The 144,179-nt window shown below is 38.1% G+C and overlaps 2 protein-coding genes across 20 annotated transcripts in view; one reads left to right on the top strand and one right to left on the bottom strand.

Moving 5' to 3' along the window:
• Positions 1 to 44,345, top strand: part of LOC139937820 (prospero homeobox protein 1-like) — a 59,124-nt gene extending 14,779 nt beyond the window's left edge. The window contains exons 2-8 of one of the 8 annotated variants that reach the window (XM_071933155.1): positions 6,585 to 6,844; positions 17,228 to 18,891; positions 22,404 to 22,478; positions 22,707 to 22,905; positions 27,951 to 28,094; positions 29,733 to 29,894; positions 37,622 to 44,345. In XM_071933155.1, coding sequence (XP_071789256.1) covers positions 17,378 to 18,891; positions 22,404 to 22,478; positions 22,707 to 22,905; positions 27,951 to 28,094; positions 29,733 to 29,894; positions 37,622 to 37,801 — 2,274 coding nt within the window. In that variant the 5' untranslated portion in view covers positions 6,585 to 6,844; positions 17,228 to 17,377 and the 3' untranslated portion in view covers positions 37,802 to 44,345. Of the gene's footprint in view, positions 1 to 4,135; positions 4,157 to 6,584; positions 6,845 to 9,801; positions 9,911 to 14,600; positions 14,716 to 14,982; positions 15,172 to 15,328; positions 15,450 to 17,227; positions 18,892 to 22,403; positions 22,479 to 22,706; positions 22,906 to 27,950; positions 28,095 to 29,732; positions 29,895 to 37,621 lie in introns of those variants that run through there. The other 7 variants (XM_071933196.1, XM_071933190.1, XM_071933181.1 and 4 more) reach the window with 7 other exon arrangements.
• A 6,237-nt stretch (positions 44,346 to 50,582) lies between these two features.
• Positions 50,583 to 141,211, bottom strand: LOC139937933 (MAP/microtubule affinity-regulating kinase 3-like). Of its 12 annotated transcripts, none has more exons than XM_071933256.1 (20): positions 141,025 to 141,211; positions 135,286 to 135,460; positions 130,949 to 131,101; positions 124,945 to 124,998; positions 89,341 to 89,389; positions 87,393 to 87,529; positions 83,635 to 83,691; positions 78,313 to 78,549; positions 77,075 to 77,194; positions 74,941 to 75,153; positions 74,386 to 74,557; positions 73,924 to 73,965; positions 71,743 to 71,757; positions 65,410 to 65,624; positions 64,789 to 64,901; positions 62,722 to 62,838; positions 60,091 to 60,336; positions 57,704 to 57,781; positions 55,392 to 55,409; positions 50,583 to 53,933 (listed from the first exon to the last, which is right to left on the bottom strand). In XM_071933256.1, exons 2-20 carry the CDS (start codon positions 135,373 to 135,375, stop codon positions 53,588 to 53,590), a joined length of 2,472 nt encoding a protein of 823 aa, XP_071789357.1. In that variant the 5' UTR covers positions 135,376 to 135,460; positions 141,025 to 141,211; the 3' UTR covers positions 50,583 to 53,587. The 12 variants fall into 12 exon arrangements, with proteins under 12 accessions (XP_071789357.1, XP_071789388.1, XP_071789371.1 ...); XM_071933287.1 differs by having other exon boundaries at positions 74,458 to 74,557; XM_071933270.1 differs by having other exon boundaries at positions 135,310 to 135,460.
• Between the last annotated feature and the right edge of the window lie 2,968 nt (positions 141,212 to 144,179).

Below are 144,179 nucleotides of genomic sequence, written 5' to 3'. Positions count from 1 at the left end.
AAATTACCAATAGTGTCCAGTGCCTTCTAAAGCAGGATTTGAATCCATCTTAAATTACTGCTTAATCATAATTATCCTTACTCTTTTACTTTCTTTCATAATTTTTTCTGTGAGCATTCATTTCAATAATCGTTCTTTCCGTTTCCATAAAGAGACTGTCATGTCAGCTATAGAGCAAGGTTATGTGACATGCCTGTTGCCCTTAACTAATGTAAAATCACACTCTAATGATTTGGAGGTCATCGTGCTTTTGAAATTTGTGTTTAACATAGAGGCTATTAACGTGTTATGTTTGACTAATTATTGTGTCAATTAATTCAATTGTTTCGGTAGCTTTTGTTATAAAATTTGCATATAAAGGTTTAACTCTCAAAGAATCACATGAGTTCAATTTTAATTGTTATACCTCTGTACAAATTGTGAAGTTTGAGAACCAATCATGTGCCGTGCAACTAATACGCATGTTACATGGCTCGACAGGCCGGGTTACATGAAAGGTGATGTACACCGGTGTACATCACCTTGATCGTTCCCAACATTGGTCGATTTACTGGACAATGAAGGTTTAATAATTCCTGCAGAGCTTTCCATTTCAACTTTAGCACTCTTTTAGCACTCCTTTTGAAAACTGTGACAAATTATTTTAAGCTACAATATTGCGGTCAGAGCAGGTCTCGAAATCAACACTGCATTTTTAATGTAAATTGATAAATACAATATCTTACGATTCTGGATGCTTGTATTACCCATACAAAATGAGATAAATCTTCTCTTAGTGCTTGTTCTTAAAACAGCTCAAATGTGAAACTGTGCAGATAATGTCTTCTCATTTTGATTCCAGTCTGGTAACAAATGCTCTGGTCCAGCAAAAGAGTTGAGCTACAAGTCCTTAGTCTTGTGGTTCCCCCCCCCCAAAAAAAAAAAACAACCCATTAATTTGGGCTTTACATAGTGTTTTTTTTAATGGCCTTTCATCTTTCGATATGAAATAATTAAACCACATAATATTTTTCTAATATTCTTCAGACCTATAAAATGACTTTCCCCACACCAACTTAAGATTAAAATCCACTGGTCAGTTTTGAGGGTAATTTATGCAGTTTTATGTGTGTGTGTGTGTGTGTGTACAATATTGCTCTCATCGGTAAACAAGTTATTGCAGTCTCATTTTCTGTTGTTATTTGGTAATTTGTTAAAGATGCAGAAACGGTCTTGAAGGTCACACTTATAATCACACTGATATATGCATTATTTCCAGCCAATAGGTTACTGCAGTACTGGAGTATATGTATGTTTTATTGATCACTTTGTGTATAGTTTCCCGGCAGGCCTGTATGCTTCGTTTTTGAAAGGTCAAGGGCACCAAGGCATTTTCTCCTTGGTAAAGGGCACCCTATGAGTAAATTGTAAATTTCTACTGGAGCATTTACAAGGGCACCAAGGCAATGACCAGGGGACACGGAGGCAATCACCTTCGTTGCCTCCGTGAAGTATCAGGCCTGAGTTTGAGGGTGTGTCTTGGGGTGTTGCTCTGAGATGCATCTGTTGTTATATTCGGCTCCTTTGCAGTAGGGAGTTGTAAGTCATTAAATGAACTTGATGTTTCCTTCAAAACGCCACACATTCTTATTATAACGGTACACATTGTAAACAATGCGTATTAAAAGTAGAAACGTCAATAGTGTTTATACATATGGAAATAGCACATGGTGCTTCACTAACAAAAGCTTTTTCAGAGAAAATTTTGTGCAGTTCAAAAAAAAGATTTTTTTTTTTTTTTACTATTTTATATCATAAAAGTAAGCTGGGAAAAGTCCATGGTTTTCAAGAAAAAGTAAAATTTGAAAGGTTATAAAGGCTGTAGGCACATACTCCTTTTCCTTCAGCCTTCTAATTTGCCTTTAATGAATTTTAGGCAATATAAATAAGCTGCAAGCATAGTTTCCAGTATAACCAAATGTGTTGATGCAGTCAAATGACTAAATAGAAATCATGGTGAAAATTATGCAAACTTCGTTTGACCTTTCAAGTCAATATCTCTGCTGTCAGCATCAGTGGTCAAATATCATTTCACAATATCATTCGGAAGAAAAGAAAATGTATGTTTAGGCCACTTAACCTTTTTTTAGAGCAGCAGTTGTTTGAAAATGTATATATTTAGGACACTTTATTACCCAACCTTTTTAAGAGCAGTCTTAGTTACTGTACTGTCTTGAGTCATTTGTCTTCCTTCCTTGATTCCATTTAATTCTCAATAACAAATAAATTGTCACAAAATGCAAGCATGTCAAGCACCTTTTACCGCTTGAAACAAAGAAATATTCAGCACACACACACATATCAAATTTGTTAGAAAGGTTTTGTCTCTCTTACAAAATACAGTTCATCCTACTTTACAAATTGATGCTTTTTAGTAAATCACAGATTAAAACCAACACAACTTCCTCTTTTGCGAGGCTCAAGATGACGGGTATTTCTGATTGTTCACACGGACCTCGAACTGCACTATCCTCATTTATAACCCTCAGTCTTATCGAAGACTTACTTGCAGCTCGACACCCAGATAACAAGACAGGTGTGACATTCCAGCCTCCCCACAGTAACATCACCTCAAGACTAACTCACTGAATTAAAAGACAATTCTTCAGACTCCCGCATCCCAGTCAGAGATCCCTTGGAATTTTTATTGGCCATTAGGAGGTATTTGATCTTAAGGTGATGTCCTGTGCACACAAACTCTGGCACACACTGGTGGAGGAGGCTTTGATTTGGCCATTAAAAAAAAAGGTAATTCAATCAGGTGGCTGCTGACTTATTCGGGTTTTTGATTTAATTGTACTTTGGTGGCTGTTGCAGAAGCAGTCGTTGATGGAGAGTGAAGGTACTTGCTTACTTTAAATTGTATCGTAGACACTAAGTAGAGGAGTTGTGAGAGCACATTGCTACAAAACATTCCATTTGTGTTCAGCCAAGGAGCTGAAACTTCAGTGTCTCTGGGATGAAGAAAAAAATATATGAAGAGGTAACAAACTGTGCTTTTTAAAATTAGCAATTTGTTAATTATTACATTCATGTTTCCGGAGGTATTGATGGAGGGAAAAGAATGACTGGATATAATTGAGATTGTGGAATTTTAAGTGATGATAAATGGACTGTTGTGTTGTTTGTTAATGATTGTTGAGATACTCTGGTGTCAGTATGTCAGTTGTTCTTGGAGGGCTGAAATCGGTATTATAATAAGTAGGACTTGAAACTTTCCATGGTGGAAATACTAACTATAGTGAGGTTTGCGAAGACACCAAGTACACCACTACCTTTGAGTTGTGTTGGTTCTAAAAAAATTTAAAAAAGAATTGCGGTTTAACAACTTGATGTTACAATCACTATGCTCTGATAGTCTTCAGGAGAATTCAAAGACGGTCATGAAGATGATCAGAGCAAACTGGTTGAAATATGGCATTGTCAAACCACCAGCTCTTTTCAGAACCACCTCAACTCATATAGATAGAGTTTACATACAGGTTGTGTCTGCAACACGAGCTGTTTTAAACACTAAAACCCGTCCATGCATGATATAATAATGCTTTCTTAATTGGTCTTTTGGGGTAGATTATTTCACGAACTGCGAGAGACTCACGGTAAGAATAATGATTAACGCGGCCAAAGAGCCCCACCCTCCATTTGTAGCCACAAGTCTCTGTATCATCATCCGTACTGTTACAAGTACCACAACTCGGTTAGCATAATATGCAGATGAGCTAGTTATATACATGGGGAGGGAAACATCTGTTCTGTAAAGTCTTTTCACCATGCTTTTATCCAAGAGAGATTTAGTATTGACCGTGCAAATTAAATGTCTCAACCTTAAGACATGACGTACCATGTGAAACCAACCATATGTCATTTCCAGTCAATATTCTAATGCAAGGTTTACGTTCGTTTTGCCGCACTCCTGATCAAGCAGGTCCGGGTGGTGATAGAAACGTGGGGATTTTTTTTTCTTTCTGTGATGGGGGTTTCTTTTTATTTCATTATTAGTCAATTTTTTGCGCGACGTGGCCGCTGAATGCTGAAGCGATAGTTGAGCATTGTGAACGGAGAACAGTAGCACTTTTCAAATGACTTCAGTCCATGGTGGTAATCTGAAACACAATGAGTGAGTAGCATGAACAATTCTTTTTATTGTATCAGGTAATTTGTATAGAGCTCTGAGTATTGATTCCTGTACTGTGATCTCCACCAGGCAGAGAAATTGCTGCGACTACAAATGCCATGCCCATTTGATAAAGACATAACAAAATATTAAACATGTAAGTTTGACTGTGAATAAAGTTTGACTGTGTATCCTTATTAATGATGATGAAAAAAAAAATTAATTGTGTACCGCAAATTTGTTGCTGGTCCTACCTGAACAAATCATCAGATGTCTGTATTTTAACTTGTTATTCTCTCATTTCTCTAAGATAATGCTAAAAAATCACCAAGATATATATAAAAAACATTTCTTTTAAACGTTTAAAATATCTTCAGTGATGCATTGAGAAAAATAAGAACTCAAGTATCCTTATTAATGATGATGCAAAATTTACTGGTACAATTTTGTTTTACTGCCAATTTGCTTGCTGGCCCAACCTGAATGGATCATCGGATGTATGTTATAACTACATGTAGCCGTTCCCTGCAATTCTCTAAGATACTGGTATTTAAAAAATAGTCTTACCATGCACCGCATACGTTTTCTGCATAATTCATCCATTTTTTTTCCATTAATTATTTTGCTGGTAGTGTCTCTGCTTTTTAATTGCATGTAAATTGTGAGATAGGCAGTCACAGAACCAGTTGGGAAATGTTTGTAGGACCATGATGTACTGAGATAATTAAAAGAAGCCAGAAGCCTGCCCCATGTATTTCATTTGTACTTTTTTTTGTAAAGCTATAAGAATAGACTAATTTAACTTGTTATTTGTTCACATTATCTGGAAACAAGACGTGGCTTACCAGCTAATGACCCATTCAAAATATTTCTTAAACATACATTTCAGTTCAGTAAAAGAAATGAAATAATTTTAAACAAATAAAAATCACTTGTATGATGATGACAACAGGCAGGCATGCGCTATAACTGGTTCCTGAGAACTAGCCCTAAATATTGAAGACAATATCTTCCTCCCCCCTTAAAAAATAAAAAATATAAAAAATAAAATAAAAATAATAAAAAAATAACAAAAACAACAGCAACACATGAAAGAAATTGTTTTAAAAAGTGCTTATGTTTACTAATTGTTTTCAAAAATTTGCAGAAATTATTTACAAAGTAATATTTTGGACATGTTATATTTTATAATATGTGCACATTTCAAAGTAGTTACAACTAGGTAATTTACATAATTGGTCAGAATGCAAATTGAATGTGTACGTGCTTAATTAAGCATGACTGTAAGTTAGCGCCAGCAGTGGTGTTTGTGTTGCTCCTGTTCATGGGCATGATGTAGTCTGGAACAGTGGTTCTAGAAGACTTGTTGAAAAGGTAGAACAGGTCCATGTGCTACTTAGGTTCATGTGCAATGTACATCATACATCAATAATAGTCATATTTTGGTATTTTTAATAAGCATTGAATAGTCTGTGCCTTCCCCCCGAATTCTGCTGAAAATTTCCAATCCCTGCCACCACCCCCACCCCTGAGTATCACGCCTGTTGACTTCTTCTTTTTCTCAGCAGAACTTGAGAATAGCGAAAATAATATCCTGTATCTCTAATAAACATAATAAACATGACAAGAAAACTCAAAAACGCTTTTTACTACCGGTAAAACATAAAGTACATGGCTTCTATATCTAAAGAAGAATGAGAGTTATTGAAAAAAAATTACAGAACACAGAATTAATTAAGAATATAGAAGACAGAATTAATGAAGTAATGTTTTATCATTGTTATTTTGGGGGAATTTAACACACTGTAGGCCTACTGTTTTCAGTTGCTGTTTGAAAAACCGTCATGAACGACAAGATCATCAAACTTTGGGTATTTTTGTGTTATCTGTTGATAAGTTATGTTTGTAACACAAGATTTGATATGAGTATAGGCCTATTATAGTGAAAACATATTGCAGTGTAATTTATTCAGTTATAGACACAAATACTTTACAGTGTAATAAAGGTGTAAAGGTGGATGTGTGCATGTATTATAGCATTACTTCAAGTCGCATTTAGTTTTATAAAATATTAAAGATTAGTCCTATGTCTTGCTGACTTATCTTGATAAGCGATGCATTGTTGTCCTTGCTCTATGGTTTAAACAGTCAAAGAAGGTTAAAAGTTGTGTGCTTAGCAAAGTCCCTAAGTACCCGCCAGCCAACTGTCCAAGGTTCAAGATCTGAGCAAGAGACTTAAAAAGATATGCTGATAATAACTTGGATCACCTTGGGTTGTATAAAGTCAGCACGGGGTCAATCTTTACAGACCTCTCACCAACAAAAGACTACCATCTACAAGTGCAAACGACGTCACCGGAACATTGTTAAACTTTTGGTCGTCAGGTAGTGATCAAGCACCCTTTACCTGTGCATTTCTTATTGCATGCAGGTCAAAGGTACTGTATTCTTCCTGTGATATCCCGGACAGAAGTATTTCCAGCGCTCGAGACAAGTTTGCAGAATAGAAAGAATAATTGGTCTTGCCCTGTTGACTCGTACAGGTGTTGAAGAGTTCTGAGGGATCCACAAAAGATCTTACTGCCGTCCTTTGTTCAGCAAGTTTGCAAAGGCAACACGGTCGTTATTTATTTTGGTGGCTGCGTCAACCTCAAGAAATATTCTAAAAATTGATAAGTGGTTTTGGATAAGGTGAGATTTTGTTGTTTTGTTGGTCATATAGTTGTGGTTCAGTAAATTTTTGGAAGGAAAATTTGACAGTCATTCTTCAATCATTTATGGCTTTCATGTGTAATATTGTGTATACGGTGGAATTTGGATGCGCCTATCTTTGATCACAGAAAGGTACAATTTTGGAATTTGCAAAAAAATCAATGTGAGTTTAGTTTACAGGACGAAATGGGCTGGTAGAGAATCAGATCCCGTAAGTGTTTCTCATTTCCATCAAGTTCACATCTACATGTCCGTAGTTTTACTATGTACTCAGACTAAATGCTCAAGTAGAATGGCTTCTAAACTGCCAGTTTCTTAACAATGTTTTCATAGAACGACTACATTTGTATTTACATTATGGGTGCAACTTCCTCATTGGTAGCCCAAGTCTGTAAACTGCTGGACCTAGAGTTAAATCATACATAGTAAGGCTTTTAATGTTTGCACTTTTCCCAATAATGACCAAAGCCCATGACATCTTCTACAAAAGAACAATATAAAAACAAAAAACTAAGCATTGAAACAGTCTAAAGAGTTAAGCAAATTAACAAAAAACACCAATTGCTTTCCATTTTGAAGCTGCATCCTTTAAAAAAATTACTAAATTCTGTGTGTATTTTTGGTTCATCTTGGTAATAAATATCTTTCAACGATTGATTTAATTGACAATTATTTGAGACCTTCTAGTCTGGCTTCTATTTTGGCATAAAAAATAAACAGCTCATTTTTGTTTGCTTAAAAACCCCAGGACAATCAACTGGTGTATTTTTCATTTTATGTGGCCTTACTCTTAAAAGATACAACTGAAGAAGAGTTTTAAATGTTGGTAGACAGTTGCAGAGAGCAGCAGCCAATTAAAAAAAAAAGGGTTTCTGGCCATAATCATTGTGATGTGGTGCTCATGTACCTTCACGTTCTACATGGTTGTATTGTACCAATACAGTATGAGATCAATAAGCTCATAATAGGTCTAATTGCAAATTAATCAGGTCATTAAAACAGGTGCTCCTACAGTTAATCAACAACCACTGGACATTCTTGTTCAAATTCCAGGTCACAAAAAGCACAATCAAGGCTCTTCAGAAAAAGAAAAAAAGGTGGGGGAAGCCGAAGATAATCTGGTCAATGGTTTAGAGGAGTGGATACATGTATCACCAGTAATCCTGTTATTCAGCTCTTTGTGATGTGACCAATGTTGCTTGAGGGTTATTCTTTTGTTACCATCCTTGGGCCATTGGTTTGGTTAATACTTCGGCACACACACTCTTGAGCCACAAAATACGGTTTATCTGGCATAAGAAAATTGAGTTAAAGTTGATACCGTGCTTTTTATAAATGTTTATTTTGGTATACTTAAGATCTAAGTATAAGAGGGGAGAGTTTAGAATAGTACTGGATGATGATTTCTTGAAAATATGTTTCTTTTCTTGTAATAGTGTTGATTGATTTAATTTTGTATTGTGTGTCTACAGTTTGTGTGATCATTGCAATTAATTGCTAAGTGTTTTTTTATTAATTTTGGCTATTTTTTTCTTTAAGTATATTGTTTAACAGTATTTGACACAAGTGTATAAGACCATTCTGAACATGACTTTTCTACTGAGCGTGATTCTTGTAGTAATAAGTTTCTAAGGTTTATGATACATGTTCATTTTCCAGAAATGTCTGCGTTTATTCAAAGCTATTTATACCAATAAGTGTTATTTTATATTCCCTATGTTACATAAATATCTCAATTTAAATTTCAGAGAAGTTCAAATTCTCTAGGAGGAAATATTTCAGTATTTTATTGTTCAGTCAACCCTCAGGTGTGTGTATGCCAGGCTGTCCCGTCCTGGCGCAGAAGTTTTTACTGAGAAAATCCAGGATATCCTGGTAACTACACACAAGGAGACTCCCGTGAGCTTCTAAGAAATTTATCCTGTGCGGAGTTAATGGCTAATACACGTGTGGTTTAATGGATTTTGCAATGGTTTTTTTTTCTTCTTCCCTGTTTGCACAGGAAATTAATGGTATACAAGATTAATATAAATCTGTCTATCGATCTTAGTGTTTAGTTGAAATGGATTGGTTAAATATTGGATTGTTTGACTAAAAGAAGATTCCATCATTTACACTCATGTGATACTAAAAAATACACAGTGAATATTGGAAAATGCCACATGTATTTCTTAAGATTAAAATGTTTCTTGAAGAAAAATTGTAGTAAAACCATAGTTATATTAGTTCATAAAAAAATCTTAGATTTTGAAAGAGTGTTTAAAAAAAAACACTTGCGGACACTCCAAATTTAGCATTCTGAATGGTTGGTCACTGATTTGTTTTGCTGGCCACTAAATGTTTTTTTTTATATATATTTTTTATATATATATGCAACATGAAGGAGAAAAGGTTGAACTTTTTTTTGTCCTTGTTATTGTCATGAAATAACATTATCCTCCAATACACACACACACGCGGGAATGTAATCTCATGTTAAGTTATTTCTCAACCACCATAACCTGCAGCACACAGTACAAGGAACTTGAGTCATATTTTGTTCTTGGCAAGTGGTCCAAGTTTCTTAGAACCATATAAGTCAAGTTGGTTTAAGATCTCTCCTGAGTGTCATTTGTTGCCTTATCTGGTCATCCCATATCTCATGGTGACAACTGTGAACTACTCCAGTTTCCTGCTCCAACAAGTCTTGGAGACTTCCAGTGTTTCTAAAAGAAAGACAATCCTTTTCCTGGTTGGTGCTCATTTCCTCCTCACAAGTACACACCTTGGGTTTGGGGAGAGAGAGAAGTCTAGTGTTGCAGCTTATCTTTTTCCTGCAGACTTGCCTTCCTTTTTGGTGGATGTCTGGTGGTGTTTTTTTTTTGTGACATCAACTTTTTGCAGATGTTAGCCTTGGGGGTTGTAGACACCTTCCTTAGTGGTGTTATGGTTCTTCTTCAGTCAAGTCTTATTGGACGCACGTGTCTGGTGTTTTTCAGTTCTCATCTGGGTCTCTCACTGAGTTCATGTTTGAGTTGTTCTGATATCAAGTGTATGTTCTAATTGGTAAGTGCAACTATTTCATAAGTTTTTACAGGGTTTCTAATTGTGTATGGTATGGATTTATCACTTTGTCTTGTCCATGCATAGAGCAATGGTCTTACTGAAACCATTGAGGAAGAAATCTAATGTTTTTCCTCCATGCTGATACTAGAGTAGAGTGAGTAACTTTAGATTGTTTTGATACTCCTTTAATCATTATTTCAGACTTTCTGACAGTATGATAAAATATGTACATATTATAATAAACCATGTCTGTCATAAATGACACTCCTGGCGCCGAAATCTCAAATTTGGTGGAGCTTGTTAAGAATGATTTTTTGAGTCCATAATACAACACATTTGTAAGGTATACAAGGCCTCTCTCTCTCTCTAGTCAGCCGAGGTCGGATTCATCTTAAGATTTGCCCATTCTTGTCTATCCATCATTAAGTTGGGGGAGATAAGTTGGAAGCACCCTGATGTCCCTGGCAACTATAGCTGAGCTTTTGTCTTCCCCTATTTCTCCTTCTATGTTTTGGTGAACAGGTTCTTTGACGTTTCTGTATATGAGTGCCCTGCGAGTCTCAGACGTCACTGTTGTATACATTTCAGTATTTGCCATAATGTTGACTCCAGTGTACATTGAAGCATTTTTGCAAAAGTTTTTGGTATAAAGGTGTCATCAGAAATAGAATACATTTTACTCAAGTAATTGTTGTTAGTTTTATTAAAGAGATCCAGACACATAACATAAATTTTTGGAAAAGTAAAATATAATTATGTATGTTAGTTTTTTATCTTCATGGACACAAAATTATACCATGAAGCATTTTTATATGAACCACTGTGGCTTAATAAAGGTTAGAATTCCTTGCACAGAGGATCCTTTTTATTTTTTGCTCAGCAGAAAATCATTCAGAATGTTTCCTGCATAAGCAGCACTAGAATTAAATTGGGCTCAGCTTAGCGGAGTGGAGCACAGTACAAAATATTTAAAAAGTAACACTACAACCGTAAGTGTAATTGGACTGTCTATCTCTATCCATGATGAAAAGATGATGGTCTTTTCTCAAATCGACACTTTGCAACAATTTGCAAGAAAACTGGAAAAAGTCTTTCTCACGCCGGTTTAAATACTTTGTGAGATACGATTGATGACTTGAAATTGATCTTCAGATTTCTTAAGTGGAAAGTTTGATTCTACTTGACTGGCAATTGTGATAAATCATCCGTGTCGCTGTGTATTTACTTTTGCATCTTGCCAATTCCCATTCCAGTTTTTTTTTATATCACATCCTCCACTGACCATCATCCGCACACTGAAGACTTTGATTTGCAATCTCCCAGGGCCATTAAGGAGTTAGGGATAAGGAGGAGGGGGAACTGTGTTGACTCTGATCAGTGCTGAGCTGCGTTATTGTTCCCCTCCTTTTCCATCTTAACATCAAAATGCTTTCTGGGCTGTTGACAGAGTGCTGGAGATGTCAGCGAGAGTCTCTTATAAACCAGACAGCTCTCGCACTCAAAATTAAGGATATTTACTCTCTTCTAAAGACTCTGTCATCATGTGCTTCATAGGGCATCATGAAACTTCAAGTGTTCTCTCACCGCAAATGGCTTTTTTCCCGCCAGCCAGCCATACACGTTTAAGGATATTTGCTTGTCATTTTAAGACCATCTATAATTTGTGTGTGTTCAGATTTTAGTGGCCACGTTTAAAGTCATTTAGAGATTCTGACTTAGTGTTGACTGAGTGGCCTTATTTAATAGCTTTATGTCTTGTGATAGCGCTAATATTACTCAAGCTTTCAATTTACCATTGATGCATTCAACTTTGTTAATGTGAAGGTCTGTTTGCATCAACTAAGTACATGTACATTGCTCTAAAATTAAGTACAAATTTGGTATATTCCCGTACATTACATAGAACAGTTTTTAGCGAAATCATCAACGCGGACAGAGTTATCGTCGAGGACTTTGACTGACGTAATTAGATTGAGGTTTTTAAGGAATTCAACGAGATGCCCTCAATTTTAATAAAAATATTAGTAACTGAACATATTTGCCTATGCACTGTCAAAGTCTTAACAACTTGAAAGTTTCCCATTTGCGTCCAATTTGATGGCGCTGCTTAGTTCTGCGCTTACACCCTTCCTAGGCTTACAGAAATGTGTGCTCTACATCGTGCTGTAAGTGTAAACTTATTTGATAGTCGGCACCATAAAATTGGGCCCTGTATTGTAGGTCAACATTTGGGATGAGGTTGTAAATTAACTGAAGATTGCATTCAGCATTAGCCTGTGTGGTCTAAAACTTGTTTTCTACATTTGTCTTTATTCTTGATAATCTTCTGTTTGAGACTGAGTATCGCTTAGTTTTAATCCCACCCCTCAGCCACATGCCACCTGATTCGTTGAGTTCCAGGTGGTAGCCACACCCACTTGCAGGTGATGCACTGACGTACTACTGCATCACCCACCATTAATGTATTATCAGTACAAGCCCTCCTCCGCAATGTATAAAATGTACATACTACAACACAGAGCTTATAAATCCTGATAACTCTACACTGAAGATATCATTTCAAGAAAACTAGAAGTAAAAAAATCCATAATCTCCTTGAGGTCCCTGTTATCAAGATGGTTTTTATTTCACCCCTAGTTAATGATTACCAAGTTTGTGAATATCCAAACATTTCCCTATGGAGCTTAAAGAACCGCATTATCTGGCCCAACAATGTAGAAAGCAAACTAATAAGTAAGCCCCAGCTGTCTTATCAGAATAACCAAACACTGGCCAGTTTACTTCACTAGTTTTGAGTGTCATTAAGGAATTCTAGTCAGAATTCTTTGGACTATTTCCAGCAGGAACCTTGTATATATATATAGGGGCTCACTTCCTCATGATTGGAAGAGAAAAGCAACAACCACTTGAATCTTCCGTAGTCCTTTCAGCATTTTGTTCGAAAAACCTAAGACCAATTACTGTGGGTTGACGGGGCTCTTATCTACACGGGTTACCGTTCCCCCACCCCCATCTCTCAGCCTGTTTCTCACTGTGTTTGTCTCTGGCTGTGTCTGCATCTCTGGTACGGGGCCTTGTTTGCTCGGGGTATCGTGTGCAGCTGTTGTCTACGATGGCTGGAGATCAGTCGAGCCTAGCCTGCACAATTGGCGCTCCTCACACACTTCAAGGTTTACCCTTTGTTCCAGTTACCTTCATTCTCCTCATTTTTCCCCACCAGTACAGCCTGCCAATCCAACCAACCTATATTTTTACAAGTGGAACAATGCGTGTGTTTTGTGTGCAACTTTTAATATGTGTAGTATTGAAATTTGCTTCTTTCAAAAGTATAAGGAACTGATGGTCGGTTTGGCCTTATGAAAATTTCAATGGTTGTATCAAGGCTATAGAAATTCAAACACATGCCGGATCTTGGAAACAGAAATGAACGAATACATAAATTCCTATAAATGCTCAACCATTTTTTGATCTACCCGGTTCATGAATGACTCTGTCTGCTCCATTTCTTATATTTCTTTCCCCAACTTGACCGGCTACATTGACATGTAACAACAAAACTCGGAACAGGCTGTTCTTGAACTTTGATGACCAGATAAAAATAAAGGCAGTATGAGTAATGTGAACTGCTGGACTGGAATCCATAAATAAATTGGCTGTTCATTTTATTGTAATCAACAGGTTGGCGCTGCGGCTCATGTAAATGTATAATCCATTATTTGCGTTCTTGGGGGGAGTCTTTCTATGGTCTAATGGCTATTTCCCTCAGTCAGTAATCCTTACATTTAACATCTTGATTGTTCCCACAGTTGAGTACGCAAACATACTTAGCCATCCATGTCCCCTTGCATATTATCTATTAAAGTTTGTTTACTTTCATATGTACCATTTTGCTGTCTGGTGTGGCTGATGTCTATTTAGCCATGCGTGTATTGTATACACTCGGTTTGAACGGTTGTGGTATACAAGAAAAGGCACTTGCCATTTTAATAGTTTAACTGCATGTTTCTTTGAATGCCATCCCCGTGACCCAAAATGACCAAGACTGTCTATTATGTGTAGAGGGCCTTTGTGTTGCTCCTGTGGACCCAGGTAAACAGGCAGCACTTCCAAGGTCAGAGTGGTTCCTTTGTTGTGGTTCTCTTTTGTGACATCACAGTCTTCCTTATTCCTGCTCAGTACTCCTTGAAGTAAAGCCCCCCGTCGCGACCAATGGGAAAGGAAGTGAGTGAAAATCAGGTTTGGGTTGGGCTTTAGAATTTTTCACTACGCATGTTCAGGGGTGGATACAGGTGTGTTTATTGCACACAATGAACGTCTGCTGGCCCTCGTGGGTCATCCACACCGTTTTGATCCAAGACATTTCATATACACTTCAACCCACAATGCCCATCTCTTGATGATAATGGTGTACCATATTGCTGATTGGTTTAATGTGGATGGTGGTTTTGTTACAAGGTGTGGCCTCATCGATAGAGTTGGTCGATGTACATCCACCAGGCTCTTTTTTTTTTGCACTGAGGCTCTTTAAGCTTGATTGATTATTAGCAGCATATGGCAAGTCCTTCAGCCAGCCCCCTGATAATCTGAGATCCGGGATATATTTAGTTACAATACATTTATACAGAGTCACTCGCATAAAAGAGGGCGGAGAGACATCCAGATCGAGATCCAGAGAGCTAGGGAGAAAGGATATATAGGGTCACCAACCAACTGTCCTGTGGTCCAGATCCAGGTGATGACACTGGGTGTAGATTTTGCCGCGGCAGTTCTGCAGCTCAAAGTTCAAGTCACGTTTGTTTACCAAGGTGAGATAGAAGTGGTACTTGGCCACAACAGCTGGCATAGGAAGAAACATGACGTGTCTCCAGCATGTGTACACATACCCACATGTACACTGGTAGACACAGTGACTGCCGTGCCAGGGCCAGCCCACTCTTTTTATTTTTTATTGAATACAACCTATTGAGTATTCTGCTTTTTTTTTTTGCTTTTTTTTATATTGATAATCATCTGCCTTCCTTTACAAGCGGCCAGCCGCAGGGCCAATTCACCTTGAGCCACTGGATCACCGTGACGTCTCTCATTCTCAGTTCCTCTCTCTCTGGGTCGCACTGCACTGGTGAATCTTCTTCACATCCAGTCTTTTTTTGTTTTAGATATATTTCTGCTCTGGAAAAGAAATATATAAAGGAAGTGCACAAGTTGGTCACCATTTCCTGGTTTGGCACGACTGACGCAGTTTTGAAAAACAGGAATACGGGGTAAGAATTGAAAGACATTCACACCGGATGGAAGCTGAAAAGGAGCCTGTGTGGTAATCTTAGTTTGCTTAAAAAGACCATGTTGATTCTTAGATTGCTTTTTCTGATACTGGTGGTGGGCTGAGAGCTTGATTAGAATTGTGGTCTTCGGCCGTGAGGCGGGTCTACTGTTAACACGTAGGAACATTTTGGCCTTTGTGCCCCATTAAGGTGAATGAGTTTTTGTTTGACTTGAAACTGGCTGAAGGAATTCTCAAGAAAGGAGACTAAAGAAACAGGTTTGTCTGTCCGTACAATTGTGTTGTCGAATAGTTTGAGATTTTGAGGTACACAATACACTGCACACTATGTGTTTTGTATGTAATACAGCCTTTTGGTCATATGTTACACTTGTGATTATAGTGTGATGGCATACTACATAGGTCAGACTACTCACTTACTTTTTAGTTTGAAAGTTACAATTTGAACGTGATCACTCTTGAAACATTGTTATTTGTGAACAAAGATTCAGTAAGATATGCATTTAAGGCAATCTAATGTTGGAAAAACATTTTAAGGTTCTGTGGCTTGCACAGACTGTCAATTTTCTAAGAAATCTATGTCCTTACGCAGCAGTTTTCTTTTTTTAGGGAAATGTGTATGGTTGACACCTGTATGCATTGTTTGTATTTGTGTTGAAGTTGACTTTGTGGTTAGTTGACTACTGGTGCATGTCACAGGAAAGTCACTGCAATGTAAAGCACCAATCCATTTATTCATTTAGTAGAACTTCAACTTTTAACTTTGTTTGTAACATCCCATGTATCATGTTCTACACATGTTTCTGCAGTATCTTTTGAGCTTGTTTTGTGAGTTACTTTTTAATATTTTAGGGGTTTTAAATCATAGGCTACGAGAGATGTTAAATTTGATCAAGTTGGGACAATGTATAGCCTTGTACATGATGCATCAACAAATGGTATTTTCACAGAATATACGTGGAACGGTATCATGTGCATTTAGGTGTTGTGATATTCCCTGTTCATGTGGTAGAACTGTTCCTTTTTTTAACTTTTTTTTTTAAATATTGTAAGTTTACAACAAAAAAGTTGTGTTGATGTCATCAGTATCACTTTGACGTAAATTGGAGAAGGTTTTTTTTTCAGACCTGAAAGTTAAAATTCGTTCATGAGATTATTTGAATTATGTTAAAGATTTCAAAGAAAAATTTATTTGACTTGTTTTTCATTTTAGGTTAAGATGGTTCAATCAAACCATCAATTTAAAAAACAAACATATTTTTTTCCAATTGTCAAATGTTTCAGGTTTTATACACATTTTGAAAATCATTCGTTTACCAACTGGCTTCACATTGCATGTAGTTTAAAATGTTTGACAACAAAATTCAACGATGGATTTTGAAACTGATTTTGTTTTCGAAAGTCTGGCACAAAACTACTCTAGGATCCATAATTAAACATATTTCCTGTCACGCATTAAAAAGAAAAACACTAAAATCAATACAGAAGTATGTAAGAAATGTCCTACACAAATGACTCACCATGAGTTGTATTTGTTTGGGTTTTGTTATGTTTGAATTGATGTTATATGCTTAATTTTACAAATGTTGCCAACAAGTGATGATTAACTTTCTTGTATGACTTTGACTTGAGTATGACTTGCACTGCAACTATTTGAACTTGTGAATCAAACTTTTGAATATTAGAACATTTATTTGTCCAATATTATCACTGAGCACTGATATGTCACATTCTAGTTCCTTCGCTATAAAGTTCGCAGAAAATTTTGAAAAAAAATAATCAAAAATAGTTTTCCTTGTTCATAATAATATGCAAATGTTGATTTGTTCTCCAAGAAAAGAAACTTCCGATCATCTAAACGAATCCGTACCATGTGGTACCTTTCTTGTTTGGAGTTATGTTACAGGAACAGTGTCTTACTTGTAATGACCTCATATGTATCTTTTCTCAGTAAAACTCTCAAAGTTTCCTGGTTACTTACTCAAAAATGCGAAAGATAACAACAAGCTTTCCATTTTGTTTTTTTGTACCTGCAGATGACGCCAACAACAAGATGTTTCTGAGTTAGTTTCCTGACAAGGAGGAAATACACATTCCACGAAAAAACCATTCCAATCAACTCGACCATAACTCTCGTGCAATACCACCACCAGGACTTATTTTAGTAACCACTCCAACAAAACCCAATGTCGACAGAGGTGGAAGATTACAATTCTCGTGCGTCCAAGAGACGGCGAGTCGATGTGGGCGTCCCGAGAGGCACTCATGCTCACCACCAGAACAAAATCGGCGCAGTTGTTACAAATGGCGGTATTGCTTATGAAACAGACAACTCTGATGTGCTACGGACTTTGTTGAAGAACAGCAAGAAAAGCCAGAACGGGACAGTGACACCGCCGTTGGAGAATCCAAACGAATCTCCTCTCATGATGTCACAACTACTCAAAGCAAAGGCGAAAGAGTTTGAAGAATTTGATGCTGCAATGGAAAAGAATGCCGAAACCTCAGAACATGACGAGACAGAACTGTCCTCGGATGAATTAGAAACAATGGATGGTAGTGCCAATGATGCATCGGCTATCCCTGACTGCTACTCGGCCAATCGGGTTAAATGTAACGGGAACAGCACTATGAGTCCGGGCAGCATGAGTCCAGGGAACATGAGTTCAGATAACATGTGCCCGGGGGAGGTCAGCCCGAATCCCTTGAGCGAGGATAGTGTGAAGGCAAAGAGAGCAAGAGTAGAGAACATCATCACCTCAATGCGCCAGTCACCATCTTGCCCCCAATCCAGCCAGGGAGCCAACCCAGTGCCAGAACCTCCAAGAGCCAAACGCAAACAAGCCCAACCTCAACAGCAGAAATCCTCAGAAGCAGAGAGCAACCAGACCAAGCAACTACGGCGCCAAGAAAGACGTCGCCTCAAGTACCTCCTCGGACATTTGCAGCAGCAGCTGGACGTCTTGCAAGAAAAGTACTTTGACCTATACGAAGAAGACAACAGCAGCCTATCAGATGCGTCCGATGATCTCGATGATTTGAACGAACCAATCGACACAATGTCTGCTATCCGCAAATGTGAGAACACCGAGGCACAAAAGACCGGTCAAATAGTCCATCGAAAAGGTATGAATGGCTCAATCCCAAAGGAAAGCCACCAGAAACTCCGCAACTCTCTTAAGCAACAGTTGACAAATGCCTTGTCCACCACGGTTGATTCGGTGATTGATCGTTTTGCAGATGTCGAAGACCGACGGGGCATTAACAACAATAACAACAACAAGCTTCGCACTGCACTCCCCAAAAACCTCAGTCCTGAAATGTCCACTTCAGTACTACAACAAGCTGCAAGAAACGCAACTCTGATTGTGCCCGTACCAGCCAAGCGGCCTACTAACACCTCATCACAAGGCCATCAGCATAATCGCGTACAATCACAACAGCAACAACAGGAGCAACTTGAGCAGACCGAAGCCATCTCGCTGGTCATCCCAAAGCGTAACCGCAGTAAAGATAGCGAGTCGGTGCTACGCATCGGCCAGCCTGATGACGTGAAACAGGATCACGTCATACCGACGATGTTACCGACATCAGTCGCTATTCCAAACCCAAGTCTGTATCCATCCTTTCCATCCATGATGATGACGCCTCCAGCTTATCCATCACTGCAGGACAAGGACTCTCTTCTAGACGACATGAGGTGAGTCTTTTACACATTATTTCTTTATCAAATTATGCTTTGAAGTTACCCCACAACAATGCATGAATAAAGCATGATGTATCCACAGTATGCATACAAAAAAACAAAGGCACCACGGACTGAATTCATATTTTTTAGACCTTCCATGTTCAGGTGCCTTAATTAACACACCACAGGGCATAATTTTGCAAATTGCCCATTTAGACTGATTCTTTTTTAATAAATGGTTTTATCTGTGCCCTTTCTACCAAAGTCTGCTCATGTTTTATCTTTGATGTGCTTTTATAAACTTTGAGGTGTGCTGTGCCGAATGGCTCGCGCTTGATGATATAAAATAGTTTTAGTCTTTGTTCCACCTAAAATCAAAATAGTTTATGTTTAGTGTTTGTGGGTTTTTTCAAATAAAAAAGCACAAGATATTTTGGGTTGAATTAACCTCTGTCGATAAATACACAAAGAAAACGTTTCAGAATTTCAAACACTTTAAAGATGCTATGTCAGATTTTCGGCTGATTTGACCCCAAAATTTTGATTTAAAATTCAATAGGTTTTTTGATGGGGTCGAGAAAGTTACAAGCTTTCATTTAAGCCATTGCTCGAAAAAGTCCGCCAACTCTTAGTAGCAGTGAAATAAAGTGCTCAAAATTAGTTTTTGTCGGGATCCCGACAATATATCACATGACCAATTCTTATGTGTTTTATAAGAAACGTTTTAAATTTTTATCATGGTTCCAGACCATTAAAAGTAAAAGTTAAACCTTTTTTCGTTAGAGCGGGTGATACTCTTTGAAATACCATTCACTCACAAAAATCGATTTTTTAATGTTTGAGGCCAAAAATCTGACATAGCATCTTTAATGGAGTAATATTTATCTACTGGTAGTAGTTAAAGGAACACGTTGCCTTGGATCGGTCGAGTTGGTCTTTGAAAAGCGTTTGTAACCGTTTGTTATAAAATGCATATGGGTAGAAAGATGTTGTAAAGTAGAATACAATGATTCACACAAACATGCCTCGAAATTGCACGGTTTTCCTTTTACCTCGTCGACTAACACATCGGCCATTTATGGGGGTCAAAATTTTGACTCCCATAATGGCCGACCATGTTAGTTCGCACAGTAGAAGGAAAACCATGCAATTTCGAGGCAAACTTGTGTGGATCATTGTATTCTACTTTTAAAACATCTTTCCAACCATATGCATTTTATAAAAAACGGTTACAAACGCTTTTGTTTTGACCAACTCGTCCGATCCAAGGCAACGTGTTCTTTTAATAAGCAGGACATTTCAGAACTAATTAGCCTTCTGAATCCCTAAAACCTACTCCACGGCAGTAGAATAAAAAGCAAATCTATTTCTTGAAGAACAAAACCTACACAGCATAGTAGAATACACACATTGTCTAATACCAGAAACTGAATAATACACAATATTTATCACGATTATGTTTAATGTGGCACATCTAAAAAAGAAAAAAAGGAAGGATCAGAATGAAAAAGGTCAGTCAGGCGTAAGAACAGGCCCGTTTCTTTTTCAATGCCCAAACACTAATTAGTACTTAATGGGAAAGTTTTTATTTAAGGAACTTTAAACTGTCAGTAAGGGAATGACTAAGAAGTGGTAATTTGTGCTGTCGCCAACGATAAGATTATTTATTATGGCTAATTAAGATTAACTCCTTATGACAGATTTCACGCCCTAATTTTTCTGATATAAACTAATTTTTGATGTTTAGCTTTTTTTATTCTCGTGGTTTCCTTAAAATAAGAGAAATTTCTGAAAGCACAGCCCTTTAACTGGATGGTTTACTAACTAGCAATTCACTACTTTTTAATATTTACTAATCTTCAGCAAGTAATTTCAGTGGGCAATTAATGCTTGGCTTAGCTTAAAAAGGCAGTGAGGGCAAAGCGGGATGTGGGTTGCTTATGATGAGGTGACTTTTTTGCAGCGGTATGGAGCAAAGCTTTGTGAACGAGGGCTGTCACTCTCGTCTGCCAATCATCTTAGACAGACGACTAAAATAACAAGCCTGAAATGAATCCCTCCATTGCCACCAAAGGGGACACCCTTCAGCCACATCAAGGCAATAATTACAGCATCTAATCGTCTCAACTCCCTTGTTGTCAGGACCGACTGACCAGAAAATCTCTTGTCAGTGGGACACAAACAAAAAACGAAGAAGAAAAAAAAAAGCCCGCTCTACACAAACCGTTTAGCCATCCCCGGTCCAAATTCATTTCGCTAATTTGGCTCTGAAAGGGGGTAATTCCCGGCTGACTTGTCTTGGGGAATTGGCATTATTGAGGGGGAGTCTCGGAGGTGGGACGGACACGCTCTAAGACAGCTGTTGGTAGATGCAGTGCACACCGGGCGTGTGTTACCTAGACAGGCCCCTCTCTCTGGTATTGTTGGGGGGTAAAGGCTTGACGATCACAGAAGAGCAAGTTAAAAAAAAGAAGGGGGGAAGGATACAGCCTTGGAAGAGACCATCTCTCTGTGTGTCTCTCTGTTTATCTTGGTCTAAGAGGCTAGTAGGTTCTTGTTCAACTTGGACTGCCATCTGCTGTTGTTTACCAAGGGCCCTTTCGCTAAGTGAAATAATGGAAGGAGGATGTTGTTTCTAAAAAGGGGGTTTGAAGAAGGGAAAACAACCAGGGACAGCAACCTAACTATGATTTCAAAATGTATGCTTGGAGATGGGTTTTTAGATCAAAAACATTAAGGATCATTAAACCACTTTGTGTTGTGTAAAAAATTGGTGAATGTTTTTGCAGAGGAGTACCTGTGTTTGGAATCTTTCACATTGTCCGAATAATGGAATTTTTAATTAAACAATTTTCAGCCCGTTGAAGCCGCTATAATCTACCAATTACCATATTATGTTTATTATAATTTTTATTGCCGTACTATTGACAAACGACTGTAAATAATATGTGTATTCTCCATGAACCCAAATCGATGTAAATGGTGTTATTTTGTTCGTCAGAAATTGAATTAAAGTTTTTTTTATATTGTATTTCAATACCTTCACTTTCGAAAGGAAAGAGAATATTTTTATGCAAAATAGAAATAACATAGTTTCTATAGAAATAACATAGTTTCTAAAGAAATAACATAGTTTTTTAAGAGTCCAGTACTGCCAAAAAGGGAGGAGACCTAGCTTGCTGCTTTCAAGTGCCATGTTGGGTATTTTAACTACAATATCTCCACCTCATACACTGCAAAGATTGGCCAATTTGAAGGAATTACAAATCAGGAAAAAAAGATTTTTGTATGAAGTGGTTCCTAGACTTCTATAAATCAATAACTGGATCTGTACAAATGTTGTTGTTCATTTTGTGGCTTTGCACTCTACCACCAATTTTATTTTGACCACAATTTTAATAAGGGGAAACACCGGTACATATGTCTCCTTCATGTACTTCTATATATAAAGTTTGCACTACAATAATACCAACTCTGTTGCCAACAACATTTTTTTTGTTATATATTTTTTTCTTCTCAAAAAGGAAGCATCACAGACCCTATAATTCAGACGGGTATTTGATATCAACACAACCTTTACACCAAGTTGATACATTCAGGTAATATACAAATTTCAAAAATTCCACAGCGTTTTTGCATGGCCTCCCTCTCTATACCCGCTTCATTCTACCTCCCCGCTTTAAAATCCAACACAATCCTACAGTTCCAATCCAGCAACAAATTCCAAAACAGCTATTGATTTCTCGGTTCGGGGATGGTGTGAGGACAAATCAAAGCTGTCAGATTTTCCTGGAGAGTCTTACGCATTTTTTCTCCCCGACCTCTAGGTATGGACAGAGCCCTCTATTGACCCACTCTCAGCAGACCTCGATTTCCAACCACGGGGGAGGGGATCTTGGCGACGTTCCCCACACTATCAACGATGGACTGTCGTATTCCTTCATCAAATCTGAAGATAGCGATTCTATGATGAGAGGCTCACCGGGATTGTCTGATCTGTCGGGCTACTCACCAGCTAACGGGACCATATCCTTTTGATCACAAATATTGTTTTCCTTTTGTTCACACATTTACCATCCCTTATCTCGGCCTAATTTCATGGAGCTGCTTCAGCAGAAAAAATTGCTTAACAATTTTCTGCTTAGCAGAAATGAGCAGGATACCAGTCACATACTGTACAGGTGACATGGCACTTCGGCTGGTAACCTTATTCTGGTTAGCCTAATTTTGTTGTGCTTTGCATTTTTTTGTGCTTATAAGCAGCTTTGTGAAAATTGGGCCCAGGTCTTGAACTTCATTCTTGAAGGGAAGCAGCATGTAAAATTGTATTGGATTTTTGCAAGGGGCACCGCAGCAAAAGCACAGGGCACCACTGCAATTGCTGTGGGTGCCGTGGGTTATTTCTAGGCCTGCCTTATGTGCGTTCACTTGTCATAACAAATATGTATTTCATATCTGTATTCTGAACCATTTTTAGATGCAGGGAGTGGAAGCGATAAAAAATGCTGAACGCTATTTTTAAAGAGTGTACAAAATGAAAGTATCATGCCCACTCTTTTCAGAAGTGACTTGTTTTCATCACCGTTTCCTGTTGTTTTTAATTATTTATTTAGATTCCGAAGAAAACTATGTGTTGCGCAAAGTTACTGCTGCATTATGCGCTATATTTGAATGTCTTGTATTATTGTTACTACTGTTGTTATTAAAACAGGCCCTAATTCCAGCCAGCTGTTTAAGGTGCATTAATATTCTTTAGCTCCGATACATACTAGTTTTCTTTGCAAACACATCTCACCAGCCAGAGTACCACCAGTCAATGTGTTTTTCACATAGAGAAAAATTATCACTTTCTCTGGTTAACCCATTACTTTTTTGCTAGACGTACAAAAAAATTGTCTGCTGAACAACTTCATGAAATTTATCCCAGGTGTGTTTGTAGTGTATTGTACTCGACACCTTTTCAACTGTGTCTAGCCCGTCTTTGGTGGGTACACACTTACTTTATAATGACCCTAGCTTCAAGCAAACTGACTAATGATACCAAACAGACGTTATGTAATAATTCTTGAAAATGAAAATGATCATCAGTGGTTGACCCAATCCCTGTGATTACTATTGTTTCCTGAGCGATTTGTGTGAAATAGCTCGTTGAAGGTCTCTCAGCCCTCGTGGCCGGACACTGAACAAATTCTTAATCAGTTATCCGTCAGAAACAGTGGCGCTATCATTTAGTGGGAAAACAAAAGGCAACAGCTATTGTCTACTAATGGATGTTTACGTTGTCAGCTCCAGTTTCTTTTTCGACAACTCAACTGTATTTCAAAACCAGTGGTTATTTGTTGGGATTGGGTTTGCAGTTAAAGATTTTGACTTTTGAGTTGCACTCGAGATTTTTACCTGAATTTATTTGAAGTCAAGTGTCCAAATTTCTTTAAACTGCTTTTGAAAAGCAATGCTGAAAGTTTCCTGCTAAGCAAAACACAGGGAACAAATAGGTACATGTATGTCATTATGGCTGGTAACCTAAATCTGGTGCATTGTTTTGTGCTGAGTTACTGTTTGTGCTTAAGCAGCTCTGTGAAATAGGGCCCTAAACCTAACTTAGTTGCAGGGCTGAGTTGATGCATTCACCTTAATAGGTTTACCGCTTTTTTTTCTGGATACTTAATTTATCGACGCTCAAATACTTAAAGATAGACAATGGTAAACCAGTCAGATTTTTTGCATCATTCAAATTTAAGTACATTTTGTTTTAATCAAAAAGTCTGTTTATGTTCAATTTTACACCATTGGAAAGATCCACCATTAAGGTGCAAGGGGATCATATTTGAAGTTTTGTTTTGCTTTCTGTAATTTTTCCTGTTACTATTGTTTTGTTATGATGCCACAAGTTTTCACCCTAAAGTTACCCCCTCAAAAAGTACATTCACTCGTAGCATGTTCCTAAAGCAGTCTTGAACTTTGGTATTAATTGAACTTTTAAACAACAAAAGCGGCAAGATTAGGACGAGTGTTTGGTGCCCGTACAACTCTCCCTGCCAATCAATCAAAGTTGGCAATAACAAGACGCTAGCCATAATTTGTGTAAAGCCCGCCTTTTTCTTGTATGCTGGAAAAACTCGCGGGCGAAAAAAAGAAAAAAAATCCCCGAGATAATTACACGGCGCGACCCACACCACATGGCTAGACTTCCGAGCTGTGGGGGGATATCTTATGGGGCTTGAGGGTTGGTGCCGTCTCGCTGAAGACAGGCCATGGAAGCTAATCCCCTTGGGCTGGGCGACTTCATTGAGATGATTCCATGCATGTCGGCAACTATTCTTCACACATCCTGTATTGTCTTCCTCACTCCACAAAGAGCTTGCCATTCAGGGCGGCTGCTGCGTCGTTCCATGGCCTACCTCTCTCTCTCTCTTTCTCTATCAGTCTTTCTCGTTCTCCGTCTAAATTGAGCTCCATCGGTGATGAATCGCTACTGTTGCATCCATTGCAGGTGTTGCCTAGACCCTCGTCTTTTAAAAAAATGTGACACACTTTTAATGAATATTGTTTTCTTGATTGATGTGAGAGAGACTGAGATGGGCAGGGGGGTCGAGAATTTTCCTTTCACTTTTTTATTTTTCTTCATAAAAAAAATGTGAAAATCATCTTTTCCTTGAAAAGTAAGTTGGTACTTTACTGATTGCTTTATAGCCAAAGCTACATGTTATGTTGGAAGTAGGATTTAAAACCAGGAGTCAAGGTATAAATTTATAATTTCCTTTTTGCTAACTCAACCAATACAATCAATTTCCTGTAAACATGGTGACAGATTGTACTTAAAAGGCATTGAATAATAATCGACTTCAGAGAAACATGAAAGGCATTAAACTTTGTTTAGACATTGGTGTTGCCATCCTGTTTTATAAAAAAGATTTACTTTTTTTCCAGAACTAGTATAGACGCGCTATTTCTTTTTTGGATTGTTATTTACTGTACGAAAATAGCTGCCCTTTCAAGCTGTTTCAAAATGTTGTGATTTTTGTCCAGCTTTCCAAGATAGCCAAGCTTAAAATAGCTGCAGTTGAATTTTTGTGTACTGATGTATTCCATAAGTTGTCATCCAACAAAAAATAAACACTATTTCAAACAGAACGCTACTAAAGAACGTGATATGATCACTTTCTTTCATCGAAAACTGTCCCCAACAGTTAAAGACAGTTTAAGTTTTTGGATAATAAAAAAGTCCCCTAGAAAAATACCCTTTCAAACAGATTCACTAAGTTACTAATGCATCAATTTATTTCTTTCAAAACTGTCCCCAACTCCTTATAAAGACGGTTTAAGTTTATGACCATGTATAATAAAAGTGTCGTCCAGAAATTACTACCCTTTCAAACACAACAACTAGTAGGCATGACATTCTTTCGGCTTAAGTCTTATTCATGATTGTTTTGCTGTTCAGAAATATCAAACAAATTGTGATAAAATAGCCTGAAAACTCCATTAAGGGCATCACCGTGTGTACAATTAGGTCAGCTCTTGTACTCAATGAAATATTTCTACTCTTGCCCAAACTACGAATTGCAATGCATCACTTTATTTCATCAAAAACTCTCCTTAAATCCTTATAAAGATGTTGAGCAATTACCAACGGTATGTGTATCATATAAGAACACCCAAAAAAAAAACAGGGTTGCGAAATGGAAACAGCTTTCAGTAACTTCAGACAACAACAAAATCCCAAGCCATTGTTACCACACAGAATAAAAAGTCTTCACAACTATTTTTTTTTGCATTGCATTGATGACCTGAGAAGTCCTGGTACTATTCAGTGGTGTTGTCTACCAGGCAGTTTTACAATGCCTGTGTGTGTGTGTGAACGGTGAACGAGACAACCATATGTTCTTCAAGTATACAGCAGCTGTAGTGGAGTAATCATGGGCCAGTCGATTCATATGCAGATTCACCTTCCTTGTGTCGTTTTACATGTTTGTTAATTCAGTCATCCTTGACGTAAAAATTCACCAAGGCTGTATATTCTCTAAATTGTTGGAGTTTTTTATTTTTGATGTATAGATTATCGGTTTTTGATTGACTGGGTTTTTGTATCATGCCTCTTGTAAGGATGATACTTTGTCTGTCTGGGTCATGGATAGATAGTTCTTGGGGGGGGGGAGGTGGATATTTATTTATTTATTTATTTCATACATGATTCACCACATGATTGATCATTTTAAACTTCTTCAAAAGTAGCGAAAAAAACGCTTTTACTCAAATGATTTTGTGGCCATCCTTATTTATAGTCTGAACTCTTTTTTCTTGATTTGGAACTAACTTTTTGAGAAATCACCTCAAAGCTACCACATTCATAAAAAAAGCTTCTTTTTATAAAGGCATATTGTTGATCCTCCAAAAATAAAAGGAACAAGTAGTGAAATAAAGGCTTGTGTATGCCAAATATTTCCATTAGCAAAAGCTCATGTAGGAGAAACTCAGTTAATATAAGTTTTCGAAGAAGACTTCGAAGAAGACTGCGGCCTTCGAAGAAGACTAGAGCTGCTAGTGTTGAAACGTCAGGCCTTTAACTTTTTTCGCCATTAATAGCATAGGTCCTTTTAAGTTGGTAAGCAGTTTACAACAGCTAATTCTATTTTCTCATAATAATATACATCACATAGTATTTTGCGTGGTAACCTTAATGTATTTTATAAATACAGACACAGGTTGTGTCGTCAAAAGTAGAATTACTGTCAAGATAATGGTGTGTTTTAGGGGACAGTAATTGGCGAGAGAGTTTGATCTGGGGCTCTGGGTGACAGTCCAGGCTATTTCTGCCTTAATTGCCTTGCCGGGATTTTCACTCTGGAAAAGCCTGGTTTATACCAGAAGCGAAGTTTGACGTCACATGACTGTTTTCACAGCAAATTTTTCGCAGGAGTTGAGCACATTTCAACTGTTCTGAACAATGGGATGTGAATTTGTGACGTCAAAATTCAAATCACATTCGCATTCGCAGGAAGTATGAACCAAAGTTACAAACAAACTGCGAGTTTAAATGAGAAAGCGTTTTTTCCTTAACTGCTTTGTACTCCCTGACATCTACACTGACTCCTACTCACCTACGCAAGGCCAAGTTGATGTTCTTCTACACACGGTACCCCAGCTCTGCCCTCCTCAGACAGCACTTTCTGGACGTCAAATTCAACAGGCACAACACTTCACAGATCATTAAGGTAAATTAACTATCCCTCTCTTATGTCCCACAGTAATTATAAAATGTGCTATATAAGAACCAGTTATCATCAGATATCTCTAAATATAACATTGCTCATGTCATTATTTAACCTATTTTAATTGTCCCACGGTTATTGTTAAATGCGCTAAATAAGAACTAGTTATTATTAGTTTTCTCTAAATACAACATTACTCTTGTCCGATAGTACTCGGATTTGTGATTTGTGTTCTGGTGTTATTTACTGCATGTAAAGTCAACAGGTGAACTTCTTGAAAGTTTGTTGAAATGTTTCTTGAAAATTTACATTTCAATGTGATACATGTCAGTATTTACTCAGATTTTGGTTATGGTGTTGCGGGGGTGTTCTGAATGTACAAGTTAGTGTGAGTTTCCCTCATGTTAAGCCGTTTAGAGAATGTGAACATCTTGAAAATGTAATGTTCCTTGAAAATTGACATTTCAATGTGATACTTCACCTCTTGAGTTTCCAGAAGCACATTAATAAACCAGCTGGTGACTATCCACCTTCAAAAAGTGGAGAACTTGTTTATTACAAATCTACAAATATGTTTCTTGTATGATTTATTTTTCTTCTTCATGTATTTCTACTTCACTACTTATGTTACACAGTTACCCGTTCATGTTTGTTGTGTAGCCTTCAAATATGAACTCTGCTAGGGTAGAAAACGTCGGGTCATTAACTACTTTTTGGTATGATTAACAAACAACTTGTAAAAGATAAAGAAGTTTTAGATCATGGCTTGTTGAAATTCTTCAAAACTTGCACTTGTTGATGATCAAGTTGCTTTCTTTTGGCTTAAAAGTATGCTAAGAGTTAAGTTAATTTTGTTTACTCAGAAATCAGCAAATAATTTTGCCTTTCAGGGAAATATTCAAAACTGGTTTGCCATAAAACCTAATGAGTCTGACCTGTAGGTATTGAGGGATTGTTCCCCCAGTGTTTTTTATATATTGTAGAAGAACAGCTCACCACGCTCAGTTCTTGCAGTTGCTTGGGTTACAGTTTTGTCATGTTTTTTCTTATTGATTTGAAAGTTACTCGCTTTTGGTCATTCAATCATTTAAACCAGACTTTTGGTTTCACTTTTTGAATTGATGTTAACACAAATGTGAAGCCGATAAGTCATTTCTGTCACTTTCTGTTTTCTTGTCGAAAATTTTTCATTTTTTAAGGCATGGCTTGCTAGTGCATGAAGCGCTTGCCTATCACCACTGTGGCCCTGGTTCACTCCCCAATTAAGGCAATATGCATTGATTCTCCTCTATATGCCACAAGGGGTTTTTCTTCAGGCCAACAATTTTCCTCCCTCCAGAAAAATCAAATACTTAAAATCTCTGGCTGAGCTCCGTGGTCATTTATTGGTTGATGTGACCAAGATGCCTGAGGCTCGAACACATTGTAGCCATGTCTGCTACAAATTCAGCTTCTCTGCTAGTAACCACGATTAGCCACTCTAATCATAATTTATAACCGATATTATTTGTCAGTCAATTTGCTTTTTTTGTCTTTCGCTTTCTGAGACTTTTTTGTTTAAACATAATTGCTCTCTTTCTGATCATTCCTGTTGTTTTTCTGCTCTAACATCTTCGTTCTTTTCCACACTCACACTTGCAGTGGTTCAGCAACTTCCGTGAGTTCTACTACATTCAGATGGAAAAGTTTGCCCGGCAGGCCATGAGCGACGGAGTGGACAAGAAGGAAGACCTTCTGGTCATCCGAGACATGGAGTTGTTCCGTACTCTCAACATGCATTACAACAAGAGCAATGAGTTCCAGGTAAGGCCGATTCATTCCCCAACCCCACCCCCTCCCACTTCCCCACCTCCCCCTCCCACTTTTCTCTGCAGATATTCCTCAAGATAATTGAACATTTAAAGGCACTGGATACTATTGGTAATTACTCAAAATGATTGTTAGCATAAAAACTTAATTGGTAACAAGCAATGGAGAGCTGTTGATAGTGTAAAACATGGTGAGAAACGGCTCCCTCTGAAGTAACATAGTTTTTAAGAAAGAGGTAGTTTCTTTTCACTCAAACATTAAAAGACTACAGGCCTGAAGCCTTTTTTAGGCATCGGAAAAGAACACAAATAATGTGCAACAAGGGTATTTCTTCTTTCGTCGTTCTCTTGCAAATTTGATGACCAATTGAGACCAAATTTTCACAGATTTATTATTTTATGAATATGTGTGGATATTGAGAATACTGGTCTTTGACAATTACCAAAGGTGCCTAGTGCCTTTAAGGTTGAGAATTGCACTAAAGTTGCCTCACTGCAAGACTTGAAATCATTCTGGATCTGAACTTTGCTCGCCAAGACATTTTGGCAATGTCACTTCCCTGTTGAAGACTTTATTAGTTTGCCAGAACCACCACTACAATAATCTAGTCAACGCTTCCGTGTGGGACAGTACCCAAGGGAAACTCCTTAAGCTGTTTCTACATCTGATTAGATCATTTCTTGTTGTGGATTGTCTTACATGGACGTTGCACGTTGTAGTCGATAGCACTCATCTAGTTATCAGTTTGGGTTTGGTATTTAAAAGCTTGTTTTATCGAAAGGACATGAAATAACCCTCACATAAAAATCAGAATTGTTGTGTGAACTTGTTTCTCATTGTCTGCAACTCAAGCAAAACAGCTCTAAAGCACTTTTGTCATGTATTTGTATTGACTTGTTTACCAGTTTAATGCTGTGTTGATAAGAGTTTGGCACCCAATCGTGAAGACACTTTCTACTTGGTTTCCCTCTGAATTTAGTGCAGCCATTTTGTTTAGGACGTGCCTAAATATAATGTGCTCTTATTCAATGTAATAACATTTTTGAACAGATGTATTGAAAGTTGTTGGACTGTGTAGTTTGCGATGATGTTTCTCAACGTGACTAGAACTGCTTCGTTATCATTGTCTGTTTTGACAACTTTGTGTTGAGGACAAATAGATGTTAAATTCTGAACTGGTGCTTTACGTCACAGGTCTTTTATACCATGCTGAATATGTCACAGAGGGTGTGTGCCCCCCCCCCCCCCCCGAAGAAAAAAAAGTTCCCATACTTGAACTCTTTGTTCTGTACAGAAGTAACCACCACCCCCTCGCCCTAAAATCCTGTAAAGAATTCCCGAGAATCTCAAAACACAATTAAGACACAATAGGGGAGTAGGGTAAACTACTATATCACATATAGAGCACCAAATGTCAATAAGTTGTTGGTTTCCTGTAGTCTGGACATATTGTATTATGTGTTAGAAATGAAAAGGAACAAATACACCAATTGCGTGTACTTGTTTTATAAAACGATAATGTTAACCAAGACCATTAGACTCCCTTACACATCGCTAGCCATTAACTCATTTAAGTTGATACTCAAGGTAGAACAAGTTGGCCCCCCTGCCACCTGTTCCGTGATTTTATAATTACCCATCATTCATCTTCATAGCTCTGACGGGTCGTCTTTAAATGGTATCACCCTAACCCACCATATTTTATTTTCTCGACACTCTTAAAAGGATTTCCATCCCATAAAGCTTGTTTACGATTCACAAAAGACTGTCTCAAACTTTGCGGAGTTTTCTTTTTCGCTCGTTGTCTTTTGTCCCGTGTCGCCTCCAGCAACGCCACTGAAGCAGAACAGGCTCTTGGAACCTTCTGAAATATGTTATTGCTTGTTATGCTTCATAGTTGGTTTGGCATGCACACACACCACACAACAAAAGAGGAAGGGGAAAATAACTTCAAGAAGAATTCTTTTAATTTATAGAATTCCTACCGTAGCGACTTACCAAAACTAAGCCCCTTTGACTCAAAGCCAAGGATCCGTTTTAGATAGAATTCCCCCCCCCCCCCTGAAAAAAAAAATTCCAACCAAACGCACCCCCAAAAAATGTAGTTGTTTGTGCATTGAACTTCACAAAGACGCACACTGCATGAGTTTGGCCGACGGCATGTCTAACGATGCAGAAACTCCTTTGAAAGTTGTTGCCAAAGCGGCCTGAAAAGGAAAGCACACATTCAGAGGAGTTAAGTGCTTCTTAACACTTGAGTGGTTGCACGCAATGGTGGCACAAGGGAACCACCATGCTTTCTTTACCCCATGTCTAGGGAACACCACACAACAGGTCTTATAATTATATCAGAAACTCATGTATATTTTTTGAGAGCAGCGTGGACTTACGCTGACCCCCCATGAGCTTTTGGCTTTAGTGGGGCGCAAACGGCCGGCCGTAGAACAACCATCTCACTATTCCATCCCTCTTAACACTTGTACACAACTAGTGAATACTTGAAAAAGGGAGTGACCAATTGTTCAATATGTACATGTATAGGTATTCCTAGTAAAACAGTAACAAGAAAAGCTCCCTTAACTTGTTTGTTACAAATTCACCCCAAAATGTTAAAATTCTTTCTCCAACACAAATCAGACTTGTACATTTCTATGAAAACTGACAATAACATCTCAAAAGAAAACCACAACTATTCAAAACTCGGACCACAACAACTTTGAGCCGAAACAAAACAAACTGGATTTCAACCTAAATACAAAAATCACCATAAATACAAAACTTGTTGTGAAATTGAACATTTTACATTTGCTCACTGAGTACTTTACCCAAGCAACCCGTTAAAAAGCAACTGAATGTGTTGTCTGCCTACTATACCTGATGCAGCTGGCATAATCGCAAACATAACCATCAGAGACGGAAGACAAAAGCAATCAATAAATTTAAGTACCCAGCAAGTTTTTAAGTACCCAGCAAGTTTTTACCAGCAATTACATTTTAAAACACCAATCCAAGGACTGTCACTGAAGCAGAACCTTATTAACTTTGCCTTCACACTCCCCCCCCCCAAAAAAAAAAAATTATAATAATTAGAAAAAAGACACTAAATAATAGGAATCCAAATGTTAATTCCAAAAAAATGGTTTTGCAGTGTGCTTCCAATAGGGGTTATCCCTTTGTGCATAAGGTCAAGCAGTGTTGGTCTTTTTTACTCCACGTCTCCACTCTGTCTAGGTTTTGTTGGAGAGAACAAAACAGAGACCTCCGTCTCACTCCAATGATCGCATCGGAGTAAATTGCTGTCATTAAACTATTCTTACTGAAGGTGTTGTTCACGATGTTACTTGGTGTTCATCTACACACCGACAATATGGACCTTTTTTATTTCATCATCTGTTTAGGAACTGTTGTTGAGCGTGTGTGTTAATTTCTTGTGTCATTAATCCTAAGGATCTGGGCATGGTTGGGTGAGGGTGGTTTCATGGTCTTTTCCCTCCATTTTTATGCTGAATATGTTCTTACAAGACCTTTCAATTCTCAAATCAATGGAAATATTATGTGTGTTTTTAGGGGTGTTTTTTTTTGAAAAATTTGCAGGAAATTGAATCTTGTGTTGCCATCTTAGAATAGTTACTCTCTGTTTTCCCAGTAACATGGTTTTTGTTTCTGTCCAAATATTATTTTTACCTTTACACTGGTGTGTGTAACCAACGTTTACATTTTTTAAGGACTGTTTTTTTATCTCTGATATGTTTTTTGAAAACTAGACATCTCAAATTGATGTACTCTTGAGAAAAAGAAAAGGGGAACAAATGGTATGACACCGTCTCTTTGAATCTGCTGGTTGGGTGGGTGTTTTAAAGATAGGATTTTTATTCCAGATATGTTTCTTGAAAAATGGATGTACTTTATAAGAGACAAGTTATTGCTGGTTGAGGAGTGTTAGTGTCCCTCCCTCTCTCCCACTTTTCAATAGCTGATTGAGGTTGGTTGGTGCCCACAAGCTTCCTCCCCATGCAACGGACCAGACACTCCCATAGCCCCTGGCATCATGATCCAGTGACTACTCTCTAAACCGTAGTACAATAGATCCAATCTGCTGTAGGAAGGATGGTTCTTAATCCATGACCAATTTGCCCCAGTCTGGTATCAAGATATCGCCCCCAAGGGGCAATTACTCTCAGACATGATATTTAAAAGCACCAGTCTCGTCCCCTGGTGTCATCATCCCATTAGGTAGTAGTTACAGATTGTAGGTGCATCTCCATAAGACCAAGTTAAAAAATAAAATACCAGTTGATTGTCCACTGGTTTTTCCAAAAAGGACCTTTTTATTTTTGTATTTTTTGTTTCTTTCAAAGTTGGTCGCCAAGCATTTTAATTTAAACGGGCCACTACTTACTTTATGTAGTTGCAAGTTCTTGACAGATTAGTTAGGTTAGAAACGCACAGAAAGGTTGTCTTAAAAAAAAAAGTGAAATAAAAAAATAATTTAGAGGTCAAGTCAATACAGTTGGATCATAGAGAAAGGACAGATATGGTTGGATTCAGTGCAGAAATAGAGCCATCCTCCGCATGTCTGTTTATAGAAACATTAATATAGAAGTAATACTTGGAATCAAGAGGTTATTTATAGGGCGGGGGATGTGGAGATTTGTTCTTGACTTGTTTCTAAAAGAGCAACTTAAAAGGGGAGATTATTCCGCCAGTAACCACATTGATTAGCCCGACAGCCTTGTTATTGTCACTCTCGTGTCACCCATTTAAGCAATTTTGAAACTTACTTTTACAGTGTTAGTTAAGATGGTGGAGCCACCCATGGTCTTCAATTGACATCTCTTAAACCATTCAATTAAATACAGGCATTTGTAGTTTTTTTAATTAGGCAGGTTTGTAAGTTTTGGCTGCAGTGATTGTATAAGAAGAGTGTAAATCTCCAATTAGAGATTGTTGCCATTCTCTGATTCAGTCGTGCTAGCTGGTCCAGGATCTCACATGAAGGTTGAGTATTTTAATATCTTGCTGCGTGACTCAGTAACATTACCTAGTCTTAGGTCTGTCTGTAGACACGACGACACCGCCGCATCCCGGGGCTTTACGGGTTCTTAGAAAAACTGGGGTACCAATCAAGGCCGAGTAAAATTGAGCAGATTCTGTAAATGAACGTGGCGAGGAGGCGGCGCCTTTTGTGTGCAAGTGTGCTCCAATTTATTTAATGTATTTTATATGTGTTTGACTGTAAACCAAAACCAAAAGTGCATTTAAGTTACTTGCACTTTTTTTTTTTCTCTCTCAAGAATCCGAGAGAGAGAGAGTGTGTATAATGCCACCAAGGTCACGATCCTCGCCGCTGATATTATATATATAATAAAAATTGAAAAGAAATATTCAGTGAATAGTCTCACCTTGGGAATTTCGCATGAAAAGAAAAGAAAAAACGAAAATGGAAAGTCATCAATCATGTGAGATTCCTCAAGACACGTACAAACAGCAGCGGCAATTACCGCTGGCCATCCATCTATATAAACCCCAGGATGCCATTATTTATTCTCATACCCTCTTGGAGTATTTTAATTCGGGACCATATAATCAGGAAGTTGTCAAGTCGTCATTGGATGGCTGTCGCCCGCTGTCTCTCCCCTAGCTCATACACCAAAGGTCACCCGTACTTTGTGTTCCTTTTTTTGCAAAACTCCTTTGGATGTAAGTTGTACACGGTACCTGTGTTTAGCAAGTCACCTATAATACCACAGTGTCCTTAACGTTTGTGATTTCTGCCACATCCCTTTGATCCAGACACACCACCGATTTCCTTCTTAATTGACCTGCCTCCTGCGTGCACTATTTCAAGGTGCTGCTAGTCTTCCCAAGTGAAGGCCGAGTACATTTTTACGACCACTTGGAGTGTATGAATTTTTATATGTATATATATATATATTCGTCTTTCATGTAATTACTTCTTTGCATGGTTGTGTTATGACCTAAGGCTGTATTCCCATCTGGAGCAGTAGTAACCCTCAATCTCTCCAATAGTGCAGTTTCTTTAGTTTCCTTGGCGATATTCAGACTGAAATGAAACCAGTATTCAAGGTTATTTTTTCCTGTTTGGTTGTTTTTCTTATTGTGCTATCTAAGTAGTGGACTCGGCCATTGAATCATTAATACCCAGTCATTGTTTTACAGAGGAAATGACTCTCCCTTTGTCAGAAACAAAATATTAACTGCCCTACCAAAAGTATCTTCGATATTTTGCTGGAAATGACATTTGTAAAAAGCAAAGTACCTGACCGTACTCAAAACTAAGTTTGTGGTTAACCCACGTAACGGGGTGTTTTTCTTGTAGCAATCTTTATTGAGCTCTGAGTGGGACCCATTTCCTACGAGCATTACTCATGTATTGTGTATTTGAATCACAAATATTAGCTCATGTGAAGTGGTAGCTAAAATATGCCTTGGTGAATGTACTGACATTAACAAAGATGAACCATGTTCAATGATGAACAATGATGAACCATAAACTCAGTACTTGTGTAATATTCTCACTTTGTATCAACTTGGCAGGGCGACACTCAGACCTTCGAAAAAACAAACTTCTCGTAGTTTTGGTTTGCGGTAACACCATGTGTACATCTATTTGCTGGGTAGATTGTGTTCTTATATAGTAGATAAACTTCTTTTCACCATTCCTTCAAGTTCTAAATCCCTGGGTGATAGGTCTTTCACAATAGCTGGCCTTAAACTTTGGAACACTCTTCCCATCAGCATCAGAAACTCCCACTCTCTTTCTATTTTTAGAGTCTTAAACGATAACACCCAAGTTAGTGTTCTATTCTTATTCAGAGTTTTGATCTCTCTTGTAAAAGATCTTTACTTAAACACTTTCATAATATGCTACCATTCGATTGATCTTGCTACAGGAAGAAACTATAAATAAATAAATAGTAAACTTGCAGGTACAACCATGTATAAATCTCTTTTGAGGAAGTGTTGACTCTGAGAAGAGCCGGTTTGGTCTCGACGTTTCAGAGGTATACTCTGCTCGTCTTCAGGAGAATGTTACTCAGATGCAGCCTACAGCTTTCAAACAGTTTTGTTGATATTTAGCAAATCTCAATGGTTTATCAACAACCTTACAACGCCATTACTGTAACAGAACGCATTTATTCCCTGATGCAAAGCCTCATCAAATCATGGATATTACAAGTTCAGGATCACTACCACCATTGCGTGGTAGTAGTTTAACAACCATTGCTGTGCAAGTCACTGTGTTAAGAGAGTTTCAGCGAACCAAATTGACAATCAAAAAGTTTAAATTCCCTTTTCTTTTCTCTCGTGGACACTATTGGTAGTTACTCAAAATAATTATCAGCATAAAACCTTTCTTGGTAATGAGTAATGGGGAGCTGTTGATAGTATAAAACATTGTGAGAAATGGCTCCCTCTGAAGTAACGTAGTTTTCGAGAAAGAAGTAATTTTCCACGAATTTGATTTTGAGACCTCAGATTTAGAATTTGAGGTCTCAAAATCAAGCATCTGAAAGCACAAGTGTGTTTTTTCTTTCATTATTACCTCGCAACTTCGGCGACCAATTGAGCTCAAATTTTCACAGGTTTGTTATTTTATGCATATGTTGAGACTATTCTAAAATGACATTGCCAGAAATAAAAAGTTGTGTCATACAAAAGCTGTTATTTCCTCTTTTGATTTTGTTTTATTTCCCCAGGTTCCAGAATCCTTTATGAGTGTGTCAACTAGCACCCTGCGTGAATTCTTCGAAGCCATCAAACTCGGCAAGGATTCCGAACCCTCCTGGAAGAAGACAATCTACAAAGTGATCGGCAAAATGGACGAGCCGCTGCCCGATTTATTCAAGTCGTCCAACTGTTTGGAGGAGCTCGAGTAAAGACTACGGAAAGAGAGGAACTGAAGATTACTCCATGCATTCCAACACCTGTTGATTCCATGAATCACTGAAGATAACTTAATCTTGGGTTTCAAATTAGATTAGATATCTATGAGAAAATGTTCCCTAAAGCCCCTTTCACACGAGAGCAATTTAGCAGAGGTGCCTTGCTAGATTGTGGCATGGTTGTAAAATTTTACAAAATGTACCTCATGTGATAGGACAACAATTGTTTCTCCTGTCCAAGTTCTCTTGCAAAATCTTGTCAAACATTGCTACATTTTACAGCCATGCTAAAATTAAGCAAGGGACCCCAGTTAAATTGCTGCCGTGTGAATAGCGCTATAGTTCTTTGAGACTGGTGACCTGTGATGAGAAGTTTAGCTCACGTTTGCTGATAAACTCGAGGAGATATCGGCCTGGCCTAGAAAGCAATTAGGCGATGTTTGTAGCCGTATCTCAGCCAGGCTTAAGAGTCACACTCGAACACATGTACCCCTTTCTGCAGGTACTGCATCTCAATTGTTGCTGGCTGTTGCAAATCAGGTTTCTTAGAATCAGTTTATTGTTAGCAAGGATTTTCTGGCCACCAGCCTTATTATGCCAAACTATCACTAATAACATATGGTCACAACACATACTAACAACTCACAAGTGGAGAAGAAGATGTGTATTTAGTACACAACTCACCCACTTTAAAAATTATACAAAAAAGTACTTCTCCTTTTTATATATAAAAAAGAAATAGCTGCATGCAACTGAAGATTTGATACACAAGATAACATTTATAAACATATTTAAAAACTCGTATTTGGGAATTTGAAAAGTGCCATAACAGTGTATTTATGATTAAGAATATTCTATGTACGTATATCTTTTTACCGATTTTACCAATTTGCTTTCATTGAATAATGTACACTTGTACACAGAACTATGTGCCTCAAAGTCTTTTGTGTACGGGGGAAAAGAAGTATGGTGGTTGCTTCTTTCATTTTTTTAAATCATTTATAATGACGGTTAACAAACAAAAAGTGTGTGGATTTCAACTCATCGTCATTCCAAATGCAGAGAATAGGCTAATTGATTCTTCCTGCTGGGCGTTTGGTCATCTTAATGTCACAAGGATAATAAGATAGGATGTCAAACAGGGGAGCTGTATCCTCCAGAAATACCTACCACCCCCCCTTCCTTAGAACAAGGGCAGGAGCGGGCAACTCAGAAAGGTTAAGTTAGACCTGAACTAATTGCAATGACATCTATCAAACAATAGCAGCCAAAAGTGCCATTCATCACTCTATAGGCGTTCCACGTCAGTCTTGATCTATCCCTTTGAGCCGTTGATTCTATATGCTGCACGTCCTGGTTAATTGTTGTTAAGAGGGAGAGACGCTGTAGTATAGCCGGGCTGAGGTATTTGGTTGGAAAATCAACGGCACACTCTTAACAGCCTAATGGAATTCATCAGTAAAACAAAGAAAGCAAGAGAGGTTTCCACGTAATGATTTGGCTCAAATAGTACTAAAATTAGGGCTTTATAGTGACAGCGTAATTAGAGTTGATATTTATGGTCATCTGATGTGACAGTCATCATCCTTCTTTCTCTGTTCTCAACATTTTGATGTTTTACGGGTCGTCTTGAGGGAGCCCCATTGGTGACATGTCAGCGCCGATGAGTCCGGCAAGGGATCAAAATCCATGTAGAAAATGGCGTCATTTCTCATAATACAGAAACTAAAGCCTACTGATTGCCGGAAGCTTCCATTGCGACTGTCAAGACGAATTAACCGTATTATCCTAAAATTATTGGCCAGAGGGGGCTAGATGGCCTACCGGGGGTAGATGTCTTGCCAAGGTGGGCACATCTCAGCTAGCGTTTAGTTCTTTTTTTAATACCTTATTCTGACGATGACCAGTGTACACAGGTCGAATAATTGCATTAATTTTCATCTCAAAGTCGCACAACTCAAATATTACGGTTATGCCATCACATTTTGTGATTGCAAACCAGTGTTTTTAGATCTAATAATGTAGTGGTACAATGGCATAATTGGAATCAGCAGAATTTGACTAAAATACAAAACAAAAAAACAGACTGAATACCAGTTCTGTTGAAAATGATTTAAAACTGCTGCTGTGAGGTATTTCTCCCAAACATATAAATGTCTATTTTTTGTACTGTTTTTACAACAGCGTTTGATTGCCATTACTTACCACAGATGCCAAAATAATGTTCAACAATGAGAAGTACTATTGTTTTAAATTTTAAAAATGACAACAAATTATGATTAATGTATTATGTTGAGTTACAAAACAATAACCACACATCTGATGTGTGTATGGTGTCTTTATAGCCAATGATATAACACACTCTTTTAAGGTAGTTCTTTAAAATGTTCAGATAATGACATCATTTGTACGTAAGTGAAAGAAATCTGTTAACGAATTCCATGCAGTGGGTTTGATTTCAAGATGGGAAGAAGTGAACCCAAGTTGGCTGTCATACTGAAGAATGACCCAAATCTAGGGATGTTAGATTCATCTTTGTCAAGACATCTTTCCCCTAAGCACCAGATGGGAAATGTCGACCGACTAGTAACTGCACTTTACAGATTTCTATAAATCAAGTAATTCACCAAGTCAAATCTCTATCATCCATCCATCATTTGTGACAATTCAAAGCAATTTCTTGCCCGGTCTGCCCCCGGTTTTAAGTTATCAATTTTGTGAAGAGGACAAGGTTGCACATTTTTTTGTCTAAAACAGAGAGGGGGATAATTTTTTTATGCCACAAGTGCCTTGTGAAGACCACCACTAATAAAATACAATACAATTTTCCAGTATAATTATGACTTGCAGCACTGGATTTGAAACTGAATTTATAAAGGGGGAAATTGTACCAGATGACGATTGTATTTTAGTAAATCAATTTTGTAATGACGCAAATCATTGTGGGTATTTTGTCTTTCTCCCCGTTCCCCTCCCCCCTTTTTTTGTTTTGTCGGTGGTACTTTGTGGGTTTTGTAATTTTTTCAAAACTGGGTTTACAGTTGTCGTTTTTTTTTCAATATCATCATGTAAATATATTTTGTAGTTTGAATACGATAGATGGTAGGGAAAAAGAAGAAGTTATATTTACATAGAATTCTTGCAACAGTTATTGTTATCAACCTGTTGCATACAATTAGTGCCTTTGTTGTTCCAATGTGGCCTATTGTTAGTTATGTATGACCAATTGTTAATTATGACCAATTGTTAATTATGACCAATTGCTAATTATGACCAATTGCTAATTATAACCAATTGGCACAATTTTGAATTGAACGCTTTATCAGTACACAATCTAGAACAACTCAAAAACAGAATTAAGAACAAAATAGCATTGTTGAATCCCAACAGTACTGCTTGCTTTTTTTCTTCTTCAGGAAAATTGCTGAAAATTCCTAGATTAAAATGACAAAAGTAGGGGGGTAGATAATCATCTTCAAACAGCTGACATTTTATCTGAAATTTAAATTGTATAAATCATAAAATTATTAAGGAATCTGACTCGATATTGGTTTTTAATATATCAACCATGTGTTTTGGGTAAATGCTTACTTTGTTTTATAGGTAGAAAAAAAACATATTAAGTGGAGATTGAGTTAAATTCGTTAAATGTTATTTTTTCCGATTGCCAGGAGGCAGTCTTTTGAATTATGCCTTAGTAATGAGGATGTTGTGTTTAAGTCATCAAAAAGTGTTTTTTTGTATCTAGTATTACGATGGTTTTATCAATCATTCCATTTCTACAATTATTTCCTTCTTTGTTTGCCAAAAGCAATATATATAAATATATATATAATTTGTAAATATTCTTACCAAGCTAAGATTCACTTATATCTGTCTTGGTTGTTTCTAATGGGGAGAACAATATTCCCCCCTTTTTTTTTGAAGAATTATAATTGTTCAGTCGGGATATTTTACCGCCTAATGTTTTAATTATAAATTTTATGACAACATGTTTGGCCTGTGCCTGTTTAACCCTGTAGTATTTTTAGAATTCAGTACTTGCGAAATAATCAACTCATCTTAGCCTAATATGACACAAATGACGTCTAATCAATTTTGAGTTTATAATTGCAGTAATTATTATGGTAGTGTTTTAATTGTCAACAGTTAAATGTTAACGAGGTTTTTGTTTTGTTTCATGCATTGAATACAGTGAGTTTCTTGTCTGAACTGATTCTGAGTGTTGGTGTGATGAGATACAGATGTTAACATACAGGGCCAGTTGGTTCAATGGTGGAACATACGCTCCTTTGAATATAGTGCTAAACCAAAGTGCCTTTGTAAATTTAAGGAATTCCTAGTTGGGATTTCTTAGATGACCCAATTGAAACTTATTGGTAACCTTTATACTCATTGGTACCCCAAGTAGGAGACCTGAGCTCCCACAAAATGAAATTACCCAAGTCGTCAATGATCATGTGAACAATCAAAATACATACAGAGTTTTCATACACTCCACTGTTTGACCTCATGGCAGTTGTTAAACAAACTATCTGATCAACTCCTTAACTTGAAATCAGAAGAATAGTAACCACTTTCTCAATGCAAGAAATATTTAGTTAGAGGAACTGTTGGTTCATTGGCACTGATTACGGCCTAATTATGGCTTTTATGAATGGTATGACAGGCCTATAAGTAGATTAGTGAACAGGTTATTAAATACATTACTAGTGCTGTTCTGGCTCATCTTGCAACTATATATGTATGGCCACATTTAAATGTGGCTGAAGTCAGGAGCAAGCAGTTTCTATAGACAGCAGCAGTGTAACAAGAATCCTTGGGAATCACTACACTATCACTGCAACAAACATTTAACAACTTGTCCACAAATCTAGCCTGTACCCCTTCTATTGCTCCCTTTAATTGTTCTTACATTCCATCTCTGTTATATCTTTAGCGTTTTGAGACATTTCTACATTGAAGAGAAAATGTAATCTGGCAAGTGCCTGGGATGTGGTTTTTGTATATGTAAGCCTGTATACAAAAATATATTCCTACTTTCTTTTTTAAGAATAAATAAATAATTGAGTTGGTGTAAATGCATCAAAAAATGTTAGTTTGATGCCTTAAATGTAATACATTCTGTTCTTTTTAAAACAACCATTTGCCTCTTTTACATTGATGATTAAAAAAATTTAAGTCTAATGCATGGCATTATTTTAATTTTAATTTGGTGGTACAAATGAAGGGGCCTTATGTTTGACCGTTTTCTTTTGAAGACATTTATTTGTGATCTCTGTAATTTATGCACACAGCCAAGGGTTTAGGGGAAGATTGTTTACCCTATTCTTATCAGGTGATGTTTTTGACCCAATTCACATGACACCGCCTTCATCACTCACAATAAACGTGGTCATCCCAATTTGGAAGATCTATTACCAATGAGTTATTATACAGTGCACATTTTATTCAATGTATCCTTATATGCAATTTGATTTCCCAAATAACATACAATAGTAAGGCAATAGCAACTTGTGGTGTTATGTTAAAACAATGTGTGGATAACGTCTACTGTAAACATGCAGTATGTGAATCTAGTTAGTTTTGCAAGGGGATTAAATGCAGACAAGTTTAACAAATTACCAGCTGCTATAAGTACACCAATTTGCTAAGCATAAATAGGTCACCGGCCAAAACATCACATTATGTATAGGTGATGCGTCTGGTTCCCCTCCACTTTTGCGCTCAGCAGATTTGTTATTCCTGCTTAGTTGCTTTACTACTGTGTAATTGTTTGCCAAATTTGCACACAAGCTTGACGGATTGTATTGCAATTCCTTAACTGTATCAGGTCAAACAAGTCTATGTAAGTTTTGCATGCAATATTTTATACTCCAGACCTTTGGCAATTTTAAGCAGGAATTCATTTATATATAATTACATATATTAATGAACGACCCCTTATAACTATATATAAACAAAATGTATCTTGGGTTTTAATTTTAATGTACAGCAAACTTGAATTCTAGGTTTTCTGTTTAATTCTGTACTTTTATTAATCACTTCTTGCTGTATTTGAGTTTCATTTTTTGTGTATATTAAGACCGATTTTTTATTTTGTCTTTCATTTTTGTTGATTTATGAAATCTTGTCAGAATACCCGTATACGGGCTCGCTAATCTCTGTAAATTTTGGGTTCATTTGAATAATTTTATTTAATATTTTAAGTTCTGTGAGGTTTCTTATTTGTAAGATCCTTTTAATTAGTATGCATTTTCAGTAAACATTTGAAGAAAAAAAAAGTAGATTTAGCATTTTAAGCAAACAAGCAGTTTGTGTATTTACATTACCTCAGTTCCAGGTGAAGTAGTTATGGCCTAGTATGTCCTTTATGCTTTTTAGCTTTTAATTTATGCCGTTTTAATATAATGAGTGATTTGGTTGACTCAAGATAGATATAGGAATCATAAATTTTGTTTCAAAAATATTTTAAATTCAAAGATGTAGGGTGAGGGATTTTGGGGTAATTTGATTAATTTCTCATTGAATAAATCAATTGCTGGTTTCTTGAACAACGTGTTTAGAACTGTTGTCATTTTTGTGTTGTCTTCTAAAAGATTTCCTTTTGTTTAAAGGCAGTGGACACTATTGGTAATAACTCAAAATAATTCTTAGCACAAAACCTTGGTAACAAGTAATGGGGAGAGGTTGATAGTATGAAACATTGGGAGAAACGGCTCCCTCTGAAGTGACGTAGTTTTCGAGAAAGAAGTAATTTTCCAAGAATTTGATTTCAAGACCTCGGATTTAGAATTTGAGGTCTCGAAATCAACCATCTAAACGCACACAACTTCGTATGACAAGGGCGTTTTTTCTTTCATTATTATCTCGCAACTTCGACGACCAATTTAGCTCAAATTTTCACAGGTTTTTTAATTTTATGCATATGTTGAGATACACCAAGTGAGAGGACTGGTCTTTGACAATTACCAATAGTGTCCAGGATCTTTAATTTATTTATTTTATTTAGTTATGACACACGTAACAGTACAATGAGCACCAATAACAGGATGGCTAAGAAACAAGAAGAAATGTTCAGTTTTAGATGGGGACATCGTACGCAATCAGGTAGGGACTGAAAACCAATCCACGTACAAGACTCTGGTCCAAGGTGGGATTATAACCATTGAGGTGAAATGCAGGAAAAGAAACCACTGAGCCAAACGTAATCTCCAAACACGCAAGAAACATACTTGTTGAAGGAATCTGCGGCACACAAGGTGATTGTTACTAAAAATCTCACACTACAAGTTCCCAATACACGCCATCTTTGCTTTGAGTTGCGTCAAGCATCGATTTGTTCTACCATCCAACCTGTTTACCGCCCAACCATGCAATGAATTGGATACAAAGGCCAGTCGTGCCACACACAGTGTTGACACAAAACAGATAGTTGTGCGTTCAAAAAATGACTTGCTTGTCTGTAAAGATAGCCATCTTTACACTAAGTTGACAACAGGGCCAAATTTCATAGAGCTGCTAGGCACAAAAATTTGCTTAGCATGAAATTTCTTCCTTGATAAAAACAGGATTACCAACCAACTTTCCTTGTGATATTCAGGATTTAGCAACTAACAACTGAATACCAGTAACAAGCAATATGCAACAAATGGAAATTTGGTTGGTAATCCTGGTTTTATCAAGGAAGAAATTTCATGCTAAGCAAATTTTTTGGCCAAGATGGGAATTTATCTGTAGAAAGACTTTTAACCCAATTTGAGTTATCACTGGTTCTCTGTTGGGAGACACTTCTTCGGGTGACAAAACTGTGCAGCCACATAGTTAGTTGGTCTAGACACACTTCAAAATAGTTCACAAATATTTCTACATGTACCTTCACTGCAGAGTCACAAATATTTCCACCTTCACTGAAAAGAGAACTATTACCGATTTGTACCGTACAGTGGGCCGCAGTACTTAAATGGAGGAATGTTTTTGTATATCGGTCACTCTGCTGTAAACCCGTGACTAGATCACAGAGGCAAGGCTACATTACTCCTTCCCTTATCAATAGTATCAATATCCCAAGCTTTAATCAGAGCCTAGTTTAATAGTTAAGCAGGAAATACTGCTGACAAATTTCTTTACTAAGCAAAAATTGAGCTGGACATCGGCCACAACAATGCAAACTTAATATAATTTGAACTGGTAATCTGATTCTGCTAAGCAATACGTTTCGATGTTTTTGTGCCTGCCCTACAGTCTTTATGAAATTAGGTCCAAGCTCACACTTGAAATCTCAAATCTTGTCAAGTATAGCCCTCAATCCACTGGTATTCATGTGGACAGCCTAAATGTTGAACCCCATCAACATGACGTAAACCTTCACAAGGCACCGAGTTTCATAATTTGAGCAGAGCTCAGAATGCCTGTCACAAAAATAATGAGCGCTTTGCAGCGCATGTCGGGTGAAGATGAAGCGATATATAAAAAACTGTGCGCTACTAGATGATGATTAGTTGGTATGACAACCAGCAAGCATTGATGGAGATGTATTTGCTAAGTACTGAATTCATCAAAATCCGGCAGCACAAGGGAATAAGTCTTGGGTAGTTAGGGGTTCAAATGTCACTCATAGCTCATACAATCAAAAAAATGAAATTAAACAAAATCAAATCAAGTCCCAGTTTGCTTTATCGCACTTTATTTTGGTCAGTTTACATTTTGAATAATTTATATCATGTCGACAATTGTGAATTTGAAAACAATAAAAAATAAGACTGGGTCCCATTCATTAGGATGTTTCTCCGACATAGCAATGGCGGGAAAAACTAGAATCTTCGCCATTTCATCGCTGTAGCCTGGTTTCATCCACGAATGCTATACAATGTACAAGTCACACAATAGCTGAATCAATTGTAAGTGGCCACTACAGGCTAGTATTTAAAAATGATACTTCAAATAAAAATCAAGGTAATGATCCAATGGTATTTACAGTGATGAAAAAAGCACATAGATCCTCATCAGGCCTGTGTCATGCAAACATGTTACCTGCTTAAAACCTACAATTAAGCATCTCCGAACGACACTCATCTTATCAGTACTAACAACAAATTTTACCAACATACCCTTCCACATATCCATTTTATTACTGATTGCATTGGCCGCAGTCACTAAGGTCACTACCATTTGAAACGAGTACATGACACGCACAACTCTCAGCCAATGATACGTCTCCATTGACCTCAGTGAGGGCGCTGTTTGGGTCTTGTGACATCAGGGGTGCGTTTTGGCGGCTGTAACCAATAATTCTTTCTGACGTCATAACCAAAACGGTAACTAAGCTCACAACTCGGTTATCGTTCAGTCTGAACAGCAGAACCAATGACCAACAACCGAAACAGTTTTTGGTTGGGGTCGCCAAAACGCACTCCAGATGAAAGGGATCTATTGAATCATTAATACTACATTGCATATACCAGTCAGTGGAAAGAAATACGTTTTGACTGAACCAAAACCAACCCAAATCTAAATTTGCTACCTGCAATATCCAAGTGACTTCTTTTTTTTAAACAGACAGTGGACTTTAGAAACCTCAGTGACTTTCCGCTCAATACACAAAAAGGTTATTGATTAAATACAAATATTCTTACATCTTGTTTATTCACAAATGGTAAGGGACAAAAAAATGATGGCGCTTAAAAAAAATTAATAAACAATAAACACATCTCTGCTTTTTTATGTTAGTAACATTTTACATTCATGCAAAAAAAGAACACCAGCAAAAACCCTTGGAAATTAACACAAATAAAAACATTTCCATTCTGTCCACTTCATATCATTTGGGATTCCACTATAACATGGGGGCCACCAATAACTGTCTGAGGTATTTATGAGTGAGGTATTTATGAATGGGAATCAAACTGTGTTGAATCGGTTTTCAACTAGTGGTTTAAACCCGCTGAGGCCTGGTTCTTTCTAATTTACCTTGACTTCATCTGGGTAAAACTATCAAGAACCAGGCCTCTTTGAGATTAAACCACTAGTTGAAAACCTCTTCACCACACATTGATTCCCTTACTAAAACATATTGTTTTGGGGTGGTTCTATACTACAAAAACAAATTACTTCTTTCTTATGAGAAAGGAGAGTTGCAGACCTGACAACACAATGACAAAATTACTCTTACTTGACACAAGAGGGCGCTACAATGGTTTGTCACTACTACATGCAAGGTTGCACTGTTTGCTCTTTTTTTGTCAGCACTTACTTTTTCTCTTAGAAATACAGAAAATTAACTAAAATTAAAGTGCCTTTTTTGTAAATGAATAATTTGATAAAATGTTTTGGTTTTATTTTCTCAAACTGTTCTGTTAAAAACAGATAACTCATATCAGTAATTATTCCCAATGCATTTCATTATTAATGAATAAAAAAAATAAGGGTCTCGTAGTACAACTCTATTAAACTATTAATCTGTATTATTAGTTTTCACAGAAAGAAAAAAAAGCCAAACAATCGAGGGAAAAGACAAATGAGATGTCATGGGCCTAATTAGACATTCCCTGACCTGGAAATTTTTGTTTCCCCCCCCCCCAAAAAAATCTCTTGAACCCTTGTAGAATTTTGCCACTAGTGGCTTAGATGCTTAAAATAGCTCACAACCGCCATGCAACATGAATTGAGAAACTTTCAAACTTAAGTTCAGAAAGCACTGGGGGCGCTATGTTTTTTTATTTCTTAGGTCATAAAGTTTTACTCCAAAATTTAATTGATTTTAAATTTCTCTTCAGTAATGGTTTCACCATCATACACCAACAAATTGAAAAACTCACTGCATTTTTCTTACCACATGAGGGCGCTTTCAACATCAAATTTAACCCATTTGTTTTACTTAATCTGCATCATATAACTTTGGTTCACACACCCTCACTAGGTCAAAAATACTGCAAAATTGGTATTTAAAATGAATCAGTGTAGTCTTTAAAATGTCCGCAAAATGTATAAAATTTGTTGTCTACTTACAATAACAAAACAACATTGTAATTTGTTTTAGTAAGCTTTATAGAAAGCTAGCCGGAACTGGATACTTCATAACTACATCCCTTGACCCAAATACAACAGAGGTCAGCAACAGGTCAAAGGTCATTTGTGTAGTCTCATTACAAGGCTGTTTTCGAATTGGCAGCCACAGCTAGGGCTACAGCTAGATTTCTGCGTCATTGAGCGTTGAGGTATGGGACACCCTTAGCAACAGCCGTAGCCGTAGCTGTAGACCCCTATTTGGATACAGCCTAAGCATCATGAGTATTGAGTATATATTAAGAGGGGTCTCATGTCAAAAATAGTGGATTGGTCTCTTTACAAGTCGATACATTTAATCTGCATGGTTTCAAGTAGGCCTAGATATACAGTTTGTGATTTTACACTGCTATGATATTAAAATATCATCTCATATGTAGTTTTTTACTTTGTATTTGAAGGTCGTTTTGGTTAAAGGAAGACAATGTTGAATTCACAGCACAATCAGATTCATTATTTGACGTTGTGCCAAATTTTTATATATATATATTCACTGCATTGGTGTTAAGTTAAGAATGTGCTTAATCAGAAAAGTACACTAAGGAGCCAATTTCGAAGAGCTGCTTGAAGACGATTTTGTGTTTTTTAACTTCTTAGCTTGATAACCTTCCATTCCAGGGCTTACTGTAAACAAATGAACGAGATAAATTTTCAAAATCAACTTGCCAGCAGCTGCCTATTTATCTGCAACAGCCATTAAGCAAATTTATCTGCAACAGTAACCAGGGCCCAATTTCAAAGCGCTGCTTAAGGGTAAGCAAATTTGCGCGCTTACTGTAGCAGAAACATTTACTTAAGTCTTAGCATATTTCACAAGTTAGCAGAAAAATTGGGCGGCCAAATTGCGTGTTTACCAAGGATTTGCATTGTGACGTCATTTATTTTCGTGCGGTAAGCACCGCAAGGTTAGCATGCCTTTTCGTGTGCTTATGGTTAGCAGCGCTATGAAATAGAAATTGCAAAGTAAGCACAAAATCGGCCGTTTAGCAGCACTATGAAACTGGGCTCTGAACAAAGTGCTGGCTGTTAAGCTGCTACTTGTAATAAGGCCCCAGTCATGCACAGTAACAGCAATGGCCTCCAAGTCTGAAAGCATTGCTAAGACTCCAAGGTCAAGGGTGTGTTTTCGCAGTTATAACCAATAACTATTTGGGTTGAATTGGCCATTGCCTGGAGTGCGTTTTGGCGACCCCAACCAAAAACTGTTTCTGACGTCATAATCAAAACGGTAACCGAGCTCACAACTCAGTTATCGTTCAGTCTGAACAGCAGAACCAACGACCAACAACCGAAACAGTTTTTGGTTGGGGTCACCAAACCGCACTCCAGGCTAATCACTAGCAAAAGACCCAAACAGTAATATTGGTCACAGCCGTGAAAACGAACCCCTGGTATCTGGGTTTCCATACCACAGGCACCAGACTATTCTGTGATCCAACTGCACCCTCCACTTTCAAACCATGCCTAAATTGACAGCTTTAAATCTGACTATGGCTATATCACTGTGGCTATGGCTAGCTCACTGTGTCCTCCCTTATATACTTTAACATTGCCACTAGCAACCGGCTTCCATAGCCACAGCCAAAGTCACTCCAATCAGACACAATCTACATAAAATAAAAATGGTGGCACAATACCCAGTTTTGTGATCGTAATTTTTAATAATAAGCAATACAGAAATTGACTTTTATGCAAAATGACCAAAAGAAAGTGCTTTTTACCTTTTAATGTCTCATAGTTCTATACAGTATGTATACACTGATGGCAGGAGGGATATACCAGCCCAAAAATAAACCAAAGATACACAGAAAACAAGAAATACGTGGCACAAAAACCTATCAGGAAGTAAGGGCAAAAACTGGGAACATCTAAACTTAAAAAAACAATCCCATCTCAACACTGCCAATGGATTTATGTTTTTTTAAAAGTATTTTCACCAACATTGCAAGAAGTTTTTGCTCGCTTTCTGCGTCACGAAACTACGACAATTGTGAAATGAAAATAGCTGCTGATGCTACGGACTGCTGCTCCAAAAAAAAAAACCACAAAAAGAAAATAGGGATTTTTTGTTTTCTTAACACACAAAAAAACAAGGTTTTTGTTTGTATTTACTTTGTACAAAAAAAATGTACATTACATTAAGTTATCCAACTTTTTAAAGTCACAAGACAATTTTCCGCTGTTTCTCACTGAAATTCTCACATTTTTTTCACACACACTCACACACTCGCTCAAACAACTGTCTTGCTTTTAATTTTGTTAATTATTATCTACCGACTAAAAATTAATCAGTTCCATGCTGCCTTTGACCAATGTTTTTTTTTTCTTCTTAATGTTATTTTTACATCAACATTTAATAATAATACTTAAATTATTCTCATTGTTTCTACAGACCTATAATTGAGCTTCCTCAATGAAATGTGTACAAGCTACAAACATGTCAGAAGTCAGTGTTATTTGTGTATAAATGCCAACAATGGAAGATACCACGGTAACATATTTATGCCTCCAGTACAAAAAACAAAAAAATCAAATAAGAAAAATTAATAATAGAGATAATAAAAACGATCAATAATAAATAGATTCCCTTGAAATTCAGCCACTGAATACCACAGTTCTGGCCGATTAAAAACAAAAAAAGATATCAAACTTCTTTTTACCGATAAAAATTAATACTATTTTCAATCTTGTATGAGCTTCAAGATTCAAGTTCAAATTGCCAGATTGAAAATTGGGTTTTCATCAAATGCAATATGCTTCCTGACCGACTGTTTCTAGCAAAGAAAGAAAGAGGGGCATTTTAAAAATTTGACATTTTCATATCAGATGGCTACCGACAGAGGGAAAACAAAACAAAACAAAACACACAAAGATGTTTTTTGTGGTGAATTTAAACTTCACTTCTACTCAAACAGAATAATGTGGTGCAGCCACATCATTCTGTTTCGATTGGGCAAACACTTTTGGTGAATAAATTACACAAAATGATAATTTTGAACAAAAAATCTGCTGCAATGAAAACGGTTTTCTGATGAAGTGATTCAAATGTTACACTGTACAAGTGCCACTTTCACGGCTGACATCCCTCATGTTTAAAGTAATAAAAAAAAATAGAAAAAGAAATATAAAAAAAGAAAGCAAATACATGACTGTTAGTGATGACGAAAAAACCAACAACAAAAACAACTGAACATTTTTACACAAAGATTCTGTACATAATTTCATACACTAGGGCTAGATTCCGAGACTGCCAGATACAGATTAAAATCTAAGGTGTATGACACAATGTCTCCAAGATCATTCCATAGATATCGCAGGGCGGACAAACTGAAAAGACCAGAAAAACGACAGGGAGTCTGAAGTTAAAGAAAAATCCAATTCCACTGTCCTTTTTCTATTCAAATTCCAAACTGTCAGACACAGATTGAAACAGAATGGAAGAGCTGGGAGAGTGTTTTCAAATACGGAACAAAAAACTACATGAATATCTAAAACTCAACTGACGACACCCCCCCCCCCCCCAAAAAAAAGGAGTGGACCAGCAGTGGGTAGAAGTCAGTTGATATCAAAAATCGTCTACTTGTTGTGATGTTCAGAGTTCTCGTCACTTGATGTTGACCCAGTGCCTCAAAACTTTGTGTAATCTCAAAATATTTAATTTGGTAATTGCACAATATTCAATTTCATAAAACAGGGAATTAAAAAGTAACAATGAATTTTGAGACATTGGAGGGGAAAATATGATTTGAGTTGACTTTTGATCCAAAGCTTTTTTAAATTTTCTATTGGGGGGGGGGGGGGTCTGTTTTGTTATTCAAATTCTCAAATTCCAATTTGTCCCGTTGTTTACCAACCAACTACTTTGACAATCACTTACAGGGGGAAGGTTCTGAGGTTTAAACCTGCCAACCCCGACATCAAATCTTATTTGTTTATTACTTCAATTGCAAACCAGTACCACAGCACACAACCATGCCTGACACTACTCACAATACAGACCATCTGGTACCTTGACCTTCATTCATAGACAATGTGTGGTAGAGAAGACAAGGAAGCTGAATCAAATAGACAGTGGAAGCAAGCATCGTACATGCTGACCTCCACAACTACTAACACGAGTGAAAAATGTCCTGTGGTGGAAACCTCCAACACAAAGGAACGTTCCTCATTCAAATTAGTCATTTTATTTTGGGTTACATGGAACCTTTCTCAAACCTCGTCTTGGGCTCTGTCTCAGGCTTGTGCTGAGCGCGCTGCACGCAGTGGAAATGCAGCTCTCGTCTTCAGGCCTATACTTTTTCTGAGCAGCGTGTATTTTGCACATCAGACGGCACATGGAGCCAGAGCCCAAGCCGGGATTTGAGAAATGCTGGTGTGAACTGAAAATCAAAGCAACACACTGAACTAAATCATAAATCATCCCAACTATTTTACACTACCCTCATCTCCCAGTTGAAGTGATATTTTGGGATGAAATAAATAGCATCCCAAGGTAGGAATGTCTCACATTGAAGACGCCTATCCTACTGTTGTTAAAAAAATTATAATAATAGTAAGCGTCAAATTGTTAGGTTTTTTTTTTAAAAAGCTCTGACACTCTCATAGAGTTTGTCAAAGTGTTGTCTTAAGTTACTCCAGCTAAACCTAGTATTATAAACAGAAAAAGGGAAAATAAAAACTAAACCTAAAAAAAAAAAAAAAAATGCAGTTGACTATTCACAAACACAGTTCATTTGAGATTTTGGAGGCAATGTTTTTAAAGGCCATGGATGAACCAGAGATACGTTTGAAGCGGACACCGTTGAGCGACAGCCGCGGCAGTTTGCACACCTCCATCTCCCACTGAATCAGGTTGTCCCCGCGTCCGTCGCCGTGGACGCAGAACAACAAGTAGCGTTCCCGCTGCTCAAAATCAACAGAGTTGCCCTCCAGGACACGTCGGATCTCCCCCATGATGGAGTCAGGATCCTTGGAGCTGGTCGTCTTCATGCTGAACGTAAAGCGAAGGGAACGAGGCTTGATGGGGTCCTCTCGATTCGGGTCTCGCTCTGTGATCGAACGACTGTTCAAAATAATAAATAAAAAAATACTGATTTATGATCTTTATTATTATACATCAATGTGTTACAAACACCAAACAATACTAAACTATTAAAAATAAAACATTTAAATCTGTCTTATTCTATTTTTTACTTCAACAACAAATTTACATTACAAAAGAGGTGCTGGTGAGAGAAATATGTAAAAAATCTCACAAAATATCAAATGTAACATACAAAATAATAACAGTAAGAAATGGCTGGTACACCCATTAAGAAAGTTGATACCAGCTACATAAAACATTATATGGCCAATGACAATGAAGTGTGGTTACCAGCTATATAATATATCATAAGGCCAATGACAATGAAAGTGGTAACCAGTTACATAATACATCATAGGCCAGTGACAGTGAAAGTGGGTACCAGCTGTTTAATGCATCAAACGACAACAGGCCTGTATGCTTTGTTTTTGAAAGGGCAAGGGCACCAAGCCATTCTCTCCTTGGTAATGGGGCACCCTATGTGGAGATTGTAAATTTCTAGGGCACCAAGGTAATGACCGGGGGCAGGCTCGGAGGCAATTACCTCGGTTGCCTCCATGAAGTATCAGGCCTTTTAAAAACAAAGGGTAGTGAGACCCAAAAGTTAGATTTACTCAAATCAGCTGGTTTTTCGGGGACCCCCCCCCCCCAAAAAAAAAAAAATAAATAAATCAAATTCATTATAGAATGTGTAGTTGGTGTTAGGTCAACTCTGTGAAAGACACATATATCAAGAATTACACAGACTACAGTTAAATAAATGCGAGAGCTTCACACTATATATCACTGAATGATGCAGTTGAAAACATGCAGTTGGGGTTTGGTCACACCTTGTTAAACGAAACCATGCAATGTACAAAAACTTGAGAGTCCACAACACCAGTCTTACTTGGTTGTAGACTTAAGTATGCACATATTTTTAAACCTTTCTGTTAAACATTGACTAAATATGTAACTTTTCCCATTGATTTTGCAAATGGCATTCACCTTTGATGATCCCATACATGGCCCCTATACAACCATATGCACTGAACGTTTGTGGTTAATATTCAAAAGTAATGCTCCAAAAGTAAATTTTGAATTATCACAGAGAGAACAAAAAACACACAATAAAAACACACCCACAAGGATTCTTGGAAAGAAATCCAAGAAACCGTTGTTCGGACTTGCATTATTACAAAAGTGTAAACAATTACTTTCACATCGAGTTACAAACAAAACACAACTCTTCAAAGATTCAAAACTGTTCACAAAATAAACTTGAAAAAAAAATTTAAAAATAGATGAGAGATCACGGTGACAAATACGTAAATTCAGAATGTTAAACACGACAACAAAGACGCCGAGAGCTAAATGGCGGGAAAACGAGTGAGGATTACGAATAACAACAGGAATGATCAGTAAAGATGAAGCACAGTGATGGTTGATGTCTTTTACCTTGACAAATTGCCAGCACTGATGATGTCAAATAACATCACATCCAGAATGGCAAAGTAAGGAAAACACACACATTTAATACACGTATAAAAGTCTCTAGATTTCTGAATATAGAATTAAGTTTAGACGACGCTGAAGTTGAAAAGGTTGATGATTTTGTAATGTTCACCAAGTGCGTTAAAATAACAATCATCTTGCCTCACAAAGACTGATGAATACGCCGTTAAACATGTTACAATCTGTTATCTCAAAAACAGCTTTTTGTTATTGGGCACAAGCCATGGAAATGAGAGTTAAAAAAAAAAAGATTTTTGTATCGTCATGTTTTCTCTGTCTTAGTTTTGCAAAGAGAAACAAAATTGTATTTTTGACGATGAATTCAAACAAACATCTGCTAAAACTTGCCCATTGTCTGCTGATACAAATGGCCATAAGGGCTCGTCGTGATTTCATTTCTTGGTTTTTGCGCCTTGATTATCAGTGTTTGGACACATCAGCCCTTTATATGAGTTAGTCTCATGATTTTTAACTGGACATTCATAAATACCCCAGACAGTTTCTCTACTCCTATTGGTGGAGAGCGCATCACGTGGGGTGTTTAAACAGTTGATAATGACCAGTGTTTATAACCGGCTGGCTTCCGCGTGTCAGGCGTGCAAGATTATCACGCGGAACGCAATTCATAGCTATTAGTAACAGCGCGTAATATATTTCTAAGCGCGCGCGCGTAATCTATTTCTAAGCGCGCGCGTACACACAACCCATGCGCAACAGACTCTTCACAAAGTTTTTGAAAAAAAAAATTTTAAACCTCAAATTTTCAAGGTCAAAGTGTCTTTAATTGTATTTTGTAAACAATTTAAAAAAAAAGGGCATTTATGAATGGGAATAAAAGAGTAGTGACCAGTTCTTAACGGCAATTCGACCCTGCCGGATTTAAACGGCCGTGTAAGATTTCGTCGCTACCCTTTTATTCCCTTATTAAAACTTGATAGGCTCAAGCAAAAAATGGTTCAATCCAGAGCTGTCAACGTTTGCATCTTGCAAATCAGGGAGATTGTGTGCAGCTATCAGAAAGGTATTTAGAATTACACTCAAAATAATAGGGACAAAGTCCACATAACCAGGGAGATTTGTTCATCAGAACATGGAAAGACAGGCCTTGAACTTTCCTCTCAAAGGGGCACATCAAATTCCTTTAGTAAGGGGCACCTCTAGGAGGACAATTTAAATTTATACAGGAAACTTGCACATTTTAGGGCACTACAGCAAAAGCACAGGGCACTACGGCAAATGCTGTGGATGCTATGGGCTATTTCTAGGCCTGGAAAGAGTGGTTTATTTTCTTGGAAATGTCCGCAGAATCAGAACAAAAAAATATTGCCTAAGCACGAAAATAGCTTGCTTACTTTATACAGGTTACTGGCCAAAATTTCATGTCGTATACATTGCTTGTGACTGGTATTTAGCTGTTGTTCACTTAGCATAACATTTGAGTGGAGTCTAGGCCGGTAATCTGATTTTACTAAGCAAGGATTTTCTTGCTGAAGCGAAATTTAGTGCTTAAGCAGCTCTATGAAATTGGGCCCAGGTAGATTTGGCAGCTCTGTCAATGACAATGCTGGATTAGAATACATTTAGGAAGACTTTTTATTATTTGATCAGTAATTAAAATATAGCTTATATTTGGTGTTACCGTTTGTTACATGAGGCTGCAGTAGAAGCAGTTTATTAACCGAGCGAAGCAGAGTACATAGGGTCAGAATGATTAATTATGAAAGTCAGTCCCACGGACCTAACAACGCAACGTCACCAACTGATGAATAATCATCATATTGTGTGATGAATATTCAAAGAGTCAATATATGATCACCTGATGAATATTCAAAGAGTAATTATCAGGTCACCTGATGAATATTCAAAGAATAATCCTCAGATCACCTGATGAATATTCAAAGAATAATCCTCAGATCACCTGATGAATATTCAAAAAATAATCATCATATCATGTGATGAATATTCAACGAATAATAATCATAACACCCGATGATCATTCAAAGCCTGATTGGTGACATTGCTAACATGAAAGCATTATCATTCAAAGAATAATCATCAGATCACCCGATGAATATTGAAAGACTACTTCAGATCACCTGATGAATATTCAAAGAAGAATCATCAGATCGCCTGATCAATATTCAAAGAATAATCATCATGTCGCATCATGAATATTCAAAGCCTGACTGGTGACGTTGCTGACATGAAAAAATAAAAAAATCACAATGGATGTAATGAATGTTTTATGTCTTTACCTGACGCCAGGAGCCCTGGACTTTGGCGGTAGTTCCTGGGGAAAATCTACTCCAAACTCCCCGGAGTTAGTAGGCACCCTGTATGAGAAAGAAACCCCGCCATAGCCAACGGTACAATTACTACGCAAACAAAGTCAAACATGGGGGTTGGGACAAACATACACAACCTAAATGTCTCTAAACTCCCCCAAAATAGTTCAGAAGTTTCATTCAATCCACTGAATATTCAAGAGTGGATCGGACAAAAAGACTAGAGTCAAAGATACCTGCGTGTTATTTTTCACTTTTATTTTTTGTGTGGCATCATTTCCTGATGACTGTTTGTTTATGGGTTATAACGTTAGAATGCCGTCATTAAAATTAGTAATTAGTAAGGAGTTAATCATGGGTTAGAAATGGGTTATTATGGTTTGTGGTTTACGAGGAGGGGTGAAAATGCAGCACTACATGACAATGTATCAAGTTTAGGACTACAAATGTCCGGATGACAATGGGGTTGGAAACATTTCAACACCTTCTTCAAGGATCTTGAGGACCTTGTGAAGACACTATTGGTGATTACTCAGAGTAACCATGGTCAGTGGTTTGATCCACACTCCACACAGTATTAATTTCAAACCAATATCAAACCTCAAAACAATGAGTTAACAGAGATTGTTTGTTTTTGAAATCCCCTCAGATAAAAATAATATTAATATTAGCGGAAAGGAAGTGGGGGAGTCGCTGGGTGTGTGTACATATTGATGTTGCGCAAAGTAAAAGTAAAACGTAGTCATGAGCCAGTGCCTGCTGTGCAGTGTGGACACATTATTATAGATGAAGGGATTCCATATTATTGAATCAAACAATATGGCTTGTCGTAAACAAGTGGTCAAGTGCACTGGACTCAAGCTCTGGTGTTTCTGATCAGCAGAGTGTGGGTTCGAGTCCCGGTCTTGACACTGTGTCCTTAGGCAAGACACTTGAACATTATTGCCTCGGATGGGATGTCAAGCTTTAGGTCCAGTGTGTTATGCAATGCACAAAACTTAGTTCACTACTTGTTTCAAGAAGGAGTTAAGCCCCGATGTTTCCTAGTATGGTTGGCTACAGATTGCAACACAGCACCTCGTAAACCGTTACATGGTGCTATGTAAACAAATGGTCTTTTATTTCAAACATAGCTTCACATACATTGTTTTAAAAAATGAGTGCTTTAAGACGCCCTCGGGTGTGACAAAGTGCTTTATTAGAAGATTGCGACACACCTTGTAAACCGTTACATGGTGCTATGTAAATAAATGGCCTTTTATTTCAAACATAGCTTCACATACATTGTAAAAAAACAAAACAATGAGCGCTTTAAAACGCCCTCGGGTGCGACAAAGTGCTTCATAACAACTGTGTACTCCTATTATTATTATTATTTTTTTAGTACTATTATTATTATTACAATCAAAATATCAACTTGCCATGAAGGTGTTATATGTTGCATGGGATACTGGTAAATTTTAGAATGGTTTGTTTGGTCAACCAAAAGGAGAAGTTCTATTTTCCATTGGAGAGTAAGAGTAGGGACATTTTTGGTAGACTAACTTTTTCAAACTGAGATGGTAAAGTAGGCATATTTAATATATTGTATCAAAAGTTGGACGAGCTGTATTGACCTGTAACCTTTGTTTGCAAAAGAAGTGACCTTATACATGTACATTCCATAGCCTTTCTGGCAGGCAATACTGTATCATATCAGTAGTGCTACATTTGTGTGTCATTATTTCCACATAAATTCAAGAGTTAGCAAATAAAACAGCTGAGCTAGTTTGGAAATGTGCCCCTTTCTTCATATCAAAAGTTTATATAAACAGACAGTGCAATCCGATCTCCATGAAATGTCAGATTTGATGTTTTCTTCCATTGGGCTGTGTACAAATCATGCCTGCAGGAAGGCTCTGTGGCTCTTTTGTAAACATGTGAAGTCTTCACATGTTTCATGGTCTATAACAACTATATATTTTAGTCCCCCCTTCCCCAGCTAGAATACTTTGATGTTATCAGGTTAGAGCAATTAAGGCAGCAGTTAGGTATTCCAAAAGAGTATTACCACCAGAGAGGAGATTTACCATATATGCTGTTTAACCAGTTTAAGGCAAAGTCTAGGAATCGCTGACATTACATGATTTGCAAAATTAACAGGAATCTCAAGACACAAGATTTGAACTAAAATGCAATTGCGAAATCAAGTGCTTGGTAGTTTGCAAATGAAATGGCTATGTACATGGGGGTATTTCCCCCCTGAACCTTTTGAAAAGAAATTTCAAAAGAATACAACCAAACTGCAAAAATGCCAGCAAACAGACGAGACAGATAGAGCGAAAAATCAAGTAAGAAATGATCTCTGTGCTACCAACCTCCTTTGAAACTTCGAGGACAGCTTTCCAAAGAATGACATGGAGTTCCTATTCCTCTCCATAGTATCCTGCATGCCCGGGGACGCGTTGGGCCCGTTGAACATCGGGTGCCTCCTCACCTGACCCCCGTGGAAGGTGTTTCGGTTGACGGCACCCCGAGGGAACCTTATGTGGCCACCGGTACCCGTGTTGGTGCCACCAACAGCCGGTGACGGGAGGAAGGGTAGTCTATTGCCTGGTGCCGTGCTGAGAAACAGAAACACGATTGGAAAAAAACCCAAAATGATCAACTGAAAATTATTCACGGAAAACAATATTCTGTTTTAAGTGATTGTTGCAATTATGGGCGTCACTTCACAAAATTATTCAGTGGGCCAAATTTTTGCTCAGCAAAAAATTGGGAGATAAACCTTGCAATCTAAATGAAAGCAACCCCAGTTTCATAGAGCTTCTTAAGCAAAAAATATTGCTTAACATTTATTTAGCAAAAAAGAGAAGGATACCAGTCTCAAGTGGCATTTGACAGTATTTTGGCCGGTTATCCTTTTCTTGTAAGAATAATTTTGTTGTGCTTAGCTACCTTTTGTGCTTAAGCAGCTATGTGAAGTTTGGCCCTGCACACTTTTTACTGGACCCAGAATACGCATTAATTTTTCCTGAAATCTGAGTCTAAAGAGCATCTAAAGGTCATAGGTGAATAGATGGATTGCACATAGCGTCGTCGACTGCCATATTTGATGATAAACAATGGCAAAGTGCACGTGCTGTACCCAATTCTCGGCTAATGATAGCCTTTAACACGTGCACGTTTCATTAAAGACGGTGGTCAATGACGCCATCTGAATCCATCTATAGCTACAATAGTTTTGCTCAGTGCCTTATCCACAAAAATCTGTCTTCACCAGTCTTTTAATACACGAAGTATTGGAACAATGCTTTCAACATAATTAGCGCACCATGCAATGTGGCAAAAAAGAAAGGATAATAGTTATGGCAAAGAAGACGGAGAAGCAGAGTTGAGAGTAGTAGGCCAGGAGAAGAATGCAGGAGTAGGAACATTTAGGAAAGTTGTACAGGAAAAATCATGTGGCTAATCCTGTACAATAATCATCAAGATGATAGACTTGCTATCTAGTCGACAGATATGGTTTATGCTCAGCCACGATCTCTTTCATACATTGGCCATGGAACTGTCCCACATTGAACACTGGCATTCGTTGGACTGTACAACTTTAAAATGTACATGGGTATCTAACTATGAATAAGACTTGCACTATTTATTGTGCCTGGCGTCGTCGTGCACCCCTACAGCAACTGACTCTGCAGAAACAAGTCAACCAAGGCAACACAGCCATGAATAATGGATAAGTATCCTTGCTCTATATCATGCAAAGCTAATGGCAGAATCATACTCGAAAGTCATGCTCATCAACAAACTCAATAATACTGATTCCAGGCATGCAACTGCAGCTTTGTCAAAAAGAGGAAACGTGCCAGTCGCAGCAAGACATTGTACTGCAGTGTTTTTTTTACTTCTTCACAACTCTTGACTCGTTCAGAAATCAAAACGAGGAAATCAACTGATCAGGGCCCAATTTCATGGCTCTGCTTACCATAAAGCAAAGAATCGACCCTTGCGGAACACGCTTAGGCCAGGAGTATTTCCGTGTAGCAGGGAATTTTTTCTTGTGCGTACTCCACATTACTTAGCATTCTTGGCTTACACAGCTAGCGCAGAAACTTGGTGCTTACACAGTAAGGGGAGAATGGTGATCATAAGCACGGAACCTTGCGGTAAGCAGAGCCATGAAATTGGGCTCGGCTGAAAAGTTGCATGCCTATGGTTCTGAGAGAAGAACTCAAAGCAGTTGAAATTTTCTTGACTTCTGCCAATGTCCCCCCCCCCTTCTAGCTATCTCCATTTAAAACATCACTATTGAGATTGCTTTGGCTTCCATGTTGAGCATGAATCAACCGCTAACAGGCAGTAAGTTGTAACTACCTATACTAATATTGCTCATAAGCGGAAAAAACAATAGCCACAAAAGGTCACACACAGAGAAGCGCAAGGATAAATAAGCTAGCTCTTTATATCTCTCAAACTATCAGGACTTTCTTTCAAATATTGATACACCTTTTGTTTCACCAGCTTCAAAATAAACAGTCCACTCTGAGGACTTTATTTTGAAGATAGATATTCAAATGTAGAACAACGGGTGATCAAATATTTTCAAATCGACCGACACACGATCAAACAGGTATTGTCCGTCTTGATGAATGAATAATTCTTCTGAACGGGTTCGGGAAATATAATTCACAGCGTTTAGTCAAAGTAGTTGATGAAGCTACAATCCCGGCCAAATCTCGTTGGGGCCCCTTTCAATGTTGGCTCTCATTGCGCGGTCTTCTGCATTCTTAATCAACTTTGAGCCGGGGGACAGGGGAGAAAATGTTTATTGTCAGGGGGAAGTGGACTGGGAATGTTAATTGTTACGTTGCAAATGGGTGGCCCAAGCATTTTGGCCAGGATTGTAGATCAGCCGAACGAGATAGTTTGACTACCTCTATGCACAAAGAGAAGCTCAGTTTAATCAACAACTTCTTGGGCCCCCACCCTGGACACGGATTTACCTTGGTCTGTCTGAAGGGTCTTCTAGTGGGGGTAGGCCTGACCCTTTGTTTGGATGGCCCGAGGTGGACGCTGATTTCTGGTGCCTAGGTCTTGCAGTCGGCGCGGGAAGGTCCCTGCTATAATGGTGTGCAATCAACAATTGACTCGTTCAGAAAAAAATATTAAATGACTGCATAACTAAGTGCACCACGATAATATCCAGTTCTTTCGTAGTGCATTCAAACAGTGCGAAGTAGTGCCTAATCTGTCTCTCTCTCTCTCAAACCTAGGGTGTGATTTGGACAGGTACTTAGTGAGATACAGAGAGAGTGGTAGTAAGTGTGAATACTTGTGACTAAAACCACAGGATCTCATTCAGGAAAACAGGCCCGGATTGTCTACGTCTGCCAAAAAATCCCGAGAAGGGCTCAGAAGAGAGCCAGTTGTGTCAGGAAACACTTGTTTGGACTGAGTACTGATTACCCATTACTAGCAGACAAACGCTACTTGGTGGAAGTGGTCACTAAAGTAAGGCACACCAATCAGTGTCAGTGGTAACTTCGTGCACACCACATTCCAATTCTGTGTCCAGAATATTACATGAAACACATTCTGCAAGGTGAGCAGACAAGTACATATGACTGTCTGCAGAACGAATATGTCCATACATGTCTGCAGTTTCTCGCCAGTGCATTCACAATATTCCCAGAATAAAACAGTATAGACAACTGTCTGCAGGGTATTCTGTACAGTCCATGAGAATAATCAAAGTATATCTGCGCAATAATCACCACAGTACACATGGATATATATCTGCAGAATAGTCACTATACATGTAGCACACATGGATATATCTGCAGAAGTCACTATAGCAAACATGGATACATCTGCAGAATATTCACTATAGTACACATGGATACATGTACATCTGCAAAATAATCACTTTTTTTACAAATGGATATCTCCAGAATAATCAATATAGTCCATGGATATATGCAGAAATATCCCTATAGTACACATGGATATATCTTCAGAATCGTCACAGTAGTGCACATGGATATATCTAGAGAATAATCACTAAAGTACACATGGATATATTTGCAGAATTATCAATCAAGTAACCATGGATATATCTGCAGAATAATCACTGTAGTACATATAGATATCTGCAGAATATTCACTGTAGTACACATGGATATCTGCAGAATATTCACTGTAGTACACATGGATATCTGCAGAATAATCACTGTAGTACACATGGATATCTGCAGAATATTCACTATATAGTCCATGGATATCAATAGTCAGGGTAGTACATGTTTAACAACTGCAGAAGTTAAAGAGTGGGAAAGTCAACAGAATAATTTTACATATTTGAGAAGACGCAGAATTGCAAACAGAATTCAACATCTGCTCTGTGCATGACCTATTAGGGCGCAGTTGCAAACAGAATAACAGGGAGGGAATACTAACAGAAGTCAAATAATTGCGCATAAAGTTCTGCCAAAGAATGTCTTGTTTAAAAAAAAAAAATGCATAACTAACACAAACAGCAACTTAAAAAATCATTTTCAGCGGTTTTGAAACTAAAGATCTGAAACTAGGTAAAAATGCTACATCCAAACCACACTTTCTTAGGGACTTTAACAATCTTATTGTATAATCTTACCTGTGTAGTAAGATTTACAGAGGTGAAAAGGTATATATATTTTTTTTTTTTAAGTCTCAAAATCTTGACGACACTACTCACAAAACCACATTATAATTCTGTGATGGGCGAGTTTCAGCCTTTTTAGTTTCTTGTTTAAAGGTTTTTTATAAACATTTCCAGCTCCCACTTTCATGAGGAACATTTAAACAAGGGAAATAAAACCCAGCATTCATAAAATAAAATAAAATTAAAAACCCTTCCGAAAGCGTGGTTTCGACACAGCATTTTCCTTCTTTGAAATCTACACGTCCATTGAATTGTTTATTTTGGCAAACATCTGCACAACATCTTGTCTTTGATTCCTACAACCAATGGTTGGTTCTTGTCTTGGTTAGTGTGTTAGTCCAATCGTACATGCTTTGAGTTTACTACTTACCTAGTGATGTTATATCGTTCACTCTGTCCATTGGTTCTACTCCCTCCCGTGGCGTCCCGGTCTCCGTACACGTATGTATTCCTCCTGGTCATACCCGAGTTACTAGGTATGTGCTGTGGATTCGAAAAAGAAAAAAATATACACCAGGTTTAAGGTGTGGGTTTGACCTCTGGTCCCAACGTGTGTGTCCTTGAGCAAGATGATGATGATGATGTCGTATGCTGTGCTGATCTCAATCTAGATCTCCATTAGCCAGTTTATAGCTAGGTCCTCAGCCAGGTGAAAGGCTTCGATGCCTCCATCAAGGTGAGAGAATGGGCAGTCAGCTTTTATGCGGCGCATTGTCTGGGGTTCACCACAATCCCAAAGCGGAGATGCAAGGTAGCCCCAGTTGACCTGTGTGGACTGCTGCGGCATGGCCCTGCGTCGGTACGGAACAGGTTCAAGAGGCACCAATGGCCTCGAGCACTCGAGCAAGATGCTATACTACAATTGATTCTCTTCACCGAGGGGGTATAAAATGGGTACCTGTAAGATTGGAGGGTGATACTGTGAATGAAAAAGCCTTTGGCTCTTAAATTTCATACCAACATTAATCTTCGTTCACTCTCTCAGACTCACCTTTGGTGTAGCTGATTTCTGTTTCCGTGACGACCCCTCCTGATTAATGGGAGTCCCTAGCGTGGGCGTGGTCATCCCTCCTGTCTTACCCGTTGATCCTTTGCTGTTCCCGATGGCGCCGGCGCTGGCCCGCCCCTGCCGTGTCATCACGATGTTCTCCTTCAAGCCGTTGTCATTGTTGTGACGCTTGTAGGAGGAGCTAGTTACATGGGAACCTGTGGTTTGGAGTGTTGAGGAGACTAAACAGAGTCAGAAAAGTTTCCTGTCTATATTAAAACCAGGACCTACTCAGGAAACAACGACCGTAATCTGAAGATTGACAACCAAGTCTGCGAGTTTAAGGGCTGGTCCAAATCCTACCAATCTCACCTAAATGATGATCTGTATAACCCGTTTAATGCCAAACTGCAGAAAGCATGAGAGTAACCTTGCATGATGTCACAACTTCAAACAGTGCCCTCACTAAAAACTAACCGGGAGCTGCATGTGGCATGTACACATGTGTTTGACCTCAGCACTGATAGCCTTTGCAGTGGGTCTACATTGGATTTGATTGCTAAGCTATATTAGTAACAGAGAGGCGCATGAAAGAGGCAATCAAAAACACCAAAGTTTTTTTTATCAACAGGTTATCCTTCCAGAATAGCCAATCCTGAAATACCAAAGCCATAACTACATGCCACTATTGGCGATTGACACTAACAGGAAAAATTTTCCCAAACGAAATGCCGTCACCCATTAAAAACATTGGGTTCATATTTCTCTTTTTTGCTAAAAGACGTCACCTGTCTTGGAGACGACAAATCTCAAGCGCCACTTCAACGAAACACTCTTAAAGACACTGGACACTATTGGTAATTGTCAAAGACTAGCCTTTACAGTTGGTGTATCTCAACTTATGCATACAATAACAAACCTGTGAAAGTTTGAGCTCGATCGGTCATCCAGATTGCGTGATAATAATGAAAGAAAAAAAACACCCTTGTCACAAGAAGTTGTGTGCTTTCAGATGCCTGATTTCGAGACCTCAAATTCTAAATCCGAGGTCTCGAAATCAAATTGTGGAAAAATACGTCTTTCTCAAAAACTACGTTACTTCAGAGGGAGCTGTTTCTTACAATGTTTTATACTATCAACCTCTCCCCATTACTCATGACCAAGAAAGGTTTTATGCTAATAATTATTTAAAGTAATTACCAATAGTGTCCACTGCCTTTAACATTCTATGCTTTGCTTCTTGATAACTAAATGTTTTTTAGATCAGTGTACTCGTGCTGAAATCAATGATATAGCATCCCAATAACTCTGTGCCAATTCAGGCTAGCAACGTCTCTCAAATAGTGTGAGAAGCTTGCTATTTGATATCATTCAAAGGGTGTGCTACTCAGGTATTTGAAACTTCTTGAAACTTTGCATGGTGGAGATACAACCAAGGTTGATTTACAGAGACACTATGTAAATAAATCTCTTCATGAGGTGTGGTGGTTCTGAGAAGCACCAGCGGCAACTCAATGTTTCATTTCGATCATTGTGCTGAGACTAGGGAGGTTTAGCTGCACATTCCGCAAGCAATGTGAATGTGAACGTCAGAAATCGTGTCGTTTAAATCTCACGTTTTTACCATACGTGAAGTTACCATTTTTCACGTCAGGTACGTACGTACGTGCGTGCAGACGTCATTCGTGAGCATGCAATAAGCCCAAAGTGGTGACGTCACCTAGGAACAACATAATTTTTTTGACGTTCATGTTCACGTGTTTGCTCGCGTAACGTGCAGCTAAACCTCGCTACTGTCTTCAAGAGAAGACAATGATCAGAGCACAATTATTGAAACATCGAGTTGCTAAACCACTAATTCTAAGAATCAACACACCTCATAAAGAGATTTATAACATAGTGTCTTCGCCAAATTTCACTTGACATGTACAAGGCTCTAGAGATAGTCATGCTCACTACTGAAGTCTCACATCTGCAACTTCTTGTCAGACGAATACAGTCAATCATTCCCCAAACAGAAAACCGGAATTAGAGAGACTATGGTCAAGTCAGGATTACACGATAAACATCCCCATAGTACAAGGCCAACATAACGACAGATTGGTACCAGAAGGAGCTATTGTAAGGTTATAAGGGGGGGGGGGGTAACACAAGAATCTCACTCAAACGTAAAGTTTCCATTTTTCACTATGATTACAGAAAGAAAAAAGAGTGACATTAAAAATAAAAATGGTCTTTGAAAGTAATACACTGTGATATTCGACCACACACAATGGTAGTAGGAGTTAACAGTCGAGATCTTCATGAAATTTGATGGATACTCCGACAAACTACCCTAGACTTTCTTCAACTTTTTTTCATCAATTTTAAAACCAGCCTGAAATGGTGATACATGTAATTAGAGCAGTATTTCAAAGGAACACTTTTACTTCATTCGACCAATTGACATTGGATTCTAATAATATAAGCCTTGGAAATGGCGATGCTTAACGGAGTCATATTCTTTTATTTGAAATCACCATCTGCAACTCCGCACAAAGAGGAAGAGGTAGTCCACGCAATTGGCTATCCTATCGTCAGAGAACAAGTACAGGTGGGCAACTAGACTTGACTACACCGCCTAACCTAACCAGAAACCATAGAGCACAGGGAGATTGACTATATCGAACCACGCACTGGAGCGTGGTCGACATGGTCAATTCGAGAGCTACGTCATAGTTTCTGGTCAAGTTCAGTCGCTCACCCAAACTTGCTCAGATATGCACACAATGTTATCAATTTGCTATCTGAGGCAGCAAGATGCATCTGCATGAGAGCATGAAGCGGCTTATATTTCATTTCCTGTTATAGACTGTGCAAGTCTCGCGCAGAACTTCCGGGACCATTGTGGTCCCAACCTTATGGAGTTTTACTTGGGGAGATTTTGTTTCGTCCATTACTTTAGTTTAATATAGTTTATGACCATAAAAATGACATATGTTGTTAAAAATGTAATACTAATTAACAACATATATAAAAGTAAAAATAAAGTCAACATAATAACGAAGAAAAACTGATATTTCAACTTGACCTCAGGTCAGGTTACTTGTAAAAAATTAAGAATTTGTGCCCGTCTTCGATCACGCAACTTACGCAGACGCTTGTTTTGGCTGCGCGGGGTGGAAAGCAATTTCATTGTTCGCTTAGGCGTCGGCTTCCTCTTTAAAATGCATCACGCGTTTATCTAACGCCCTTGCGACCATCGTGCGTCCGCGTATAAACCAGCTTTCAGTAGTTTCCGATTCGGGCGTAGATTTACAAAAGGGGTTTCAAAACATTTAAGATCAAACAAACATCCTTGTCCCAGAGTTTTACTTTTGTCTTTACATAGACTTTAACCGATAATTGTCTATTTGTTTAAAAAGCTAAAACTAATTTTAAAAGCTCTAATAGGTATTTTTGTTGTTCAGATTCAGCATTTAGAAAAAATTAAAGCAAAGATTTGATATATATAAAAATTAAGTTCTTCAGTTGTCATGTTTTCTCGCTCCGGTGCGCGCGAGACTTGCACAGTCTATTGGCAAAAAAACCCAGAAGAAGCAAGGAGCAATGAAGACTTTCCCCACACACGAACTATTTGACTGGAATCTACATTAGCATATGTTGTCACCCTCACAGAGCAAGATAAGCTGGCGGTGATTTTGAAGGGGGCCATTGCACACCCAAGAGAGTGAATAGAACTGAATTTGGAACGTAAAAACCCTTCTCACTTTGGACACAGTGAGTACAGACGGTGCGCTTCTTAGCCCAATTTCCATGTAGTGGCATTAGTCATGTAACATACCCATGTAAGTACCCAAGCGCTCAAATAGCGATGTCATCTACAATTGCTTTACAAGAGTGCTTTGCTTTTTTCATTAACACCCCGCGAAAATTGAAACAATGAATTGCTCTATATGAAGCTATTGACTAAAAATCAAACTGTGATTTTGCAGTGAGTGATAAAGGAACTATGAGCGTCTCATTGTTTGGATTAGATAGCTTGATCTTTAAATCTTGCAAAGGGGGATGCCACTATGCAGACACAAGTCAATACAAGGTTATCCATCTTCAGTCAATCATCTTTCTGAACACGGAACAAACATTTTTCAAATTCCATAAAGATTTCTTTCAATGCATGAAACAACGGCACTCGTTAAGACATGACACAGACACATAACAAACACACCCCCATGACTGTCTGTCCACCCTGTAAATCAAGGACTTCTGTTTGTTCTCAAATGGCGTCAACTTCGTTCTGTTTTAGCAACGTCCCCGTTGGTTTGGTACACAAAAGGAAAACGAGGCACCCTTGCTCAGTCAAACCACGGAGGTAGACCTCCATGGTCAAACACCCAAGATCCCTCATCAGGTGAGGTTTGTGGTAGCACCATGTGTAAATCTCTTTTAAGTAGTTTCGATTCCGGGGAAGAAAAAAAAACGGTCGATTTGATAACTTAACGTTACGATCAGTATTCTCTCATCCTCTCAAGGAGAATGCTGGAACAGATGCTTAAGCAGCATCCAGCAACACGAGTCTAGCAACAGAGACAAGCATTCTCCAGAAGAGGATCAGAGCATACTGACTGAATTGTTGAGTTGTCAATCACTGGTTCTTTTCAGAACCAACAACTACTCAAAATGAGATTTACACATTGTTCTACCGCAAACCTCACCAGATTACACTTTAACCACGAAAAGTTTTAAATCCTACTGATCCCTCTTGTTCAATATTCGAAAGTCCTTGGTTTGAACGAGCAGACACTCCCACACATAGAAAGTAAGAAAAACATCTGTAAAATTAAACTCCATGGGGAAAAAACAGCAGTTACCCACAACCAAGATGACATGCACAAGATTACAATTTGTTTAAATGGATCAGTCCAACAAAAAAAGGAAAAAAAAAGAATTTATTAGAAGATCAAGCAATATTGAAAATTAACACAAATTCAGTCACCATAGGTACGAGACAAGTAGAGAATTGTTTTAGTCATGAGCATTTCAGAAACTATTAATGCAAATCAGGGTAGATGAATAATTCATATCTTAGGGTGAGGCAAGGAAAGGGAGCAGTATCCCTCTGGATAAGTTGTGGGTTAGCAAAGAACAAGAAATATCATTGCAGACTTTCAGAAAGCAAACTTAGCTTGTAACTCATTCATTTTTATTAAAGGTTACACAACAAAATAGATTAGCATTTTAACACTGCTTCAAATAATTTCAAGGAAATTATAGCCAAGTGAAAAAAAAATGTTTTTTTAACTAGTTGTGAAGAAATCATGAAGACTATAAGCGACTGCAATTGCCAAGCTGTAAATGAAGTATTTTGAACAAAGAAAAAAAAGCACGCTGATGTTTTTTTTAAATTCACACGCTACATGATTAGCTGCTTGCAGTATTCTGATCAGCAGAAAACACTGATTTTGTTTACTTTCTACAAACTACATGATCATTTTGTCTTGCGTTTGAGGTAAGGTAGAGATGAGATCAGAGAAATATTGTAACAAAGTCTTGAAACCATTTGGCTGCATTTAAGTTCTTTTTCTTTTCTTTTTTGAAGGGGGCATTGAAAACTCGTCTGATGAATGACAAAGTTACAAATATTTCAAAACAAAAAGTGAATTAAAACTTTCACAAAAAGTGTTTGTTTTCCTGATAACAAAAAAACAAAACAAAACATAAAAACAAAAATGGCCTCCCATCTGTATTTTCCCTCCATGTCTCCCTTCATATTTTCCAGGGAGAGCTTCCAACACTTCGAAGGAGAACTTCCCAAAACCTCCAGGGAGAACTTCCCAATTCTCCAGAGAGAACTTCCCGATACTTCCAGGAAGAACTTCCCGATACTTCTAGAAAAGAAGAGAGCTTCTCAAATATTTCCAGGGAGAACATCCCAATTCTTCACTAAAGAACTTCCCAATACTTCCAGGAAGAACTTCCCAATACTTCCAGGAAGAACTTCCCGATACTTCTAAAAAAGATTTCCCAATACTTCCAGGGAGAATTTCCCAAATATTTTCAGGGAAAACATCCCAATTCCTCCCAGAAGAAAATTCCAAATACTCCCAAGGAGAACTTCCCAAAAACTTCCACGGGAACCCCACTTCAGGAACCAAGATAAATATATTCAACTTTCCCTCCAAATGCATCAATAATTCTCATCTCTGTGTAAACAAAAAGGTCAAAGGGCACATGGTCAAAAAGAAATGTCCGTGTAGAAATGAGAGAAATCAGAGAAGCAGCTACTACAGAGGTCTAGGGCATGGTATATGTATTGAGGAAACAACGGGTGATCAGACACAAGATAACCACAATTACCTCGTTTTCGGATGACTTTAATTGTCGACACAGCGAGTTAACATGGAAAAGACAGAAACGAGTTAAGGTGAAACAAGGTGTACCAAAGGTCATTGGGTCAGAGAGGTTATCGTCATGGAAACAAGTACACCCGCAGAGAAGTTTCAGAGCAACTCAAACTGAACACAGGAAGCTATGTTAGTGTGTCATGCATAAATGTTAAAACAAGGCGGTTTTTCCTGCCCTTTTTTTCTTCAGAATTTTTGTTTTCAATTGGTGGAGATCTAGTCTAGTCTTAAAGGAACACGTTGCCCTGGATCGGTCGAATTGGTCTTTGAAAAGCGTTCTGTAACAATTTCTTATAAACTCGGTATGGTTATAAAGATGTTGTAAAAGTAGAATACAATGATCTACACAAATGTGCCTTGAAATTGCGTGGTTTTCGTTTTAACTCGTCGACAAACACGGTCGGCCATTTATGGGAGTCAAAAATTTGACTCCCATAAATGGCCGACCGTGTTAGTTCGCGACGTAAAATGAAAACCGTGCAATTTTGAGTGATACTTGTGCGGATCATTATATTCTACTTTTAAAACATCTTTCTAACCATATGCATTTTATAACAAATGGGTTCAAACGCTTTTTATAGACCAACTCGTCCGATCCAAGGCAACGTGTTCCTTTAAGCAACTGGGTGTATTGTTTCCTTGACAATGGTGTAGAGAAGGAGAAGACAATAGTGGGTGTGGTTAGAACGGGGCTCTCGGTAAAGTTGAGGGATCAGTCCGTCTCTAAGTTTGGATCAGTGGCTGGAGATGGGGGGGCTGGGGGCTAACATCTGTGACTCACTACGGTGACATCAGGGATAACATGAAATAGGATGGTGATTTCAAGTCTATTGTTTCTTCTACTGTGAACTAACAGGAGAGAACTTCTTCAAACTCACGGAATACAACACATCATTGAATCAGGTTTTTGTTTTCATATGATGATATGTGAATGGTGGACCATGAGTAAATTTGCTCTAGGATGAAAAGGGGTAAATTCTCTGTTCAGAAAAAAAAAAATTGAAATCTTTGTTGGAAATAGCTGTTCAGGCACTGCAAGTAAAACTAACTTATCACAAAAGTATAAAAAAAAAAATTGTGTTATCAAATCGCTTTGTGTTAAGGACAATGAAGGGAGCTGACATCTGTGAGTGTCTTAGTGCTTACTACAAAACCTTCATGCTATTTCTGTGCATCTTTCTTTTAAGTTATCATTTTCCATATTTCTTTACTCTTCCTCTTGTCTTCAGTGTATTTCATTTCAAATTTATCTCTCATAACTTTTTAAAAAAATTTATAACATGGCACTTGATCAAAACCCAAGAGGCTTACACCTCAAATTCTGAAAGTGAAAAACCTTTTAATTTTCTTTCTCTATTATCAAGCCTGTATACATTTTCGATAAAACATCTGCAATTTAAGCAGACCCAGCAAAATCAGAGAAAAAAATGACACAGGAACGAATTGTGTCAATTTGTGACCACCAACTTCCAAAAAAAAAAACTGTCCACAGATGTTCAAATTAAATTTTCCAAAGATGGTAGCTGCCTGCCCAACTGAACATGTTTGCTTTACTTCCATTTTTGAAGGCATTTTGGACACACGCAATCAAAAACATTGAAAAACCTTTCTATATTAGATGTAATGTTAACAAAAATGACATTTTGTTGCCACAAGCAAGGCTCAGATACAACACTGTCTTGTCTTGACCCTGTGATGGCGGCCAGGTTTAGCTGAATCCATCAAACTCTTGCAAAACCAAGGAAAGGGCTACGGAGGAATGGGGGAGGTCAGGTTTCATTTGTTTTGACAGTAATAACAATTTTGTATACAGGCTCATACAAGGGGGCAACAATGTTGACAATTAGTCATACTGGTTAAGTTTCATTTTTTATTTTTTATTTTATTATTTATTTGTAGACAGTACGAACGATCTTGTATACAGGCTGAAACAGAGAGCAACAATGTTGACAAATTAGTCACACCGTACACGTTTGAGAGGCTTTCTTAAGGTCAAAGGGGTAGGATAGGTTAATGGCAATTTCGTTAGGAAAGTTAACACCACCACCAACTCATCAAGAAGATGAGATCACCTACGAATAAATTTTAAAAAGCTACAAGAAATTGCAGCAGGATATGAAAAGCATGGACCTACCGGCCTGCTCAGGGCAGGTGATCTTCGCTGTTGTCGTTTTCCCTGTAACAAATATTAGAAAAAAATGTTTCCCAAGGTAAAAAATCAGTGGTTTCTCGATTTCTCATTTTTCAATCTCACTGAAAGACTTCCATGTGCGTCCAGGACTGGAAAACAATCCCAAAAACTGTAGTCAGGGAAAGACGTTTGAAGTTTATTCACCGAAGTATACTTTGCCATTTTTCGAAGAGGGGGGGGGGGGGGAATTAAAGAAATAGAAAACCCAAGACTGTTATTGGAATCAGGTGGGGAGGGGAAAAAAAGAAGTAAAAACGGGGAATCCACGTCAACCTTGCCACTGATCAATCCAAGAGACCGACAGAAACCCTCAACCATCGTTTTCCGAGAGCCCAGATGAAGTTGCGAGAAGCCACAGGAAAGTGTGTGTTTTTTCTTAGGGGCTCCCAAAACAAAAAAACTGACCGTAATTTTCTCCGCCATGACTAAATCGCCTCTCTTTCTGATTGGAGGGCAGGCCGCGTTGTTGTTTCTTACCATGGGTAGATGGCGAAGGGGTGATGGCGGAGGTCATGTCGGGGACATTGCGCTGAGTTAGTGAGAGGCTGCTGCTCGACGTCGAGTCTGCTTCTTCAGACTGTGAGGGAAGAGATAATAACGCCTACATTATTTACCAAGTATTACCAAGTCAGAATATTATTAACGTCAGCTCAATAACTTGAACAAATGAAGACTGAAACGGTGACTGAACTATAGTGTCCAATTTTATAGAGCTGCTTAACCACAAAAGGTAGCTAAGAACAACAAACATTAGGCTTACCAGAAAAGGGTTACCAGCCTTATTATAAACACTATATCACATGTACAATTTCTGACTGGTATCCTGCTAATTTTCGCTACAAAATTTGTAAGCAAAATTGTCTACTTAAGCAGCTCCTCAATAAAATTGGGCCCAGGTTTGGGTAAGGTCTACTTTAAAGTAAACACTACGGCGGTCCCCAGATACATATCAACACTTACATCTTGTGCTCTGCGACCCAGGAGAAGGTACGTGGCGTACGGGTCATCGTACTTGTGATTCCTGAGGGAGTCGTCGATGTCCTTCCGCTTGAAGCCCATGCTAAGCATGATCTCTATCCGTCGCTCATCGTTGAAGTCGGGCTCTGGCTCTTGGTAGGGTTTGAGCTCGTCGTCCTCATAGCCTCCGTTCATCCATTTGTCTTTCATGATTGTCTGGAACAAAGGGAACACAATCGGTGAATAGAAAAGAACCAATTATGTCTCAATTTTGTAATAGTGTATTTTTTTATAAAATTTTAGGCTCAATCGGTCATCAGAGTAAGGAGAAAATAAAGGGAAAACCCACCCTTGTTTCCGCACGCTTCGCCGTGTCATGACATGTGTTTAAAATAAATCCGTAATTCTTGATATCGAGAATTGATAATTGTTTTAATGTTTTCTCAAAAAGTAAAGCATTTCATGGAATAATATTTCAAGAGTCTTTCACCATTACCTTCTGTAAACCCTGTAAGTTATTTGTAAATCTGTGAATTTTATGTTTTGTTTCTGTTCCGAAAGTGTATAATGGCTTTAATGAAGGAATGAATACCTGACAATAAACTGTCAAATGTTAATTTATAACAAATTACAGTGAACCTAATGTTTGGGTATTTTCTTCCAATAAGAATAATAGTAACAAGTCACAAATTCCATACGACCGAGAAATTAAAATCAAAGTTTCAAGTTTTTGTGTCTGTCTCATTGCTGATCAAAGACACTGGACACTATTGGTAATTGTCAAAGACCAGTCTTCACAGTGGGTGTATCTCAACATATGCAAAAAAATAACAAACCTGTGATAATTTGAGCTCAATCGGTCGTACAGGTTGGGAGATGAAAGAGAAAAAAAAACACCCTCGTCGCACCATGGTCACACGAAGTTGTGTGCTTTCAGATGCTTGATTTCGAGACCTCAAATTCTAAATCTGAGGTCGCGAAATCAAAGTCATGGAAAATTACTTCTTTCTCATCACTTCAGAGGGAGCTGTTTTTTACAATGTTTTATGCTATCAACCTCTCCCCATTACTCGTAATCAAGAAAGATTTTATGATAATAATTGTTTTGAGTAATTACCAATAGTGTCGACTGCCTTTAACAATGACCAATGCTTGTATTATTTGCCAGTCACATTTGCAAATAACTTCAAGAGGAATTTCATCAACTTGTTTTTCAAACCAACTTCATTTCCAACCATTCTTTATGCCTTTACTGGATTCCCTTAAATCTTGATCCTGTGATATACATTCTTGTTAATGTAGCAATATTTTACTAAACTGGGGTTTTTATTGTAGGAAAACAACATCAAAAAAATTTGTACTGGATGGCAGCTCAGTTACAGCCATAGCACTTGAAGCAGTCAATATTTGTATAGTGCAATCGCAACACACACATCCAGTTGAGTAATTTAAGCCTGGTTCTTCCAACTCCCACATGTTTCTAGGAAGCCAAAAAGTCAAGTGTGATCAGGGAACTAGACTAAGTACCTGGTAATGGATAATGAATCACATCCATGGAAAGACACCCACCCTCCTTTCAATGTTGCATAGAATCATGGCATGAATCATTGGATATTATCGAGAGTGCCATCATTTGCACATGGCTGGATACTAAATAGGGGCAACTAATCAGTATTATCTACCCCCACAACCCCAAACTGAACTCACTGTTTTTTTGTTTTTTTTCCCTTTTCAATTTTTTTTATTTATTTATAACTTCATGGATATGCTGGAATAAGTTTTTTGTTTCATCAAACTCACACACTGCTGTTCACGTCATCATCAATTTTACAGGTTTTTTGTTTATTTTTTTATGGAAAATTACAATATGGAACTCTTGATTCTTTGACAGGCAACAGCTTTTTGTTTTTGAAATAGCACACTCAAACAATTTGGTTTTCAAAGACCAAATACACTTGAAAACTGCAGGATTGCTTTTACAGTCAAATTCACACAGTTCTAAGAGTTGGTGCCAGTACCATCTTCATACCAGAAAAACAAGTTCATGGGTTTCGTAAGACACCTACTCTTGAAGGGCAAAGGTCATGGCTTTTATAAGACATCTACTCTGGAAGGAAAACGGTCATGGGATTCTTACCTCTAGGTTAGCTCTTTTTGTAGGGTTGAGCATTAGAAACCTCTTGAGCAGATTCTCACAATCTGTTGACATGTAGAATGGGATGCGGTACTTGCCTCGTAAAACCCTTTCTCTTAGCTCCTATTGGAGGAATTGACAATGATAAAAGGGGATCAGTCGAGATTAGTCAAGATTTAAGGCTTAAAGGAAAGCGGGACGTGCGGGCTGAAGGACATGAGTGAGAAGGGGGTAGGGGCTGAAGGTGACATGTACAATGTAACTCACGCATAGAGCTACATGTATGTGCACTGATAGACAATCACTGAGAAAACATTTGAAGATAGAAAGTGAGCAGCTATTACTTAAAGAAGAAAACAATAAAAGAAAAACTGTAGTCAGTTAAACAAACAATGATGAAGAACAACACTCCACCTAAAAGTTAGGGTCATCAGTTGTTTTTTGTTAGTGAATATGCTGATAGGCGAACAATATCAGAAAAGATACAATAAAGGCAACTGTGAAAGTCCAATACAGGGCCTAGTTATTGAGAAAACAGCAAAACACTGTTGGATTGTTCTTTTATCAAGAACGTTGAATCTGTCTTTCTTTAGCAGGGCAACAGTGGGTACCAACTGAATCTCTAGATGTGTTGAGGACAACATTCAAACAGACACCATGGACATTTTCAAAAGCCACCAACAGGCGATCTTTGGAGATTCAAATTTGTCAACATTATTATAATAGATTTCTAATCAACAGGCATTTCAGGCTAAAAAGTTTTGCAGGATGCTTGCTACCATGACCATAAATTGTGTTTGAAGCTTTGCATTGAGTGAAGAATAAGAGTAACTATAAATATAAATATAAATAGTAGACTTGCGGGTACAACCATGTGTAAAATCTCTTTTGAGGGAGTTTTGGCTCTGAAAAGAGCCGGTGTGGTCTTGACGTTTCAAACAGTTACCATAACCATCTTTATAAAAAGTAGTATTTAATCATAATAATAATAATAATAATAATACCATTTACATAGCGCCTTTTCCTAAGGTTACAAAGCGCTCAGAGAATGACAGGAAAAAACAAAAAAGGGAATGCAAACAAAAACCAAGAGGAAAACCACGACTAGGCAAAGCTAGCAGCATTTAGCCAAGAAAGCCGGTCTCTCTTTGACTAAAATTTCCGACAAAAATTGCCCAATTTATTTTCAGGGTGACTATTACAATATGACCCTACTTTTAGGCAGAGTAACCCAAACTTACTTTTAAATTCTGACCATCAAATGGTAGCGAGCCGCTGACGAGTGTGTAGAGGATAACGCCTAAACTCCAGACGTCCACTTCGGGACCGTCGTACTTCTTTCCCTGGAAGAGTTCCGGGGCAGCATAAGGTGGACTGCCGCAGAATGTGTCTAGCTTACTGCCTGGTGTGAATTCATTACTGAAACCAAAGTCCGCTATCTTGATGTTCAGGTCTTTATCAAGGAGTAAATTCTCAGCCTGTGAAATCAAAGAGGTAAGAAATGTTAATGACATCGGACATAAAATGTGATAGATGCTAGTTTGCATCTGGGATAAAGAATATCATTTTTGTTTATACCCTTACAACAATGTGCATAAAGCACTGTTCTTTATCCCGATGCCAAACTAACAACTATCTATTCGTTGCGATACCAGCTGCTAACACATAGGATTTGAACTGCCCCTAGCCACTGGGCTAGCTCGGTAGTCTACTGGTAAGACATCTGCTCTAGAAATGCAAAGGTCATGGGTTTGATTCCCACCCAAGTGATTTATCAACAAAAATCAACAAAAATCATCACAGAACTTGGCAAAGCACCAAGTATACAGTGCTTTATACACATCAGTGAAGGGTAAAAACATTGTATGACAGAGAATTCCTATTGTTTGCTTCTTTTAAAAATGTTTTTCTTTTTAGAAACCTCAATTGTCTGTATGCACAACTGCCAACTTAAAAATATACCGCAATGCATCTTGGGAAACTGAGTGAAGTTAAACAAAAATTAAATTCTCCTTTGAAAAACAGTTACCTAAGGTTATCTTATTTAAATCAAATACAAGTTTTTCACTGAACTACATCGGACTGAGTGTTTGGTGAGTACTTGTGGGTTTATGCATCACTTAAGACTTCTCATAACAAGAAGGCAATGTCCTAAACTGAGATTTAACTTATAATGCACATCTAAAAAGGGAAACATAAATGGGCTAGCAGTTTGGCCAACTGGAGTAACTGTAGCACCATCTCATTAAAAACTCAACACTTAATGGTTGGGTAAAACGCTTTTTTGTGTCTTGGGTCCACTTAGGAACATTAACTTGACAAGGACATTTGTCATACTTTAAACCAGACAAAGTATACTTTTTGAGAATCGTTTGATTGTTTTAGTCCTATATAAATGTAGATGTATATAGTACAACTAACATGAGAAAATTTCATTTCACAAGGGGTTGCGTTTTTGAGATATCCCCCAAAATAACAATCCCCATAAGGAATACACAATCTGAACAGTTATGCCCTTTCAAATTTTGAGGCATAAATACATACCACATTGTTTCTCAAGCAAAAAAGCTTTATACTATTGAAAGCAGCAGCCGGCTTCAAACTAATTGTGTTGATTACCATTAATTGATTAAAGAGTGATATAGGATTTGAGGCATTGCATGGTGAGGTACCAATATATACATTTGGTTTGCAGTAACACCATTTGTATCTACTTGCCAGGTAAAGTTTGTTCTTAGAGAACTGTCTTGCTATATATTCTACTACCGCGGAGTAGATTTATCAGATTGTTCGAGAGACTTCTCAGTTATGAAAAGAACTGTCCTGCTTTTTAACTACTACCTGGGCGGAAGGTATAGAAAATTGGCTAAGACTACTACTTTAACTCATATGATCGTTTTTAACTGCACAGCCGCGGAGCGAGTTCTTAAATTTTCAGAGTGATATACCCTCCCTATAAGTGTCAACCAAGGCCTACCCTGGTTGCAACATCCACTCATTGATTTACAGTTCAATCTCTCCATAAATAAAGTGTATCGTAAGATGCATTCCATTATCTAAATCCGAGACTTGAAGATAGAAAGGTTGCACAAGAAGAAGAAGATAAAAAAAAAGAAGGAAAGGAAAAACCGTGCCGCTGCTGCAAAGACAATCAAGCAGAGCGTGTTTAATTCAATGTTGCTAGATACGCGATGCCTCTCACTGCCGGGATTAGGTTCAGATTCCTATCTAATGCCATCTTTCCTGTTGTGAAATCCACTTTGTACTCTCTCCTCCACAACGCTAACTCTTCATCTCTGATCAACAAGATTTCTTCAGCTTTTTTTCCCCTTGTTTTTCTTTATTTTCTGCTAATAATGACTTCTGTTTTATAACGAGATGGACAAGCTAAATATAGGCTTGTTAGTCGGAATGATTATTTTAGGTATCCAATTATTTTCATTGTTAATTTGCTTGTTTTTTGTGCGAGTGGAACGCTATCTTCATCTTGATTTGAGTCATTATTTCAATCAAAGCTATTTCGGTACCAGAGGGAAAGTACATAAAAGCGTCGGCTCTTTCCTGAGACCGAGAAGGTTGCCCCTTTTTTTAAGAGTTGTTATTTAAAGACACTGGACACTATTGGTAATTGTCAAAGACCAGTCTTCTCACTTGGTGTGAAAATTTGAACTCAATTGGTCGTCAAAGTTGCGAGATAATAATGAAAGAAAAAACACCCTTGTCACACAAAGTTGTGCGCTTTCAGATGCTTGATTTCGAGACCTCAAAATCTAATTGAGGTCTCAAAATCTAATTCGTGGAAAATTACTTCTTTCTTGAAAAACAAAGTTACTTCAGAGGGAGCCGTTTCTCACAATGTTTTATACCATCAACCTCTCCCCATTACTCGTCACCAAGTAAGGATTTATGCTAATAATTATTTTGAGTACTAACCAATAGTGTCCACTGCCTTTAAGTTTTTCAATCAACCCTTTCATTCAACTTGAGCCTATTGTAAATTTGGTCACTGGTGACAAGTACATTAAATAGTCCCTGCCAATTTGCTATACCTTCCGCCCAGGTATTAGTTAAAAAGCAGGACAGTTCTTTTCAGAACTGAGAAATCTCACGAACATTCGGACAAATCTACTCCGCGGTAATAGAACATAGCAAGACAGTTCTCTTAAAAAACAAACTCTACCTAGAAAGTAGATACACACATGGTGTTACCGCAAACCAAATATATATACAGTAAATAAAATATAATTTTTTTACTTTTTTAAATGACCTAAATTTGTTTCCAAAACCTTTTGGGACTTAAACAATTGGATGTCAATACATAACAGGAGTACAGGAATCATTGAAACTGTTCAGAACATAAACAAAATTATCCTTTGAGATGGCGACCAGTTTCAAAATGAGTTGCGACAAACTAAACAGATCTGTCCCCGTATTCTAGTTGTTCAAATAGTGGTAAACAAGTTCTTTTATCCACATGGCCTACAGGTACATGGCCTACAAGTGCATAGGACCGCACCTACCATGTACTTAGCCAGCCATTCAATGTGAAAACTGCGGCTCGGCAGCTGTTATCAACCAAGGAATCTCAGAAATAATTTATCAAAACTCGCCGGCTTTCACATAACGTTAGATGATACAAGATTTGAGGGTACATGGTACAAGACGTGACCAATCTTAATTTATCTAGCCTAAGCTGGAGAGCGCAACATCCGCAATGACTGAAACAGTAAATTAGATGTACCACGGCTGAAACCATTATTCATGCCATAATCGTCCCGTATATCAACCACTCTAGCCAAATAGTACCGATCACCCTCTCAATGATAGAAAGAATAATTCATCATTCATCAAATTTTCATGTTTTCAAAAGCCTGTTAAGCATAAATTGCCACATTTAGAGAATATTTCTTTGTGATTTCCCTATACAGTGTTAAGCACTGTGTATACTTTCCTTAAAGGAACACGTTGCCTTGGATCGGTCGAGTTGGTCTTTGAAAAGCGTTCTGTAACCGTTTGTTATAAAATGCATATGATTAGACAGATATTTTAAAAGTAGAATATAATGATCCACACAAGTATCACTCGAAATTGCGTGGTTTTCCTTTTACCTCGTCGACAAACACGGTCGGCCATTTATGGGAGTCAAATTTTTGACTCCCATAAATGGCCGACCGTGTTAGTTCGCAAAGTAAAAGGAAAACCACGCCATTTCGAGGCAAATATGTGTGGATCATTGTATTCTACTTTTAAGTTATCTTTCCAACCATATGCATTTTATAACAAACGGTTATAAACGCTTTTTATAGACCAACTCGTCCGATCCAAGGCAACGTGTTCCTTTAAGCCTGTGAAAACAAATCCACACGCATATTACTCGGGTTGGATTTGAACCCACAAACTTTGCCGTTCTCGAGCAGATGTCTTATCAAGTCAGTGTTTGGATTTGAGAAACAAATTGAAATTGCATCTGGCTTTTTTTTAACAGGTCGGCTTCGAGAGACATGAATTCCTTACAAAATATACATTTGGAACGAAATGCGATCGGCTTCCAAAAAGCCATTGTTGTGATATACATGTGCATTTTTCAGCTGAAATACATATTCTCATCATCTGCAAATGTCCATCAAATAACTGCTGGATCACAGGGCCTCCCGGCCTCGACAGTTGACACAACAGAAAAATGGGATGACAATAAATGAGTCCTTGCCTCAATTAATTTGCCTGTCATTTTAAACGTGACTCAGTGTGCAATATGTCAAAGGAAAGCGTTAACAGTTTTAAATGTCAATGTCTTTACTCCTCTGGAAGCCATTGTTACGACCAAAACAACCTTGACATGGGAGACGGGAGAAACTTAAAGGCAGATAGCGCCAAAACAAACTACAATAGTAACGTGATACCTCGTGTCACCCTAATGACTAAAAGGGAAGGTACACAGTTGGTAATCACTCTTAAAAATAATGGCAATAACAAAATTGGTTAAAAGCCTACAGCAGCTTTCGATTTGATAAAGCATTTTGAGAAAAATATCACTTTGAAGTAACATGGTAATGTAAAAAAGATATATCAGGTTTTATCCCCAAAAACTGAATCTGAGACAGATTCTGTCAGGGAATTATTCTTTCTGGATGGACATATCCGCTCCAGTTTTTCGGGGATACCTCAAAAATGCGACTACCTTTTGGTATGAAATTTTCACATGTTAGTTTTATTGTGTACATCTACATTTATAATGGGTTGTAACAATCAAACTTTGCCTTTAAACTACCTCATAATAACAGTACAGATACATTTAGTTCCTGATACACGCCATCTTTACGTGCAACTGTGGTCTTGGCTTTGGGGCGCGTGAAGCATTCTAACTTTTCTACGCAGACAAGTTGTTCACTGACCAATCACGCAAGGAATTTGAAAAAATCTCCTGCGTGCCACAAGCAGTTTTTATAAATTAAAAAAACACTTGTGCGATAACAAATTATTGCCCGTAAAGAGGTGATGTTAAGTGGAACCATCTATATGTACACATGACATGTACACTGTAGATGGGAGGTTAGAATACCGACCTTTAAATCTCGATGGACAACCCTCTTCTGGTGGCAGTACTGGACTGCGGAAACAATCTGTAAAAAAACAAGAACATTAGAAGCTGCTTATTTGTAATCTGCTTAATTGTAATTGTATCTTTCACTCATTGTATTTTATTGTTCTTTTTATGTGCTTAGAGGATTTTTCCACTAGGCGCTTTACAAATGTGTTTAGTATTTTTATTATTATTTATTAAGTGCAGTTGTCGTTGAACTTTTCTACACAATGAGGTTATCTTGGTCTATGGCTATGACTGTGACCCTGACTTAGGCTTTGGCTCTAGCTTCTTAGGATCTGTCCGCCTGTTTGAAATCCAGTAGAGAAAGCGTACATTTTGTTTAATTAACAGAGCCTGGTTCATACTTCCTGCAAATGCGAAGCGAATTTGACGTCACAAAATAACAACAAACAATTTGCAAGAGTTGGGATGTGCTCATCTCTTGCAAAAAACATTCACAGCAAAAAAACCCAGAGCTGTGAGGTCAAGTTCACTTCTCATGAAGCATTCTCAGGAAGCATTCACAGGAAGTATGAACCCTGCTTAAGCCAGAGCCTTAGTTAGAGCCAAAGTTTAAAAACAGTTCAACCATTATGCTACTGCCAATGTTTGAACCATGACTGCTGCTGAAGACGGAAGTGGCAATACATCAACACACTTAGAGAAGAGACCCCACCTGTACACTTTATATCCATCCCAATATGGCGCAAGCTTACAACATACAGTGTACTTAGCCTAGCTGGTAACCCCTTCCTATAAATGGAAGCTGGATCCATCACCAAAGAGAGTCTCGGGTCATTTCAAACTTCCTCCGAGGGGTACCACTCTCAGTAATCTTGACAGATTTAGTTTCCTTTTTGGGAATACATTGTGCTGCACGGAGAGCAAAGGGAAAACCCAATTGACCATCCTTCCACTAGGCTTAAGCGGAGCATGGGTGTGACTTTCTAGCAAGTTCAGAATCCTTGTACTGCAATGTTCATTTACGGGGGTACTCTACATGAGGGAACAATGCTATCCCAAAACGTTTTCTTTGTTCTGGTGCACCCCAAAGAGGACTTTCAGAAAAAGGGGAACAATAAAAAAAACAATGAGGTACCCTGTAACTGCCATTGATAAGGGTGTGTGTTTAATGTATGTATTCTACCTGTTCATACATAAAGAAACATCTTTCCAACCATATTCATTTCATGGCAATGCCTCACATAACTCAACGCACCCAATCCTAGGCACTGTGCCCCTTTAAAAAACAGAATCTTGAAAACAAGATTTGTAATTGAACTTTAAAAAACAGATCCACTTCTAAAACCAAATGTACTTTTTTAAAACAGGGCAATAAGAGAATGGAGTTTGAAATCAGTAAAACAAAATCTTCAGCATATTAACAGCTCCCTGTTTTGCCATATTATTTCCACATGAATTATTCTTATTCTAAAATAGCTCCGTAGTATATGCTAAGTGAGCGTAGGAGTTAATATTTAAAAAAGATAATCACCCCGAGCCTAAACCACGTCGTAAATTCATCTGTTTAATTAATGAATGAATAACATCCCAGACTGTGGCCGGCATTAGAAATGCTCGCAATAAAAACGCTTTAAAGTGAGCATGCAAATTCCTTTTCTCCATGTCTGTACGAGTGTTTCCGACACAATGTACAGGTCCTAAGCATGAAATCAATCATGCATTTGACGCACGGCTAAACACCAGTACAAGGCTCCCACACAGTGCAGGATTGCTGTTCAATGTCACTGACCGACACCTCCATACCCTTTAAAAAAATATATATATAATTTTTATAAACAAACTATCCCTTGTGCGTAGTCTCGACTGGATAAGATTCTTCTTAAAGGGGACGAGAGCCATTGCCGACCCCCAAAAAGAAACGAGGATTCAGATTATTCGGAGGAACATTAAAATGATGGAAATTCCACCTTTTGAGATTCCAAGGAGCTTTTCGTAACAGTATTCTCAGTGCTGAAGATGAAGATCTAAGAGCATGACTTGTTTTTATTTTGAGGAAAAAAACAGCATCTAGATTAACAAAGAAAGTCTGAATTCAGATAAAAGTCTTAACTATCTCATCCCTGTCTTACACTGGTACCATCTTTTGTCATGATCCTTGTCTGTGTGTGCATTAGTCATGTACACTGGGGTCAATCACATCACAAACAGGTACCAGACCATTTTTTTTCCCTTCCAGCCTCAGTATGAAAAAAAAGCTGGAAAAAGCTGGCGGACCAGTGGAAAAAGCTGGCGGACCAGTGAAAAAAACTGGCAGACCAGTGGAAAAAACTGGCACCCAGTGGAAAAAGCTGGCAGACCAGTAGAAAAAGCTGGCGGACCCGTGGAAAAAACTGGCGGACCAGTGGAAAAAGCTGGCGGACCAGTGGAAAAAGCTGGCGGACCAGTGGAAAAAGCTGGCAGACAAGTGAAGTGACAAGCTAACTGGTCCTGCTGCCCAGTCACTAGAGTCACAGGCAAACCCTGACAAAGAATTGGGACAAAGAAGCAGGGAAATCTGTGCTTACATCAAGCGTACTTCACAGGATAGCAGAGAATGTTTTGCTCGTGCGCGTGTACACTCCACGTTACAGCAAGCGCAGAAATTCTGCTTTCACTGTCAGCAAAGAATAGTGATTGCAAGCGCAGAATTTGGCAGTAAGCAGAGCCATGCAATAGGACCCAGGCAGTGTGAACACCGGCGCATATTTGACTTATATTTGTGACAGCAACTGTTACAATTACCTCCGACTGTGACACAATTAAGTTAACTAGAGTGAGGAAACATCCATTGCCCCACTCTGACATATGTCTGAAAAAGGTCAGTGAATGAGTCTTTTTTTGGGGGGGGGGGGGGGGGCGTCGATGTCATGATCATATAGCTTTAAATTGCAAAACTGCAACCCTTGTTGACCAGTAACATATTTGCAGAAGGTCTACAGACAGCAGCCACGTTTCTGTTTTTTATCTTGAGTTTAAATTAATGTAGAAATGGTTAATGGCCTCACGTTTCGACCCTAGCAGAGCCCTCCTCAAATGCTAAGTTATGTGGTATGAAAAACAAGTCTGGACATGGGCAGGGAGAAAAGTCTGGCTCCCTTTCTGAAAAGGATAATATTAACCAGTTTCTGCTTTTGCAGGAGATAACAAGACAAAGGGTCTTGTATTTATAAGTGTTCTTTTTAAAGAAGCCAGATCTTGCACAAGCTTAGGCTTCTTGTCTGACCTCCCCATACTATTATTAAGTTTCGATTAAGAAGTTTTCCCGTATATTGCACTGCCTAATGGTATGGAAATAAACCTAAAACCTACAGGAAAGCTGCCTCATGAGAAACACATCCAGAGATCGGGGGCTTTTTCCAAACCTCAGCTTATGCTCCAACTGCACACTCAATTTGAGTGTTTGAAACACCATGCAATGTGTAAAAGAGTCGGAGCCCGAGCCAAGGTTCGGGGTAAAGGCACAAGACTATCCCCCGTGAAGCCCCACAATCAAGTAAAACCTCATTCCCAGGTGGCTGAAATCCAGATGAGCCTCCTTCAACCCCGTCAGTTCTTACCCGCGCCTGACACTTCACGAAGCCACTGAAGACGATTGCCTCCATACCCCATGGTAATAATTGCCTTGGTGCCCTTGAAATGCTATGATAAAAGTTTACTCATAGGATGCCCTTTGCAAAAGAGAAAATGCCTTGGTGACCTTGCCCTTTCAAAAACGAAGCATACAAGCCTGTTTACCTGTCTAAATTTGGCCCTTGCTTCTTTCTCCTTCATGCGGCCATGAGCTACTAGATAGTCGAATACCTCTCCCCCACTGGCAAACTCCATGACAAGGTACAGTGTCTTCTCTGTCTCTATCACTTCAAACAGCTTAACTGCGGACATTAAAAATAATTAAATAATAATATTAATAGAAATGAAAACTTATTAGGCACACAAATCCTTCAAAGTGCTGCTCATGGGGCTAAATTAAATAAAAAAATTGTTTGTTATGCAAGTCGCCAGACACACAAGGCCTGAAGGCCACTTCAAGGTGTGGGTTACAAATCAGCTATTTTTCCAGGGGCCGTTGCCAGCTACTCCTGGGGGTGAAACAGGGTTACCCCCTTTACAGTCCATACAGATGTAGGCTTGGGGTATCATCCATCAGAAGCCTGGTTGGTAGAGCAGAAAGCACTACCTCCCCAACTTTATGAATCAATCCTGGTTAACTGTCTTGCTTAAGGACCCAAGTGTCACGACTGGGACTCGAACCCACACTCTGCTGCAGAAACACCAGAGCTGGAATCTGGTGCTCTAAACCGCTAGGCCATATAATAACACGCCTATAACACCACATGTTCAATATCGAATTTTTAGCCTTAAGCTAAGAAGAAATCCAGAGCATGTGGTAGAGAAATACAATACAAAATGCAATATCTAAGAAATGACACATGGGGAAGACGGATACAAAATCATCGATTATGCAAATTAATCTATTGTTACTCTAACAAAGCATAAAAGACAATTTTGCGCAAGATTTCCGATAGATGGTTATTAATATCATTTTGTACTTAATGGAAGTGCCCTTTTCTTACGAAACATGACCTCCCCTTCCAGAATGTCATGCCATGCATGAAAGGTTTGTGGGGGAGGGGGGATGTGTACATGCAGTCAATACATTTTTGCTTCATGGACTGAAATATCTTCAGTAATACATTTTGTATATATCATACAATGTAACGCACACATACATGAATTTAATAGATGATACGAATAAAACCAAAATATTATCCACATATCAGTGGTTGGTTGAATTTAATAGCACCATTCTATGCACATGATATCTGCAGTAATTAATAAAGTGCCTTTAAAACTGTCAAACTAAAAAATTCCAGAGCACTGAATGTGTAAAAGCAAAACATCAACAACACTTAACAACAAAAACATTAAGAAATGAAACACACATGTATATGTACACAGTAACTCTCTCTGCAGTAACCACATTCGACTGAAAGAACATTTCGTCTTGTCAGTGCAAAAAACATTTTGATCTCTTGAAATAACACTCACATTACGCGCAAGTTTAAAATTGTCAAAACATCGTATCATGCTTAAGATAGCCCAAAACACAAAACACACAGAAGGCCTGGGCGACTAGTGAAATTTACTACCCGACTATTTGCACCTCAAATTGGTTCAACCTCTACACTAGTCGCGACTAATTTTTAATTCCCATGATGCATTGCAGCATGTTTGCTGCAAGCGTAATAAAGTAAAATTCACACTGAAAGGATTGTGCCACTGATGTCTGATTGTGTTTCGTAAGTAAATGATGTTGTCATGAATAGTCGTGAGCGACACAATTGGTTCACCAAGCAGAAAGTCGCAACTATTTTTGTAATTTAGTCGTGGCGCCATAATTAACCGAGTAGTTGAAAACTGGTAGTCGCGACTCGACTCAGCAATCAACAGGCATGACTACGACACTAGTCGCACAAGTCGTCCGGGCTTAAGGCCCGGTCACACAGGCCTCGATGACGTGAATGAAAACGACAGCGTTAGAAATGCACGCCCTCGATGTGGGCGTATTCTGCGTGGAGCAACCCAACCAATAGAATGCGTTCTCTTTGCGTCGTGATCGTTATTGTTTTCGTTATCGCTGCAGTGTGACTTGGCCTTTCAGTTAGCAATACATTTAACTCACCTATATTAGGATGATCTACTAACTTCATGATTCTTACTTCTCTATAAACCTGTACATGGGAAAACAAAAACATTTTTGATTTAATTAAATGTTTGAACTTTAAAAATATAAACTTTGAACTGAAATATTAACTTTGGTCATTTTTTTCAAAGAACTTTGAAAAGCAACAAGTATAACATACATTAGTAAACAACACGCCTGAATGCCCCTGGAGAAAATGTGTGTCCCTATAAACCTGTTTGTTTAAAAAAAAAAAAAAATGGATAGTTCAATTGATAATAATAGAACAAACAATGGGCAAACAGCGTCATCCAAGCAGAAAGGAAACAACAAACCAATTAAATATCCTGAGTCAACAAGATTACTTTCAGATCCAGGCAAAAATAATCAAGCTGAAATCTCCTACGAGTGACTTCTGATAGCAAAGTAACTTTCTGTTACATTTCTTATGGAACAGGAAAAGAAGTTCATCACCTCTACATACGTATGCTTTATAAGCAGGCATGATATTTGGTCTTTGGAAAAAAAGTAGGAATATTTTGTTGAGTACAAGGGCTCAACTTCATGTACACATGGTGAATGTTCTAACGTACATTCCAGGCTATTTAATCGCAATTGTTTAAGATTTTTCTAAGATTTTTCTAAGGGCAAAAAAATTTGGAATTGGAAATGGACAACCCTTGGCACTTAGGACTCATGTGCAAGAGACAAAAAGAGAAGAAAAAACACAATCGCGGCAACAACAAAAAGAAATGGACAATACTCATTCCTCGTGTAAACATTTCCTCGTGTAAACAAGTCAATAATTCAATCAGTAGTTTCTGGTTGCCTTTAAGACTGTCTCGATAAATAAAAAAATTAAAATAAATCAACACAAAACCCATTGTAAGATGTCTCCATAGGCAGTAGCAACAAGCACTTTCTGGAATTAACATATCCCCTGAAAGATTCAATCAGATTAGAGCCATGTACTCAGCAGACTAAGTTTCACTAACGCAAATCAAGGAAGGGAGGGGGGAAGCAGAGAGCATTGCAACAATGCAATCGGCATGTGGGGTACTACATAGTTCAGTATGAACATAGACCAAGGGTATGAGATTTTTCACTGGCGACCATGTTTGCACAACCATACAACAGTATCATATCCAGTCGAAGTGCAGTAAACTTTACACTGAAATCGATCAGTGAACATTGATCATGGTTCTAAAGGTAATACAGTAATCACAGTAGTTGATGCCATCGAAACCATCGTTACTACAACAAAGGCTTATGTACAGAGTCACCAGCATGTACCAATAACAATAAACATAAATAAATACACAACTGTGGGGACATCCTGCCACTATTTTGAAAACATGGAAGCGTCTCGAATTGCACCGTACAGTGTCTACACTGTGTCATTGGCAGGATCCATTCTCTGTAAAGAGTAACAGACAGTCATACTGACCATTCCTCCATGTACTGACAAAGAAAACATGTTTAAAAACTTTGTTTGCACCCCCCCCCCCCAAAAAAAAGAGGGGATGGAGCAAAAGAAAAGTGGAACTACTTTCTTTCTGTGAATAGCACTCGGCACTAATGCGTAGCAGAAGCTCAGTACCCAGATCTCAGACAAAGTGTCAACATTTACTAACGGTAGGCTACATCAACGCTTTATCATCATCTTCTTCCTATACTGTGCAGAAACCTCCTCTGGAGTATACTCGCACATTGGTTGCGGTGCAAACTAGCAGGTGCAGACATAAACTCAAGGCATAAAAAGATACGCTTACTGTGCAACTAAAAGCATTTTTGTAACTCATGAGTACTGACTATACTAGCGGTAGTAGCGTGGTCTGGTGCGCTGATGATGCAGTAAACCTGTAAGGGGTGGAATGTTTGTCCGACAGCAGGGCATTTTTAGCAAATGTGACGCCATTAGTGCGGAGTGTTATTGCTCATTACTTCATATTTGCTTTCAAAGGACTCAATAATCGTTAACCTATTTTTGTATTAATTTTGTTGGTTCTTAATCACCAATAACATGTACTACATTGTCATTGATTTTACTGTTTGTTTTGTTTGGGGGGGTTTTTTCCCAGAGGGTGGGAGAATGGGGTGGGTAGAAGAGTCATATTTCTATCAACAAGATAAACTAATAATGGACTCCCCAAGAAAACTGTTCTCTAACAGGCACCAGAAACCAGAGCCTAATTCTTCTGGCCGTTGGGTAAAAAGGACTTCAAACTAGGCCATCAGAGTGCATAAGTCCGTCATCTCGGGGTGTGTTTCGATCCGGGTTGAAAGCATTCGACTGCTTCAATTCTCCATTGAATATACTCTCTTTTTTTTTACTCAGCACGCCTGAGAACGTCAAGTGCCATTTAGGCTGGGTTAAAGGGGTCTGTCTAGCTGGAGTTTTTTTTTTCCCGAATCTGGTCAGGTTTGAGGATGTCAGTTTGATACACTAAAGCAGTCTGCAGAGGGAGTTTTCTCACTACATGTGTGGGCCTTGAATTTCAAGAAGGCCACGGAGGCCATGGGCTCTGTTGGCCTGGGCCTAATTTCATAGAGCTGCTAAGCACAAACATTTGCTTAGCATGAACTTTCTTCCTTGAAAAAAAAACAGGATTACCGACCAAATTTCCACGTGATTTTCAGGATAAGCAAACAACAGCTGAATACCAGTAACAAGCAATATGCAACAAATCAAAATACGATTGGTAATCCTGTTTTTAACAAGGAAGAGATTTCAAGCTAAGCACATTTTCGTGCTTAGCGGCTCTATGAAATTGGGCCCTGGACTTGGCTGATGCCCCTTCAAACGTTTTCCACAGAATTTAAGATTTTCCAATTGAAGTGCCCTTTTCATAATGCAAATAGCCTTTCCCTCTCAAAGATGAAACTCCAGGCCGGGATGTGTATGGTTGTACTACAATCAAGCAGTATTAGATATGTTTGACAAATGTGCAAGATCTGACAAACATTAACAAAATCCTGAAAATGGACGGTTGGATCGGATGTTTGCCTGGCGACTGGTAAAATTTACACCTCGCTTAGTTGCACTCCTATTTAGTCGCAACTTGGACACTAGTCGAGACTGTGTTGTTGGTTTTTTTTTTTTTTTTTTTTTCCATGATGCATTGCCGTTTATTTCTAATAGTGTAGCAACGCAGAATTTAGCAAAATGCTTGTGACAAATTGTACTTGTGACATGATATTTTGGCTGGTAACCTAACATTTGCTACTTTTTGTGATTTAAGCAGCTCTATGAAATTGAACCCTGATCTACAGAAAGACATTCCTCCTAGGTTAATTACAAACCCACACAACTGATCCACAAAGTTCTAGAATCTTTAGCCAACAAAAAAGAGAGTAAGAGAGAGAGAGATAAAATGGAAGCCAATTACATTTAAGACGGCGACTCATCATTAGCTGTCCAAGACTGAGCGCAGTTCGTTTTAATTCCCTTTCCTTGCAGCATGATATGTCATTCAATCTGTCTCCATTAAAGCCGGGCCATGTTGTCAAATAATGAGTCGTGTGTAAAAAGCCAACAGAAACATGCCCATGGTGTGAACAGGGAGGGAGAATGTCCTTATTGAATGTATTTTTGATATTATGAGGGCACTTTTAACGGCTTCTTGTATTATAACTTTCCATTGTATATTGTTAATTTCTTTAATTGCTTGTCATTGTTGGCTTGATTTTTTTTGTGTGCTGATTTTAAACTTTTTTTCATATCTTGTTTTTGCTTATTATCTATATTTTAAATGTTTCTCTGTATTAGCGCCATGGAGCATTGTTTTCGATGGATATGGCACTATATCAATTTTTACTAATATTATTATTAGTATTATAATCACAGTTTTATCTCATGTTTACTGCCTGTATGTTGTTTTCTTGCATCAAAGGCAAAATAAATAATAATAATAACAATTGAAAATCCAGTTCATTTGACTTGTTTTGCATCATGGAAATTCAGTTCACAATGTTCTTACATGGTCAAAAACACAAATTGTATTTGGTAAATTTGCATCTTAAAGTCAGTGAATGATTTTAACGGCAAGTAAATGTCACCAACAACATCACTGCTCACTAAGACTACGACTTTGGTGTTCTCTTTAAAGGCAGGGTATACTTTTGGTAATTGTCAAAATACCAGTATCCTCACATGGTGTATCCCAACATATGCATAAAATAACAAACCTGTGACGAAATTTGGGCTCAATTGGTCATCGAAGTTGCAAGTAAAAAATAAAACAGAATGCACAGAATTATGTGTTTTCATTGTTAGATGCCTTCTACCTGAAACCTTTCTATGATTCAAATTGTTTTTGTGAAAAATTACCAGATTCTATGAAACTACAATACTTCAAAAAAGGTTCATTTCTAACGATGTTTTTAGCATTAACAGCTCTCCAGTGTTTTATTATGACAATTAACTTTTTGAGTAATTACAAAAGGTATACCATCCCTTTAAGACAAAATCACCACCCGAACTCGAGCGTCACAAAATATGTACACTGTATGAAAGCGAGATTGCTATCAACTGCTTCTGAATCCCTGTTGGTTGATTGGAGTGGACAGAAAATTCACACACACACACTGTATCTGGTGGTTTGTTTCCAGCCCATGTAATGTTACGAAAACCTTACGCAAGCTGTAATGGTTGCAGTATTATGACTGTGCTAGACGTAATCTGGCAATTTATCAGAGGATGCATTTCAGTACGTTGCAAAATAAGATCATGAGGCAGGATTAAGACAATGCTGTACCTAGCAGGGCTTTTCACTGCACATCTCAACCTCGCCCCCAGGGTGTTCAACACCCGTAGCTGATGAGGCCATCGTGCCTCCTCGCAATATCTCATATCTGAAATTGTCTGCTTGAAATGTGCCATATGTAGCACATTTCAATTAAGCAATTTATAGCGTGTTTCAATTAGAGGTAGGTTGGTCCGAAGTGATCAAGATCCAACTACATGTACAGAGTAAGACAGATTTTAGGTTGTATCCTTGCTATAATGTATCGATGTTTGTAGTGTGATTTATGCATGGATGTTACTACCACCCAACTTATAGTAAACCAGGCAGCGTAGAAGTTAACTGAGTCCACATGAGCCACATCCTTAAAAGGCTAGCTTTGCAAACACCAACTTTAAAACCCAACCTGATATCTCATTCACTACATGTCGGTGTGTGCTACAAGCCCTGAAAACTACCACTCAAATCTTTGAGCAGTCCTAGCCATATTTGAGCAGTCCAAACGCAACAATATCAACATGCCAATATCCACTGTAATGTAGATCCCAACGCCCACAAACTTCAAAATAAAGCCTTCTTAGCACAGGTCGGCTTGGTGTGCCAGCTAAAGGCCAAAAGCAAGATGAAACCTTCCACCTTAAATCATCGCTGCCTTTGATGGGATGGGAGGGTGCTTAACAACAACAGCAAATACGACTAACTCGCAGAAAGCAACGAGAAAGTAGACACATTGCTGAAGTCAACTGGATCAGTGGCCGACCCGAGTGACACGATATATAACATTCAAGCAGTTGCTGTCATGCAAACAAATCTGCCTTTAAAAAAAAAAAAAAAAAAAACCTAAAATTTTGTGTTCGCCGAATCAAATCTATGCGTATAGGTTGCGGTTGGAGTTGGCTGACTGATTTTATAGTCCCACCTCTGCATTTGATCAGCCTGTTAGACACGGCAATAGGCAAAACATTCATATTGACTTTGCAACAGGCACGAAGATGTGCACTTTGTTTTCATTCAATCCAAACAAAATGTTATGGTCCAAAAGGAACTGAGTACGGCATTCCTTATCAAAATATTATCCCCCCCCCCCCCCCCACAAAAAAAAAAAAAAAAAAATCAATTTTACTTTCAGGGAACACAGCGCTATGATGCTTGAAACAACTGCATCATCACCAGACATCCTATCAGAATAGGTTGCAGGCCTGATACTTCACGGAGGCAACGAAGGCGATTGCCTCCGTGTCCCCTGGTCATTGCCTTGGTGCCCCTGGAAATGCTCCAGTAGAAATTAACAATTTCATCATATTTACAATTTACAATTTCATCATTTACCAAGGAGAAAATGCCTTGGTACCCTTGCCCTTTCAGAAACGAAGCATACAGCCCTGAGGTTGGTTATTTGTGCTCACTATTGGTTAACTTTAAATTGAGCATGAAGCTTGCAGAAGTTTTTTTCACTGTGAACCTGCCTGAATCATTTGGTAACCCAGACAAGTTTGTACACATTGCAAGCTTGGGCCAAACTCCATAGCGCTGATTAACTTCTGTGCTTACTGTAGCAGAAAAATTTGCTGTAAACATGTTTCACAACAGGTTAGCATGACAATTAAATGGCCATCTTGTGCGTTCACGGATTCACATTTTTACATCGTTCGTTTTCGTGCAGATAACCACCGAAAGGTTAGCATGCCTCTTTGGGTGCATACATAGGTCAGCAGCGCTATGAAATGCAAATTGCACAGTAAGCAAAAAATTCAACATTTAAGCAGCTTTATGAAATTGGGAGCTAGCTACTTGCAAATTTAATACATTATGAAAGCCTTGCTTGTCTTTTGGAGTGCCGGTTCATAAAAAAAAAATCAGGCAAAACCAGGGGATGCATTTTTGGAGGAGCTTTGGGTAGTAGGGGTTTCAGGTGCATTCAACAAAGAGTCAATTTATTCAAATGAAAATAGCCACATCTGTAACATGACCTTTTCTAAGAAGGATTTCACTCTTCTTTCTAGACATATAAGATGGCATCTGCACCATAAAGGGCAATAACTTCATTGGATATGTTTCCATGTAAAAATTGAAGGGAAAAAAAACCCACACACACACACGTAAATAAAAGCACTTTCTACCGAGGAAGTCCCACAAAGACAAGAGTGCTACATGAGCATGTACATCAGCAGGAATAGAGTTGCTATGGTTACCCGACATTAGAGGCCTTAATGTTGTCAAAAATAACCCGAAGTGCTTCATTAGACTCATATGCGCACGCAAATGCCAAGATTCCTTGTCCAGTTTTGACCATAGTCCCTCAGGCTCAGACAATGTAGAAACGTATCAGGAAAACATGCGTACTTTGTAGCTGTATAAGTTATTCACTAATTCATCCAAACAGAAAAAAAACAGCAGAACTCATTCCAAAATTGTAATTCAGTAATTTTGAAGTTTGTAATCACTCTTTTATAAGAAGCCAGACATAATTAATGCAAGGAGGTGAAAGCACACTTCAAAAGCAAATATATTCAAGATAAGAGAACGAATACGTTTGGTAATTACTCTCAAAATTAATGCAAATAAAAACTTTTGGTTTGAAGCCTACCGCAGCTTTGAGAAGTATCCGGCCATTTTGTTATTTGCTCGGGGTTTTTTTTTTTTTGATCTTTGTCATTGCATTGGTTTTTTTGTATCGTAAATTGTAAAGCGCCCCGATCTTTGTGGGGCACTATATAAATCTATATTGTATTGTAAAGCATTTTGACACACATTTTACTTAGAAGTAATGTGGTTATGTAAAAAAATATCAGTTTTTAACCCTAAACATTTGAATCTGAGATAATGCTTCTCAGCTTATGTGTATTTCCCATTGGGGATTTCATTCTTCCTGCATTTGCTCTGGATTTTTTTCTCGATATCTTGAAACGCGACCACCTTTTGAAATGAAATTTTTTACATGTTAGTTTTATTGTATACATCTATATTTATAGAGAATTAAAACAGTTTAATGGTTCCAAAGACCAAAGGTGTACTACGTACTCGCAATGTGTGTCATGTGTACAAGTTACATAAATGTTCATCATGGTTCAGACTTGAAGTGATACTTCCAAACTAGAAACTGCATAATACCAACCCGAATCAACAACTCCTTGAAAAGGGACTTTTTTCCCTGACAGTCTTAGATTTTGGATCATATGACACGATCAATAACGGAAAATGCCTGCATGTGATGCAATGCACTTTAACACTCTGAAGACTTTGCGCTTCAGTGCAACAGTGTTAAAGGCAGTGGACACTATTGGTAATTACTCAAAATAATTTTTAGTATAAAACTTACTTGGTAACAAGTAATGGGGAGAGGTTGATAGTATGAAACATTGTGAGAAACAGCTCCCTCTGAGGTAAAGTAGTTTTTGAGAAAGAAGTCATTTTCCACAAATTTGATTTCGAGACCTCAAATTTAGAACTTGAGGTTTCGAAATCAAGCATTAGAAAGTACACAACTTCGTGTGACAAGGGTGTTTTTCTTTCATTATTATCTCGCAACTTCGATGACCGATTGAGCTGGAGCTTTCACAGGCTTGTTATTTTATGCATATGTTGAGATACAGCAAGTGAGAAGACTGGTCTTTGACAAATACCAATAGTGTCCAGTGTCTTTAACATGAACCTCTGAAGAGGTTTGGAACAAGTCGAGGAATGATACACAGAAGCTGATTAGCATCTTTGAATCTAAGATAATCAAGGAAGACTTATTGAGGAGAAAACATCTACGAGCACTGGAAAGAAGCACTGGATGGGAGGTAAAGAGAAGAGGCAAGAAAAGTTTCAAAGGGACAACAATAGATATCAATACATGTGACTTTCTATGTAATGTGCCTTCCACTGTTAAGCTACATGTAGGAGAGGCCAGGCAGTGTAACACGAAAAACAACAACTTTTTGTCAGCCTTCGAGAAAGACTCTGTTAGGGCAAAAAGTTAGGCCACTAACAAAAACAATTCTGTCGCACAACCCCAATTAGATGAAATCGTTAGTAGTTGGTGAAACAGCGAGGTTCAGGTATTTACGCATAAGTTGTAAGGTTTTTTTATATATATTTTTTATTCAGCAATTGTTTTTCCCAATCATGTAATGAGCCAAACTGCGGATTAATGTACATAGTTTCGACTTGTGAGCTTGGATTGTTTCTTTTCAACTGCTTGAGGAAATTGGCCCTCTCTTGGGTTACGTTTTGTGAATCGCTCAAACTCTCTGGGGAAGAGTACCTTCATTGCAATCGTGTCATTACAAATAACCTGTGAAAAGTACTACTGATTTAGAGAAAAAGCAATGATGTTGTAAGGTCTTATATCCATAGAAAAATAACTAACAGGCGATCAGGACAAATGGCAACTTTATAAAGTAATATTTTAAGCTTTAAAAAGCCAACTTTTGTCCTTAAAAAAAACCTTTTGAAAAGTACTACTTTTTTAAAGAAAAACAACAACATCCTAAAGCTATTGAATTGTTGTAATGCCCTGGAAATCCGTAGAAAAATAACTAACAGACAATCAGGAGAAATGGCAGTCACATTGTAAGCTCTCGAAAAGCCAACTTTTGTCATTAAAATAACTTGTGTAAAGTATTGATTAAGAAACGAAACCATGTCTTATTATGCTGTTGTAATGCCCTGAACATCCCTAGACAAAAATAACTCACAGACAATCAGGAGAATAGGCAACTTTATAAAGTAATATTTTAAGCTTCAAAAAAGCCAACTTTTGTCCTCAAAAATAGCTCGTGAAAAGTACAGTAACTGCTTAAAAGAAAACAACAACATCCTATGGCAACCCTACAAAGTTATATTTTAAGCTCACAAAAAGCCAACTTATGTCATAAAAAATAACATGTGAAAAGTACTACTGATTTAGAATTCAAACAATATATAATTTAGTTGCTGTAATGCCTGAACGTCCGTGGAAAAATAACTTACAGACATCAAGGGCAAATGGCAACCTTATAAAGTAATATTGTAAGCTCTCTAAAACCCAACTTATGTCATAATAAAAAAGTGGCCTGAGAAAAATTCTCCTGATTTTTAGAAAAACAACACCATCCTATTGAGTTGTTGTAATGCCCTAACTAACAGACAACCAGGCCAAATGGAAACCATATTAGGTAATATTTTAAGCAATATTTTAAGTAATATTTTAACAAAGTCAACTAAGGCTACGTTATAAAAAATAACCTGTGAAAAGAACCACTGATTTAAAATAGAAACAAGATATCATTATTGTGTTGTTGTAATGCCCAAATATCCCTAGACAAAAACTAATAGACAGTCATTAAAAATGGCTACTTTTTTAAGTAACATTCAAAGCTTGTGGAAAAACCCACTTATGCTAATCACCAATGCTGTTTCTTATATTTCAGCGCATTGGGACTCACAGGAATGGACACGAGTCAATATTTGTTAAGACGGTGTACATCCGAGGTTTGCATTTACTGGAAAACATCCCAGAGACTATGTTAATATGAATGGCTATTGGGCCCTATATGGTATTGCTCCAACTTTCAATTCTCAACAGATTATTAAACTAACAAATTATTTCCAGCATTTCCAAGTATTCATGGTACAAGTTAATCCCTGCGTGCCAGTTTTTATTCTGGTTTCTTTTAAGAAGATGTTTGTGTCTCTGTGTGGTATAATTTGCCGTGCATTTTGAGGTTTCTTGAATTGATAAAGGAAAGACAACGAAGAGTCCCATAGTTTGGTTAAGAAGATTTGTGTATCTCTGTGCAGTATCTTTTTTGGGGGAGCGTTTCAGAGTTTCTTGACTTGATAAAGAAAAGACACAATGAAGATTCTCATAATAAGCACTGTGAGTTGTTGTTATTGTTTCGAGTACGCATTTACCATCACATGAATCGCTAAACTTGGCCATTAGCTCAGGCCAATAGTCAGGAACTTAGCAATAGTTGCCAGCTGCTTTTATTCTCGTTCCAAGGTACGATCTCATCACACTACAAATAAGGTGATAAATTGTATTCTACTCAAGTCTAAATAAACCCCCTGCCTGATACTTCACAGAGGCAATGAAGGCAATGCCTCCATGCCCCCTGGTCATTGCCTTGGTGCCCTTGAAATAATCCAGCAGAAATTTAAAATTTTTCATTGGATGCCCTTTAACCAAGGAGAACATGCTTTGGTGACCTTGCCCTTTCAAAAACGAAGCATACATGTACACACACAGGCCTGTTAAACCTTTTCAAATACAATCACCAATCTAGCATCACACCCTCCCAATTAATTTATTCACAAACATTAACAACTTAACGGACGATACACACACTATCTCTTAACGAACCCCCTCGGCTGCACCTCTGTGTTTCAGGTACACACACAAAGACAAAGTGAATCAATCAATACGTCATTCAACTGCCAACCAGGTCAGATCCATTTCAACCAAGTAGACATGAAGATGTAAAGGATCAGCAATAAGAACCATGCAAGGAGGCCCAAGGTAACCCTCGAGTAAAAGATAGAGAGCGAGAGAGAGCCAGAGAGAGAGATGACAGGCAGATCAATGGCACTCTGTCTTTTCCATCAAACCCCTGTCAATACCTCAGCAGATAGAACAGAATGCCATCTGGGCCGAGAGGCCAACGACAACTGTAGACTACCGTGTACATTTAATCTCTGGCAAAAGATAGATAAATCGCTGGCAGAAGATAGATGGACCTGGAAATCTGCCAGAAGACAACAGTCACACTGAAGTTAATTATAGACTGGTATCCTTTCAAAACAACTCTCCCACTGCTAGGCAGCATGTTGATAGTCAGTGTATGTGTGAGTCGGGTTACCAGACAACCCATGGCAAAAAGAGCAATGTATTGTGAGGATCATAAAAACCAAAGCGTAAATTTAAGCACCTAGTTTTAGCTCGTTCAGCGTTTCCAACACCGAGTGTTTTTGATACACGGTACAAATAGGGGGACAGGGCCTAAAGGCAAGTTCATATGTCACAGGAATCCAGACATTTTTACTGTAAACAGTAAAAGATATTGTATGAAAATATACAACTTTTTGTAGCCCACATGACAAGCTGCAAAGTGGTGTTTAATAGCCCGAAGCAGTTTTTACTAGACAATGTACGCCAGTCTAATGTTAAGGGTGAGCCATGCAAAAGACCAAAAAGACTACATTAATTATAAAAAGTACATATTGTCCACTAACTTCTGGGTAGATAAGCACACACAGCTCATTACGCACGTCTGACCTGTGCAATGAGTACATCGACTGTAAGCCGATTATGACTTATTTAGAACGGATTAATATTATCCCTAACGACCATGTGTTTGTGTGTGTGGCTTTTACGACAGCGTTTGAAAGGTTACAACAGGTTTGCCTCTCACCCTTAGATCACAACCTGACATTTCTGCATTCAAATCCAACCTATAAACTTACCTTTTCAGTCAAGCCGCGACCATTAATTTTTCCTTTGGACATATTTATAGCGCAGTGAATAGTTTTTTTTTTCTTCTAGATACCAGCGCTTTATAAGATTTATTATTATTATTAATAGTTTGAAGTCTGTGTTAATATGGTTGAAACCTCAAAAATCAAAAATATACATAAAGCGTACGAAATAGACAAAGTGAGCATGCGTGGGTCACAAATCCAAGCATTCTTTTCCAAGTACAGACCGCTGTACATAGGCTATCAACACCACCATCAAAACAAAGTCACAACTGGCACAACTTCTTCTCAAAACCCTGTAATGAAGTGTTCACAGTATATCCCCCAACCGCTGTCAAAATGACAATGATACAATACAGGCAAAAACTACCCACTCTTTATAAAAATTTAAAAAATGAGAGCACAAATTAACCAAATTGGCTTCTCTCCAAGACCCACATCCGTTCTGGTTTAGGTTGAGTACAATTGTATTTTGCGGTTAACCTGAACATTATGAATATAGTTTGAAGGGTTAATAATTCATCGGTTTTGTGGTGGTTTGTTAGACCATTTATTATACAAAATGAAGTAGGTTTCATTTCAATATTTTTGGAAAACTTCATCACAGGAAGCTGTCAATGCTTGTTGCAAATTTTTTGCTTCAAGTTCGATGTTATATACCTTTATTTTATTTTTAAAGATGAGTTCAAGATTGTTCCCTTAAAAATACAGAACTTTATAATTTTGATATACTTTTGTGACATTTTAGAAAGAAAAAAAATAATTAATTTGACACTGAAAAACAAAATGGCTGCGAATAAAGCTTATTTGTATCAATATTATGTATGATTATAAAGCAGAATAAATAAATCTCTTTTCATATTTAAAATAATTGAACATTCACCATATTAATTATTATTGCTGAACTGGCTTACCACTCACAAACTAATCAAATTTTGAAAATATGTTACCTATACATGGGGTTTGCGCGCCTAATAAAAAAAATTGTTTTATCAATGTTCATGTACTATTAGAACAAAATTGCACTATGTGCTGCCAGTCTTTCCCATTTCACAAAGACAACTTTATTGATCTGATTGAAAGTTCTCTCGAGAAAGGAGAAAGAAAATACACATATCTTCAGCATCTCACTTTCTCCATAGAAAAATGATAATGCAGGAGAGAAAAAATTAGAAAATTACATTGTAAGATTAGAAGAGGTCTTTGTTATTGTGAAGATCATTTTTCAAAACATGTACACAATAACAACAACAATGCTCTTCACGATGCTGTTATTGTGGCAGATGAGCTGATAATGCACAAACTTAGAAGGCAAAGGAACAACATCAACGACCTTAAAGAGACAGTACTCGCGAATATTGTACCATCAGAACCAAAGAACAAACATGAAAAAAATATTTCCAGACGGCCCCTGGACAAGACAAATCTCATAACGTTGATATTTGCTTTCAGAGGATTTTGACTACATGTACGCAGCCCTAGACTAGTAACTGAGTACTTAGTCACTTGAGTTTACTTGACCCTGGCTGCATGTTTGGTTGTGTACATTGGGTCCCTGTGCCCATTTAGTATTTTTACATTGTACAAAACGTGTCTTTCAATAATGGACTATGGTCTTTGGTTCAATACTGGCGACTCTGGCCTGGTTGATTCACTAACAACTGGTGTAGGAACCTGGTGCACGTATTACAGTGTGCTACACCAGTATGTGCACTAAACATAACAATCAAGGGTCGGAACTAGACAGCAGGCTGTAACTGCCCCGCGTCATTAAAGGGAAGGTACACGTTTGGTAATTGTCAAAGATCAGTGTTCTCACTTGGTATATCCCATCATAAACATAAAATAACAAACCTGTGAACATTTGAGCTCAGTCGGTCATCAAACTTGCGAGATAATAATGAAGAGAAGAAAATACACCCTTGTCACACCATCACACGAAGTTGCGTGCGATTAGATGGTTGATTTCGAGACCTCAAGTTCTAAATCTGAGGTCTCGAAATCAAATTCCTGGAAAATTACTTCTTTCTCGAAAACTACGTCACTTCAGAGGGAGCCGTTTCTCACAATGTTTTATACTATCAACCTCTTCCCATTACCCATTACCAAGTAAGGTTTTATGCTGATAATTATTTTGAGTAATTACCAATAGTGTCCACTGCCTTTAAGCATCCTGCACATCGTATAAACACAGCTACACATTCTCTGTCCCCCCCAAAAAAGAAGAGCAATTGCAGAATGGAACAAGCTACCCACAAGACCAACTATGGGTAGTTTACAGGAAAAACTTCAAGCAATGGACATGGGTAACATCATCAGAGGGGCCCTTTTGCTGCACATGTACACCACGATATGTGAAGATTATGCAGTATTTCACCAGAACCAGAACCAGAAAAGTCATAGACTACATACACTATATACATTAGTCCTGCCCCTCTTGTGGAAGTGGATACATCTCTGACTTAAGCCCAAGAAGCATTTGAGGAGACAACCTCACACAACCTAAACCTAGACAGTACAAGAGATCATTCATATCATGCAAGGCTTTGGAACTCATACCTGCTTCTGTCGTTGTATCCCAATAAGGCCAGTCTTTCAAACCCAATGTGCTTTTACAAATGAAATTTAACTGTAGTTCAAACTACTAGATTCTGAACATTTGCATTATTGTTGTTTTAGATGGAAACCACTACTACAACTACTTAACCTGTAAAGCCACAAACCCATGGCATACAAGAATGAAGAAGCCAGAAGCCATCCTATGAGGGCAGAGGCTGCCTTTGGGGGCTGGTTCACCCCCACCAATTGGCTGAAATGCCAATATCAAACTAAATCTTTCCCACTTTCTGTTTTAGAATGAAAGACCAATGTAAAAAAATAAAGCACCAAAAAACCCACACATGGCCAGATTACACAATAGAGCCACTCAGCAAACACAAAAATCAATGCAGCAATTATTAATCCTTTCAAACAGTGTACAATGGGACATTTCAAAGCATCATGCACAGTTGCATGCTACATTACATGGAGAAAATCCATGCATATGTACATGTTGTACAATGTACATGTTGTACAATGTAGACATTACATGAATGTTGCTGGGATTTCACTGTACGTACAGTGTACATGCAGTATGTAATACATAACTGTATATTGTACAAACAGTGTTATCAAAAATTCTGAAGATAAACAACTCAAAGGATGGGCTGCTAGCTGTCCGTGAACTTGACCTAGTGTACTAAGTACGCCATCATAAAAAAAAAACAATTCACTCAGATAACATATTGTTACTATGGATTGAAATGCACTGTTCTTGTCAATTTGACGGGATGATTAAAAACCCTAAAAGGCCCAACACCTTCAATATCCTCTTTGCTGAAGTGAAGGAATTAAGAAAACTTGGGATGGAGATTGCCAGAAGGATTATGACCATAATGTGTTTGTGCTGTGAGAGGATTTTGAAGGAATTGGGATATCAGCTAAGTTTTGGCACAAGAGGAAATAGACAGATTTGGGCCTCATGCAGCTTGGCCAGCTATGAGGTGCATGTGCTTTTGCTGCGGTGCCCTTTCCAAAGCTCCGGTACAAATTGAAATTGTCCTCTCAGTAGTGCCCCTTATCAGAGGAAAATTGCTGTGCCCCTTCAAGAGTGAGTTTCAAGGCCTGAAAATGTATGGCAACTGAACTTTCAAATTTGGAAGATGTGTACAGCATCGCTCCACCAGATTGAACACAACTGATCTACAATCGGTTCTGCCGCTCTGTTCGATGTTAAATAAATCTGGCCCTAAACCAAAATTGGTTTTCTAAATCTGTCCGTTTCACCTAGTTCCTTAGAAAGAAGTCAAGAAGAAAAGCCATTTCCCAAAAGGGCATGCTTTCATTAAGTCTGAATACAATATTTTTTTTCTTTGAATTGTGTTTCCTTTGCGGTTCCCCCAACCTATAATTTTTTCATTTACACGAGTGGGGTATGGGGCTTCTTGCCGATGAAACGATGTATAATTTCTGAGTTTGCACATTATGGTGGGAAAAACAGCACGTTCCCTTTTGTGATATTAATTGATTAGATCTCTGCGTCAGGGAAATGGAACATTTGATATGAATTGAACCCTTCTCTGACGTAGCACACAAGTAGCCAGACATGCTTTCTTCAGTGCTCTTCCTCGTCTGTGGGAAGGGGGGGGGAAGAAACGGTACACACTTTAAGATACTGCAGAAAATATTGTGCAGATACACTGGTACATGTATGAGCCTCTGTCTAACAAGAATTCTCAGATAATTCTCAGATAAGTAACCAGGCTTTTTTTCATATTTTTTTTAAACAAACTATTGCTCGAAAAGACATTTGAGCCATTCGCACTGGTACGTGTCAACTTGTATCAATAAATGCACACCTGCCACCCATTCCAATTAAAATCCCAATAGTCATGATTTTATTTTTTTTATTTTTTTTTTTTTTCAGTTTTAAAACCATAACAAATCTGACTTATCTGATTTTGGAAAACGGAACGGAGAAAAAGCAGGGGGTCGTGGTTTGTTTTATTTTGGAACAAACGAGTAGATGACGCGCAATAGAGAAATTATCTTCTTTCTGAGATGCAAATGTTAGAAGAATCTATTATTATTTTTAACAAGATGGGTAAAAACACATGAGGATCACATGCAATGATTTCAATGTGCAATCAAGGAAGAATCTGTCAGTGTGACTTGCAGATCGACTTTTAGGGTATTCTAACTCACGCCTTGTTGGCAGGTACATACTAACGTTTCATTAATTGAGCTGCTGCCCGTGACAGCAAACACAAGGTGTGTCCCTTCCACGTGGTCATCATAACATTACGTAATAGAGAAAGCTAACTGTGTATACGGTATTGGCGTACATAATTGACATGTTCTGTACATTGCTGACTTAGTACCCCAAGTGTACATACACAAACATTATCAATACACATAACTAATATGACACTCATGGTAGATACATGTACTGTACATGTAGACACGTTAAACGTGGTCAGAAAACAGACCATATAAAAATACAATGACTACAAACTCCAAAGTGAACATAGTCATTTGTATACGTGCACAACCAACCAGGAGGTGGATATCTGGATATGATTTACACATATACATGTACATTGTACTAAGCTCCAACCACAAAGGCAGGATAAACAGCTCTGTGAGATTCCATGAGGTGTTCACACACAGGCCTGATACTTCAAGGAGGCAACACAGGCGATTGCCTCCATGCCCCCTGGTCATTGCCTTGGTGCCCTTGAATTGCTCACAGAAGAAATTTCCTCATAAGGTGCCCTTTACCAAGGAGAAAAACGAAGCATAGAGGCCACACACATGATGGAATCTTGCTATGGACCCGCATAAATGTTGGGGCTTATGCCTTTATCATGTGCAGTGATTCTTCTCAAGTAGACAACCTGATAAGTATTCAAGATGAAAACAAAGTACGACATTTCACTCTAGGAGTTTTCATTTCTACTCTGTAACGGTACAAAAAGTCTCGCTACATTTTTCAAACACTACACTGTACACGCACAGAACACACTTAAAGGCACTGGACAGTATTGAATAATTACTCAAAATAATTGTTGCCATATTATAACTAACTTGATAACGAGCAATGGAGAGCTGTTAATATTATAAAACATTGTGAGAAACGGCTCTCTCAGAAGTACGTAGTTTTTAAGAAAGATGTAATTTCTCCCTCAAATATTAAAAGATTCACACCTGAAGCCTTTCATTATGCATCTGAGAGCATACAAATATTTGCAACAAGGGTGTTTCTTTTTCTTTCACTATTCTCTTGCAACTCCGATGACCAATTAAGTCCAAAATTTTATGAAGATGGAGAATACTGGTCTATGACAATTACAAAGGATGTCCAGTGCCTTTAAACATATCATGCAAGTAAGCCAACGAGGCCCCTCAATGATACAGACTAAATGGAACAAAATTACTAGGACTATAATGTTTAACCAGCCTGCATGACTGGACCAGGGTGAATATATCAGAAGCACTTAATGGCTTCTAAACTCATACATACATTACATCCAGTGAGAGAAAAAACAGCGAACAGGATTCTGTCTCACAAAATTGTTCTGTCCTTCAATCGCAGCGGCATCTAGCCAAATGTGAAACTTAAAGATTCTGCATTAATGAAGTAATTAATTAAGTATTGGATGTGTCCCCCATTTACTTAGTTGCAAATAAAACATACATGTCTGGTAAATCAATTCAGTAATCTTTCATTATGTTAAATGGTGTAAGTAAGAGACAAGAAATACATGTAAAACATGGGACAAGAGCTTCATACTTCAACTGATCAGATTACACCAACACTTAAATTGAATCAAACAGAACTAACTTTACATGATCATCTCTTGGTACTTCAAAAATTTTAACAAAATCAAACAAGCACTGTTGGTCGGTTTTCCAAAATACTGTTTTACTTTTCAAGAACATTTTAATTTTATACTTCAACAGAAATTACAGACTTTCTGTACATACGGTCCCATGCTCCATAAAACCTGTCATATTATTTCACCCCAACTGACTCATAAAAACAACAAAACTCGACCTGGCAACAAAGAAACATGACTAAAATTAGAGAGAACTAGCCAAAAAAAACACCAAACAAACACTGACAAAATATGAGACATAAAGATTTTCACAGCGTAAAGCTCTCTCAGCATGACACCAAACAACCTTTAAAGACGTGCTGCACTGATTGTGGTATCTTGCTGCGGGATTAGTGGGGACCCATTGGATGGCCCAACAGTCTGCTTTCAAAACGTCTGTTCAGGTTAGCCGCTGAATCGGAAACTACAAAACAGGGACAACTTTTTCCTCTGCCCCTTTATTAAGAGATTCAATGCAGTGCATGATTGTTTAGCATGTGCCCAATTTCAGAGAGCCTGTGAGAACAATTTTAGGCTTAGTAGAAACAGGTTACCAGCCAAAATTTGATTGAGTTTACATTGTTGTGACTGGTGCCCGACTCATTTTCTTGCTAAGCAAAGACATTTTATAAGCTGCATTTTCTGCTTGATAGCTTTATGAAATTGGGCCATGGACAACATCGACCTAGTATAACAAATGATCTGACGGAACTGAAGTGGATTGAATGATGTTGAGACTTAAACCTTGTGTCAGGCCTAAATTTCATTCTTGTGAGGACAGGGCAATTTTTCGGAGAAACAGGTATTTCCATTTCTTAAATGGGAATATTTCATAGGGTACCCCAGGTATGCACAAAGGCCAGGCTAACAAAAGCAGTGGCCTCAGTGGATTCAGTGGATCATCCTGAAGCATGATGTACATGTAGTACCATTGGGTGAAAACATTTTTTCATTTGTAAAGGAAGGATTAAATAGAGTACATCTGCACGGCATTGCAAACTTTCACAAAGGATTGGTTTTCTAGGAAAACCTAATACTAGGTTTTTTTCAGCTAGATTTTTACTAGACAAGAAATATTTATGGAAGACTCAAAAGACTTAAAAACTTAAAACTAAACAAAAACAGACAATTGCGGGAACATCCCAACATTTTAGTTGTAATAAACTGTGTACGTCTCATGCGTATTGGAACATTGGGGAGCCTTTATTTAAAGTGGGCGAGTTTGTTTCCTTCCCACGCAAACAATGTTAAGATGATGCAATTCCCACATTGCAATGCATTGAGGATAAAGAATACCAACAAGTATGTGTACATTTACATTTACATGTAATAAGCAACGAGGAATCTGGCCACAACCTATAGCCACAACCGAGACCAACTATTTATAATAAACTGAAAATACCAGCAAAGATGGCACCGTGTAGTTAGTGATTAGTGATCCTACACCAGGAGTCGTAATTTAAACCCCTCCTTAGCAAAAATAACCAAACAACAATTTCTCCTTGACAAAGCATGTACAAAATTCCTTCATCTCACATTAAGTCCAATCTCAAAGAATGTTATTCGCAGAAGGAAATTTCATTTTGCACCTGCTATGTTTCCCTTTCTCCAAATTCAATTTATGAACGGTAACATTAAAGTAATGTTACTTTTTACAATCACTTACATTTTACGACGTGATTGAACATCATGATGTAAGTTGGCTCGGAATGCCCAGGGCGACAATCTCACCTTACCAACTCAGGAAATCACTGGAGATTTTTCTAGCAGGGCATTTACCTTTCCCGGCTCTGATTTAGGAAGGGAATGTCTAATTTGGCAAAAACTGTTGTCAATTTGATCGGTGCACGCCACACTGAAATGCAGGCGTAAATATTACTTGACAGATGCCATATTTGGTTTTGAGGCTGTTGTATTGTAAGATGAGCTTGTGATAATCTTGCAGTTTCAAAGTTATTAAATATTTTGATATAAAATATCTTATAACATTGTGCCAAATGAATCTGGTAACATGCGCTTGCTCTAATATCCATCACAAAAGTATGACAGGCTCAGGGCTCAAAATTAACACTGGACAGCAGGCCAGAGTCTTTACCGTTGGGCCAGTAAACTCAATGACTGGACAAGCTTGGTGGTCTTGTGATTTTAAATTGAATTAATAATAATAGTCTACTTCGTTGTGTAATATCTTTGTGAAAAATATCTTTCTATTCTATTGAGTATCGAAGTATCTTAAATACAATCAGCATCGTCTGAGACTAGCAGGGCACTCATATAAAAACATCAAAGAACCTGTCTCTCAGCTTATCACCTGGTCACCAAAACATGGAAGGAGAAAGGGGAAGACAAAAGCTCAGCTATCCAGATGTAGTTGCCAGGGACATCGGGGTTCTTCAAACTAATCTCCCAACTTGATGAGCGATAGACAAGAATTGCATATCTCAACATGATTCCGACCTCATTTGACTAGAGAAACACACAATCCCATGTTTGGGCATAACATAAATGAGATAGATCTTCTCGTAGTGCTTGTTCAACTCATTTTGATTCTGGTCCAGTGAATTTAATCCTGGTAAAGAGCTTTGGGAAAATGTTAACACACATGTATCATGTATGAAAATCATAAATGATTTTTGTAATTAAACACATTTTGTTTTTTTTACCATTTGGTAGTGTTTTAAAATCGGTTTTTTGGGGTTTTTTTTTTTCTTTCTTTTTCCCAGGGATAATGGTTTATTCACAACATTTCACAAAAACGTACATCAGATCGACACTTGATGATATTAAGAAACTTGATGTGTTCTAGTTTTATAGTTTATATGAACAGGTAAATGTACCGACACTTCCATACAATAATCTAGGTCACATATTAAGAGTTCATCCGATGGATTGAGAAAACATAAGAGTGTGACACGTATGACGTGTACCAAGGGAAAATTATTGGGCTGCAGTTGATGGGTACCTTCCTCCATGGTTGATGCCAACTGTATCAAGGGAGCATCTGTACTTGTTAGAACATTCACCTGCTCTTTTCCATGATACAGCACTATGTGAATTCCACACGGAGAAATAATACAAATGCGTCATGAACCAAGCCCTCCCCATATGGTTGTCTGTCAACATACTAATGACTGCCGAGAAACTGTTCTTGGGGTTTTTGTTTTTTTCGCGGCTTACAATACAAACTGATTAAAAATTCATCATTACACATGGCCTTCGCTCACTTGTCTTTCCCACAATGCTGACTGACAAATTTATTCAGCTAGTGCTGAGGAAAAACAGGAGTACATTTCAACGGAGGAAGTACAATGTATGAAAAAGCTCTACACATCCTAAACGAAAATAGTTTATCAAAATGAACAAATCATATTGGTCACCGTGATTACACAAATCGACCCATTTCTCGATGTCATGACAAACAACATGGAACAAGGCGTCTCTGTCGTATGACTGCGAAAGAATGTCCAACACATAAATGTAGGTCATATAAAGCCTGTGAATTATATCTGCTTTTTTTTTCTCTTAAATTTGCCAAGGAAGCCAATTTTGAAAATTACATTCACTTGAAGCTTGTAGCTTCATCAGTCTCAGACAGTTCTGAGTTGAAGTCTTGGCAGTAAGTGGTTAATCATGTTTATTTGTATAGTATACACACATGTAGTGGCCTACTATCTGTACATAACAGTAACCATCTCAACATCACACAGACAGACTTTCCATAAATTACGTGCAACAGAATTTCATCGTGAAACACCCCTTGTTCTCAGCTTCAAGATAGCAGCAGAATAACAAATCCTGCCACTGAAAGCTAGACGGAAGTAACGAGGCTCCCATGGTACCTCTACGAGCATGGTCATGCATATTCATGAGGCTCAGCAGATGCACGGCCGGCACTATCTTCCTCGGCTGACCGTTCGCTTTCGAGATGCTATCCGCACCAGATGACATCTGAGGAAAAACTAATTTACGCCTGTGCTGGCACGGCACTTAAAGCCGATATATGCAATTTGCTTGTGGTGCAGTGTCCGGTTTGCTTGTGGTGGTATTGTGTCCGGTTCTTTAAACAAAAAAAGACATTTCTCTTTAAAAAGAAAAATTGTGACTGGATATGGGTTATAAATTTCATGAGAGCCCTCAAGTGATTCCTTGAGTAGTTATTTGGACCCCCACTTTGAATGCAGTATCTTATCATTCTCCTTTTTGCCCATAAGCTTTTCGCTCTCATAAACACTTATCAAATATTTTGATCAACAGGTAAATGTAAAAAAAGGTCACCAGTAATTCCATTTATACTGCGCCGTGTGGTTCAATGAACGGGTTTACAATGTGTATAGATATGCACGTACATGTGCATGTTTAACGATAATGCACAAGTGTTACTTTGTCTGCAACAAGTATTCAGTTTCATTATTCAAATAATCAATACATGATTTTAACCGGTATTCAAAACTGTCAAATGAAAGTAACACCTCGTTGGAGCTTGTCACATCACAAGTTGAAAAACGGTGAACTGCGTTGTTTTGTTTGCTGAAATAATAGTGTTGCCTCCAGTTCATTAGTAAACATAATTAAAACCTTACTTCTTACAATAATTTTGAGCCACAATGGGGGATGTACTTGTATTTATAGGTGTTTCAAACCTATTTAAAAAAATCGGAACAGACTTAGTCTTTCTAATTATCCTGCTCCAGTAAACACGAAAAAATTTGCCCACCGTTAAGCAGATTTATGAAATCGAACCCAGGGCCCTTATTCATAGAGTCGCTAAGCACAAAAAAGATCATGCCTACCAGAATAAGGCTACAAGCCAAACCACATCACATCCCACCTGTGACTACTCCTGCTAAGCACAAACAGATTAAATGCATCAGGCAAGGTGTTTGAATAAATGATACTTTTTTTTATAATAAAATGAAAAGAGTCCAAGGGATTTCAGCATTACACATACTAAGAAGATAGTCTGCTAAAACCCTAAAGAGACCATAGCTGCGGCAAACTGCTTGTACATGCCCATAGGGGCCGCAAACGCCCGCATAATTTAACCTTCTTCTGCTCGGAGCAGACGGTCAAGGAAAAGGTATCGAAACGAATTCAGATGATCAAAGAAAAGGTATGTTATATCAGACCGAATTGATGTTTTCCAATTTCCCATGTTAACTAGAATCTACAATTCTTAAAAAAAAAAAAAAAAAAATTAAAAGCCATGTATTTCTGCTAGAAGAGGGCAGACAATTCAACAAGATCAGCAATATCTGAGCGTATGGTGATGGAAACAAAAATAAGCTATACTTTCGTCATCCATTTCATGCAGTCTTTAAAAACCACTGCAAACATTCGACATTCCCCTTTAAAACACATGAATTTTCATCCCCCCCCCCTAAATATACACAGTACTGCCGCCTGCTACATGCAGATGTCAATGAACATCCATGGGCCACACAATTACTCAATACACAATGATGTATTAATGTACAATGTCCAAGGTACATGCTGCTAATAATGAACATGTTTTCTTGGTCAATAACAAATAGCTGTTTTCTCCACTTGTTATTGTTCCCTTTCAGTTCACATCATTTACATATGAATAGCCTGTACACTTAAACCAGGGAACAAGGCAGACTGTTAACATACGCAGACAATCATAGCTGGGCCCAGGTCAGGCTAGTAGTGGATTAAAACATCATAATATAACTGTTGAACAATGAGTGCTGGGTCAGCTCAATGAGATAATCTGGGGATGATCCTTTAACTGTTGTTTGGACTGGGAAAATGTAATGGGTTTTTGACAATCAAATCCAAAGACCTTGATTTAGTTAGGAGAGAAGTGGAAGCAGTCCACTCCAATTTGAAAGTGAAGGGCGACCAGGGACATGAATAAGGCTCAGTTGGTAGAGCACCATTCCTGGAGGTCGCAGGTTTAAGTCCCGCTCTAGTCAATTTGTCTTTGATCAACTCCAAATTGTTTAAAAAAATCCCCGGTTTGAAGCCAGATACTGAAATCGCATTTTTCAAAAAAAAAACTCTCAGAACCCACATGTAAGCCAAAGTTGAGATTTTGAAAGTGCTGAAGAAAAAAAACAAGTTTTATAGATGGAAATTTGGATCGAGGATAAAGAATATTAACTTTGGTTCAACCCATATTACGCCGATAAGATACAAGTTGATTGTCTTGAAAACAATATCTTGAGTGGGTTCTGTTATTGTTTTACAGGTAACGGATTTCATTTAAAAAAAACCTTAGACCTACATGTACCATTGTACAATAATGTAACGTACTGCCTTATAGCTTTACCTGAACAACCCAAATGTGTACAACATGTACATGAAGTTGAACCAATCTCTCAGTAAATTTTGCATTCCATCTAAAATCAATGACAAGGGCAGTTGATTTAGCCAGATAAAAACAGCTGCATGTTCTGCATACGACCCCCGACCTTTCTTCCTTTTAAGGAATTGGATTATTGATGCTGCTCAGGAAAGGCACAAAGAAGAAGACAAATGTCTTAGATGTTTGTTTCATTCCTTGTAATTTATGCTTCATGTTAAGCCTGGACCATATCAAAAATTTTGACTGGCAGTATATCGTCGGGTAAATATCGCCGATATGAGGATATATCGCAAAGTATCCTAAAATCAACATTTATGCAATAGATTAGTTTTTGTCAACGTATGCTGATTTTTTGGCAGCACAAATATAAAGAAAAATACACCACAAGTCACATTTGTGAGTTTCAGCTGAATACAGTATCTACAAGCTGAGAAAACAGCAAAAAGTTGTTACGGTATTTTCACATGAACTCCATACACGTTTAACGAGGTGACAGCAGGTACCAACCATGGTCACCATACTTGATTTGACAGCAACCCTCAGAAGTCTAAAAAACTAACTCATGTATTGTTCTTAGATTCAAGTGTTGAACAATTATCCAAAGTATGTAATGTACTTTAAATGGAATCCTTTCTATTTAAAAAAAATAGTGTATATACTACAGCTGCAGTTATTCTCATCAGTACATTTTTATGGTCTTCAATTTGTTAGAGTATTACCAATTTCTACATATACCAAGTTCTTCAAATCCCTTGCGCCACATCATAATGTATGCTTTCCATTTTACATTGTACACAGTTCAAGTAGATGCACATTTTTCAGGCTGTGTTAGGCCATGAACTTACTATACATAAAGTCTTCAAGAATGTGTCCTTGGGTCGAAAGCACTGCCATGAAAAAAACTTACGCTGTCTCTTTCGGAAAAATTTCAAAGGCCACCAAGACCATGACAAAAGCTAAAATACATGTCATGAAAACATCGGCCCGGGAAAAAATAACAATTCTTTCAAGGTTTTTTTCTGGAATTATTATTTATAAACATTTAAGCTTACATTGTACAATACATTCTTATGAAAACAGCATCATGTGTGTGTACGTGTGGGTATTTTAAAATGCCTGCTAATTGCATGTTTCTTTGGGCGAGGTTTTCATTTTTGGGGGCTTCTATATTTGTTTGCAAGGCAATAAAAATAATATCAAAATACCAGATTTTCTTTAAAACAAAGCATTTTCCAGACAGAAACAATCAACTTATTTCAGTTTTACACCAACCGCAAGTAAAAAACCTCCATCAAATGTTTTTGTCTGTAAACTACTGTTAAAATGAAGGAAGTGTCTGTATGATTCCAAAATCACCATAACTCACTTTGACTGCCGTAGTGCAAATAAACACAGGTGAACTAAAAAATAAAATCCCCGATCAAACAAAACAAAACAAGGAAACTAATCTCCATTGTTTTTCACAGAAACATGGCTGGTTAGCAAATCTGATGAATCTTTTGCAGGAATTAATTTCAGGCATGATATGGTCCTTTTGAACATTTTATTTGGTACATGTCCTGACCTACAAATGTACAAGGTGTAGGCTTTTCTGGCTATAGACTTTAAATATTATCTTCCAGTACGCGCTACTCCACCAATCAGAAGCTCGAACTACTAGGGGGATAAAAACATATATGCTACGACCATTGTTTTATATCCTACTTCCTCTGTTTTTATTACACAGTGCATATTGTGAAATGTCATTTTGTCACTCTACGTATACGGAGAGTGCAAAACTTACATTCTAAACTTTGTGCGCGTGAAATAACGCTGTGAAATTTTTAATTTTGCGCGTTGCAAGTGAGAATGGAAAATAAATTCGTTATCACACGCGCGCTCGTGAAATACGAAAAAATATAGCGCCTTCGGCCTCGTTGGATATGGGACGCAGAAGTGCTATATTTTTTTCGTATGGCACTCGCGCTTGTGTGATAACTTATAATAAACCACAAGAGAAACTGACTGGCACCCCTGAACAAAGATATTGACAAAATAGGGACATCGCCAACATTAGGCTAGATACATGTATCTCAGTTGGTAGAGTGCTGGCATGTTAAATCGGAGGTCGTTGGTTCGAATCCCACTCTTAGTCAATTCTTTGTTCAACCCCAATAATCATTGAGAACTTAACCCAGTCAGTTTCCCTTGTGAATTATATTGATATATGAGTAAATTTTAAACGATTTAGGGTTGAGCAAAGACAAATTTACAACAGCGGGATTTCAACCATCAACATCTGGATCATTGTGCTGACACTCTACCAACTGAGCTACATGTATCTAGACCTATGTGTGGCGTTGGCGGTCCCCCTATAGATTTTTAATCTCCGTTTATCATACCTTTAATTAACACTTCCAGACACCAATGATGTGTGAACTTTCCCTTTAATAAGTCAGTTGAGCGAAGGGTATTGAATTCAGTGAGGGGAGAGGGCAGGGGAGGGTTCATCATCCAATGAGTCATATAATGAATTCACCTACGTAGGTACATAGTCAGTTTCAATGAAAATCCTATGAGGCTAACCACAAGTCATTCTATATCTGTAGGGGGTCATGGGGAAAGTCATTGGATACTGTCATGTGCCCATATGGGTCATACACAACCAAATTAGGGACCATCCTTCAGGGAATTCCCCCCTTGATCTGCATTTTTTGTTTCTACCCCTGCACAAACATTAACTTTATCAGCTACGGTACACAACGTACTATATCAAGCTAAGAGTGAACTCGAAAGCTGAATGATGAATAAGTAACTAGTTACCTTTAGCTGGTCAATTACACTGCTATGCACATAACTATACATCATATTATTATCAATGAGCACATTCTTGTGTATGTTACATTATGACTTTAAAAGTGAGTTCAGTATTTGATTCAAATGTACATTGTAGTCAAGCTCAATGCATGTTAGGTAATAAAATGCACAGTTATGTACATGAACTCAAACAGTATTGAAGCTGACTCAGGTCACTGGCAGCGAGTGACTCAGCCAGGGATCTTCTCAACAGTGCAACCAGGCATAATTCAAGTTGTACTTTAAAAAAAAAAAAAATGAAAGTAAATAACTCTATTTTTCATACGTGGTGTGTAGTGACCAAGCGGTCAACAGTATCTGACTCAAGTTCTGATGGCTGAATCATCAGCGTGATGGTTCAAATTGCCGGTCATTGCACTTGAGCGAGACACGTAACCATTAATGGCTTCTCTTAACCTCAGCGTATAAATGGGAACCTGAAAGGGCTGAGACAGTATTTGGTTGGATTAACCCCTTTGCGCTAATTTAAGCAGCTTGTGGTTGTTGGCTCCCCGCGGAGTTGAGAAAGCTAGATGGATGGTCTAACAGTTTGCCTGATGACCCGGGATATTTTAATGTTGTAAAGCGCCTTGATCTGGCTACTTGGATGTGTGCGCTTCATGTACAAGGTATCCAGCTACAAGTATTATTATTATTAGTACACACAGACACAGTGTACGACCAGACAGTAGTCATCCCTGTTGTTTTACAAATTCCTAGAAATGTAAATTGACAATGGCACTGGCAGTAATGGTAGGGAAGTATTATGTACATGTAACATATATGTATATACACGCATGTAAACAATGTACACATGTGAACATGTCATAATATGAGCATTCAGTTATTAATGACATGTTCGTGCAGTACATGAACTAGATGTACCCATTACATGTACACAGTGCACATGTAGTGTACAGTACATCGGGTGCAATGCATCTAGACCATACTTTAATGTACTCATAGAAGAAATAAGCAAATTTTCCAATAATTTTTTTAATTCATAATGATGTACATGTACGCATCATTTGTAGTGTAGACCATACTATGTGTTTCTCTCTGTAATCACTATAAAAAGTCAAGTTTTTTCAGGGATTTTTCTCTACTTTTAATATTTCACAAGACGTGTATCATCTGACAAAATTTTAAGGTTTGTATCTGGTCACTTTATTACCATCCTCTTGTCACCAGATGATGTACATGTTTTTAAAACCAATTGTCTCTTCGTTGTTTAAAAGGCTGAAAATGTATTCAAGTAAAATTTGTAGTACATTGACGTTACTGTAATCAAAGACGTTACTTTGTGAACATCTTAGTAGACCCATGGGCATATCATCGCAACTAAAACTAAAAGCCTCATAGAAATCATTTAGTCGCTTTGAGCATCCACGTGCAATTCCTACATGTCCATGTCATCGGGAAGTAGACCCAGTGAGTAGTATTCTCCATGGATTTATTAAAATGTTCACAGCGTTAAATAGAATTCCAACACCTACAGCCGCCATGTTCAGACACCCACATGAGTCACACAGAAAAGCCATCTGATCTCTCAGCACTAGAGTAGAGTATGGATTTAAGTACATGAACATGTACAACAAACACCTCTTTTTTTTCTCTCTCTCTTTCTCAAGGTGTGACACAAACACAAATCTTAACTTCAAAACCATATTCCTAATGATGAACCAGTGGCAAGTTTAATAAGTGTTTTATTTGTTGACACATACATGTAGGCCTACATAATTAACAGGACTATGCGTAGAACTTTCATAAGCATCTGATTAAAGCTGTATTTTAAGCTGGTGAGGACATGTACTGTGTATAATGTGCTAATTTATTGCACGTCTTACTTTCATTGGAACACACGGGCAAATAAGCACAAGACAGACTACGTACATGACCTCTTGGAATGGTGCATCATGGTTGTGTCATGGCTGTAAAAAAAAAATTTTTTTACAGAGTCAGAGCGGTGCGTCAAAATCAAGCTTTGGTCCTTCAGAATATCTGGTACGTATACTCGTCATTGTCTGTCAATGTCCGCAGACAAATTTACGACTTTGGTACGTAATTTTGTTTGGGGTGGACAGTAATCAGAGGGTATAAATTTCAAGCAAACAATCAACCAGTTAACAAACAACAACCATGGCTCTCTTTTTATACATGTAGCGCTCAAATCCATCACTCAGCGCTTCGGCGTTCACTATTTTTCCTGCAAGGTTTGCTGAGCTATGTCTTGAAGTATGACTCTGAGACCAACAAGCACCATAGCATGTAATGGTTTACAAGGTGCTGTGGCGCAATATGCAGCCAATCAGACCAGAAACACTGTGGCGAACCCCATTTCTTTGTTCTTATAGTGCACTGCGTTCTCTCATGTGCATTACAACACACAAGCTAGTACAAACGTTGAGACCAATTCAGAACTGACTCCGCAGCAGTACAGTTAATTACGATCTTATAAGCTAAAGTAGTAGTCCAGTCTATTTTCTATACCATCCGCCCTGGTAATAGCTAAAAAGCAGGACAGTTCTTTTCAGAACTGAGAAGTCTCCCAAACTTCCGATTATCTACTCTGCGGCAGTAGAATAAAGCAAGACAGTTCTCTAAGAACAAACTCTACCTGGCAAGTAGATACACACATCGTGTTACCCCAAACCAAACATACGTTGATACCTCACCATGCAATGCCTCAAATCCTATAAACACACAAGACATACAGCTTTACCTGTGCATGTTATGTACATCCCATCTGAAGGACGCAACTTAATGAAAAAGAGTCTTGCTTTAAGGTTACAAGTGTCACGAAAAGGACTCAAACCCACACTTTGCTGATCAGAAACACCAGAGCTAGAGTCTAGTGCTCTTATCCACTCAACCACCAGGGCCCAATTTTATGGCTCTGCTTACCGCCGAATTCTGCGCCTACGATCGCGATTCCCCGCTTACGTGCAAGCACCAAATTTCTGCGCTAGCCTTGTAAGCGTAGAATGCCTAGTAACTTGGAGTACGCACGCGCAGAAGCCAAAATTCACCGCTAACCCGTGAAATACGCTTGCCGTAAGCACAGAATTTCCAGCTTCCGTAAGCGCCGATTCTGTGCTTACGGTAAGCAGAGCCATGAAATTGGGCCCAGGTCTGATACTTCATGGAGGCAACAAAGGCGATTGCCTCCATGCCCCCAGGTCATTGCCTTTGTGCTCTTGAAATGTTCCAGTAGAAATTTACAATTTCCTCATAGGGTGCCCCTTTACTAAGGAGAAAATGCCTTGGTGCCCTTGCCCTTTCAAAGACAAAGCACACAGGCCTGAACCACAACATGCCAAATAATCCACAAATGATGAAACAAATAAGCAATTAAAATAAACAAAATTACTCCTTATAATATGCTCGAGGAAACCATTCAAATCAAGGCCACACTTCAGTTGTAGCATCTCACGGTTTACTAACATATAGCCACAATGCATGTTTTCAAAATAAATATAGAACCTAATCCCGAAACCAGGCAGAAGCTGCAGTTTCAAGAAGGGCTTTAGTCTGGCTCTCTCCTCCTTGTTCTATGCAAAATACTTAAACGAGTAGGGAAACACAACTCGCTTTTCCAGGGTTGTGTGACGCACATCCAACACTAATCGCCTACATGTACTTTGTTCCAGTTACAATTCTTGCAAAATTATAACCTCTTACTAACAAGCACATCACTCTCGCCGCATTATTCTTGTAACCAGCCTGCCCTGATCTCAAACAAAAAACAACGTTCATGTTATATACCCACCAGCAGCAGCAGCAGCGACGTGCATCTTTTGTACGTCCCTTATCAAGAAGTGGCAAGTCAATAAATAAGCGTAAATTGGTGACTCAATGAGTGCCATTGTACATGGAATGATGATTGAGGTATTGACAGTAGAATTGTTTAATGTATGCTTTATTGTTGTGGGCACTAATTAGTAATTAGCATCAATAAATTTGACAACTGTGTGAACAGGCAAAATTGGCAAATTATTCATTAAAGGCCTGCATTCAGGGTTTAATCTGTATGTTTTTAGTGACTGGCCAACAGGATCAGTAAGCTTGTTATTTCACTGGCCTGGTCGGTCAGCTTTTTCCCTTGTCCATATTTCTTAAAATGGGGATAATATTATAATATTTCAACACTGAACTCGCCAGCCCGACCATTTGGAGTGAACTTTGACTGGTCCTCTAGTGTTTTAACTGGCGACCATTGTATTGGAGAACGCTGGCCATTTTGAAAAATGTATCCAGCAAAGGCACAATGTCTATTGTCTTGCTTGTGGGGTGGATCACTTGTTACTTGTAGACTGCTTCCAGAGGGCTTGAGCCACCTTCAAAACATCTCTTTAGGTATTTTAATATTCTAAAGAAAATGCTCTTTACAGAAGGGAAAATACCCTCCTTAAAATGTATACTAAAAAAAAATTAAATTCCACCGGTACACAAAAAGGCTTTTATCTACGAATGCTCTTACAAATCATTTCACAAAGTGGTCTTCTAAATTATGAGTCTTTTGGGTCCGAAACCCTTTTGCAGGCACTTCAAGGGAAACAATCAGCACACAAGACAAACTACGCAAAATGGATCAAGTACCCATTACGTGCTGGCCAAGCACATTTATCTAGGCACAATGTCACTTGACAACAGTTTTTGTTGTTTTTTTGCTTTGTACTCACACTACAGTAATCGGATCATGCAACTCATGGGGCACCCACACAATGGGTGTGGATAATATGTCCTGAACCGACCCCTCTCTCCCAAAGAAAACACTAGGCAGATTTCCGCGAGGTTCGGCGGGGGGAGAATCGATCAGAGAAACCTGTCAAAAGTAATGTCTACAATGAAGTGACGCATGCAGTGTGTGACACATGTGGAGCTGCAAGGGATTGAAACACATTGAAACACATAATCCGTACAACATTAACATTCTCTCTGTATTGACATAACATTGTAAAGAGCATGAATAAAACAGCAAAATGAAAGCAACAAGTAAATCAAGTTCATGAATACGGTTGCTGTTTTGGTTTTTCTTTATACTCTCATCCACACATTAATAAAAAGTCAGCCAACATAGCTATAGCAAACTGATAAAGCAAAACAATTTGGCCTATTTCAAATTGAATATACATTTTTATCGTACTTTGTACATAATGTGCACATGGCACATGCACACAGATTTTAAATTACTTGTTTTATGGGCATCAATCAGAAAAGTTACGCCAGATAGGCCTATTTATTATACCAGCAGAAAGACCAGTCCATATTAAGTCTTTAGCACACCTCACGGTGAGCTCCATAGCCCATGTGCACAAAGGCCATCTTTCAAATAAATCGCAATGCATCTTGAGTAACCAGTTTTAAAAATGGTGTAGTTTACATGTAACTAAATCAGGTTTTAGTTGGTGTAAGCAAGCTTGGGTGCAAGACCTTGCTTCAAAAAACAGATCGCCAGGATGGTTGCCGGTGTTGCTTAGAACCTGGATTTCACCGAGAATCCTCTGCACGACATTCATGTGCATTTGGTCATGCATGAGCTATCGCCCAAACCACAAATTTGGTTGCAAAGCTAAAATTGTCCTAACATTTTAATGACGCATGATGCATGTGTTCCACGCTTCAGCAGGATTTAACCTTGAGAAACCATACACGTACAACACGATCAATGATTAAAAAATGTTTCTGGGAAGCAGGACATTTGAATATTCCAAATTGGATATTGGGCTCACTGCTGAAAAACAACTACATGAAAAAAAATTATACTGTTGCAGTTAACAATTCATCGAGAATTGACTGACTAAGTAAATAATCGCTGTATGATGATGTGCTAAGTTGATCAAATGGAGCTTGCGGCTCATCTGGGTTTGTATTGAGGTTGGTAAATTGTTAACCAGCTGCATGGGAAATTATGCTCAATTTAGTTCAGAGGGGGAGAGAATTTAGCATCAAACACAGGGACAGTAAAAGTATATGGTATTCAGGTATGGATGTCCGCTCTCTTGATGTAGTTGTCTATAGATTTAAATCATCACCGTTTTCACAAGCTGCAAATTTTCAAAATTTTGACGCTCTCATTGACGTCAACATTTCCCCCAAGATTCAAGTCATACAAAATGTCATAGCTTTGTAAACACTACTCATCATGAATAACATCACCAGATTACCATTTTTGAGTTTTCACAAACAGCCAGTCTACATTTTATAAATCGCATACGCACATGAACAATACATGGTTACGTTCTTCATCATACTTGCGGGCATTCTAATTATCTAACTCAAGTTACCCTAAAGTGCACATTGGTACAGGCACCTAGAATTAGAAACACGGCCAAGTACCCAAGGTTGCTTCTCTCACATGCTTCATCTTTAAGGGCATTCAGGCAGGGCCGTTTTTCATCACGGCCTTTTCTTCTTAACATCACATTCATAGCTACTGCCTTAAATCAAAACAAGGTAGCATAACATTTCCGTACACCCATTCCACGGACACATTGAAAAATGTCTAAATAAAATTTTAGCATCTTTATTCCCTCTTTATTTATCAAAACCAATAAATTCAACTTAGGAACATGAATCGATATTCCTCATGTTAATTAACTCATATAATGTTAGCCTTGCACCTCATAGTCATAACCACTGTCAAGAAATTCATCATGTCAACCAGGAATTCAGCAGTCCCTCCAAGAGCACTCTGAGCTGTCACTAGACCTGTTATTCCGTCCCTACTTGAAGTCACGAATTCCTTCCGTTGTGGGTCTAGCCTAGCCGTGGATATTATAAATCCTGACCCAGAGAGAGAGCAGGTTTGTGTCCATGGTTTTTTTAAAATCCTTAGGGCATGTACAGGGAGTGTAGACATCTTCCATATTACATCCTCGAAATGAGGCCAATCACACATTATCAAAACACTGAGGTGCGGACATCCCGTAAGAGCTATCGGTAGCATCCCCCACCTATGTACAATTATAGTGTCTTCTTCGGACTTCACCAGACAGGACGGATGGCTGTTGTTGTGTCTTTAAGCTTTAAGAGGGGGGTCGGCTTACAGTTCTAGTCTTGGGTTAGCCTTGGTAATCGGCAATGATTGCCTTATATAAAGAAACTGAACAGGGCCGAATTTCATAGCGCTGCGTAACGGTAAGCAAATTTGCGTGCTAACTGTAGCAGAAAAATTTGCTTCAGCCTTAGCGTATTTCACAGGTTAGCAAAAAAATTGGGCGTCCATATTGCGTGTTTACTGCGGATTTGCATTGTGACGTCATTTATTTTCGTGCGGTAAGCACCGGAAGGTCAGCATGCCTTTTCGTGTGCTTACGGTTAGCAGCGCTATAAAATAAAAAATTGCACAGTAAGCACAAAATCGGCCGCTAAGCAGAACTATGAAATTGGGCCCAGGCTTCTTAACATTACACATTCTCTGCAGTTAGGTTAAGAAAGTTACATTTGATGCAAGGAATCAATTGAGCATGAATCCATGTACAACCACAACGCAGGCACAAACAGACTGACTGGGACAATCCATGGTAGAACTGTAAGGGTCTCTGCATTCTTTGAACACTTTCAACCTAAATTTGCAACTTTTAAGACTGCTTAGCAGGCCAGCCGTCGATTTCACATAACTCTTCCTAACTTAAGATTAATCTTAGGACTTATGACGAGTCCCAACCCTGCACTGTAGCATGCAGACCTTAAGATTAATTCTAAGTTAGGAAGAGTTACTCGCCCTTACTCGAGATAAGACGAGTCCTAACTCTTTGTGAAATCGACCCCAGCCCTTGCAAGATACGTAGTGTGAGTGACAGAAAGTTGTTAAAAATTGTAAAACATATCTTACCTTCTGAAGACTACTTGGATTTAGTTGCGTTTTATCAATAATTTTGATTGCCACCTGGAAATGACAAAAAAATAAATCACAAACAAAATTAATACAATTGTACTCACAGCAATTTCATTACAACACGAATGTAAATGATGAGCCTTCTGGGTACCAGACTAACTTTTATTGTAACAACGACAACACTCTTTAGTCCATTTTTGGTTAAAGCCATTATACACTTTCGGAACAGAAAAAAGAACTTTCAGGGTTTACAGAAGGTAATAGTAAAAGACTTCTCTTGAAATATTATTCCATGAAATGCTTTACTATACTTTTTACATCGAGAATTACGGATTTATAGGGCCTAGTAAACACATGTCATGACACGGCGAAACGTGCGTAAAAACAAGGGTGGGTTTTCCCGTTATTTTCTCCCGACTCCGATGACCGATGAGCCTAAATTTCCACAGGTTTGTTATTTTATATATAAGTTGTGATACGCGAAGTGTGGGCCTTTGGACAATACTGTTTACCGAAAGTGTCCAATGGCTTAAAGGTGCTAAAATGGGATGGTGTATCAGCATGCTCATTGGTACATTTTCTGTGATCAAATAATCCAAATTCACCTCTTCATTGTTATTGAAAAAACTGACCTCAATATAATTAATTATTTAAAAATAATTATTACACATCTTCAGTGGCACAACACTCCAAAAAGAAATGGTAATAAAAAAGACAATTATAATTTTTAACAAATTACATTGTATTACAATTAGGTGGTAGAAGCGTAGGAGAGCTGAAAAGAGCAGCGTTTGAAAGAGAACAGGTGATGGTGGCAACTCCAGGAGTGCGCCCCCATTGCACTTTGAGGATAAAGCGGCCACGGACGCAAGTCTTTGCACAATGATGATGATGGGTTGGATATGTTCAATCTCTTTAGAATATTACTTCACTTGTACATCATGATTTCAATTTTTTAAAGAAAAAAAATGCTCTGATTTTAACATAAAATGTATGGAAGGTAGAGTCAAGAGTATGGATGGTTGAAAAGATGCAGGGGAGCAATCGAGTAAGTCAAACTGGAGGTATAGTGGACATATTACATGACGGCATTGTTTGGCTTAGGTAAATCTGTCTGAGTACACCCAAATCAAACAGTGCAGTCTTTTAGTGTCCACCACTCAAAAAGGCTAAAAGTGTTTGTGTAAATACGGATGTACAATGTATTAGAGCCCCAAAATAGCTAGACTTTAGGCTTATGTTCATGTCTTCTCCACGGTATGGGTCATACACCCAATGTTCATGCTGCATTCTACACAGCAACATTATCATGCTTTGTGATTGTGTGCACTCTGATGAGACCAATAGGGCTGAACGAATGAAGCAAGTTTATTATTATTACACATGATTGGTCTTCAGGGTACCAGACTTGTTACAAACACCCTGTTGGGAATGTCAAACTGCCTGTATAAGACGTAATTAACAGAGCAATTTTCATAGTAATGCAAGAGAAATTAACATAGCAAAAAACACGTACATAGCATTGTACAGAGCAATGTACAAAGGGATGTACAGAGTAGTGCACAGAGCAATTTACTAAGCAATGTACGGAGCAATGTGCAGAGTAATTATACATACGTTAAGGCACCTTGTACATTGCATGTAGTATTAATTGCGATGCACAAAACAATGTACCGAGTATTATACACAAAGCAGTGTGTGTACAGAGCAATATAGAGGGTAATGTATGGACCTATGTACGCAGCATGTACAGAGCATTATTCACAAAGCAGTGTACAGAGCAATATACATGTACAGAGCAATGTACAGAGCAATGTACAGAGCAATGTACAGAGCAATGTACAGAGTAATATACCAAGTAATGTACAAAGCAATGTACCGAGGGAGGTTGTACAAAGCAATATACAGAGCAATATACAGAGCAATATACAGAGCAATGTACAGAGCAATGTACAGAGCAATGTACAGACCAATATACAGACCAATATACAGACCAATATACAGAGCAATGTACAGAGAAATGTACAGAGCAATGTACAGAGCAATGTACAGAGCAATGTACAGAGCAATATACAGAGCAATATACAGAGCAATATACAGAGCAATATACAGAGCAATATACAGAGCATGGTATAGAGCAATATACAGAGCAATGTACAGAGCAATGTACAGAGCAATGTACAGAGCAATGTACAGAGCAATATACAGAGCAATATACAGAGCAATATACAGAGCAATATACAGAGCAATATACAGAGCATGGTATAGAGCAATATACAGAGCAATATACAGAGCAATATACAGAGCAATATACAGAGCAATATACAGAGCAATATACAGAGCAATATACAGAGCAATGTACAGAGTAATGTACAGAGCAATGTACAGAGCAATGTACAGAGCAATGTACAGAGCAATGTACAGAGCAATATACAGAGCAATATACAGAGCATGGTAAAGAGCAATATACAGAGCAATATACAGAGCAATATACAGAGCACAATACAGAGCAATGTACAGAGTAATGTACAGAGCAATGTACAGAGCAATGTACAGAGCAATATACAGAGCAATATACAGAGCAATATACAGAGCAATATACAGAGCACAATACAGAGCAATGTACAGAGCAATGTACAGAGCAATGTACAGAGCAATGTACAGAGCAATGTACAGACCAATATACAGACCAATATACAGACCAATATACAGAGCAATGTACAGAGAAATGTACAGAGCAATGTACAGAGCAATGTACAGAGCAATGTACAGAGCAATGTACAGAGCAATATACAGAGCAATGTACAGAGCAATATACAGAGCAATATACAGAGCAATATACAGAGCACAATACAGAGTAATGTACAGAGTAATGTACAGAGCAATGTACAGAGCACAATACAAAGCAATGTACAGAGCAATGTACAGAGCAATGTACAGAGAAACAGGCGCACTGTACCAGACTCCCTAACAAAAGCGTTGGCATTCTGAAAATGGTGCTCACTACGTTGTACATATTGTATGTAAATAATTTGAAGTAAAATTTAATAGCAAAAAGCTGTTAAATTAACTTTTTTCCTGTTCTCGTTTTTTTTTTTTTTTGAGGGGGGGGGGTAAAATAAGAACACATGTGTAAGCTTTTGACAAATAGATTTGTCTAACATGCACCACACTATTTGAGAGAACATTTAATTTAATTTTATGAATTTGTCATTGTGTATTAATTTACATGATATGCCTTGTTGTTGTTGTTGTTAAGTCTAAATCTTCTCAACCACATGTACAAACATGTCCACACATTCCACAAAGCCAAAAAGCTCCACGGTTGAGAGCTCTCCTAATGTAGCCGTACTACAAGCAACCAACTGATAATCTGCATGCATACTAACGACCAATATTACCTATGAGCTCATCATAGCAATCACCATGCGATATAATGAAACACATCACAATGACTAATTGACAATAAGAATAGCCCCTCGTCACTATTTACATACAGTACGCACAGGTACATGTAGAACCTGTGTAAGGGCTACAACCATGGAATTTTCATTAATTAAAGAAAGCCGACCAAACATCTGGCGAATGAAATTGTTTAATTACATGGCCCTACGTATGCAGAGCACATGTAATGCAGTTGCTGACAAGATTAATCGGATGTCTGGAAAGATTGAATTGACAAAAAGCTTCCACATCAGGAACATCCATTTTGATCCCTGTAGAGGGTCGAGATGTATATTTACATCAGGTATAACGACAACGATGACATCATTATTTCTCAAATTGTTTGGCATCAATTCAAAACAAACCCCAAACAAATGTCATAAATGTACACACACAGAACCAAGGCATAGTCCACTTCAAACATTCAGTTGTGTGGGGGAAGTCTGGGATCCTTATGCAAGCATACTCAACGAGTTAATAATTTGCTTTACTGCCAATGTGGCTTTGCATTTATAAAGAATTATGCGCAGCTCAGAAATGGCAATAAACCCTGTTGCAGTGATTAAGTGATCGCATTAAAGTGCAGAATGCCACAACACAGTGCCGTAAAAACTGGGCCCAGGTGTTTTCCTTGAGCAGTTATTTTTTTTATGTGATTCAATTTCTGAACAAACTACCAGATTTTTAAACAGTGGCTTTACAGTTTATGACATCTGAAGTTTGGTCAATAGTCATTTTTGTTTTTTTACCCCATGGGGAAGAGGATTGGGTAGAGTGGAGCTTAGACTTTGCTTTTTAAAAGGCTTTATACCTCTTTGTGATGAATAAATAGTCATTACCATCCATAAAATCTAATCTTGATGGTTTACTATTAAAAATGTTCATTGTCAAACAGTCCCACAAACCAAAACTCAAGTTCTGGGGGATAAGTCGTATTGGAGTTTGGGTTCGAATCCCACTCATGCCACTTGTGTCCATGAGCAAGTCCCCGAAACTGCAACTGCTTTTCATAATCAAGGTGTGCATTGGTACCTTATGAAGGTATATTGATACAAATGGTTGACAACATGTGTGCTCATTTGGTTGCCGTTGCTGCACACTCCTAAGGAGTTGGGATGATTTCAGGTGAAGCTGATGAACAGGGATTAACATTAGGGGCCATCCAAAGTTAGCTTCAAGGTTCTACAAAGAGTATGACGGGTTGGATAGTGGGTGGAAGGGTGAGAGGGTTTGAAGGGTCGGATACCTCAAACACTTTAAAAAGATGTGTAAAATTTTATCAATTTTGAGAGAAAATGTTGACAAGTAAGTACTCTCCATAGACCCTGAAAATGTTGATAACTTTGGACAGTCCATTGGTGTAAGTGACTTTGAGACGCCTCCTTGATACATGTACAATTAATCATGGTATTATGCCTTTGCAGGATTGCTCTGGCTGTCATTATACATTGCACTTTTAATTGGATTTAAAAATACATGTATTAACAACAGATGAACATGTAATGTACATGTTATAAATAAAAACAGGTCCATTTGTCAATACAAGTTCCGCTGAGTGTTGTGATTCATTTCCCTCACTACTTCCCTGTAATCCACAATGGTGTCTCAGTTAAAAGGAAAAAAGGGAGGGACATGTATTGTACCTGATTTTCATATTGAAGTCAGTAAATATTTCTTGGTTATTTTGATTTCGCCCAGGTGTATATTTTTTGCTCTAAGAAGTTAGGAGGAAGTGGTCAACAGGAATCACCTCAGAGTGCATAACAAAGCAGTACAATCAAAAATATTTACAGAGCCCTTAAGCAGGCCCTGGACCCCACGCCATAAGCAGGGTTCTCCACATGCTGCGCCTGGACAAAATTCTCAAAATACCAAATGCGCCAAGACAAAAAATGCCGCGCCCGGCCAAAAACGTTGTGTGCCCGGACAAAAATGATCGCGCCCGCACAAAAAAAATATGAAAAACACTTCACGACAAACACAAACCACCGTTCGATGCACTGTATCAACTACCTTTTTGTAATAATAAAGTGTGCAAAGACTGGTACCCAGAAGTCGGCTATTTCGTAACGGCAACGCGTGCATTTTTCTCTGCGTCGCAGGGCATCCTGACTACCATTTGACAACAGCGTGGTGTTCAAAGACTGTGAATCGTGCGGTTTAGTCATCCTGATATATTGGCTGAAATAGCGCCCTTCTGCTTTTAAAGTTGCTCTACAAAAATTGGGCCCAGAGGTCGACTGTAACAAAGAGTAAGGACAAGTCCTAGGAGATATGAAAAACTTTAGGCTAGTCCTAAGATAGGATGAGTAATAAACTCATCCTAACTCGAGATACATGTAAGACTAGTCTTAACTCTTTGTGAAATCCACCCCAGGTCCCTCGCTGACAAGGTTCTAAGAAAGTTTGCAAATTAGGGTATGTTTGAGATAGATTTGATCAGATTCAGATGAAAAATTTAAGGAATGTCCGTCACAAGTTTAAAACCATGAGTATTACTCATAAAAGAGCAAGATACTCAGAATCTAACATGAAATAAAAACAATCAAACCCTTACCTCTTTCCCCGTGGGTATATGCTTTGCGAGTTTAACCTTTGCAAAGTTCCCCTTTCCAATAGTTTTGATGAGGCGGTATCGACCAACATGTGGTTGGTCGTCGGCCGTTCTTGTACTCCGACTTCTCGATGACGACGTGTTTGAATCATCTCCCTGCAGAGGAAAGACAACACATTGAGAACACATTTCCTTTTACAGGGATTTTCTTTTTTTTATATGTTATTTTTGGAAGGTGGCGTTTTTTAATATAATTATTTAAACAACTGGGTAAAGATTTTTGAATAGATTTTTTTTGTGTGACAATTTTCCTCCCTCCATGGAGATTTTTCCGCTTATTGCAGTTTTATGAAATTACATTTTTAACAGTTATTCCACATTAATTTTGTTGTTGTTCCATACTTCAATCATGAATATTGATTTGAAAAATTATTTTACAATAAACAGCTGATGAACATTTACAAGGCTTATCACATTTGTACAATCAAATATTAAAAGCACCTGAACTGTGCTTTGTATTTTTATATCAAATGTCTTTGAAGCAAATACTGCTTTCATAATATCATTAGAATATATAAACGTTCAGCACTGCATCAGGGTCAGGGTGGAGGCAGTTTTAGATGTGGATCTATGGTTAAAGGGTCTATGTACTTTTTCATAACACAAAACACAATGTCCACAGATTTACATTAAACTTACACAGATTGAAGATCATGATAGTAGAAAGCTTCCCTTGAAATTTTACTTAAATGCTGCAGTTTTTGAGAAATGAGTAAAACAAATAATTTTCGTCTCAGTTTTAGCATGTAAAAGAAAACATATTAACCAGTTATGCTATGGTTATGTTATAATAGGATTTTACATGCAAAAATAATTTTCGTCTTTCTGAGACAAAAGTTATTTTGTGACTTTTTTTACTCATTTCTCAAAACTTACAGAACCTCAGTTAGTAATATTTAACGCGAAGCTTTCCACTATCATTATTTTGAAAAAGTTCCAGAATCCTTTAACATGAATGTGTACCCATGCTGCAGTACATGTACTGTAACCATTTGATCATGTGTGTGCTCTAATCATGTATACGTGTACATGTACGTATGTACACAAGAAGACTGCACATTCAAGACCTGAGATAAATTCCTTTGAGTGCTGGGACAGTATCCATTATTGTAATCCATCTCCACATACTGTATAAATGTAGCCTGCACCAGGCAGAATAATAGCCCAAAAAGGATAACATCGATGTACTCTGTGACATAATATACAATGTATTTTTGATAAACCCATAATACATTATTGTATAAAATAATTATGTGTAATTGTTTAAATGATTAAATGTCACAGTGGAAAGTACACGTTTCTACAATAAAGTGTTTTATGGGTTTATCAAAAGTACAGTTAATTGCAATTCCATTTTCCATTTTGCACTTTTTATGAGTTCACTTTGACTTTTTCAATTACAGTACAATAATTAATTTTTGCGACTTATACGCGTATTTAGTATCAGGAGAGAAGTACGCTTGGGGCAAAGCGTCTAAAACTTAGTATGTTGGACTAACTGAACAATGTTAATGCTTTTGAAAAGACATGTACTGTACACATGTCTACATGTATTTTAAGGGTCTATATTTAGTACGGTCACACGTCACTTATTAAATAAGATGTGACCAAAGTGGATGACAGCCCTGCAGCTAAAGTGTGCACCGTTTACACAGTACATGATGTATACTGTCTGACCCAGCTGTATGAGAATGGTGGGAAATACATACGTTCCCAGGGCGAACATATTAATTTCATTAGGCAGTAAACCGCCAGCCAGTGATTGCTGACCTGCCGTGGGTCATTGGGTATGGTGGGGAGATGATCTGCACAAACAATTAGGATTCCTAACGCCCGGCTAGCGGTTCAGTGATTCTGGCTGTAAATGGTTAAGGTTAGTCCAAATTACTGTAAAACCGCTCTGAAACTGTCAACTGATCACTTATTCAGTAATTCGTCGTTCTGTGTGCACGAGACAGTTATACGTAGTATACACTAATGTACCTGCAAATAATCAGGGCTCGAAATTTACAGAGACCACAGGCCACTAAGCTTGGGCGATATCGATTTATTTTATTCACGATATATCGCCGACAATATATCGCGATATTCGATATAATCGCGATTAATGAAATTTGACATCATCAGTCTTAAAACTCCAAGTGAAAGTTGTAGAAGAGACAGTCCTAGCATAAGAGAGGTGTTCTAATGACCTATTCTTCTGGTTTTACTCCAAACCTATGGGGTGCAAGATGTCTCAGCTAGCAAATACATCGCGATATTTAATCGATATATCGCGATTATCGCGATATATCGATATTTTGATTAAAACCAAATCCATCCGATATCGAAATCGTGTCCAAATTAATATCGCGATATTCGATAATATCGTGATATCGCCCAAGCTTACGGGCCACGGGCCAGTAAACTCAAGACCTGACAAGTCAGGAGTTCTTGCGTTCTTGACAAATAACATCTTAAATTTTACATGTTCAAATGTAGAAATGGAATCAATAAATATCTCTCATTTTTGTTCATGAAAGTATTACCCACAAAGTCAAATAAGATATTATGTTCTCTTCAAAGTGCTTTTTCAAATAAAAAAAAAGTGAAATTGTGACACTGGTCTTTGTAACAATTTTTTTTTGATCCAGTATAATTTTCAAGCTACAAGCCCGTCTGCCTTGTGGATATTTTCGCCAACTTCTAGCACTGACAAATTTGCACTGACTTGGGTTTAACCTAATGATGTTTTTTAGTAACATCCCAGTTGACAGTAAACTCAGATGACTCCCTGGTAGTACAAATCTAATGGGTTCAATTCCTTTCTGAACCCTGCCTTACGTATGCATTTGTTTTCCACAGTGCATACACAGTACTGAAATTTCAGGCTTTGTCAATAAGCCTCAAACACTGTGTCACCATACCAGAATAATTTGCATTTGATTCATAAAATGAGCATGGTGGATCCACACGTATGCACCGAAGTGGATAATTTCCTCAATGCATTGTAGTATCAGGTGAGTCAATTTTTTTTTATATCTCGGTTGGTCGTTGTGAATGTGTGCACGTCCTCTGTCTAGCTTTCATACGATCTGGGTGGTTACTGTCCCCCGTGTCCCTTTGGGATGAAAAATGTTATCTTAAATTCAGAACAACATCAATGTTTTAATTCGCTGTGTTCTCGAGTGTTCAAGCATCAACTTGGTGGATGTTGGAAAGCTTTATACATGTAGCACACTGGGCAGATAGTGTGAATGCTCCTTTGGCGACTATAAAATGTATTTTAAAAGAGAATTGTGAAAGTGTAATCCACATGCTTTTTAAAATGTTACCCTTCAGTGCAAATGAACAACAAATTGTTCGACAAACAAAACGGTCCGTTTAATTTTGAGCAAACAATGTGCCACCACATTTTGTCAAACCATGACTGCTTTTATAAGAAAACAATGCACTTTTTACGACCTTCAATTTGGCAATATTTGTACATTGTACAAGTATGAGATCAAAGACCCACCCAACCCAACCCAACCACCCAGGCGTGGAGTTTCATGTTTGAAAGGGAAAGGCCATTTCCATTGGAAAATCTTAAAAGTCAGAGGGAAACTTTTGAAGAGCGGCCATGATACTTCACGGAGGCACCAAAGGCGATTGCCTCCATGCCCCCCTAGTCACTTTCTTGGTGACCATAAAAATCTCCAGGAGAAATTAATAATAATAATAATAATAATAATAATGAAAACTTATAAAGCGCACAAATCCACAGAAGTGCTCATGGCGCTAAAATACAAACAATAGCATTAATTAATATACAATAACAACAACAAAAAATTAAAATGTTAACCTAAGTTGAGAGAAATCTAGAACATGTGGTATTGAATAAAAATGATACAAATGCAATATTTAAGAAAAAACATCCTACAAGGTAACAAAAATAACAATAATTAAACCATTGAATCAAATGCCTGTTTGAAGAGATGTGTTTTGAGTTGTTTTTTAAAATTGAGCCAAAGAAACGGATGATTTTACAAGTGCAGGCAGTTTGTTCTATAAACGAGGGGCAGCATGTGAAAAAGATCGGTCTCCCCATGAATAGGGTGCCCTTTACCAAGGAGAAAATGCCTTGGTGCCCTTGCCCTTTCAAGAATGAAGCATACTGGACTTGATGGGGCACCAAGGCCAAGACCAGGGGCAATGGAGGCTATAGCCTCTGCAGCCTGCATGTATCCAGGCCTGGTAAAACCACACATAAAATTAACCACAGACAAGAACAGAAAGAATAAAATAATTGGTATACATACATGTTTGTAAGCAACTTTACTCACGTGACCATGCCTTCGATCTTCGTGTACTGTGGAGAGCACGGGGGTGCGTGATGACATGGCGGTCATTAGAGGGACAAGGGACAAGTCGCACAGATGTCCAGTATATCAACTGACTCTGGCTAACTTACAACGGGTTAGCTAGCTGTTGTCTCTGTACAAAGTAAACAAATGTAACAATCTTTATTAGAACAAAGAAAGTATTGTTTATAAAATGCCTAATTTTTTGTGAAAAATCTCTCTTGTGTTGCTCTTCATTTTGAGACTAAAGACAATCAAAGTTTCATACTACTTTGTGAGCACTACATGTAATGTATTTAAATAAAAAGCCAAAACACCTGGTTACGCCATGTTGTTTATCTTGTAGCTAAAACTGGATGTAACAAGACGTAGAAATAAATTGTTAAATAAATTCATAAACAAATATCATATAAATCAGAATACAATCAATTCCATTTTCTTTCTTTTTTTGGGGGGGGGGGGGAAATAACACACAATTCTATGAAGTGATTAAACCGCCAAGTTTTGCAAGAAGAAGCCTGTGATCCTAACCTGAAAAATACAAGCAAATAATCCGGACCTGAGGGTACCAACAAGCTGGCAGGATTGAGCAAGTAAACTCTGAAAGACAACCTGAACAGTTGGCTAATAATACAGTAATCAAACGACACAATTCAGAGTTCATGTGAACTCCTTGTATTTCAACCTCTGCTGGTGCAGATTAATCTCCTTTTAAAGAACTCCAGAAAAAGGTGTGAGTCACATTTAAGCTTGACCCCCTTCCTTAACTGGTGCCCTGTAAGCCAACGTTCTGGTTACCAGTGCTAGTTGGGGGTCATGATGAACGTGTTACTCAAGACTGCTTAGCTACGTACATATGTAAGGCCACAATTAGTGTATTGCTCCCCAACCAACCACACATTTACACAATACTGTAACATGTAGAAAGTAGCATTTTGTTATGAGTTTTTAATAAACTTGTGGTATACACAATGAGATCAGAAACCCCATAGAAAGTACCTTTGAGTGGGACAACAGCACTTTAAAGATGCCCTAAGATAATTAATACCGGAACCCTCTTCTTCTGATGGAAAAAAAAAATTGTTGAAAGGGAAGCCTTGAACAACCGAAATGAACACCAGGCTCTGATCTATATTTCAACACTGGAGCACCATTTCCCGCAGAGCAAAAGAAACAAAATTGCACAAGCTTAAAAATGCTAGTTTAACATTTAAAAAAAAAACATGTTACATGCCAGTGCCTGTCCCTCAGTACGAATAATTTGTTTCAATGACCTTCTAATAATGTGAATTAAGACAGAGAAATGCAGGTAAAGCATGCAAATAAAATTTACTCAAATTATGGAATTTTCAGTTTTGCACTGTGCTCGCCTTTCTGATTCATCATTATCATCAAGACTGTGACTGTATCAGCAAATAAAAATAAACGACATCACGGTGTGGCGTGGCCAAACAGTGACGCAGACCTACCAAGTCTCACACATTAGGCGTGAGACTCACGCATTTGCGCTCTGTCTCACGCTCACACGCACAGCCACCATTTTCTCACGCATTGGGGCCAGACCGAGAAAAGAAATACACATTAACGACATGCATGGCCAAATCGCGGTCGTTTGTACAAAAACGCAATCTCCAATGTTTTAATTATTCTAAAGAGGTGTTTGATGCATTTTGAAACACCTTTTTGTCAATAATCAAATTTTTGAATTTTTTTTCTGATTTCGAAAGGCCTTCTAAAACTGGCATTTTTTCCCGGGGGGGGGGGGTTGAGCTTTGAAAAATCGCTGGCCTCTGGACTTGGCATCTCTGTGCGGTGCACTTGACTCACGCTTGGTTGTTTCTAATCAGCAGAGTGTGGGTTCGAGTCCCAGTCTTGACACTTTTGTCCATACACGTAGCAAGACACCAACCATTTTTACTTTGCCTTTGGATGGGACGTAATGCTGTACGGTGTAGGTTACTCTTATCACCAAGAGAGGAGGTCTGCCCTGGTCTTTCTGGCAGTGGCTACTGAATGTACTGGCACAGCATCTTGTAAACCCTTGTAAGATGCTAGAATCTAGCAATTCAAAAACCTTACTTGAAAAAAATAACAAGAGCCGCAAGTCAAGCGCAATACATTTTTGTAAATGTTATTATTATTATTATTATTATTATTATTATTATTATAGAAAGCTAAAAACTCATCCGAAACAAGACCAATCCAACACGATTTTTTCCCGCAGCATTTGTGTGACTCTGTTGTGTGAAAAAGCACTCGACTCTCAAGTGCTTTCCCTAACTTTCCCCCTGAGTCCCATTAGGAACAACATAACAAGCAGATATGTTAGACTTGAACCCACTATCTAGAGCAGGAACATGTTTCATGGCATTACTTACTGTGCGATTCTGCATTAACGGCCGATATGTAAAATGTCGGGTCAAGCGTACTGACGTATCACAATAAAGTAGCATTCAATATTTTTTTTTCAGTGGGCCAGTGTGAAGAAGGGATCTTAAAGATTTATCTCCTTTTTAGTATTTCCTTCCCCCCCCCCCCAAATTACTCAACAATGGGATGGATACACGGTCAGTAACTTCAAACCTCAGAGTTTGATATTGTTTTGCTTCTATTTTCACTTTATGGAATTTTGTTGGTTGGGTTGCATGTGTGCTTCGTGTTGCCCTCTCTCGTGTTAATGTTAATGTTTAGTTATATGTTTAACAGGAAGACAATTACGTCCTATGTGGGGGGGGGGGGGTTTCGGTGACCTAGTACTAAACACCATCTATCAATTTAATTTGTTTAAGGTCATTGGACAGTGCTTTCGTAATACACATTTTTGAACCAGGTTTCATAACCATCAATTCGTTTTTCAGATAGATGCCTTCGTACCATAAGTTGTTTCTAGATAGGTGGGGCTTCAGTATTTTATTTCAATTATCTTATTACACAGTGAAGTCTGTCAGCCGAATATCTACGCTATCTTTACGCTAATTTCCAAGACCAAGACAAACAGTCCTACCCACCTTAGCCAGTTTGTGCGCGACATCCCTCACTCATTTATTCCAATCTTACTCCATCAATGCATGAACTCATTTAATCATGGCCATGTTGAACCGAATCTGTAGATTAGGAAGTGCAATCTCAGGGTTTTTGTCAATCTAAGGATTTTTTGTACCGTGCTTCCATCGCTTATTTGAGGGCTCAGCACAGCTGTCGCAGCACGCCAAATCTAGAATCTCTCGTTTCTTTGAAAAGAACTTCTGCTACATCGAGCTAGCACCTTACACAGCCTCATACTACATGTATGAGCGAAGCAAAATCACATACTGTGCATTTAACCAATGCATACAATAGTGTCTGGAATTTTATGGAGGCGTATATAATGTAGAGGCCATTGCCTACGCTATATGGCCCTGGTCTTGGCCTTGATGGAGTGGATGAAGAATGCCTCTCCAGAAGTTTCCCACAGATTTTTCCTATATGGAAGTGTCCTTTTCAAAAAGAAAACGACCTTGCCCTCTCCTGTTTGAGCTTTGCTTCCATTTTCTTGTAAATATCGCTAGTTTAAAACTTCTTTGGCCTCCATGCCCTTGAAAAAAGTTCTAACCCTAACCACAACAGGCCTGGAGTTACATGGAGGCATTAGAGGCCATTGCCTGCCCTCTGTTGCCCTGGTCTTGGCCTTTATGGGGTTGTGGGATAATGCCTCTCCAGAAGTTTCCCATAGACTCTAAGATTTTTCCTATAGATGTGTCCTTTGCAAAAAAAGAAAATAACCTTGCCCTCTCAAAGATGAGATTTCAGACCTGCAATAATTGACTGTTAGCGTTAATTTATTATTTGAGGTAAAATTATTAATTATGCTTTAAAGCCGTTGGTCCCATGTGTTGTGTAAACGCATGCAAAAGAACCCAGTGCACTTATCGAAAAGAGAAGGGGTTCGCCCCGGTGTTCCTGGCTGGATTGGCAGCATATTGCGCCACAGCACCTTGTTAACCATTACATGGTGCTTAATGATTAGGTCTTATATGAAAATTATGCTGAATCTGACTGCCATTTTCCCCCTCATTATGACCAAAAAAAGAGTACCTCATTTACAATTAACTAATTTCTTTGGCCACAACAAGAAGCAGTTTGATACTATTTAAGTATCTTACTATTTACCCATTAGTACTACTGGTGGTTGTTAGGAGAAAAAAAATTGTTAAAAATACAGTGGGCTAAGTAAGTCAATACGCATATCTTATTACCGGTTGCAAAGTTTCCCCTCTTCTTCATGCTGAGTGAAAGAGGAGAGAGTCTCCTTAGCTAAAAGGCTGAAAACAAAAATTGTTTAACTTGCAAACAAGGGTACCTAGCCCCCTGAAAAGTGGTAATACGCTTGGGCTTGCTTCTAGTTCAGCCCTAGCCCCAATCCACATACGTAGCATCAGGAAGTCTGATGATCTTTTTAAAAGAAACTTGCATTTTGGGTTAAAACTCCCCCTCCCCTCCCGCCCCCCAGTTGTCACTTGACTTTTGGCTTGTTGTTGACAGTAAACTAAAACGATATTGTGCAAGCTCATTTTGTTGTAATGTCATGAAGAATTGGCGCAATGATGCTTTAGTGATGCCCAAGTCTGCGATTGCGGTTTAGTCGTCCCGATAGCAGATACATTATTGCCTGAAACAACGCCATCTTTGAATAACCACAGTCTCAGACTTGAAAATAGTCTCAACGTTCATCGGCTAAAAATGTAGTCAGCTTGCCTCGCGACACAGAACAAAAATGCATGCAAAATTCTCTTACAAAAAAGCTGACTTCTGGGTACCAGTCGCGGTGCATGTTTTTATGTGGTGAAAAGACCGAGGCCGCGTGGTGAAGTTTGGCTGTGTTGTGTTTGCTTAGTTCGGTGGCTGCGCTGGATGCTACGGTATGGATTAATTGGTGGCGCGGTTAGGCTGCAGTGGATCTTGGATTTTAAGGTGAAAAGGGCACTACAGCCATTGGGGAAGAGGGCACAGCAAACTTGGCCGTAATGTTTGGTTATTTTCAAGGGGCATCACAGCCACTTGAAGGGCAACGACGGCAATGGCCGTTGTTGCCGCCGTGAAATTCCAGCCCTGGAGTTTTAGCCCCTAACTTTACACAGGGAAAACAAACGAACCCTTTTCTGATTAAAATGTTGTGCACATGTGATCCATAAATAATCTGACCTACTGGTACTGTACATTGGCAAAATCTTGAGATTGACACAAGCTGACAAATTGGAGATGAAAACACAGAGCCCCCAAGGAGGCCCGGGAAGTCTCAAGATGTTGCCACCAATAGAGTCAATAAAAATAGGCCAAAACTCATAAAGTCATACTGTACTGAGATTTTGCTCAACAGTCATTTTCATAAAGTTACAAATTTGCCAGTTTGAATTTGACATGATTGAATTTCAATTTGTATTGTAAATTCAACTAAAAATTGCTCCAACCAAAGACAATGTTACAATTTACATACACAGAATGTTGAATCACTGTGTCACAATTTCAGGTCTTTTGAGTTCAAATGCAACCACATCAGAATAAATCCACTACCCGGACATACCAACCCGTGGCTCCATAAATTAGGTCGTACACCGTTATCTTGGACAGTTCACCTACCTAACTGCAGTGAGACAAGACACAGCGCTATTCATATGGGAAAATACCGATTTCATTTGACGTGCCAATATAAATACTCACACAGGGATAAAACACGCAGCTCTCCGCGTGAAAAACTCCACCGACACTCCTATGAAATCCCTGTTTCGATGTACTAGGTCCGTTAGGAGGTACATGTCCCAAATTTATCACAAATCCAGTCAAGATGTGCCTAATATTCCGAGCTCCATGGATTCTGAAAATCAATATGGCCGACCATTCAACCAATATGGACCGAGCTTGTACCGAACAGGTGCCGAGGGGCATTCGCTACTTCGGATCGGTGCCGAGTCGATTTCGGAAGCGCGCTGCGCAAGTTGAGCGCACCCAGCTCGATTGGTCATGTATATTGAATGACATCATCCGACTCATTGAAAAATGTCAAAACAGCTGGCCGTTTTCTTGCGGCATTTTCGTGTCATCACATAAACGGATTAAATCTTTCTATTCTTTATTCGCTTGCCTTTTCATGGCATGACACAGTTAGGCTTTTCACATAGTTGTGTGTGTCATTAGGCAGTATGATTGAATAACTGTTTTTATATAATTGATTGATTAAAAAAATCACATCGTATTTATTTAGCCTAGTGTGGTATGGGGTCATGCAAATACTCAGAATGTGAAATACACTGCGTCATCATTATAATCCCAATTGTTATCGATTTTGGAAATTGTGTGACTTTTTTATCAAATATTGTTCTGATCGTCACCGAAAAATTACACCAAAGAACATCATTTTTTTTTTACGACACACTGTATGGTAACACCATATATATATATATATATAATATATATATATATATAGCTCTATGGGTAACACACACTCCACAAATCGACCACTCCCACTCAGTTTCTTTCTGGTGTCCAAAATTAAATTCCCAAAACTATTGCACTCACCGTCGGGTGACATTATTTCGCTACCCCAGCTCAGGAATAAAGCTGGCCATCATTTGTGATAAGCCAAGGCATAGGGTCAGTGCCTTTTTCAACCCCTATTATCCCCACCTCCCCTCCCCTGATGTCGCCAATTACAACATCATTTCAATGGCCTGTGAACTCATTATGTTGTTCCGGCTACTATTTAATCAATATTTGCGCAAAGTTGCCCGAATAACGAAACAATCAACATATTAGAGTACAAGGAGAAAAAGGGTTCAGTGGATTAGTTGCCTTTGCGTCTGAATTGTTGTAAAAAAGAACACTGCCCTCTATTGGTCGGTAGTATGAATGTTATTGGGTCATTCAAAGTTTTGCCGATTGGTGGTGTGGTCAAACCACCCGGTTTTAGTTGTGTTTTGAGGCCTTCATTGGTTCCGAATATTTTACCACGCACAATAAGTAATCACATGCAACATGCAATTAATTGTACCCCCATGGCTGATGGACTTGAGATAATGTCCGAATCCCGACAGAGACCCAACAATTTTACTTTCAGGTTGACTAAATCTACCTCCAGAAACCATAGTTTTATACCTCTTTGCGATTGTGTTGATCATTACAAAAAAATGTCCTCCATGGTTGATCTTTTCCGCCTTACTTCTGTGCAACAAACCTACATTGATTATTACATTATTATATGTATCCTTCCAAGATCTATAAACAATATATAAAAAGTTGTTAAAAACTTCAACCTTCGGGTCAAATCGGCAAAAAGCATACATAAGGCCTACCTTTTCATTTCATATCGTATAGGTCCACTACCTCCAATAAGGGAAGGACAACTTTTTAATCAAGAACAGAAGAGAGAAGACAATGAATGAAGTTTCAGTTTATATATATGGGAGAAAAGCTCCTAGAAATTTATTGGAAACTCCACGCAATCAGGTACTACTGAAAACCATTCACAAGCACGGTGCCCGCCCGGTGGGATTTGAACGGGTCCCTGAGTTGGACGGCGAGGAAAGATACCACCACCCATCCGAAGGAAATAGCTTGCAACTTGTCCATTGTGTATTCATGTATTGTGTCTTTCTCTTTTATAATTGGATAAAGATTGTAGGCCCTATAGTCTTGCTCTTATTTATCCATTCTATAATATCGGGATTAGTTTCGGATTGTGTGTTATGTTGCTGATTAGTTCCAGCAAGGACGAGATTACGTGGACATACTGCAAAGTTATAAAGTAAAAACATAAATTGGACTTTATTAAGGTTTGAATGAAACTATTGAGACAGACGTTTTAAATAATTTATTCCAAAAGGACATATGCAAAACGACTAAATGTATAAATATTTGTAATAGGTCCTATACAAGTAAATAAACTCAGTTTGAAAACATGTTCATTTATTTTCACTTGCACTATTAATAGGACAACCTCTCTTTCGAGACAAAAACAAACAAACAAACCGAGAGCGATTGAACAAATACAGGTCTGCAAAGAGGTTATCAATGTTTATCTGTTGTTCATTTGGTGTCTTAAAAAATGTATTTGTTTGTGGCTGCGCACTTTTATGCGTAGGTGTGGCGAGTGGCGACTTAAATGCGTAGGTGTGGCGAGTTAAGTAGCGCCATTGAAAAGTCGCTGTTTTGGGCGGCAACTGCCAAAAGCACGGCGGCATGCGGTTGGGACCGTCTGTAGGACAGTAAATATTCCAAATAGTTTTAGTACTACCTAATATTATTTTTAAAATAATTGGTCCAGTGGAAGAATATTGGCAGCAATTATAGGCAAGGGACATTTCGAAGCTCAAAGCACTTTGCAGGAATGTGACTTGTGTTTGTTATCGCAGTTGTTATTTCATGCAATTTCGGGCGGGGTTCTATACCTCTAACAAAGAGGCAGCTGATTTATACACGTATGGGTAAGGAATTTAGACATATAGAAACAATTTAAATGTAAAAGTTTGACGTTTGGGCATAAAAATGGACAGTGAATATCTCAGATTGTTCATTAATGGCCGAGGTTCATGAGACTCTGAAGTACAAAATACTACTTTTAGGCCAAAAGACCCATTTTTCCCCACAATGTCATGGGATGATTTTGGATCTTGACAAAATTTTCCATAATTTAAAAAACAATTTTGAAGTGGGGTTAGGTAGTGTTTTCATCACTCACAAGAGGACATCCGGAAATGAGTACATCTAAAAATTAAGTTTGGCATTCCCCTTCCTCTTTTTAAAAGTTTTCTGCTTCCCAAAAAATAACAGTATACAGCAGTCAAGGATGGTACACGTGACACAATGTTTTGTTGGGGCTG

This window comes from Asterias amurensis, chromosome 1, assembly GCF_032118995.1.
Source record: "Asterias amurensis chromosome 1, ASM3211899v1".
NCBI lineage: Eukaryota > Metazoa > Echinodermata > Asteroidea > Forcipulatida > Asteriidae > Asterias > Asterias amurensis.
This window is presented reverse-complemented; position numbering and strand designations above follow the sequence as displayed.

Coding starts and splice junctions, on each gene's coding strand:
- LOC139937933 (XM_071933256.1), bottom strand. CDS start 135,375: ATGACCGCCATGTCATCACGCACCCCCGTGCTCTCCACAGTACACGAA. Junction 124,999..130,948: donor ATATACCCACGGGGAAAGAG/GTAAGGGTTTGA, acceptor TGTCATTTCCAG/GTGGCAATCAAAATTATTGA. Junction 89,390..124,944: donor ATCCAAGTAGTCTTCAGAAG/GTAAGATATGTT, acceptor TCCCATGTACAG/GTTTATAGAGAAGTAAGAAT.